This window comes from Taurulus bubalis (assembly GCF_910589615.1).
Source record: "Taurulus bubalis genome assembly, chromosome: 7".
In the NCBI taxonomy this organism is placed as follows: Eukaryota; Metazoa; Chordata; class Actinopteri; order Perciformes; family Cottidae; genus Taurulus; species Taurulus bubalis.
The window spans coordinates 7,583,528-7,707,082 of NC_136595.1; the positions used below are offsets into that span (position 1 = coordinate 7,583,528).

General features: G+C 42.3%; 7 protein-coding genes across 7 annotated transcripts; 4 read left to right on the forward strand and 3 right to left on the reverse strand.

Moving 5' to 3' along the window:
* The first annotated feature begins 3,511 nt into the window (after positions 1-3,511).
* Positions 3,512-43,839, forward strand: exoc2 (exocyst complex component 2). Its single transcript, XM_079220688.1, has 28 exons — positions 3,512-3,541; positions 13,587-13,744; positions 15,719-15,895; positions 16,871-16,997; positions 19,197-19,310; positions 20,586-20,710; positions 25,934-26,014; positions 27,593-27,738; positions 29,148-29,229; positions 29,343-29,445; positions 30,269-30,387; positions 34,397-34,510; positions 34,885-35,009; positions 35,318-35,386; positions 35,507-35,664; positions 35,782-35,903; positions 36,332-36,393; positions 36,891-36,971; positions 37,295-37,354; positions 37,922-37,977; positions 38,067-38,136; positions 39,748-39,864; positions 40,765-40,906; positions 42,288-42,343; positions 42,459-42,581; positions 42,772-42,833; positions 43,187-43,246; positions 43,354-43,839. The coding sequence occupies exons 2-28, from the start codon at positions 13,627-13,629 to the stop codon at positions 43,445-43,447; spliced, it is 2,763 nt and encodes a 920-aa protein (XP_079076814.1). The 5' UTR covers positions 3,512-3,541; positions 13,587-13,626; the 3' UTR covers positions 43,448-43,839.
* A 3,649-nt stretch (positions 43,840-47,488) lies between these two features.
* On the reverse strand, positions 47,489-53,739 carry LOC306738776 (interferon regulatory factor 4-like; the record flags this gene model as incomplete). The annotated part of the gene is made up of 8 exons (XM_079220689.1): positions 47,489-47,650; positions 48,811-48,923; positions 49,971-50,348; positions 51,295-51,393; positions 51,487-51,619; positions 52,515-52,591; positions 52,901-53,087; positions 53,542-53,739. 8 exons carry the CDS (start codon positions 53,737-53,739, stop codon positions 47,489-47,491), a joined length of 1,347 nt encoding a protein of 448 aa, XP_079076815.1.
* A 2,076-nt stretch (positions 53,740-55,815) lies between these two features.
* On the reverse strand, positions 55,816-62,962 carry LOC306738777 (dual specificity protein phosphatase 22-B-like). Its single transcript, XM_079220690.1, has 7 exons — positions 62,844-62,962; positions 62,681-62,714; positions 60,666-60,748; positions 58,321-58,370; positions 57,793-57,867; positions 57,058-57,229; positions 55,816-56,666 (listed from the first exon to the last, which is right to left on the reverse strand). The coding sequence occupies exons 1-7, from the start codon at positions 62,862-62,864 to the stop codon at positions 56,487-56,489; spliced, it is 615 nt and encodes a 204-aa protein (XP_079076816.1). The 5' UTR covers positions 62,865-62,962; the 3' UTR covers positions 55,816-56,486.
* A 3,183-nt stretch (positions 62,963-66,145) lies between these two features.
* Positions 66,146-69,665, forward strand: bphl (biphenyl hydrolase like; the record flags this gene model as incomplete). The annotated part of the gene is made up of 7 exons (XM_079221516.1): positions 66,146-66,228; positions 67,570-67,673; positions 67,767-67,933; positions 68,553-68,706; positions 68,810-68,941; positions 69,318-69,441; positions 69,572-69,665. 7 exons carry the CDS (start codon positions 66,146-66,148, stop codon positions 69,663-69,665), a joined length of 858 nt encoding a protein of 285 aa, XP_079077642.1.
* Positions 69,666-80,286: 10,621 nt separating this feature from the next.
* Positions 80,287-83,189, forward strand: psmg4 (proteasome (prosome, macropain) assembly chaperone 4). Its single transcript, XM_079221227.1, has 3 exons — positions 80,287-80,579; positions 81,097-81,172; positions 82,530-83,189. The coding sequence occupies exons 1-3, from the start codon at positions 80,403-80,405 to the stop codon at positions 82,649-82,651; spliced, it is 375 nt and encodes a 124-aa protein (XP_079077353.1). The 5' UTR covers positions 80,287-80,402; the 3' UTR covers positions 82,652-83,189.
* A 1,200-nt stretch (positions 83,190-84,389) lies between these two features.
* Positions 84,390-101,716, reverse strand: slc22a23 (solute carrier family 22 member 23; the record flags this gene model as incomplete). The annotated part of the gene is made up of 10 exons (XM_079220736.1): positions 84,390-84,810; positions 85,776-85,899; positions 86,322-86,354; positions 87,194-87,420; positions 87,596-87,698; positions 88,517-88,644; positions 88,921-89,107; positions 98,520-98,674; positions 99,540-99,643; positions 101,279-101,716. The coding sequence occupies 10 exons, from the start codon at positions 101,714-101,716 to the stop codon at positions 84,390-84,392; spliced, it is 1,920 nt and encodes a 639-aa protein (XP_079076862.1).
* Positions 101,717-111,138: 9,422 nt separating this feature from the next.
* On the forward strand, positions 111,139-112,677 carry LOC306738679 (uncharacterized protein). Its single transcript, XM_079220568.1, has 3 exons — positions 111,139-111,878; positions 111,980-112,043; positions 112,367-112,677. The coding sequence occupies exons 1-3, from the start codon at positions 111,265-111,267 to the stop codon at positions 112,424-112,426; spliced, it is 738 nt and encodes a 245-aa protein (XP_079076694.1). The 5' UTR covers positions 111,139-111,264; the 3' UTR covers positions 112,427-112,677.
* Positions 112,678-123,555: the final 10,878 nt, after the last annotated feature.

Below are 123,555 nucleotides of genomic sequence, written 5' to 3' on the forward strand. Positions count from 1 at the left end.
AAATGTCTTGACAACCATTGGATGGATTCCCATGAAATTTGGTACAGACATTCACATCACTCTAAGTGTGTTTCATAATCACTTTGGTGACCCCTTAACTTTAAATATAGATATAATATCATCAGATCAAAAATAAATCTTTGGTTTAAGAGTGAATATCTGCAAAACTGATGGTATTCCCATGAGCCTCTGCTTTTGAGAATGATTTGTTTAGTGCTACTTAGCCACATCAACTCTCTAAATATGACAATGACCATTTTAAGAATGACCTGCTAATCAGAACCATTGTCATTGTGAGCATGTTAGCATGCCGATGTTAGCATTTAGCTCAAACATAGCTCCGCCTACAAGTACAGCCTCACAGAACCAACACAGGGGCCATAGCCAAGTGTTTTTGTTGAAACATCATATGGAACTAAAACATCATGGCTGTAATGCATTTGCATGGCAAGATATCACGCAGGCCAGTGAGAACTTTTTTTTGTAATTTGGTTAAACTAAGCCTTAAGGTCATGGGAGAGATCACATAGGATAAAATAAGATAATCATCAGAGGTATATCAGATGGTTTTTCTCCACCTTGTTGTAAAGCCATTCCTGTACACCTCCCCCCCTCATCTCTCCATCCCGTTATTGGTCGTGTTATCCAGCCACTGTGTCAAGCAATGTGTCAGCACTCGGAGTGAAAGGCTCTCTGTTCCCCTTAACGCTCCCTCGTTCATTGTGTTCATCTGGATGCTGTTCCAAGCTAAGCCTGGCACAGGCCTGAATTTCCGGAGCCCAAATTGTGAGCCCAGGGAACTGGACTCCTCCGGGAAAGGGGAGCAGCGGGAGATGAAGCGCCACTCAGAAGCAAAACAAACCCAAATATCAGGGGTTTATTTAAAATCTCCCTGTCTTATATTAACAGCAGTGCTACAGGCTAGTGATTAGCCACACATGGGTCAGGGGTTGCTAAGCGTCTCTTAATATTCTTTGGAATCCGTATTGTGTGTATTTTGTGAGACTGAAAATACAGACAGGATTAGATTCATGCTTAGTCATTAATAAGACAATATTACTCATTTAACAGTTACAGAGGCTGACTAAATAGCAGATACAGGATATGTGTTAGTAACAGTCTTATAATGGGAAAACATAGTGTGTGCAGTCCAGTTTTCTTGATACATTTCAGCTGTGTGATGGCACATGGAGCCACATATATGTAGATACCATGCAATCTGATGTTCTTCACAAAGAGCCGAGACCTGCCCAGGTTATTAATGTCAACACGGAGCATATGATCTCACTGCAGCGATCTTTGACATTGAGGGATTCATACTTGTTTGATGTCTTACAGTTGAAATGCCCTGCGCAGGAAGGAAGTGCTCACCCACTGGTCGCCTGTTCCATCTTCAGGAGCTGTATGGGAGGGAGGGAGGATTTTAGTGCAATATTTACAGTGACCTTTTCCTCTCACTGGCCAGGGGCCCATGGGAAAAAACTGGAGAGGACAAACAATGAACAATAGGGTTCAGGGATGAGCAATGGTGCCAGCGCAGCATGCGCCATTACGGGATGTAGATTGCAGAGGGTTGGGGGGTCACGGCAAGGATCAAGGCCCCAGCAGCGTCCCTCAGGAGCACACCTGGGACACCTGCTCAGAGAGCCTGTGCTATTTAAAAACACAACATGCAATCACGTGTGCTTCGCGAAAGGAGAATATTGTCGGCCGTGGGTATAGTTGTTTCAAGGAAACGCTTGATTTTTGAAAAAAATGCGCTTATATGCATTCTTGCCAAGACACCGCTCTCATATCTGTCTATTTAATATGAGGCAACAGTCATCAGCTGGTTAGCTTAGCTGAGCATAAAGACTAGAAACGGGGAAACAACTGATCACTGCCACTTGTGCAGCACACTGTCGCTAGTTACTTGTTTTTACACCTTTTTTTCTGGAGATACAATGTGTTTATTTGGGGGATTTTGTGACCTAACTGTTTCCAGTCTTTTTGCTCAGCTAAGCTAACCATCTCCTGACTCCACCTTCATATTTAACAAACAGACATCAGAGTGGAAACAATTGTCTCATCTTAGAAAGAAAATGAAAGTATTTTTCTGATGTTACTTACAAAAGACAAGGCTCTGCGTAAATATGTTTTGCTCATCTGTACTGTCCTGTAAATGCCAAGATAAATTTAAATATTCTCCTTTGAATATGTTTCATTTGATTGGCATTGCATTAATATTTAGACACATAACACATATAATGTGCCAAATAACCCAGGGATTTGTAGATTCACCAGTTGGTATGCGACAGCAAAGGCTGTACCACCGAGACTAAGATCAAAATCTTCCACCGTCATTGCTGTAAATTGATGTTTACATAGACAAACAGCCCCTGTGTTGCATCAGCATCTGTGCGAACTCCCGAGTCACAGTTTGATCCCTCAATTATCAGATTACCCCGTAGTATAATTGGACAATATTGTTTCCCCGGGGATTGGGCCTTGCCTTATCACATAAATTCTTTCTGTCCTGCACAATTTGGTGAGATAAATGTCATGGTATCAGTGTTCTAGTGTGTGTCTGGGTGGTCTCTGTTGCATTTCTAATGATGCTGCGCCTTTCCCAGAACAAGTGGAAATACCTCAGTGAGCACCGTGAAAAGAGAGAAGAGGAAAGAAGCAAAGCTCCCACTGGGCCTCAGCATTCTCACACAAAGGACATCCAACACTTCAGAGGAGCATGCAGGCTAATAATGCTGTTTCTGCTGCATGTAATCTTACATCCACTCTGACTACAAACCAGATGACCCTTAGATCACACGGCTCATTAGATGTAGTTACAGAACAACACTATCCTCATTACTTCCTAAAAAGGGCATTCAAGACAGAGTCGCAGAACGAACAATCCACCAAAAGAGCCGATATGATGTCAAAGTCAATTGAAAAAAAAAGATAAATTGGAGATATTTAGATCATTGATCAGTCTGTCCAGGTAGTATTAAGTAGCAGTTGGGCTGCAGTGGTAGAAGTATACAGATACTTTAATTAAGCAGAAAAAAAGTACACTATTTACCTTAGAAATGTTTTGGTAAAAAGTATAAAGCGACATAAAAATGGAAATATTCAAGTAAAGTAATCTACAGATGCCACAACACTGTACTTTATAATAATCACTATTACTTTGCACCACTGTTGGCTTTTTGCTGCACATACTTAAGTGTAAATAATTTGAAAAAAGGTAGAACATGCTATGTTTAGTTTACTTTTTCTTAAATAAATACTGATATCATAATGTCCACGTAGCCTTTTTCTTTCAGAAACTGATATAAAGTCATCGAGATTTATGAATCAAAGTGGGACACATAATATGCAAAAATATAATATACATGTATACTATCATAGTCAGGAGAAGTGGAATGTGTCTAAATCAATACTAGACACTGTATTTCAATTTACTGTATCCTTGTTTTATTTTGAAGGCTGAGGCTGAGACCGGAAAGCCGGAAGTATTCACAGGATACAGGAAACGGCCGCTGCAGCCAAACCGTTGCAAACTGTAAGTTACCATTTTATCTAACCTATTTATCTCTTAAGTGCTCCAAGTAGAGTCACGCGTAATAATGAGAGGATAGATTATAATATATTCGGTTTTGTAGGATTAAGACGAAGACATATGACAACCACTGCTCACGTAATTAACTCTTCCGGCAAAACGAACAGCTTGCTAGCGAACACAGCTTAGCCGAAGCTAACGTCAGATGTCAAATTCGTCAACAAAGCTGATTTATCTTTCCCTAAAATCACCGATGGGCTGTTTCGTTTGTTGCACCGGGCATCTCAGATGACAGATGCGGCAGCTGTTGTCATCTCGCACCGCCTCATTGTCAGTGTGATTACCTGCACCAGACTCCATTGAGATATCTGCCACTTTAAAGGTGCTGTGTTGTTGGTGAAGAAGAGGACGTCTTCAGGCTTTCTGGTCGTTATCGTCTTCTAGTAAACTCTGCGTGTTCGTGCCACATCAAGCGGTTCTTATTGTCCTGTTTAGCTGTGGTCACTGGTGTTATAACGGCTCTATTGTACAGTTATACGACTCATCCAGCTTCACTGTCACAAGGACCGATACAGGAGAACATTCCTGCCCACCGCTGTTAGACTTTATAATAAGTTACCTCTGGCCAGATCGACCGTCAATTGATTCAACATCAATATCGATTGCCCTTGCACCGCTTTTGTTGTTTGTTAGTCACTGTACATACTTATATACGCTGCATATACTTTGCATTTTTGCACTTTCTTTATTGTTTAATTTCCTAAATGAATACGCTCTGCTAATTTGTTGTATATATTGAGTTTTGTTGTATATATTGAGTATTTTCATTCTGATATTTGTTCTATGTACCTTGCTTGCTTATTACTGTGACAAACACATTTCCCCTTGGGGATGAATAAAGTATCTATCTATCTATCTATCTATCTATCTATCTATCTATCTATCTATCTATCTATTAAACCTATCATTGATATATCACTCTTCTTTTTTATAAACAGTACATTATAATAAGTCAATTCATACAGTCAATGTAATATTAAGACACATAACATGACACTTCACTCTGCAGCAACTTGACTTTACATAAAACGATCCCAATTACCCAGGACAGAGCATTCACTTCTTTTATATGCAGGAAGGCTTTCCCTGCAATATATCAAATCTAAATCAAAACAGAACAGTATCTTTTTTTTGTTCTGCCTCAGAAACCTCCATCCTGTCCTCCCACCAGCACTGGATTAATTTCTCACATCAAGTGAAGCAATTACAGTTGTGTGATTGTGATAACTCTGTTAAGGACTGGAGTGGTGTGTGTAAGAGAGAACCTGCAGGGGTTACTCATTGCCAGGTGGCATGATTTCTCTTCCAACTTCTATAAACACGGTGCAATCCATTTTAGTGTAAACAGATTAATTAACTGCCTTTTAACACAGAAATAATGATTGCCTATAAGGGCTCTATAAAAACAAAGAGACTGTATTGGACTTAACACCTTGCTTATACTTGGAAAAACATTTCACGCACAGATGGGAATGAGCCAAAAGAAAGAAATGATCACATCAAATGACCTCCTATGACTCAGAAAGGACGCCTTGCATTGATTGGAAGACACTTGGATGAGAATAAACATTGGAATACTGTTAATGAGGTGAATGCATCACCACCTCATCGATTATAAAGGACAATATTTTGGCTTATATCTAATGCACAATCATCTTAACATTTCATTAAGCAGCATTTTTGCAATTAAAACAGTGTTCAACCTTGTCTTACTGCCAGGCCTTTGTCAGACAAAGATAAGTTATGTACTGAACCAAGTTATTTGTTTCTCAAATATGATCAACATGTTTTTTGCAAACTGTATATCAGCCCTGGTCTTTAGGAAGGATCTACACGAGTTGGAGATGCCGCTTCTCTTATGTATTTTGAAACATGGAATAGTTCTGCAACTAACTATTATTTATCTGCTGATTATTTTCTAGATTTATCGATTGATAAAGAATGTTTATAGAAAGACAAATGGCAGTTATAATATCCCACAACTCAAGGAGATGGATTCAGGTTGCCTGTCTTATTTGACCAACGGTCTAAAACCCAAAGATGTTCAGTTTGTCGTCATACATGACCAAAAAAGCAACACATCTTCACATAAGGCATTGTGGGATCTTTCAGTTACAGCACAGTCCATCATTTAGTGGTGATAATTAGTATGAATGTGGTTTAAAACTCCCGGGCCTACATCGAACTGTGTCTTAATCAAGTTTGGTGTTTGCCCTAAAAGAGCTTGTGTCTAAAGAACAAAACGGTTGCAGTAAGGACTGATACTTTGAGCTCATCTTATTTTGTTTTAGAAAAGTCAGATCAAGCCTATTTTACTATGAAATCAAGGAAGCCCTGTTTCAGCTGTGTTTGAACTCACTATTGTTTTCTAGTAGGTATTAAGAGGTTAAGAAGATACTTATTTAAAACCTCACTGTTGTAATATCGACACTTCTCTCAGCTGAGCCTCATTAAGTGAAGTGTTTTCAAACAGAACACAGTCTAAGCCTCTATAATCTTTACCCTTGTGTACTTTTGTCAAATATTGTTCTAGCATATTTTCTTTTTTTTAAGGGTGGACCACTTGTGTTTGTCCAACTGATTGATTTTATGAGAGAGTGAGTGAGAGTAATTGATTGGCAGGTCGGTTGCAGGCGGGCGCCACGTCGCAGGAATACGTTGTCGTTGAGCTCCTCCATCATTTGCGTTGACATCCATGCTTAACTGGTCCTCCGCCTTTTCAGTGAGAGCCTGCGCAGCTCTGTGCATCTCCTTCTCTTCCCCAAAGTCAGCACTGCTTGGCCGGGGGATGGCGGGGGCAACGCTACACTGATCCATTTCCTGCCCCCCTCTCGGGGCTCTAATTGAAAAATTGGGTGGCCCTGCTTGTTTGTTTTGGTGGAATGCGGTGGGTTGTGTTTTTTGAAGCTTTTCCTCAGTGCCGCTGCTCCACAGACCCCGGGGTGAGTCGGGCGACGGGGGTCAGGCCGAGCCTTGTTTGTGAAGCGGCACTTCTCTCTCACCCCTGTCTGCTCTGCAGTCTGCCCCACCTGGTAGCCTCCTCCCTGCTGACAGGCTTGCTGGGCCACTGGTTTTCACAGTATGGTTTCTGTGACCCAGTCAGACCTGGGCAGGCAGACAGACCAGCGCTGGGATGGAAAAACAGGTCACAGCAGACCGCACAGTCAGAGACGAGCTCAATGCTAAAGGAGTCGGCTTATTTAGAGTAGGGCCGAGAACCATTTGTTGGTTTTGGAGTGGCACCAAATTAATCTCTAATTGATTATGCTTTTAAGCATTTTTTACCCTTAAGTACTTGGTGCTTTTTGCGGTGCTATATGATAGTAAACTGAATATTTAGGGTTTTAGACAGTCAGTTCATACATTACATTATTCCCTATTACAGCCATTTTAACAGACCAAAAAATTATTTAATACTGTTAGTAAAATATTAATAATTGATTGTAAAATTATAAATTTCCAGAGCAGTAATCATCTTTGATTTATTAACATTTAGTGGTTCCGTGTGCTGCTTTTTAGTTTGTTTTATATTATAAATTGAATACCTTTCAGGTTTTGGAATCCCCTTTAAGACGTGACCCTTATACTAATATTTGGATACTTTTTACTTAAAATGTTTGACTAAATTATCATAAAATCAGTCCGTGCCAAAAAGTAACAAAATCTATAATTTTTCCCCCCGAAACAAATTAAATATTTGGCCATTCTGAACTTTTGGCCAGACAAAACAAACCATTTGAAAACCTCAGCTTGGGTTCTTGTGATGGGCATTTGGCCATATTTTGTATTCATTATTGAACAAACAATTCATAATGAATCCACAATATAAATGCAATGGATTATTTGCGGCCATTTCGACAATAAATGAATCAGAAAGAAAATCAATGGATTAATTGATCATGAAAACGTTAATGATTTTATCCTAAATAAAAGCAACGTTGTTTGCACAATTCATCATCATCGTATGTGACTGTGAAGATGGTTCTCACGCTGGTGTTTTTTTTATGTAAAGCAGCAGCGTTCTAGCCGAGCTCATGAGGGTTCAGATCTCTCCATTTCGCCATGTCACCGGGCAAAGCCGCCTGTCTCCAGTCTCTTAATCCTCTGAAAACATCTCCCCGATACTTCATATTTCTGTTTGTTATTCCAGGATTTGTTTGTGGGGAAATTGGGGACTTCACTTTGTTTGGCCTCGCTCTGAAAAGCACTTGAGACCGATAAACAAACAAACAAACAGACAGCACTAAAGATAACAAAGCTTGTGGGCAGACGACATGACGGTCGGATTGCGAGCCAGAGGCCCGCATCTGATCACTCCGACCTTTCCCTCTGTCACGAAGGAGGTGCTGACTCATCGCGGAGGAACGATGACTGGACAGTGGCCGCAGCATCTGTTTTCAAACAGAACCTGCACGGTTCATGTTAAGATGATCCATTTATGTGACACGCGATACAGTCGACACACATTGCGGGTCAATTTGGCTGCGTTGCCCTCTCCACATCTTAGAGGCATGTGGCGGCCAGGGCGCGAGCGAACACTGTGGAGGATTGTTCAAAGCTCGGACCGGTCTGTGTGATTAGACCAGTCGACTCGGGCCGGGCGATGTTTAGCCCGCTCTGTCCATTCAGGGGAGTCTGGAGGGGGGCTCTTTGATGAGATCTAGTGTTTGTGTAATGTTTGGGAGCACGGAGTGAAATGGTGTCTGTGTGTGTATGTGTGTGTGTGTGTGTGTGTGTGTGTGTTTGTGGCAGGGGGGGAGATGATGATCTGTCTAAATGGGTCCCTTTGTGCCCCCTCAACCCATCACACTCTCTCACACACACACACAGTTGCCAATCACTGCCATATGTGAGTCACCTTTGAGCTCAGAGCAGCGTATGATCGAAGGCATGAACGCCTTATTCATGAGATAGTCATGCGGCAGGTAGATGGCTTCCCATGATCGTGGTGCTGCAGAGTTGGTCATGTTTTGAAGTTGTCGAAATAAGACTCTTGTTTTCCCAGACCAGATGTTTGTCTTAGGTACCGGTATACCATTTCCTCATTCCCCTTATTGAATAGCACAGAGCAGAGAAAGCTGGGTGAAAGGGTGAGAGGAAGATGTGTGTGTGTGTGTGTGTGTGTGTGTGTGTGTGTGTGTGTGTGTGTGTGAGTGTGAGAGAGTGATTTGAACCTGTGACGTGGAAATCACATGGCTTGGTTGAGTGATCATTTAAGGTCCGCAACTAACAAATGTTAGAGTTTCCGATAAATCCGCCGACTTATTTGTATATGAAATGTCACAGATGGTGAAAAAAATCCATCACAATTTCTCAAGACCAAAGTGTCTCAGATGTCTAAACTCAAAAAGCCTATCAAATTATTTATCATAATGTACTAACCTATTGTTTTAAATCCAGATAATTGTATGTTATTGTTATTATACTTTCAGTGTAATCTTACCTAGTTCATTCCAAGCCTATTGTAATTAAAACTCATGCAAAATTAATGTTTTTGTTTTTACCTTTGTAAACCGTTGTCTGTAATTACTAAAATAGCAATTATAATAATACTATTTCATATGTGACTTTAATATTAAATACTTTTTTATAGTGTAATACTGTTTTGACTTAACTCTAATCTTGTATCCTTTATTTGCTGTTTTATTTTTAATAGCATCATATACTGAACAACACTATTCATCCCAATTTACAACCAATTAAAAAATATTTCATCCTGTTTGGAAAATGTGGTCGCCTTGTTTACTGTAAATATTCTTCCCTGCATGCCATTAATTCCTGTGATGGGTCTGACAGTTCACCTGTAAATTAGGAACACTTGGTTTGATGCTTCATAACGTGTACCTGAAGCTGGATAATAATAATTGTGATTATGAAATGGGCCTTTTCCTTTTGTCTGCTGACATAGTCTCTCGAGACCTTGTAGTAACCACAGTTACTGATAAGTCACAAGCAATAATTTAACTCAGACTTCCTTTTTTTAAATTTAAAAACGAATTATTTGCTGCCATCTAACCCAGACCATTGTGGGTGTACTGCATGTGGCACGTTAAAACTAAATGGTTTCACGTTTGTTTTCAGAGATTTCAATAAAAAGTATTTTTTATATGTCTGCACACTAAAAAGCACAAGGCCAAGGAAGGGATGCCATTCGTAAGCATCGCTGCAAGACGATCCCAACCCTCAGACTTCCACAGATTAGAGCCAACCCGGCTGTTTGTAAGTCAGCCTCCAAGGAAAACAAACCTGCCTTTTTAGCCCTGTTACCAGACCGAGAGGATGGGGATGGGGCCGGGGGCTAACGGCCTCACGGCTGGAAGAGAAATCGAGTGAGAGAAAATGGGCTAAATCTGGTGGTGTGTTGTCATTGATTAAATTTAGCCTTCACAGTAAGACATGACTTGACACATGTTGGAAGAAAGTGTGGTTTATTGTTGTGGGGATCCTCTGATGCCACCTAGAGGTTAATTCGTTCATTCCTCTTGTGGAAAATGCCGCCGACCTCACAAGTTTCCAGTTGGAGCTTCAGAAACGTTTTCTTTTGTTTTCCTCTGCATGCTCCTTTAAGGAAAAATTCACTCAGTTTGTCCCCGGTCTGTATAAAGTTTACAGGGTATTTGTGTGTGACATTCGACTTGTGCAAGAGTCCGCTTAATTTCTGCGCGACTTGTTGCATGTGTGCGCGTATATATATATATATATATATATATGTATGTGTGTGCGTGTGCGTGTGCGTGTGTGTGTGTGTGTGTGTACACGCTGGCGTTATAGAGAGGGGTCTGGGCAGTGTTCCCGTGTCCATGCACAGCCCCCAGAGTAAAGTAAACACAGCGGCTCTTTTCTCATCCCAGCCGTCAGCAGGCTCTCCCCAGGCCCGCGCCAGAGACCACACACCCAGACCACACACACACACACACACACACACACACACACACACACACACACACACACACACACACACACACACACACACACACACACACACACACACACATACTGCCCAGACCTCTCCGCAGATCCTTCCTCATACTCGCACATACACACACAGACCACACAACACCAGCTCGGGCCCCTCGCACGCAACCTAGCTGAGCTGTCATTCTGCCCAGCTTGTGTGTGTGTGTGTGTGTGTGTGTGTGTGTGTGTGTGTGTGTGTGTGTGTGTGTGTGTGTGTGTGTGTGTGTGTGTGTGTGTGTGGGCAGGCTGGCTATCTGTGTGTTTGTGCACGTGTATTTCTCAGATGAGGGGTGTGGTTGGCGGGGTAATCTAGAAACACTCCTTGAAGCAGAATCAGAACTGTACAAAATAAAGATCCCAGTCCTCTGCCCCTCACCGCTCCCACTCCAAACATGTGAGATTGATGAAGGATGTAGCGAGGTCTTGTTTTAGGCCTGTTAACCTCTTATCTTCGTCATGTCAGATCCATAGCCCCTCCATTTCCTCTGACAAGCACAGGGCAGAAGCAACAACATGAGTTAAATCCCGTTGGAGCTTTCTCGTTAACTCTGGGATGTCAGGGCGATGGAGGAGGGGGTAGGAACCCAAAAAGGTTTCTACTCTAGGAGGTTTCTACTCTAGGAGGTTTCTAGGTCAATACATGTGCTGCTGTCCGCCTGCAGCTTGCCATACCTTTCTCTACTTATTATCCCACATTTTCAGAAGTCTTGTAACATTTATTTAGTGCCTCAAACCAAATATTCAGTTTCAGCAACTGACATAAATTGTTTGGCTGTTGGGTCTTCAGTGTTCAGGAGGTTTTCATATCACACATTGTAAGTTCTGAAACTATTTGTCTCTTAGCTGATTTGTCAAAGTAAATCGATGGGAAATAATAACTTTGGTAACTGATGAATCCAGAGAGGTTCCAAAACTTTTTCCGCCGGACCCCAATTTAATTATATACGACCCCATCTATTTAAAATGAAGGTATGTGCTCGCCTCTGGTAGGCAGATGTTTAAATGAACATTTATAAAACAAAATGTGACTCTACAATGACCACTTGTAGTGCAGCGCTAACACAATATTAGGTATGCCTGTACTATCTCTGCTCTGCTATAAATTCTACCTTTACAGAGTTTATAATGTTCAGTTTTTGGGGACATTGTCGAAAATGTGTAAAGCAAATTGCATGTAATGGAACTCATTTGATTACTGAGGTCACAGATAAAAGGTGGTGTTGTACTCTACTGCATTCCATCGAAAGGCGTTTTTGTCCTTTTATAGTCATGTATGTAATAAATAATCATTTTAGAAACATATCTGAATATTCTGTGGTTCAGTACAACACCATCGCAAACCTCAATGCCAAAATATAGACTTGAAGCAACACCTCTATGACCATGTCAATAAAAACTGAGCATAAGATGATTAGTACCACTGGTACATCAATGTGTGTGTAAATGGGTGATTGAAAGGCTGATTGTAAACGGCTTTACAATCAGCTAAGGTAGAAAGGCGGTGTATAGATGAACTCCGTTTACCATTTAATGAGATAGTTGTGCTTGCATGTGGCGCTGCACCATAAAGTCAGTGGGCTTCACTAAGAATGCAACTTCTCTGAATGCCAAGTTGCGTCAATGTGCAATCCTGGGAAGAAGGGTTGCAACTAAGATTTTGATAATTTATGACTATTTTCTAAATAGTTCCCAATGCATTTTGTTTAAATTGTTTCAGGTGCATAGCATTGAAGGGTCATGTAACATACCTAATTAAAGCATATTCATCTTTTTATTTAAAATGTAAATGTAATATGTAGAAATCCGATTTTTTTTCTTTCTTCTTGTAGCCGTTTCTGCATATCAGGCGACCCCATGAGGTCTCGACCCCGGGGTCACAGAAACAGTACAGTGCCCTGGTTTATGGCTCTTGGTGCTTGCAGTGGTTGCTGCAGGGGTTGAAACACAGGAAAGTCTCTCTACAAGTAGACTAATTAATGTCGTGCTCTGTTGCTTTTGATTTCTTTTGATATTGGCTCCTCTGTTAGCACTTGGAAGTCTTCTTCCACCTCAGTTGTACGCCTACACCTAATTAGTGACCATATAACCGTACAAAGGGCTGAACTTGTGTTCAGGTCCGGTCCCTGTGAACTCCTGCATTGTTTGTGGAGGACGTGTTTTGGCATTCGGAGCCAAAGGGCGGAAGACTCGCTCAAACTGAGTCCAGATTGGTCAGCCCCTTTTGAGACCTGGCAGTGATTTATTAGCACACATCTGTGCTGCTGAAATACATCCCTTCATTTTTTTATTTTGTTGGAATCGTTCCCTTTTGCTCAGCCCCAACATGAACTGATTTGCATGGGTGCTTCTTCGTTGGTACCATAATCTGCACTGTATTGTGTGGGCTTACGCGGAATGATTGGGGAGGCCAGGTTTATTTATCCTTCGCTGTGAGGTTTACATTCTTCCTTTCCTCCCTGCTCTCTGTCTGCTCCTTCATTCTTGGCTCCCTTCTCTATTTTTCCTATTATCTGAGAGATAACTGCTGCAATGCATATATTGTTCGGAGACCTACAGGGCAGGACAATTGACACTAGCTGCCAGCCAAATGCTGCTCAAATTTTGCTCACTAAAATACGAAAAAAATGGAATATCAGTGTTTTTTTTTTTACCGTTTTTATTATTATGAGGAGAGGTTTGTTCGCCAGCTAGTGTTCCATGTTGACATAAAGATTATTTGTATCCCCTTTTTAAGATCTGGTGGGTATTGTTTACTGCAGATGCTTTTGTTTACTTGTTTGACAATGCTCTGTCCATTTTTACACTAATATTTAGCTATTATGTGATATCTTCATAAGCTTCCAGAGTTCTAACTAAGGATTACATTCACTATGCCTCTATTTATTTACTTGTAATACTCTGATCATTTTATTATTGACTATTTCATTATAAGATGTTCATATGTGTTCACTGAATCGTCAGTGTGTGGAGTTCTTTTGAGTTTTGCGTTACTCACCGTCTCCTCTTGTATATGTCTTGTTTCCATGTCCAGGTGCTCCTCGACCCCGTGTCCCTGTCTGCCTCAGGCCGCCATGTCTCGTGCCCGTCAGCCCCCGCTGGTCACGGGCATCTCGCCCAAGGAGGGTGCGGCTTGGACCAAAGTCACCATCCGTGGAGAGAACCTGGGCACGGGCCCAGCCGACCTCATCGGTAATGCATTTATAACAACACGACGAGCCACACACGTAGCTCTGTCTTGGTACAATGTCGCTTCCATGTTTGTTAGATTTAAAAAAAAGATAACAATTCTGTTTGCTAAAGATTTTTTATTTTATTGTGAATGAAGACATATATTCATCTTTCACCATCCATCTTTTCTTTTGTCTTTCTTAATAAGATGTCTATGTTGGTATATAGATAAATACGTCAAGATAAATATACAGTAGTTAGAAGTTTCTAAGATCATCACACACACATATAATATGTCAATACATTATGTAATTCACGTTTATTTGTTTTATCGTAAATGTTAATTCTTTGGTGATGATTTTCATTGTTTCTATCTCTCTGATAGTCGCTTTTGTTGAAAAAGAGGGACAATTTAGCAGCTTTACTTTTGTCATATTGCTTCACTAGGTATGTAGAATATTTTGTAACTTGAGGCGTATTAACAGATTTTATTAACTTATCCATCAACAAACCACAGCGGCCCCTTTTTTAAACAGGCTGGTGTAAAGTTTATTTTTGTTTATATGATACGTAAATGGACAAGACGCCTGATTCTGTCTCCCCTCTGGAAGAAGAATTTCATCACTTTTTCACTATTTAGGTTTCATTTCATGACAATTTAATAAGTTGAGTTAAAAAAAACAGCAAGTTATATGTAGATAGAGGTTTTTTTTACATATTAATAATTAACTGTTAATTTAACCAGACTGTATTCATCATACATGATACTAAATGGAAGCAGTTTGTTCTTCTGTAAAGTTACTAACATTCTCTTGACCCAAAGCAAAAGTGTTAAATCTACTTCACCATTTCATTGTGTATTTAGATATATCGTTTGTGATTTTGTAATTTTTTTATATTAAATTTGAGTCTTTAAAGAGTTCAGCAAAAAAAAAAAGAAGGTCCAGCCACTTTAGTAGAGCAAACAAAAAACTCAAATTTAATACTAAGATATTATATTGTAATGTAATTCAATTTAGCTTCTTCTCTGGCAATTCTGCCAACTCTCTCTGCTGCAACTTTTTAGTTTCTGTAAATATTTAGATACTCTATGCCTAGTTTGAGAAACTCAAGAGATTATCAACATGCATTAATGGGAAAATAGAGTTGTTGATGTGCCTTTTTTTATTTTTTATTTGCATGAGCCACACAGATAGATTACCTCCATCTTGTTCTCGTTATGTGTTTTAACGTCAACCTTTTTCTCTGCCGATATTTTCCCTAATGTTCGCCAATGAGCGGATGCGGGGGACAGTCCAGAGAACTAACACACTGCTCCATGCTTGGAGAAAGCTGTGCTCTGGCCAGTGATACAGGTCTATTTCTGACCATGAAGGTCCCTGGGGCCTGGAATTAGACAATTAGATATGCACAAATGTGTGTGAGTGTGTATGTATTCAAACAAAGTGGCCAGTAGAGAACAGAGGCAGGAAATGGGGCTCTAATTGGCATATTATTCACGGTTTTATGGGCTATTTGTTAATCAGCTCTCACAGGCTTTTTATCATGCTAGATTATAGCCACGTGAAGGTCTTTCTTTTTTTTTTTTATCCCCTCGGCTGGAACTGTCAAAGTAATCCCTGCGTCTGTCCTCTAGTGCCCAAATAGTTTTCAAGAGGGTTTGAAAAGAGGACGACAGATGTAGGGGCAGAGTGCACATTGTGCCAGTAATGGGCCACTTAGCACTGAAGTGACACACGTTAACTTAAGGGAGCTGAGTGAGAGGAAGGAAGGTCACGGCCACCCACACCCACTGTGACCCCAACTTGAACTTTGACCCGCCGGTGACAGTTTGACTAAACTTGCTGATAGACGCCAAATCTGTCTGAGTGAGCTCCTCTTGTTATATAGAGTGTCTGTGTGTGTCGGTGCTACATGTTATTTATTTGTGCTGTCACTGTGTGGCTGTATCTCTCACCCGTTTCACCTCTTCCCCGCCCCTCTCTTCCGTCTCAGGTCTGTTGATCTGCGGCCATAACTGCCTGCTGACAGCCGAGTGGATGTCAGCCAGCAAGATAGTGTGCCGCGTGGGTCCTGCCAAAGACGACAAGGGAGAGATCATTGTTACGACCAAGTCCGGGGGTCTCGGCACCTCCACAGTCTCATTCAAACTGCTCCGACCGGAGAGGATTGGTGAGGCTCTCGGGACTTCAAATCTATTATTTTTAGCTATAATGGCTATTTAAGTTAGCGATTAAATCATTTGTATTTTATTTTTGTATCGGTTGATAAACTGTTTAGTCTATAACGGAAAATAATGAAATGTGCATTTCACAAGCTCCAAGAGCTCAAGGGGATATCTTCATTTTTTCAAACCAACAATTCAGCAAATCCTCAAATTTTAGCGGCTGTAACCAGTGTTGATAAACGATGAAGCCAAACAATTTATTTTAATAGCTGCTGATAAAGTTTATCATGCCCAGATTGAAAGTTTGGATACGTTTTTTTTTTTTTTTTATCGTTCACAAACCAATCCAAATTTTAAAAGAATGATCCTACAGTGCGAAAACCCATTCGGCGAAAAACAGATGAACATAACTGGTCGTGTGATGTGATTTGCTGAAATCGAATGAGCTTAGAATGTTTATTTAAGTATGAACCTGATTCCAGTATTACTGGAAATACTGACTATACACGGCATTGGCCTTTCACTCGTGACTCGTGTGTCCCCAAACTTCTGTTTCTGAGTATGACTAGAAGCACGCCTGTCTCCGCAGGACATTTCTTCATGCCGTGGATGTGTTTGATATGTGATCGTGATTCTCAAATTGCTTCTTTTTATTTAATTCCAGGTTTTCCAATATGCAATGCATGTGTTGTCAAAATTAGAAGAGATGGCATCTTCATTTACTTTTGTTTTGCTTATTTGCATTTAGTTTCTAGCGTGCGTTGAGCTTAGTCGGCCATTTTAGAGGACCTACGGCACAAACATGTAATCGTATAAACTATATGATCATATGCACACAGAAGAGTAGACAAGAAATTGCATTTGTTTAATTAGAATACGGAGAAACGGAGTTGAAACATTAAACAGATACAAAATATGTCAATTGAGTTGACGTCTGTGATGTGGTGTTCATTAACAGTCTCGCCCCTCCTGTCCTGCAGGTATCCTGGACCAGTCTGCTGTGTGGGTGGAGGAGATGAACTTCTACGACATGAGGACCGACCGCAACAAAGGCATCTCCCCCCTCTCCCTGCGACCCAGCAATCCACTGGGCATCGAGATAGACAAGTACAGCCAGAGAACACACGAATGCACGCACACAAACTCAGCACAATCACACCGCCGTAAACACACGCGCTCTAGTCATTGAGTCATGGTTTACATCCCCAAACAGAAACAAACTCTCCCCATATGCAGGCGTTTGAAATATTATGCCAACACAGCAATGGTTGAACAGCCTCTAACCGCCGCTCACAGGGAGTGGAAACAGAATAATTGTGTATAAAGCGGAGAGGACAGCGATAGAAAGGGATTTGGAAAGAAGCGACCCACACACATGTTTGTATACCGCCCAGGAGCAGGCAGCGTGGTGCTGCCGCCCACGCGCCGGACGGGGAGTGCAGCAGTTGTAATATATAGTTTGGGATGTCAGGTTCTGGCCTTTCTGGGTTAGTGTTTGTTTGGTTTAGAGGGGCCGGGGGCAAGTGACCAGAGACCAGCTCGTGGCCAGAGAGGAGACCCCCATAAACAGGCTGCACCATTCACTCGTCTCCCAGGGTTGCGTTAAACACCCAGCGTAAAACGCCTACACAATTCTCTTTGACAGTGACGTGTTGATCTGATACCGGGAGGGTTTTTAGAATGAAATACTCCCGAACATATTTAATCGGAGGGGATGTTTGTTAGCAAAAGAACTTCTCTTGTGTGCGCATCTTTGTACAGTGATGTCACCGGATGGTAATTCAGCTGTGGATGTTTGCACCGGCTGTTTGTAACGTCATACTTGGCCTGGATATAACGTAAGTGGTTAATAGGTCACTAGATTGAAAGAGGTTACATCATCAAAACTAGTCTGTACGTAGAGTTAAGTTGTAGCTAAATATTTCCACATGCTAAACTACAAAATTAAGGCAATAGTGCCCCAAGGTATAGGAGGAGGATGATGTCTGTTAGGTAGTGGAAGTGGGTTTCCCCCTCACTCTGAACGTGAAGAAATACTAACATTATAAGCAAGTAATATTGACCTTTGCAGGCAAGTTTAATTTATTGCTTGTGACGGTCAAAGCTGCAGTAACTTCAGTTTATATTGTTGATGATTTACACATGACTAAGGACTTTTCTAGCGAAGACATTTCTTGCGTTTAAACAGTGCAACCCACTTAGGTAAAACACATAGTTGAAGACTTAACACATACACTTAGTGATACTTTTATTTATTAGATAAATATTACCAATCCAGGACTGGAGAGGAAACTGCCTCATTCATTTGGTCATTTGGTACACAGTGTCTGTCAGAGGTGTACTTTGTATAAAGATGTTGTACAACCCCTGATGACTGCTGAAGCTTTAACAGCAAAACACTAAGAACCTTTCTACTTTGTGTCTTCTGCAAACTGAACACGGTAGAGAGATTATGAACAATATTATGAAGTTGTTTACTTTAATTCTAACACTTTTTAAAAGGTATAGAAGAGGATTCCAATGATCATTAAATGTAAGATTAGAGAGCAATAGTTGGGACTGTCTTCAGAAACCATCCTAGTTTAAAATACACATCACTAGAAAAATAATGAAAGAGCTTAAATCATTTACAAAAAATTAACTCTGATCTTTGATACAGATACTTTATGCATTTGCAGCTTGCAATTCCACTCATCGTAACTATTGTGTTTGCACTCACAACGTAGCGCTTCTGGTTTTCTGTACATGTGTTTTGGGGCGCACACGTCACCAAGTGTATGTTTTCTTTTGTTTCACAGACCGTGGACCTTAATTATTGTCTGTGTGACGTTTTTTTTTCTCTTTCTGTTTAACAGCACAGTGGGTGGTGGTGGTGGTGGTGGTGGTGGGGGGGGGGGTTTGGTTTGTGTAGGCCACGGGTCATTAGCAGAGATCAAGCTTCCCTAATGAGTGCTGGGTCCTCCAGGGGCACCCAGGCGTCGCACACTGCACTTCCCACGCCAAGCTCTCCCAGCCTGGGTACTTTCTGGCTGCACACTGCCCCCTGCTGGAAAGACTTACGCTGACATCACATACAAATAGGATCTCACAATTTAAACAATTATATTTCCAATCCCTTCTCACTCACAATTTTTTCTTTTTTTTTCTTTATTTTAGCGTCATTACAGTTGAACTGCATGATTTTATCCTTGGTATTTTCGACTGTACTCTGTACATCTGTACATTGTAGATCTTTTAATACAATATAGCTCTTCTTTGTCCATGCCTTTCTTCTGTGTTCATCTTTGTTTATCGGTCTTCTTTCAGAGGCAAACTCCCACATAAAGACATAGAGGTGACCTTTCCAGGAATGAGTGGAGACTTCACCAGTGAGAACTTCTCTGCCACCTGGTACCTCATAGAAAACCACATGGGCTCCAGGTAGGTCCTTTTCTATCACCAATCGTAAGCTACCATTCCTCATAACTGTTCAAAAGAAATGGAAAAAAGACTCCCTTTGACAGAAGCGCTCTAGAAAGCAACATGCGTTTTTATTCACAGCACAACATATTTCTAACGGAGGTGTAGGATTAGTTTCCTGTGGCTTGGCTTGGTGCAGCAATGAACTAAAGCCAGAGTCCTGTTCACTGCGCTAAAAACTCCTAATGGTTTGTTCCAGTCAAACTCCTTGCTGGCAGGTGAGCTCAGCGGCAGGAAAATCCATGTGTTGCCAACAAGACTTTACTTTTTACACCACTGAGCAGAGCATTATATGCACGAGAACTGCAGTTAGCCGATTAATTGATTCGTCAATCGACAGGAAATTTATCTGCAACAATTTTGATAATGTAGATGTTTTCTGTTTCTAGTACTCTTCTGTGATAGTAAACTGTAAATATTAGATTTTGGACTGTTGGTCAGACAAAACAAGATATTTGAAGACCTAATGGAGAAAATATCAATAGATTAATGAATTATGACACATCTTTAGTTGCAGCCTCATTATACAAACTGACGAAACATAAAATAAAATGAGTTAGACAGAACGCATGGAGGAAAACATATAGATCATTTGTCACGCTTTGGTTTGATGGCTGTCATTTTGAGGTTGTAGTGTCTTGGCCGTACCTCCACATTTGGCCCCTCAGAGAACAGTTACGTACGTAGACGAGGCCGCCCGCTGACCCGAAAGCCCCGAGTCCCGTTCACTGTCATGTCAGGGCAGAGGAGAGTTATTTTGGACTCTCCTGGCTTCCTCTCCCCCCTGCTTAGCCTTCCAGTAACCCAGACCCCAGGATCCAGCGTGACCAGGGGCCTCTGTTTGGACCTTTGCTGGGAGACTGTTTCTTCCTGCGGAGGAAGCGTCACTCGGGACGCTCACACAGACACACATACTCACGTTGGCCCAATGTTTGTGTGGGATTGTGTTTCTGAGATGCATGAATTCGATTGGCCTATTTTTCTTTTTTTATATATATATATACGTTATTAGAGAATATGCACAATATGACGTACAGGGATCAGTGAACAAGTATTTTCATTTTTTTTCTTTTCGATTGGCTTCTTTTCTTAGTTTAACAAAAAAAAAGTCAGAGCAATTTAAAGACGTGGTATTTTTCAAAATGTTGTGACATTTTAAAGACTAAATGAATTGATCGATGAGACAAATATTGCCGCAGGCCTTAATATAATTGCATGATCATTTTGTTTCCTCAGTTTTGAGCAGTTGAAGGTTGCAGCCAATAATCTGAAGAAGCAGGCTACTAAGAAGAATGAGGGGAGTCTGGCCTATGTGAAAGGAGGCCTCAGTACCTTCTTTGAGGCCCAGGACGCTCTGGCAGGTGAGAGGGACTAACACATTTCTGTGTGCTATGGAATTGCACCAAATGGCCTACAATTAATACACAAACTTCCATATCATCACTCTTCATCTCTGCTCAGAAAAGAGCTTTTGATTTTTGGAAAGTGTGTGTGTGTGTGTGTGTGTGTGTGTGTGTGTGTGTGTGTGTGTGTGTGTGTGTGTGTGTGTGTGTATGTGTGTGTCAGGATTTATTTTTCCCACTTCACATGCGGTTTAGCAGCGGTTGATTAAAGAGGCTCATTTGGACGCTGTGTGAAAACCCTCCACTCCGTATTACAGTTTCACCAGCCAACCACAACACGGCTAATTCACCTTCATCAAAATGAGATCAGCTCTCACCTGTCACACACAGTCTCGCTTCAGTCTCCCTAGAGCCTGGAAATGGACACACACACACACACGGCTCAAATTAGATGCCAAGACGATTTCAAGGTAGCAGAGACTGACTGACTGCTGTCGCTCTGCCAGGTACTTAAAATCAATTGTTCGCTTCATCATTCATAATTTTGTCTGTTTACTCTCTCCTCCCGCCATAGCCGCTCAGTTACTTCCCCTTACTATTTATACGTACACTTTTCTGCTTCCATCATTATTATTATTGCTTTCCGTGTGTTTGTGCCCCGGTTGGGAGAGAGGCAATGTTTTCATTGTTAGTGGCTGAATCTAAATAAACGGAGCAGCCCAATACAATGCAGGCCAGAGTATTAGGACTGATAGTGCTGATAACAGACCCAATATGACCAATGGGAACAATGCTCAGTCATTCTCACGTTCAGACTGAGCGTGCCTACTGTGTGCCCACTGCCCCAAAGGGAAGCGTACAGTTTCTCCAGACGGAGGAAGCAATACACTCTGCATGGCCTGAAGTGACCTGTGGCCCGAGAGGGCATAATGAGGCTTTATGACCTGTGACAGGATGGGATTCACTGTTTTGGCCTGAATACAAGATGATTAAGAGATGTCCTACTTGCTTTGCAACACCTATTTGTTTGGATTATGAACTCATTTTAAATGTATTGTCGAATTTATCTCAGAATTAGACTCCTGTTTCAAGTCAAGTGGATTTTCACACACATAGATAGAAAATAATTACAATAAATTACGGAACAATTCTATACAAATATAATTAATCTAAAATAAAATGACAGCTGTATATGAAAAGATAACAATAACAATATAAAAAATAAAATAATAATTGTGATAATAATAATACAAAATAATACAGAACTGTGCAAAATTGTCCGAGGAATATGCAAAGGTTTTTTTAATTCTGTTGCATCATTTCAACTAGAATAGTGGCAACTTAACATAATGTGCAGAAACCATTAGAAGCTCTGGAAGGTTAAACTGGGCTTACTGAACACTTTGAGTGCTGACTATCTGTAACAAATACACTACAAATGAACAATAACAAAGTTTCTAGTTGATAAACAACCAGGCCTCAAAATACAACATAATGGAACAGGTGCACTTCTGTAACACAAAAGATAGAATATCATACAAATGTAGTTTCCCCATCATGATTTATTACTGCAGTAAAACATCCTTTCTCGGCCGCGATTTGGCTCCCCGTCATTAAACGATGAAGTGGAAGCCCAGAATGGATGGCTCAAGTGGACATATTCTGCATACTAGGTGTGATCGGCCAAACCGACATACCAGCCGACATGCCGCCAGATCGAGACAGCTCTGCAACCGCTCCCTGCCGGGCCCAGTTAGCACAGCTGTCTGAGCCACTGTGAATCCTTTCTTTGTCCCTCAGCGGCGTTTGGCAGGTCTCTGTTGTTGCAAGTCCATCCAAATGAACCCCACCTGAGATGGAGCTGTGAAAATTTAAGAGAAATTAGCTGTGGAGGAAAAAAAAAGAGAAAAGGATCTAACAGGGTGCTTGTGTGTTCCCCTTGTTCAGAATTTGCTGTCAGGAGTTGCTGTCGTGCTTCCAGCCCTCTCAATCACCATCAAGATGTTCTGGTCCCCTCTTCTGTTTATTTTCACTTCTGCTCGCATGTGAGATTTTTATTGATGACTTTAATAGAAGTCTGGAGTTACTTTTTTTTTTATGCAAGTGTTGCTGCCGGCAAGGTGGAAACGAGGAGCGGAAGCCAAATCGGGGAAAAGAAACGAGGCGGATAGAAAATATTAGCAGGACTCTGACTTCAATATCCGTGGGGTTTCTCCCCCTCCCCCTCCTTCTTGTCCCCACTAATTGCTTCTTAATTGCTCTCCAGTGTAGCTAATCATCTCCAACAGAAATGGCAAAACAAAATCCCACGTCTCTTTTTAATGCACTATGAACCTTTAAGCTCACAGTTTAGACGTTTGCCTTTGCAATCCACAAATCGTGTTAATGACAGTGCTGTTTGCATTAGTAAACTGAAGTTGACCTTTTTGCAAATGGAGAAACCAGACTAGGAGCTGCAGCCAGCTTTTTATGCTAGGCTTGTAATATTTGAGCTTCCAAAGGGCCGCTTAGAAGTGCATTATCAAGTTGCATGGCCTCCAAAGTTCTACATGGTATAACGAATGAGCTGCTTCCAGATCTACATCCCTGCTTTTAGCATAAGTGTTTATCCAAATGGCACTGTTAACGCATACTTTTTCTTTTATTGAAGCAAAGGATCCGGTCACAACCACTAGATAGATTTTTGGGCCCGATACTGACGTTATTAAGCAGACGCGTCATCGACCAGATTGGCCAATCCAATGCTAGTGTCCTTGTGAATTTCAGTGTTTCTGATGATTAATAAGGTTAAAAAATGTCTCGCCCATATCTTGTGTAACAGCTTTTAAGCAAACCAAAACTTAAAAAGCCAAATACAGACGGAAATAGAGATGAGTCTAAAAATGTTGTGTTGTTAAATATCACAGTGTGTATAAAGGTGGGTGCACAACTCTGACCTTAAATAAAGACAAAGCGTTATGTATCATAATCAGGACTGTGTGTATTTTAAATGTGCATCAATTAGAATTAAACCCTAAATCTGGGCAGATTAGAGTCCTGTACATTATGTTGTATCTGACGCAGCATCACTCACACGGGATCTCGGGGGCAGACAGGGTTATATCTTTTAAACCCATTTTACGTCAGATGATGTAGTTACTGGGGGAAGAAAGTTGGAAGTATGTTGTGAGGCCAAATTAGCGTTTAATCAAATAATGTTGTTTCAAGCACCTATATGTTGAAGTTTCATACATCAAGTTTCTCGTTTGGTTGTGGTCTGATTTTTATGCAAGTTTCAAGAAGGGTTGTGGATTAACTCAGTGGCAGAATTCATGTTTAAATACAATATTTTAGTTGTTCGAAGAAGGGATTTTTGGCTTTGCCGTGAAGAAACAAGTGGTCCTGTAACCCCTCCATGTGAACCGGCGCAGACTGGTGAAAGGTTTTGGCGTGGCGACCGTTTGATCGCGGAGCCTCAGTGACGAGTGGAGCCTCTTGAGACTGAGCTGCTCCGGCTGATTGACTGACTGACAGTCTGTCAGGGAGTCCGGGGGTTGTTTCTACAAAAATGTTGAAATTTGAGGTTTTTCATTGTTGTGTGAACAGGAAGTCTCCCAGCGATGCAGGAAACGGAACGGCTACCGTGTTCCAAAAATGCCAGATTCCCAGGGCCTATTCCCCCGAGCGCCCGGCCCCGGCAGGAGTCAAAACATCTCCAGCTTTAGAATCCAGGGACACTGTATTTTTAATCGTATTCATTTTCTTTTCCCTCAAATGGTTCCAGGAAGTGAAGCGGGAGCTGCCGCTCTTCCTCAGCTCCGGGCTGCGTGTGTTATCCGGACTCTGACCTGATGTTTAGGTTAGCCGTGACGTCATCAGCCCTTCACTGGGTGACAGATGCGGAGGACACACAGCTGGCAGGGGGGGTGGGGGAGACGTGGAGACGTGAAGCAGACCTGCAGTGTGTGTGTGTGTGTGTGTGTGTGTGTCTTAGTCTTCCTGTGGGTCCAGCCCAATCAATCCTGTGCTCTCCCATATACACTTCCACGTCTACGTGCCTTTGTCCTAACCTCGATCTGGCTGCATTTGCCGGCCGGCGAGCAGCGAGAGGTTCATGAGAGGGCCGGCGGCGTCCGTACTGATTAGGCAAAGGCATGTTTGAACAGTGCGTTTTAGGAATGCCTCAGTCTCTGCCTCAGTCTCTGCCTCGAGGCTTCTGTCTGTTAGAATGGACCCACATATTTATTTACAGAACTCGCCCTCTTTCTCTTTGCCTCCCGCTCCCTCTGCTGTCTCCAAGCTCCGCTAACAACGAGCATTTGTAGTTGTGGGAGAAGGAGGAAGACGGGGAAGTGGAGGGAACAGACATTTGTTTTACTGGTTGTTTTTTTTCTCCCATGTTTCGGTCGCTTCATTCTTGAGATGTCTGCCTGTTGCATATTTGAGTCGCTCCCCAAGTATGTGAGAGAAGGTCTCCTAAGCCTTCTCTGCCGCTCCTCCTCTCTGTCAATAAACCCACACTGCAGCTCTCAGCACCCAGCTGCCCACTACGGCACACCATTTATTTATTCACTGGGGCAGCCACACCGCTCGCTTTGCCTCTTTTACTCTCTCTCCGTTTTCTCCCCTCTTTTTTAATTCCCTCTCCCGCGTAAAGCTCTTCATGCTAAGTGATGGATACAAGCCATCAGACCCCCCCCCCCCCCCCCCCCTCCCTCTCAGCAACAGTCATTTTTGGCATCCAGACCTCCAGCTCTGCTCTCCCAAATGTTATTTTTCCGAGAGTTGAAACATTTTAGATTCACATTACCTCCAGGTCAAAGGGCTCCAAATGTCCCAAGACCACAAAGCTGTGCTGTTAATGGCTTTGGTTAGGTGAATTGATCCAGTACAGTCAGCGCCGGGGCAAGGTCACATCGGCTGCTGCGTGGGAACGGGCCCAAGGAGGAGGGGTAGGTTCAATAGCAACATTTGTGGGCGGAGAACCGGCGAGGTTATCTCGCATCTACCACTGGGGTAGGGCCTGTTTATTGTTTTACCTTCGGTTCCTGAAATTGAAAATGTTCCTTTCTCCGGGGATTGCACGTTGGTTAATTTGCAGTGTAGAAAACCGTTTTCCGCTCTTTTGCATTTTCTCACATTTCTTCCCAACTCAAACATCCATGCTATTATTTAATATGTCTCTGATTGTTATTTAGGTGGATTTCACAGTGTATTGTCCATCACAGTCCTTTAAAGTGAATACTGACTTTTGTGTTGCAGCGATCCACCAGAGGCTGGAGTCTGATGGCACAGAGAGAGTGGAGGGATCCATGACCCAGCGACTAGAAAACATCCTCAACAGTAAGCATCTTTTCATGCAGAGGGCCGTCCTGAGAGGAAGTGCAAATGCTTTGCAAATGTGCAGCTTTAGTTTTTGGGCCATTTTACCCAAATCACATCCTCTTAGCACACATAAAGGCATGTGTGATTTAATGCATTGATAGCCGATGACAATGTCACGTGTATTGTATTTAAAGCGGTTTTGAGAAATCTGATTTTAATTTTCACGCAATGCTAATTGCTAATGCTTTATAATTGATAAGAACACATTGAATTTGTCAATAAAATAAAGTAAATAAATCTATTAGATTAGAAAAGTAAATTATTTTGTTTATGCACACTCTTTATCATTCTTCATTTTTTAGCAAACCCTCGAAAAATGTTTCTCTTTCAAAAACGGTCTTCATTCTCTCCCATTCAAATCCTTCACATTTTTTTTTACACAAAACTTCAACTTTTTACACTTTCCATTAATGTTTTCCTAAAAAGTACCGACATACGTAAGGTACAATTCGGAGAGGGAAATCTTCCAGGTCAATAATTCAATTGACATCACAGATGATGATCATATTTTACTTGTATAATATTTACAAAATAATCTCCCTCATTTCACACACGCTGATCGCAAAGTCAAGAACAAAGTCCCATGTTAAAAACATTATTTATTAAACCCTATTTTATCTTTTGAATGGAGAGCTCTTTTGGGGGTTCTAATTCTCTCCCTGCACATTTGCTTTGACTTATTTTTTTACAGTATGTCATTTGGTTGATTTTAACACATTCAAATTAAAACTCAAAGAGCAAAAGGGGTCAAAGCGATTATGAGACGAGACAGTCTTACGCTCTGTGCTGCCAAACGTATCTCGCACTGATATGCCGTCCATTAACAGAACGCATGTAGCCTGTGTGTGTGTTCAGTCGCCTTTTTAGATCTTCCCCTTTTTTTAACAAGCAGATCCCTCAGCAGATCTTGTGTTCCCACCCTCTCATCTCATACATGATAATGTGACTCCTCTAATGAAGGGTCAATAAGCAGGTCCTTTTCCCGGAGTCTAGCGTAAACAAACCACCAAGCCGGACGTAGCTTTCATCCCCGCAGCCTCAGACTAGTGGGCCCACGGCCCAGTGCACCAGGCCACCGCTCACCCCCCAAAAAGTCACTCTGTACGTCAGACACGCAGCGCCAAGCACAAAGTAAGAATGTTTTCATGACGACTCATATTGGCGAGAGAGAAAAAAAATGAGAATTTTTTCCTCTGTTCAGTCCCAAGGATTTTGTTTTGGGGGGTGGGGTTTTTGTTTTGATTAGAAGAAGTAGTTTTTTTTCCTTCTATTTGACGGCACATCCGAGGCCACCCACGAAGCCGGTTAGTCGTGCAAACGTTCCGCTCAGCTGTCTGAATAAGAGATAGCTGTCACTTTCTCCTTAGCGGCTCCGGCTCTACTGTGTCCGATAGCATACAGAGCAGGAAGAAAACCAGAGACCGCCGTTAAAGGGGAAATGTGGTATCAACATTTATTTTCATAGTATCCCAGTTTCTCATTTGCTCCTGCCTCTCTTGCTCTCACTCACACTTTCTCTCGCCGTGTGTCTCGTAGGAGCGAGCGATACTGCAGATACTCTTTTCCAGGAGGTCTTAGGGCGGAAAGACAAAGCTGACTCCACACGCAATGCACTCAACGTCCTGCAACGCTTCAAGTTTCTCTTCAACCTGCCACTCAACATTGAACGCAATATCCAAAAGGTATTATCCAGATAGTATGTACGCATGTGCAAAATAACGATCGGAAGAACAGCTCATGCGTCACTATTAAGTGTCGAATACGGAATAAAGACACACCAGTAAACTTGTAAACGCTCTCATTTGAGCTGTGTGTCGTGAGGTGTTGGATCCTTCATCAGGAGGGGAACGCCTTCAGCTCTCTGGGTGATGGAGGTGAAAATCTGTTTCACAGTCTGCGCTCTCAGAACTTCCCTTCGAATAGAGTGTTTCGGTCTGGTTATTGTATTTTTATTATTCTATTGTTTTCATCTTGGTGTTGATGAAACTAATCTGGAGTTCATTTAGCTTTCATAACAGGACATTGTTGTCTAAAAATACAGAGAAATGCTTGAGTCCTGTGGCTTAGTGTTCCTTTTGTTCTTATAAAACCCAGCAGAACTATCCTCATAAAACCTTGAGTCTCCCAAGAGAAATTGGACTTATTTGTGTTGGCCTTTTATGGGTTTATGGGTAATTAAATATATATTTTTATATATATATGTATATATATATATATATATATATATATATGTATATGTATATGTATATATATATATATATATATATGTATATATATATATACATATATGTGTGTGTGTATATATATATATATATATATATATATATATATATATATATATATATATATATATATATATATATATATATATATATATATATATGTGTGTGTATATATATATATATATATATATATATATATATATATATATATATATATATATATATATATATATATATATATATGTGTGTGTGTATATATATATATGTGTATATATATATATATATATATATATATATATATATATGTATTTATGTATTTATATAATTCATTTTTTATCGGTTGCCTGTAACACTGATACAATCGGTAGTTATAGCCGCTTTTGTAAAGCTCACAATATACAGTTTATGTTTAAACCATTCATGGCACATGTTGTGCCATTTCCACTACCTGGGGATAGCCACAATTTACTTTATAATGATTCATCGTAAAGGAAAAAACGTGCTTCTTCAATAAGTATTTAATAAGTTTTTAAGCGACAGCTTCTTCTTTTTAAAGTCGTTTTTGTCTCAAGCTGCTTTGAGAACTCACACAGCCCTACAAGAAAAAGAGCATTCAACTTTATGTGATTCTAGTGAAGCCGTTCTTTTGATTATGAATTGTTACTTTAAAGTTCTGCTTGATTCAGTGTTTCCATTGCACTGTATCTAGATCTATCCCCAATAAGTATGTAGTTTTAAGACGCAGCTTGGATTGCCGTCATCAGGAGGGTGGCGCTAAAGAGGCTCAAACAGACAATGTGTGTCATGATTGTTGAGTTTAAAAAAGTGACTGAACTGCATTATTCACTGAAGTGACTTTTCTCTGTCAGGGTGATTACGATGTGGTGATCAATGACTATGAGAAGGCCAAATCTCTCTTTGGCAACACTGAAGTCCCGGTTTTCAAAAAAGGTAAACTTTCTTTGCTCAATAAATAAATTAAATTACATGTAAAATCACGTTTAATTAGTATTATTATTTCCTCTGTATTGAATACAATGGGGTTTCCTGTTACTCTGTTCCAGTGTATGCTGAGGTTGAGATGAGGATCGGAGCTCTGAGGAGTCTCTTATTGGAGAAACTGCTCCAGACCCCGTCGACACTGCACGACCAGAAGAGATACATCAGGTCTCCTTACATTTTTTTTATTCTAGAGTCTGTATTCCTCCCAGTCGTCATGTTCATACGTTTCATACTCGTTGATTTGATTTTACATAACGGGTTCATTATGTAAAGCATTTTTTTTTTTATTCATCTCTGTCCTGTTTTCACACACGTCACACAATCTCTGTGTACAAGTAGTATACAGTAATCACACTTGTCATATCTGTGTCATCGGTCGACCAGAACTTCCTCCTCCATTCACTTTCTTCTGTCCGCCAGTTCTCTAATCCTCTCTGCTTTTTGTTGTCCCATCATCTTGTTTCTGTTTCTATTTTCCCCTCTTCCTGCCTTTCGTGCCCTCTTTCCCCTCCTCCCTCTATCCCTCTGCCCATTCATACTTGTGGTCTCTCCCGATTTATTATTGTTAAGACCGACCTGTCAGGATCACAGAGACCAGTTCTCAACCACACGGCAACATCTTTCATCCTGCTGCAATAGGCACGGCTCTGAACGCCCACTCAGCTCCTGTTTACTCTTGCCGTGGATGGTGGGAGCTGCGAGCATGTGTGTGTGTGTTTTGTGTGTGTTTTGTGCCTGGGAGTCTTGCTCAATCTTTTGAAAGATGCCACCTAATGAGAAACAAATGAGTAGGTAGGCCATAGGACAACAGTAGAGGGAGCCAGGCATCAGCTCAAAAGAGTGCATCATCTGAGAAACCGTGATTGGTCTCCTTGCTCTGGTCTCTGGTGTCTGCTGCACCAGCAAGCCAGCACCTCACCACAAGAAATGTGTGTTTCTTTTTCTTATATTTTTTTTCACACACCTGTGTGTTTTTGCACACGTACAGGTACCTGTCTGACCTGCACGCTCCAGGCGACCCAGCATGGCAGTGCATCTATGCGCAGCACAAGTGGATCCTGCAGCTGATGCAAAACTGCAGAGATGAGTTCATCAGCGGCCAGAGAGGTGACTCTCACACACACTCACACGCACACACACTCGCACTCGCTCACTCACACATATGTCTGACATGACTCGCTTCACACATGAAGTGAAAAGCCCCTGTTTAGCATTTCCAATCAAGCGGCCGGTGGATGTCATGGGAGTCTGGAGGTAGCTGAGGGCAGAGGGAAGGCCAGCTGCCTCTCCGTCGTACCAGCTCTCCGCTTGCATTCCCCTCTCCGTCACCGCCTTCCCCGGCTCTACTTGAGGCCCGAATGTTTATTTTTTTATGAATAAGATGAAAGTGAGGGAGCATTGGCTTTGGATTTGGGTTTCAGGGCTTGACATGTTACTGCACACACACACAAACTCTCTCTCGCGCTCACACACACACACACAGTTTCACATATGGATTGGAACAATTAACCCCAATTAAGCTGTTCCTCTGTTAAATCAGCCAGCAGAAAAGATGTGAATGTGAAACCGTCCGCTCAGGAAGAACTGCGATTCGCCAGCCACGCTTAGACACACATGCACACTCCTACATCCACACTCACACAAAGGCACCCATACAAATACGTTGTGAGTGGGTGGCTGCTTCACATAGTGCAGCTGGAACATAAACATGTCTAATGCTAAGGGTAACAGTGGTTTCCGGGGCTCAGGCTTGATGGATCTGGGGGTTGGTGCGCTCCCTGCCTCTCAACGGTTAAATATCATCTTGATCATCATGTCGGGGATGGCCCCTTCTCAGTCCACACATGCATTCCACAGCTGAGCAACATGTGGCAGGGAGTGACTCTAAAGCTGTATGCAAATCAAGTGCAACCCAACTATTCTGAAAATTGCTGGTTTGCAAACGTCTGCATTTACAGTTGGTTTATTTACTTTAATATAACAGTGTGAGACGTGAAATAAACTTGAAGTGATTCAAGAGAAACCTGATATCTAAACACTCTTCTATATACAATAGAATTCTGACACCGCATAAAGAGACACATGTACTGCGCACAACAAGTCCTCCTCGTACCCAAAAAAGAAAGTATTCCAAACAAGACTCACAAGTCTTTCCTGATCCGTCACATCTATCGTGAGGCTCTGTTTAAGTTCAGGCAACTAAAGCTACTTGGTTAAGTTTAGAGAAAGATCACCTTCATGTTAAAAAGAAACCAAACTTCACAGTTTTTACCGTTTAACACAATTCAACACGACTACGGGTCAAAAACTCCACAAGGTACCCAGAAGTGTTTAAACAATTGACGGGTCTGTCATTGTTCATCTTGACGATCGCATACATACCAACAGAGCGGTGCGCACGGTCCCTCTGTTTTTCTGTCAGTTCTACTCTCGTTGTTTGCCACAGCCAGCTGTCTCCTGTCCCCTCTACTGTCACACAGGCAGCCCCCCCACCCCCACCTCCCCACACACACACACACACCTGGTAGTTATTTACCATCCCCGGTCTTCTCTGCTCACCTCTCGCCCAAGTATGAAACCCGTGCCTCTTGAAACCTCCCTCCACCCAGGCAGCCCTTTAACAGCCGCCATCAGAAAACCACATCCACTACATCTCCCTGACCCCACTCTTCCTCTTCCCCCCCCTCTCTCTCTCTCTCCCTCTCTCTCTCTCCCTCACCCCTCCTCTCAAATAGCCAGATTCTCCCCTTATGGTATCTCACAGCCTGCCGCTCTGCCAGCAGCCTCCTCTTCCTCCTCGTATCCCATTTACCAGTTTATTTAAAAGACATCTTTTAAAGCTATTGTCGGCATCACACGTGGCAGGGATTAGCTTTTTGTGATGGATCAGCAAAAATCTGACTGATGTCATTTCCTCCGTCTCCTGTGAGTCCAGAAAATGAGGTCAGAGGCCGTTCTGGTGGAGTTAAAATTCAATCAATTACACTATTAATTGCCATAAATGTGAAATAGACCCATCTGTCTCTGTTGAAACAAAAGCCTGAAGTTCCAGTTTTCTTGAGAGGAAGCATAGCCGAGCAAGTTGCTTCCGTATGTCTAAACACTCCCATCATGCCCCGGTGCTGCAATCCGACTCTGCCCGATTCAATTATAAACTGCAGTATTCTTATTTCCTGAACAGCGCTTCTTCTGCCAATATCAATACAATTAGCAGGACATTTTGTTCGTAGGAAAATGGGTTTGTCAGTGAACAATTAGAGGGATTTTACATTTGACTGGGAAACATACGGTTTTGATTTTAGACTCAGTCAGTACCACTCGAGGGGAAACATGTTAATTATTACACTTCAACTTGCATGGTTATCAAGTGTTTGCATGTGTATCGGTGTATGGTGTGTGCCTGATTTTATCCCCCAAGAAATTAATTTATCAGTTTATTTGTATTCTTTATGGTCTGTTTATCCGTTTAATCCTAAAAAGCTAGTAAAACGTGGGTAAAACACTTAAAAGAAAGATAAAAAAAAAGAAAAAAAGCTGAACTTAATGGGATTTTCAGGGCAAAATGCAGGTAGTTTTACTATTTGCTGCTTCTTTAGTGTGTGAAGGGATTGTGGAGCTCACTTTCACTTCATGCCCACTTGTGTCTTTACTTTAGTTCACCAGACCCATCTTCTCAACTGTCAGCTTTGTTTACTATAAATTATGGTAGCCGGTGGTTTACAGCAGGAAGCTTTACAACTTTTGGATCATTTAGAAAAATAAATAGGTCAAAAATCTTTTGAGCTTTTAAATCTGTATATTTAAAAAAGGAAGAGTCTTATTCAGGTGTGTGTGTGTGTGTGTGTGTGTGTGGAACAGGAACTCATCTGACCCGCCGAGACGCATCAGACCTGATGAGGAAGTGAGCGGAGGCACATTGTTTCAGCGTCTTCAACACGCGTACACAGCGGTTCCTATATTTCAACCTTCAGACTTTTAGCAGGAAACAACCTACTGAATAGCTTGAGCACTTAAAGCAGCCCTGCACACATGCGCACTCACACCTAAGCTGTCTCACGCACACATACACTTGTGCATTCTGAGGACGCCGGGGCTTCGGCCGACACCTGGATCAACAGTGGCTCTCATCCCCGTAAAAAGAGAGGAAAACATCTCAGAGACGGACTCTGCTCAGCTCCATATGGGCTGTGTGTCAATGTGGTCTGTGTGTGTGTGTGATGTGAGAAAGTTTTGTGTGTTTACAGATAATCTGACTCAATCGAGAATTTCCTTTCTTTTTCTAGACTGGATGGCTGGGTTGTGTGCGCGGCCGGCTCAACCGCAGTTGCTCCTTTTATTGGGGATTTCTCAGCGCTCGCTTTAAACACTGCACTCTGCCTGTGACTCACCAGTAGACTTTTCTCTGTGTGTGTCAGACACATGTTTTGGAAATGTGGCCATCTGTCTCCCTTCGTTTAGACAAACTACAGTATATGTAGGCGTATTGCAGCGTTGCACGAACTTCTCTTTCATTTTCATCGTAGTAGGTTTTACCCCCTCTCAGCACTGCGGTGTTTCTCTTTCATTCCTGATTGTCAACTTTCGCCCCTTCTTCCGTTATCCTGCAGTTATCTCGTAGGTTCACTGAACTAAAGTCATCTCACTCGCCAAGACAGGCGTGCGTGTGTGTGTGTGTGTGTGTGTGTGTGTGTGTGTGTGTGTGTGAGGTTGCAGAAGGATTTTTTTTCATTCGTCGCTCCTGCAAAGCTCCCTGTTGCCATCTAGTGGAGCTCTTACTGCTCTCAAGGGCGAGCCGTAGCTGAGCCCAGTGGGGCCGTTGTAAACCCTCTTCACCCCGGCGCTCACAAAGCCCACCGCTCTGTTTCCTCGCCCTGGAAACAAGGGCACATTCTCCCCGCTGCGGGCCGCGGCAGAGACGGATCAGAACACAAATAAAGAAAGGCCGAGAGGGGCGAGGGAGGATTGTTTGGTATGAAAGCCTGCTGAGCTTATTGAGGAATGTGGAATTATGAAAATGGCTTATTTGATATCTGAAGTATGTGTTTCTTTTCCCTCCGAGTTCATTCCTCATCCCCACCTCACTCACCCCTTTTCCTCCTCTCGTTATGTCTGTCAGTGGGCGTCGGAGCTCTGGACCAGGAGGGGGATACCCGTCCGGCGGCCCTCGGCAGGCTGAGCCACACTGCGTCTCTGAAGAGAGGGGGCAGCCTGCGAACGCCTCGACCCAGCAGTGCGTACCACAGTCACTACTCACCCACCGGTTCAGCGCTCAGCAGGGGCTTCCCTGTCTGAGGCACACTCTGAGTGTGCATTTGTTTGTTTGTTTGTGTAACACTTTTTTCCCTGCACAGTGCTTCGGGGAATCGCATAATATATACGAGTCCTGTAAGGGAACTGCAGCGTGTCTCCTTACCTCAGACCGTACAGTAAAAGTACAACAACAGGAGCATAGGGGGCCTAGAAGTTAAATATAATTAGATTATTGTAAATACAGAAGTACATTTTCAAGTCGGTTCATAAGTCTCCCGTCAACTCCTAGTACAGCACCGATAAATATTGTCGTGGGTTTGTGTAAAACGGTGTGTGTGTTGTTCTTTCTTTTAGCCTGGCGCTTTGAAACCCCGCAGAAGGTGCAGTTTGTGGAGAAGCTGTCGGATGTGGTAATCGGCCAGTTGCCCAACTTCTGGAAACTTTGGATCTCGTATGTTAATGGGAGTCTTTTCAGTGAGGTAAATACCGGAGAAGCTTCAACAGTGACAAGAAAAAAAGATGCTTTCTGTAACGCACAACGTTTACCCTAATCACAAAAAAGATTTCAAAGTGCAATTTCCAAACATAATTTCTGACAAGGGGACCTGTTGTTGCGTGTCATAACTCACTTTTATCCCCTGCAGTTTCCTGTCTGCGTCAACATTGAAATTAATGCAAAGAAAAAACGTGTAAATGTCTTTAACACGTTATTGTCAAATGGATGACTTGCTTCAATGTGCAGATAATATTAAACATGAGTGTGCCTTGTTTTTCTTTCTGTTTGCAGACTGGAGAGAAATCTGGTCAAGTGGAAAAATCCAAGAAAAATGCCAGACAGCGACAGAATGATTTTAAAGTATGCCTTATTGTGCAATAATGTTATTTTGAGATGCTTACTCACTGCCTTATGATGCTTGTTTTTAAAGCGATCTCCACCTAACCTTGTTGTTTGTACGTCTCGCTGTGTGTTTTATAGAAGATGATCGAGGAGATGATCAATCGGCTGGTGAAGCTGGTTCGGGGGGCTCTTCTCCCCACCACCCTCCAGCAGGGGGAGCTGAGTTTTTACGGCGGCTGGGAGAACAAGACGGAGCTCACTGGAGCCTGGCTTACACAGATTATACACATCGTCAGGTTTGAACCGCTATCTCATTGGTTCTGTGCAGTTTGGATACGCTTGTATGCAGGAATTTAAAACGTCATGCCTGCCACACCGTTTATTGACCTCAGTCTCTCTTGTCTCTGGTCCAGGGCTTGTCATGAGGCTCTGTCTACTCTGGAGATCCCAAACGACTTGCTGCAGGTGATCCAGGATCTGCTGCTGGAGCTGAGAGTTCACTGCCTCATGGTGTCTCTGCTGCACACTACAGAAGGTGAGGGAGGACTCTGTGTGTCTGCAAATCTATTTTGCTGCATTCCTCCATTGAGTATTTGGCGGTCAGTGTCCTCAACCGTCACATGTTACCTAAAACAACTTCCAGGTATAGCAATGGAGAAAGTGTTATGAGACTAAAACCAGACATGCTCGGTTTCACTTGTGGTTAGGCATGGTCATTTTGAGAAGAGTGACTGGCTTTTCTCTTAACTTTCCCCCACACTGTGGTCTCGTCAGAAAAGAGTGTGATTTTATGTCATGTTGTGGTTTGCCCTCAGAACCCCTTAATTCTGTTGATGTTTTAATTTGTCATAACCCTGTGTGAAAGTGATCACACTTATATATATATATACTGTATATTTTTTTGTCTGTGAGATTCCAAGCCATTGACCTTTCGAGTCACATTTGTGCTTTTTGAACACTCAGATGTCAAGAGGCTCGCTGAGAAGGAGGACTGGGTCGTGGATAATGAGGGAATCACCAGCCTGGTAAGGGCGTCCTATCGCATCAAGCAGTAGGTCATTGTGGTCAAAGTGTCAGTCACATGTCAGGTACACACTCAAAGATACACACACCAGTATCTATTGCACGTTGAATCATCATTTTATCATCATATTTTATCTTTTATCTTGTGTGTTTTTTTGTATCTTCAAGTTGTACGGCGCTACTATGACAAGAAATTTCCCATACCTATCTATCATTTTTGTTCTGTAGTCGGCAGGGTAGTTACTGTAATCCATTGTCTGTTTAAAAACAAGATGTCAATATTATTTTAGTAACATTTGTATGTATTTTATGTAAAGTAAATCATTCCCGCTGATGATTAAAGATACATTATAATGTGTCTTTGAAATTTACATTTTGTGTCACTTTCCTCACCCATAATGTGTTTGCATCCTCGCTGAGGTTGCAGATAAATATTGTAGCCAATTTTCACATGGCAGTTTTTGTAATCTATGTTCTCTCTTCGTCATGTTTTTTGCAGCCTTCACAGTTTGAACAGTGCATGGTCCAGATGCTGCAGTCACTCAAAGAGCCCCTGGAGATCAAACCTGGAGAAATCAATGTGAGAGAGTCAGCTGCAATCATCAATGCCTCGACACTTAAGTAGCAGAAGCAGTCATATGACAATCATAAACATAACTTTAGCCAAATGCAATCTGTTTGGCCAGTCGGAGTTTGTGTTTAACACACATGTGGGTGCTGCACCGCTGCTGCACACTGCAAGTCTCAATTCAAATTGTATTCTCTGCAGTCCCAACTGTTGCATCTGTGGTTAAGAACATGTTCACTGCAAATGAACCCTGAGAGTGTTTAGTGATTGCTCACAAACGTAGAGTGAATCGGATCGTAGGACTCTTCTGATGCGCTTCACTGTCTTCTCTTTAGGTGCTGCAGTATGACCAGGTCCAGGACCAGGCCACAGAGCTCAGTATGAACATCATGAAGGTAAGACCTGTCAGCCTACAGCCAAAATGACAGATATGGTTCTATTATTACACAGAAAAAGCACAGGAAGCAGTATTTAACTCGATAGATTTATGAATAGAAATACATTCTGGAAAATGAGATCTCTCAAGATAGATTAAGGGTAAAAAAAGCAAGTATAACAACTCGCAAAGGGACGCGGGAGCACTTTAAAATGACTGATATTCTGCTTAACTTTCATTCCATTTTGTCCGATTTTAAAGCTTTGACAACCAAATACAGGCTGTCTCAAAATGATGATACCGTCCAAGATTTAGGACCAAAGTCTCACAATGCGACTGTTTTGCTACTTTTCAAAAAACATGACTGCAGCTTGACTTTTACTGTATTTCTATTTACATCGTAGAGTAAACTGATGTAATTCAGTCCGATTATAACTGAGATTTGAATGACAACTATTGCACTATATAGAAGACAGTCCACTGAAGCGGCCTCCTGGTGTTCGTGTATCTAAAATCTAACCGTGGTGTGACCTGAGCAAGTTCATCATGTAAGAGTAAGATATCATGACATGTGTCTTTCACACAGGTTTTCATAAACTGCTTGGAGCAGCTGAGCACTAAAAGTGACATTGATACATCTCGGTAAGTGTTTGGATGACTTTTCCACATGTTTGATTCCAGTGTGTTTGACTCTGACAACACATTCCTCCTGTGTGTGTTTGTTTGTGCAGCAACATTGCAGTGGACCTGTCCTCTCCGGATCGTTTCACTGGAGTTCACGAGGGCTTCAGTCCAACATCTGTAAGCGTGATGTTTTTATTTTGTATTGTTTCCTTTCAAACTGTTTGGGGTTAATACACCTGAAAGCCCACATCTGGCAGCGTCACCAAAGCGTGGGCTCCCTCCTTTACACAACAGTCCAAATGCGCGTCTCACTCATTTAAACCACAAAATGTTATCAGGCTGTTTCCTGGTTGTGGACAAGAAGCAGATACGTCCTCATTTCCTGTAACTTGTTTGAGATGTGAGTGAAGGGGGTTTAGCGCAGGGGAAGAGGAGGAGGACGAGGAGGAGGAGGAGGAAGAGCATGGCGTAGAGTGCTTCTTGTAAAGGGAAATGGAGCAAGATGCGGACGGGGTTCCCCCACCTAAATATGCGTAGCAGGGGTTAAGCAGCGAGACTCGATCGAGTGCAGCTGACCGATGTTCAGACTGGTGACACGCTTGATATGACTTATACTGTTTGGTTGGCATTACTAGTTAAATATCAGGTTATATCCACCCACTGAAGTCTCATATTTTGAGGTATGCAGTCTTGAAAACATATCGCTGCCAATGACAACGTAATGTGTGCTTGTCAAACTGTACGGCAGCCATTCGTCAGGATCTCTCCTGTCAGTGTTTCAGGGTTCTTACGGTCATGGAAAACCTGGAAAAGTCATGGAATTTTAAAATGGTTATTTCCAGGCCTGGAAAAGTCCTTGAAAAAAATAAAATCATGGAAAGTCATGGAAATGTGTTATATTCATATGTTCATGACGTTCATTTACGCCGAGTTTGAAATAATTAATATGCTTTTAAAAGAAAGATGCTCAAAATCAAAAAATCTAACTATTGTCTCTCATTCATTTGTCATTTAAGGTTTACTGTATGCTTTGGAATTCTCATTGTTAGTTTAAATACTAAATGTTCTCACTTTTTCATGTATACACCATGATTTCATAAAATGTTTGGTCATTGACATTTGGTTTAAAGTCATGGAAAAGTCATGGAAATCCATTGGTCAAAATGTGTATGAACCCTGGTGTTAGTGTGTATTATTGTGTGTTGTAGTTGTTTGTCAGTACCAATGTGAGTCTAAGACAATGAAAGTGAGGACATTTCAGCAACATGAAGAGATTTTTGTAAAGCGAAGACATTTAAGGAAAATGAGAACAGGAGTTTGAACAGTAAGGACACTTTTGAAAAGACAACATTTTAGGGCTTTAGGGATAATTTGGGAAATTTTTTGCAAAGTGAAGAAATGTCAGGAAGTGAAGACATTTTTTTTTGCAAAGACTACTAAGTTATTGCATTTAAAAAATGTGAGATTTTTTTGGGCAGAATTTCAGTAAGCTATATGCAAAGTCTTTTTTCCTTGACAGGGCACTAGGGCCATACTATAAAATGACAAAGAAGTGAGGATATTTTTAGAAAGTAAAGAGTGGGGAAGAAGTGAGTACATATTAGGACACTTTGTTCCTTAATGCCTCAAAGGGCTAGTCAAGGGTTAGTACTTAGTCTCAGGGTTAAGGTCACACCTCGGTTAAAGTTTGGGGTTCGGCATGTAGTCGTGATTAAGGTCAGAGGTCAGGGTATGCATTACGTCTGAGAGAATCCTTAAAAGTATAAAGAAGTATTTTTCTGTTTTTAGGAGCAGCGTCTATTGATCATCCTCAGTAACTGCCAATACCTGGAGAGACGCACTTTCCTGAACCTGGCCCATCACTTTGAGAAGCACAGCCTCACCGGCACCGAGAAGATCACACGGGTCAGTTCACCACTCAAGTTTATACCCAACGAGTTTACATGAGTAACTCTGACTCATGTGGCTGATTAGAAGAGCGTCGGGTTTTCATCACCAACAAAGCTGATCAGAGAGATGCTAAAGATAGGACTCCTTACTTTAAGAGAAGAAAAAAAAGTAAAGGTCATTGTCTTGGAAGCTCAGTTCCACATTTTGACTTTCTCTTCTTCACACACACACACACACACACACACACACACACACACACACACACACACACACACACACACACACACACCGATTCACAATGACTAATGGCTGATTCACAAAGCAAAGAAGTATTCGGTTAGCTTTCCAGTTAGATATGGGTGGCAGTTTGTCTAGATTTTTATCTTTTCAATAATAGTTAATAACAGAACTTAAAAAAAAAAAGAATTCCCCCATAATGCATCTACCACAAAGCTGCCTCACTGTTTGGCACAGCAGCTCCACTAACACTGGAAGAAAGTCAAACTCCCCAAACCTTATGCCTGTAAAACGTTACAGACAGGATATTATGCACTTACAAGTTAAAGCTTCTCTCATCGCATGCGTCCGCACAGGGCCGGCTGATAACTCAATATTATCACTTATTTATCATGACATGACAGAACTCATCCCCAATAAATGTTAATTAAATGTTAATTGAAGAAAGTTTTTGTTCTACACATTTGTTTCACACATTTGAGGACCACAACTAAAGAACGACAACAAAGCTACACAACGACAAGCAGAAGGAGATGGATCATGTGTATTTATTGGTAGATTGATTTTTATTTGTACAGTATCCCATTCTGCTTTGACTTAGAAGTGTCAACATATATTGTGTGCTGAATGTGTGTCTCCATTTTGTGGTTGTAACATTCCGCGTCCTCTTCGTCCCAGGTGAGTGTGGACGCTGTGCGAGAGCTGGATAGACAACTGTTTGAGGCCTACATCGAGAGACGGGCCGACCCGATCTCGGGCTCTCTGGAGCCCGGCATCTACGCCGGATACTTTGACTGGAAAGACTGCCAGACCCCAACAGGTACCGCACCGCACTCAGCAGAAAGTCCTCCGTCTGTACGCTGCTCTTGTGTGTCGCGATGATAAAACCTGGAATGTGTGTCTGAGACAACGAGGCAGCCAACCACTACCTGGTAATATCCTAAATGAGCTCCTGACAGTCCTGCTGGATGAGCACTCTGGTCTGATCCGTGTTGTTGTGGTTCTCGGTGTGTCCTGTGTAAAGTACAGCTCTTTTGATGGCTTACTGTAAACACCGCTGAGATCACTCTATTAGTCCCCCCTAAAGTTCTCATGGCCTTTGGGCTTAACTGTGAGTGTGTGCACATGAGTGTAGTTTGACTTTTTGTACACCAGATGCACCAAACCCAGGTGAAACCTAAATGCGTATATGTGGTTTACCTTAACACAGGATGTGAGGCAACTTGTCAGAGTGCTCGTCAGAGCTCTGGGTGTGTTTCAGATGGGCAGCAGCTCCTGGCATGGCTTTAAAAGGCAGCGTTGCAGTAGAGCGACGGGCCTCGCTCTGGTTTGGGCCTGCCGGTGTGAGTCGGTGTGTTTGGGCTGCATGTGAAAGAGGAACATTTTGGACACTAAACCACAGTTCTAGGATATGATACTTTCACTTGTTGCACTTTTTGTGTGGGACTCATGATGGTGTGCGCGGCGCTGCAAAGCATTAACAATCCAGTTTCAGTACCTTCAGCCTGTTGCTGCCTCTGGTCTCTCCTGTCTATTGTTCAAAAATAATACACCTCCAGCTTCATGTATTTACATGATTTGGATCTTTGTGGGCAGCTTGTTAATATTGTTTTTTTTTGGATGATATATTAGAATCATGAAGCAATAATGACAAATGAATAATGAAGGCCTCTCTTTTCGTAACCTTTCGAGCCAAATGTTTCCAATATATTATTAATCATGAAGTTTTCACTGTCCATGCACCATTTACTGTTGTCTATACATAATAGATTGTACTAGATTGCTAACAAGTTAAATAAACCATGATGACATGGCTCCTAATACCTACAGTATAACACCTTTGCATTAATTACCTTCAGTGTGAACTACTTTTCTTCTCCCTGGATTGAATCCTCATCATGGATAATCAAAGGTTATGAACTCCTAGTTCATCCAGTGACTTTGACATGGCTATAAAAAGGTCCCTTATGCAAATTGTCTATACTAGTGCCAATACAACTCCCGAGTTTTGGTATCAATACCAAAAGTGATACTTCCTTTGATACCCTTTCTTTAGCGATATGATGCATTCACCTAAAGTGACAAAAGGCCGTGTGTGTAACAACAGAAGAAACCTTGACATACTATTTGTTGAGCTCTCCTAGCATCTCATCTTCTGTGTACCTGGAGTTCTGTTCATGCTGCGCCTTCTTCTCCCTCAGGTGTAAGGAACTACCTGAAGGAAGCGCTGGTCAGCATCATCGCAGTTCATGCCGAGGTACACACACTTCTTTCTCACACGCCTTTGGACTTTATCAAAGTCTTGCATTTGCCAGATGTTTTTTTTTGTCTCCTCACCATCTGTCTAATGCGTTCATCTTTATCTTTATCAGGTCTTCACGGTGTCTAAGGACCTGGTACCTCGGGTTTTGTCTCAGATCGTTGAGTCGGTTGCGGATGAGATGTGTCGTCTTATGCAATGTGTGTCCTCCTTCAGCAAAAATGGAGCTCTGCAGGTAGTCACTCACACGTACTCGCACAGTTACAAAGCAGTAAATCAGTCATTGTAAGACCCTGACTCATAAGTCGACCCTCACGCTTGCTGGGGGATTCACCTGTCGTTTGTGATCGTGCCATAATTCAGTTTAAGAGGCCAACTGCTGACAGTTGAAGATGTTAATTTAATTTCATCTGCCCCCCTCTCAGGCTCGTCTTGAACTCTGTGCTCTGAGAGACGTCGTAGCCACATACCTCAACTCTGAAAGCAGGTAAGTGCAGCACACACATTCACACAGACGGGAACTCCCATATGTGCCCGCCCAGTGATTTATGGTAGCGAATGTCACAAACATAAATCTTAGCAGTCGCACATCCCTCTCCACAGTCCCTATTTATGTTACTTGGTGGGTTCTGGAAAGGAAGTGAAAGTAATCTGGTTCTGCTGTGTGCATGCACTGTGGTGTGTGTGTGCGTGCGTGCGTGTTTGCGTGCGTGCGTGCATACATGTATGTGTTCCTGTGTGGAGGTCATGCTTCGACTGTATTTTCTGTTTTCCAGTTTTAATAAATGTGTCTGTTTTTAGTTTTTTTCAATAAAGTTTTAACAGAAGGTTTCTTTGTAGTTCCAGCTTCAAACTTGCTTTGGATGCCCTTCCACAGCTCCACAGCGGAGCCGATAAGAAGTGAGTGTCTTTCTGGTTACTAGAAAAAAATCAATCTTGTTTTCTTTCGGTATTTGCTTTAAATAATAATTTCACCCAATTTATGTATTTTTCTTTTTCCCGACCAGGTTGCTGGAAGAGTTGTTGAACAAATTTAAAAGCAGCATGCAGCTCCAGCTCACCTGCTTCCAGCCCTCCTGCATCCAGCCTGTTAAGAGATGAACTCAACCCAGTCTACCTACAACCATACTGCACTCTTTGTTTCTTATCTAGGCGCAACCAGCTAAGGAGCGTTAACCATGTCTTTTCATTTATCACTTCACTTGTGAACGCATCGCTTTTTTCAGTGTCACTTTCGACTTCCGCTTCCCCAGATTGGACACCAAAGTCTGTTCATCTAATCTCAAAGTCACAAAATGAGTTGATTTCATTGTTACTGTGTAGGACAGTCCCAGCCATGTGGGTTATGCTAATCGGCCACTCATGTAACTGTCACAGGTGGGATGTAGGCTGTAACCGGGATGGACTCGCCTGTCTCAGACTGAAATATGTGTCCTAATCAAGGTTAAAAGTTGGTGTTGATGCTTTGTACTGTACCATCTCTAAATAAAGTAAGAACACTTACTTGCGTGTTTCTGACTCTCTCATATCAGCAGGTCACGTTTGCGTAGTTTTCGTAGAACTGCAAGTGTCGAGTCTTTCCATTTGCTCTGAGCACTTTTCAGTTTCACGGTTCATATTTGAGCAAGACTATCTGAGACTTTCTGCACTGGACAGAAATGGTTGGAGATTCTTCTCCTGTGTTCACAGCACAAAATATATATTCGGGCTGTCCCCAAGCAAAGACATTCTTAGTTGACTAAGAATGGTTTTGCTGACTAAATGATTGGTCAATTTTAATCTATAGATCTGTTAAACTGAATTTCCCCACAAAGAATCTGCTGTTTACCAGAGAAGTGTTCTTACGTTAATTGGGAATGAGATATTCAGCATGAAAAAAGCACAAGAAACAAGTTTTGCTTTTGCATGTCACTATTCAAGACCAATGAGTGTGAATATAAAGTGCTTTAAAGAAGGCCACATTGTCGCTCTACCCTCTCCAAAAAAACAATCGCTTGTTCTCTGGGCCAAAGCCTAAATTCCCACCAAAGTTTCCTAACAAAGTAGTTGATCGTCAATATCCTGCTAACTAACTGAGAGGACCTAATATTGTTGATGGAGATCATCACAGTGTGATCTCTTTCTAAGCCTCATTGTTCCAGTACATTCTGCTGTCTTTTGGTTATCATTACAAATTCTACATTTTTGCATTAATGTCTTCCTTTTTTTTAATTATTACTGAAGATGGTGCACTACAAATGAATTATGGTATTACAAAAAAGCATGTTACCCCAAACCTGCATGTTACCTCATGTATTAATACTTCCTGTATGTACATCTTTGTTCAAACAGAAGTGTTAAAGACATTGTGGCCACACCTGTGATCACTTATCTCGTCTTCTCACACTCACACACACACACACACACACAGATCCTTATGTCATATTTTTGCATATGGTGCATATTTGCAGACCGTTGGTGAGTGTTCACACCGGTTCAAGCCAGCGGGTTTAAGCCATTCATCTGTGGAGCTCCAGCTCACCAGTTCACACACCCTGTCTGGCATGTCAACGTCTGGCTCAGGAGAGTGAGCGCAGGGCGTGTGCAGGGTGGGGCCGGGTGGGGCCCGGCGAGGGCCGTTATTCAGGGCAGCAAACGGAACAGCACAGGCTGTGTAGTCGGTGACGGCAGAAAGCGTGATCATGGCCGTGGGTGTAGGGACTCACGAAGCGAGCACGGTTGTGGTGCGTCTCGTCACAACAGCAACACGCCCACAACGAACATGAGAAAGTTTGACAAAGACATGAGGTTATTGTAGGAGTTGACCCATTACATCTTTACTTTTGAATGTACAATCTCTACCCTGTGCATGTGAGCTACCTGTTTGGCTACAGCGCTCTGTTGTTGTCTATGACGTCATGGCCCGCAGACCTTTTCTGTGTCTTGGTTTCCCATCTCTGTTCAGGGGAAAGCCATGCAGGGCAGGTAGCAGTTGTTTTGGTTCTCTGCCGTCTAAACTTAGCTCTGTGCCCTCCCACGGATTCATTCACAAAATAAGTTCAAAGCCTAAACTCTTATCCGCTCTCTGTTTACAGTAACGGAGGTAAGAAAGGGGAGTTTTTTTTTTTTTTTTTTTCTCAAATAAAATTTTATATTCAACACTACTTTGTTCCATTCAGGTGACGAGACCTGCAAAACACATTTATACTTTGATGTGACTTTTCTCCGTGATGAGTGGGTAATTGAAGGGAATGGAGAAATTTGACACATCAGAGGAAATGTAGGTTGCGCTCACCCTGACTGTTGATTGTTTTTAGAGCAGTTGTGTTCACACAGATAGACTTGCAAAAACACGACAAGTGAACCAGATCAGCGAGAAGCAAACGCATAACTCACACTGGAAATGAGTGGCTTTCAGAGGGGCTTGTCCTATATTTATGTCTTTAAATATGTTTGGTGCAATGTGTACAATCTGGTCTCATGCTCCCGGGTCCACACCATCTAAATGTGCAGATATACAAATCTAAAAAGTAGACATCTACTAACTACTACTAACAGCAGTTGGTTGAAACCCTGTTTGAGATTTTCAGATTTTCTGATTCTGCTCAGAGTGTATACATTTCAGATGTATCAGCACTATATACACATGTATATAAAATATTAATCAATTCTGAATTGATGGAGTTAATATCTGACTTATTGTGCATGGCCCTTAAGAAATGCACAAAAACGTGTTTTCAGTAAAAGTGTAACGGGTGACTTCCAAGGATCTTCCTGTGAATTATTTCGTGGCAGCGACACGTCCGTTTGGGTTTTTGTGATTCCTTTCCATGGAAGTGGAAACCGACTCTCGTCTGTGAGCTGAAGCCAGGAAGGCTTTCTCTCCAGCGCAGGGTGGAAAGCGCGGCCAACCTCTTCCTCTTCTCGCTCCTCCCTCCTGATGTCATCACATTTGTTTGTGATAGCCAAGTGTTTGATGAACCAGCCTCATCCTGCATCTGAACCACACTTCCTGTTCAGAGACAGCACACATGGTACTGACGTTACCCGAGGAGCTCACGCAGTTATGAACACTCAGTCTTTGCACTTCAGCCATTTATTGTTTTTTACAACAAAAAGCTCAAACATCCACTCAAAGTATTCCTTACATTTGATATAATGACACTTCAATTTGAAAAATGTATCATGTAAATTGATACAAAATGTTGTTGGAAAAGCTTATCTAAAAGCAGCTCCCTGAGTTTCTCACACAAACATAGCACAAGACTTCATTCATAACTTAAATGGCATGGATAGTGTGTCTTCTAGCAACAACAAAAAAAATATTGAGAAGAAGCGTTAAATTAGGAAATCGATACCACCCTCACGTCTGTACAGCAAATATAAAGCAACTGCCCGAAAACAATTAGCTTAGCTTAGCATAAAGACTGCAAATGGGGGAAACAGTTAGCCTGGCTAATTCCAGAGATAAAAAAACAGATTCCCAGCAGTTTCAAAGCTTCTATATAACGTGTTACAGATTAAACAAGGTGTAAAAATGAAATAGTCCGACTCATGACCTCATAACCTGGCAAATGTGCATAAATATTACGTCTTAAATTGTGAGCTACAGAGGTGCCTGTACAGGCAGATGTTGTTACCTTCACTCAGAGCCAGGCCAGCACCAGGCTGTGTCCAGTCTTTGTGCTAAGCTAAGCTAAGCTAACCACCTCCTCCAGCTTCATGTTTACTGGACAGAAAGAGGGGTATCGATCTTCTCATCAAACTCAGCCAAAAAAAAAGTGAATAAGCGTATTTCCCAGAATGTCTATCTTCTTAAGGCATTAAAATTCAACCACACAATTTTTCTGTACAATCACCCAAGCTGTCAGTTTTCTTTGCATAGTAGGTATGGAGCCATCAAAAAGGACGCCACAAAAATATAGTAAGGTGAGAACGAAGTAACACTCCAACTTTTGTTCCAGCCACACACACGCCGACAAACACACACACACACACACACACACACAGAACCCCACAGGGCTAACAGTTACTGTCACTAAGTGTCCATAATCTTCATGTATACTGTCCGCGTTTGTCCTCTTGTCTCAGTTATCTCGTCTCCTGTGTCAAAGGTCACTGCTGCGTCTTGAGGTGTTCAACAGTCACTTGAGCCTCGTGAGATCACTCCTGCAGGCTGCTGCTGTGGTGGTGTGTGATGGTCCTCTGGTAGTCCTCAGAGGTGTTTATGTGGTCCGTGACTCCCGGGTGCTCGTAGCTGCGGAAGTAGTGGCCGCCCATCTGCTGGGCGTAGTACAGGAGCTGCCTGGCAAACAGTGGCTCCACCTGAAGGAAGGTCAGAGAGGTCAGGTCAAGGCTTCAAACTGTGCCCACGGCCGTTTCTATGAGCTCAGATCGCCATCAACATTGCAAAACTTGTGTTTTAAACCCTAAAAAGTATGTTTTGAAAATTAAAGCTATCATTTGAGAAGTGAAAAGTAGGATTTGAAACTGGAAAAATAACACATGACAGTCTGTAAGAGAAGTGATGCAATATAACAAATGTGATAATTATATATAAAGAAATCTAATATTTTTCAGAAAGTAGTATTTTTGCTTGAAATGCCCATCCATACAATCTAAATGTACAGTCATCAGTTATAAAAAAAGAAAAAAATAACTACTAACTAACAGCAGGGCAATTACTGTCTCTTAATCTTCACATGTGGCTATATTCTTTATTTAGCGTTTGCCATCTATTAAACGGGGGCTGTGCTGTCCGTGTAGGTTTTGATCGTTTATTTATTGGATTAAATCCAAACTGGCAAAAACAAGAAAAGGATTTCTGAACCTGAATCTGCTCGTTCAGCTTTGTAAAGGGGAGAAGTGAAAGGGTAGCTATGAGTGGTAAACCTATCATGTGCTCTAACGTATGAATAGCCTGAAAATAGTTTAGGCCACTGAATAACCAATAATCCACATCTCAGATGTTTTATCAGACAGTCAAATGATTTGGTCTTGTGTTGGCCAGAAAGAACTACAAAGCCAATTGAACTTTGTAGGCGGGATTAGGAACAGCGCAGTCAGAAAATTGCCACAAAAATGGCAACAAGCACTGTGTGGTCAGTCACCTACAGAAATAGCAACTCTTAAATCTGCCTTATGAAGCATTATGATCATTTTGGATTACACTGTGACGCTCGTCTTCTCTGACCAACACCGTGTTTCTGATCTTCCCAGGTAGAAGTCCAACGCGCCGTGCTCAATTATCCTCACAATCAGACTGAATTGCTCCTTTATTTTCACTTTAAATCACTGAAGAGAACAATCACAAATGTGGGCTGTGATTCAGAGGTCTGGAATCTCTCTGAAGGCTCGTTCAGAAACTGAATTTACAGTTTTGAAACATTATGACTATGAAGAGGTTCCTACAGACTTTCAATCCTAGGTTTTCACTGTAGTACTCGTATATGTGTGGAGCAGCTATATACAGTGTGGACAGTCACCTGCACTGTGAGGGTCCGTCTTTGTCTCTGCAGGTCCAGACACTCGTCTCCAAAGTTCAACTGGACCTGGAAACGAGGCAGCGGCCGACCGTGGAGCCCGTAGCTCTGGATTTCTGGAAGTCAAGGACAATGGATGAGATCGCGTCGTCATGAGCTTGTAAAAATCTGAAATGCATGCGAATGGGCCGATTCAAATGAACTCAGGAGAATTTCTCTTGAAGTGGCACGACCTTTAGGGTGATTCGAATGGAAAGTCCTGCTCACACCATGTATGCAAATACATTTAGCTGTCAGACTTTTACACAGCTGCTCAGCATGTGGGCGGGGTTGATGTGGCACTGAAGAAGTGATGAGACTGCCGCTTCATGGTGAAATACTTCTCTCAGGTTGCCGCCACGGTTGTTGTGGTTGACGCTCAGTGGTATTGACTTATGGGGGGCGGATTCGTTTGTCTCAAGTTTGGTTCTTACACGGCTTTTCATCCAAAGGGTACTTACGGTAAATGAGCTGTAGTTTTTCTCAAAAAACGGATCAGACACTCAGACCAACACAAACTTTACGTTTGACTCATTGTAAGTTCAGCCTGAGCACATAAAGTCACCGAGCCACGAATTTGAATTTATGGAAAATAAACTTTAAAAGGTTGATGGATAATACCTTTTCTGAAGGTATTTCCAGAATCCTTTACCAGAATTTTTTTACCTGTTTCTCAAGTTGCAGGTCTTTTTACTGACAAAGCTAGAATAGAATACCTTCTTCCTCAATCTGCACAATTTCTTGAAAATCGAATCAGTTGCCTTTAAATTCATGTTGGTGGTTCTTTACGATATTAAATAACGTCTTCATATTTTGCGTGTGTGTTTAACTAAAAGCGCATGTGTCATTTCCGGCTACTGGTTAGTTGCATTTGGGTGAAAACCCAATTCATTGTGCAACATATTACATATTTGTTTCATCCAGATGGGTGGCAGAGTCTTTGAGGCGTCTGAAACTACTTTCAGAACGGCACTGAGTTTCATTCAACTTGGGTTTTTAGGAAACTGCCATTGCATCAGGACTTTTTGACATTTCACAGACTCATAGCTCACAGACGATCAAAAACAAATCTCCGATTTTTAACGATTATAAAAATGAGTTGCAGCCCTTTTCCGCCGTCTCACCTGTCAGGTAGTCCTGTGTGTGGAGGAGTTTACAGGTGACCTCTCTCTCCAGTTTGTTGGGCTTGTCTCCATACTGGGAGAGTCCTCCCTGCCAGTACACTCTGCCCTGACACAGCCTGCGAGCGTAGAGACCATCTGGGCCCATCCACAGCAACACGCCCCTCTCCAGGGTGGACGGGGGACTCGGGGGACACTCCTCGGTCCTCCTCTGGGCAGAGAGACTCTCCACAGGCAGGGGGACCACCTCAGGACCTCCAGGAGGAAGGTAGTGCTTCTCCTCCGGCGAGCAGGGTGTGATGTGGCAGCCCTCTGGGCTGGAGGTGGTCACCTCCCTCACCAGAGAGTCCCGGAAATACACAGACACATGCAGGCGGAAATCTGATTGGAGGAGGAGAGGTCACAGGAAAAAGGTCTCGTTAGTCTTTTCACATGTTTCTCAGGGTAGTGGTGAAAGATGTTGAGCGGTGTGGTGTCGTGTTGATGTCAACTATTACAGACACTGATCTTTGTACGCATCACATCACTCAAGATTTAAGCTTGAGTCACAGGGTTACTGTGAGCTACAGTATGTTTGGCTGTAAATAAATATATAAAATGAATTGATGAAAGCAGCCAAACCGTTCCTGGTGGCCATTGAGCAAACAGAGTAAAAGGTATGAATAATCATATTTATTCCGATGTGAGGTCCCGGGACAGGGATGTCGTATGTGTACAGATTGTAAAGCCCTCCGAGGCTAATTTGTGATTTTGGGCTATACAAAATAAACTGAATTGAATTGAATATGGAAGTGGCATCAGCTGGGTGGAGCAATCTTCTCAGTACTTAAACTCTCCGCGTTTGAGGGATGATATGTGTTGCAAGACTTCAAACTATGAAATGGTAAGCTTTAATTATAGTGACATCATCAGTTTCATCTGTGTTTTAAATTGCTAGAAAGCAGTTCTAAAATATGTCACTAAAGTTTGAGCATACACATCACAAACACAATCAGACTTGTTGTATTTTCTTAATGCCGTCCCTCCAAGTTTCCTTAAAGCTGTGTTAGGTCAAGCCTGGCCACTAGGGGGCGGCCAGGCAGCTACATAGGGTCACCAGGTATCCCAGGCTCTGGTGCTGGCCAGGTAGCGTAGAGTGGGTCTCGAAACATACAGTTGATGCCAGCGGTGACCATGAATCATATAAAAAATGCAAGAATAAAAAATCTTTAGCTCTAATCTAATCTTTAAAAAGGTTTTTGACCTTCAATTCTGGCGCCCTCATTAGGCCGATCGGTAAACTCCCGACCATCCCCCGAGAGAGAAAAAGTGAAATGACAGCGCTTACCTGAGAGCGCCTCTGCTGATCTGATGCCGGCGTCCAGTGAGAAAGGCGAGGGCTGACTGTCAGGACCGTACGAGTAAATGGAGGCTCTGAGTTGATATCCTGCACACACAGAGGGACAGACAAGAGCTCAGCTGGAGCTCAGGAAGGAACCGCTGAGGAACGCTCATGCTTATAGAACATTGAGGACCGTACCGTTCTCCATGGACGGGCTCTGCCAGGGCAGGCTGCGGGGCGGGCAGTGGGTGAAGGGCAGCTCGGGCAGGGAGGCCTGCTCCTGACAGAAGTCTCTCCAGCCGCACTCTGGCGTGGGCACGTACTGTGGTATCTACACACAGACACACACACCATCAACTTAATCCCACTGTATCGTACGGGTCGCATGATCCAGCTTCCACATTTTAAATGATTTTATGATAGTGCAACTTTTTTCATTGCATTCATTTTATTTCATTTTACTCTTTAGACTCTTGCAAATTGAGAGCATATGCGCTGTCATGTAAAAAAGAAAAAAGTAATTTGACTATTTTTAGTACAAAATATTAATTATTAAGTTAAATCAAATAAAGCAATGCATTTGAATTATATTCATGAATGTGTGCAGTACACTATTTCAGTGTGCATGCAGTACACTTTAAAATAGTGTAAGAAGCTAAGATGAAGAACAATATATATATATACAGTATATATCTATCATGCATGTTTTAGTAGACAATCATGAGGATTGGCTGATGGCCGCTATGATTTTGGGGAATAAGATCTTATGAAAAGGCAAGTTTTGCTTTTGCATGTCACTATTCAAGACCAATGAGTGTAAATATATATAATATGTGTGTGTAAATGTCAAACTCCCGACAGAAGTATTCCTATAATCTTGGGTTTGGCCGTGGCATAAACATACATAGTATATATTGTCTAACAAGTTACAAACACCTGTTATTGACATGTTTTTGTAGGATTTGCATCACCACACATGTCACATCCTTGTAACTTTGACAACAGACAAAAAAGACTCAGTGTGATGATGTTCTTGTTATTTCAGCATTTCCAACAGCGTCAGTAAGATGTTGGGATGCAACTCAAACCTGTGACTTTGCATCTGGTGCATGCGAGGTCACTCATGCATGCAAAGTATGTTCCCATCCACTGACTCCGTTGCACATCCCTCCCTCTCTCTCTCTCCCTCTCTTAAGCCCTCTCATTTCCATGCATATGACAATCACCTGGGTCTGCAGGGCCGGATAGGGGGAGTGCACCTGGTAGCTCATCGGACTCAGAGGACTGTCCTCCTGTCTGGGTCCTGAATGCGAGACAGAGAAGACCAAAGCTAAGCACACGCAGAACTCTGCACAGAAAAAGTCTGCTGACATCATGCAGCCTGACCTTCACTGTGTTTGGCTTCTTAACTTTTTAAAGATGTATTACAGTCAGTGACCTTTATCAATCTCTGAAGAGAATTTCCAACTTTGTCTAAGAAAACCAACAGAAACTAACAATCATGACTACATTAAAACATTTTTTTTTTAAAGTTCATAGACAAGTATGTAATCTGCATTGCCAAAAAGCAGCAGTTTGAAGGATTGATGTGAGGTGTTGGAGGTGGACTGACTTCTCTTGGCGCCCTCCGGGATGATGCGGTACACCTTGTACGGGTCTGAGATGTCCAGCTGGCTCCTCTCCACCATCTCCTCGAAGTCATTGCTCTTGTTGAGCGCGCAGCGGAGCCGAGTCTTCCAGGTCGGAGGGTCCGGCTTGTCGATCCCCTCCCGGAACTTGCCCTTAAACAGAGCCCAGGCCTGCAGACAGATCACCGGTTTCACTTGACAAAATAAAATAAAAACTTGCCAAAGTCTGGCCTGAGAGGATGACAAACAGTTATTTAAACTGAACTCGTGTAGAGCCAGTCGACATCCTCCCAAGAGAATTAAGTTTTTTTTTGTTTTTTTTATACAATTTGTATTTATTTCAAAGGGTTATTTTTCTGACGTTTGATAGATAGAGCAATCGATGATGAAAAAAAAGTATATTGCACATTAAAAACGTTAAATGACATCATAGACATGTTCTGCTTGCATATTTACGATTGAGTTTGCCTATACACATTTAATAAAGCAACATCATAAGGATAATATACATAGCAGTCTATTCTCAGTCTACCTTGACATCACTTTACAGACTTTACCATCCTCTGAAGCGATGGGTTTGCTCACGTTGTGCCCTCATTACCTCGCGGTGTTGCGGGTGTTTTACCTTGAACAGCGCGGCGTCCTCGTCTCGGTTGTAGTCCTGTTTGCCGGCGTGTTTCCACGGGATCCTGAAGATGGTCTTCTCGTCGTTCTCCCACACCAGTCCGGAGTATTTGGCGCAGTCCACCTGCTCGATGAGCCACTGGCGCAGCTTCCCGTTCCCGCTGCTCCCGGAGCCTCCGTAATCCAGCTCTGCGTTCATCTCGGATCCAAACGCACGCGCGCACGCACCAAGGCGTCAGAAAGTATGTACTATTGAAAGTAGTGGGAGACAAACTCACTAACCACCCAGAAGCTCCCACGCGGACTAACTTGGCCCCGTGGCGGCGCGCAGAGCGTGATGTTACCGGGGAAGTCAAACCCGTCAAGTTCAGAAGCCTCAGAAAGCCCTCATCACTCCGACGGGCGCGCTTAAATCCTCCAGCCTATAGAGCCGCGGGGGGGCGGAGACAGAGTCGGGGGGGATGCTGAGGAGGACGCACCTGCTGTGTCTCTCTCTCTCTCTCTCTCTCTCTCTCTCTCTCTCTCTCTCTCTCTCTCTCTCTTTCTCTCTCCCTCTCTCCCTCTCCCTCTTTCTCTCTCTCAAATTCAAATTCAAAGTGCTTTATTGGCATGAATGCAAAAGACAAATATTGCCAAAGCATTAAAATAGTCAACATTCAATCAACATGTTTGATACAATAACATTATTAGTTTCTTAATACAATACAATGAATAGTTGTTTGACACAATAAAATGATTAATGATCGTGTGTGTGTGTGTGTGTGTGTGTGCAATGCATGTGTGTATCTCTCTCTCTCTCTCTCTCTCTCTCTCTCTCTCTCTCTCTCTCTCTCTCTCTCTCTCTCTTTCTCTCTCTCTCTCCTGCGAAGCTTATCATCTCCAGTAAGGCTCTGGGGGAAACCCTGCCGCCGTCAGTCTAAAGTGTCACACGCCCGCGCACACGTGGAAAACCATGCATGGGACGGAGACGAAAACAATTCTGTGAAATGAGAAAGCTTTACGAAAAGTATCTGTATTATTTGTCCTGCGGCAGAAGTGGTGCGCAGAGCAATCACAACATCTGCGTGTCGCCATGAAGATTACATAGAACATGTGCGATAATGGCGCCGCAGAAAGAGAGATCAGCCTTCTGCGTTATTTAGTGAGCACAATGTCTGCGGTCCATCGAGTTCCTCCAGCACAGGAAGACTTCTGGTTCAAATATAAGATTTCTAAAAGAAATGCAAAACTATTGTTTTTTGAAAGCTTTACTTTAGCCCTCTCAATCAGCGTTTATTTACTTACAATATAAACATATTCATGTCCAGCCGTCCAAGACTTATTCAAGTAAAAGTACAAAAAGCAAATGAGAAATGAGTTAAATTATTCATTCTGTATTGGCCAGTGTTGTTATGATACATATTGTAGCTAATGTAGTAAAGGTGGAGCTAATTAATACTCTTTAATGCACTTGGATGGTTTAAGCATCCAATTAAAATCAGCATGGTTTTTAATATTACATCTAAATCTGTAAAGTAATTCTAACTATATGTGTCAGATGAATGTATATGGAATACAAAGTAGCCGCTGTAAAGTGGTGACATAAGTATACCTTTAAAAATGGTACTTAAGTACAGTAGAGTAAATGTACTTAGTTACTATGTTTACCTACTGGCGTTTGGCCCCTAGTACTGGGATGTAGTATTATTTATACAAGTGTTGTGTTTAAAAACTTCATTTGTGAAGCATGTCTCATGCCCAAATGTTCTGACGAGAGAAAAAAGTAAAAGAAATTAAAAAAGAAATGTTGCTAGAGAAGCAGAGGACAAAAATGACTAAATGGTTGATAACAATAACCCCAACATTAATAAATTACATTTATGAGGCTAATTGTGTATTTTACTGCACTGCATTTATTTCACAGATTTGTCATCAAATGTAATAATTAGTTTTTAAATGGAACTACCAGCAGTATTACAGTTAAACTTCCACCTCAACAAAACATACAAGTGTGCCTCCACATTAATTACTGCATTAGGACCTTGTATTGCTACTTAAGTAAACGATCAACATGCACCACTGACTATAGTTTTCTTTGAATATTGTATTACTGGCTTGCAGTTAAACGTATCCCTTTAATTCACAAAACAAAGCTATTTATAAATATATTTACATTTTATGTAGCAGAAATAAGTTATATTTTGTTTCTGTCTTTCCAGCCTTCAGTGAGGTCTCAGCCCCGAGGTTAGCACTGCTCTAAATAGACCCGTCGATAAAGAAATATCCACTAAAAACCTCATGTTAAGGGTTTTATTCAATAAAAAGTAAATTCACATGCGTACATTTTCATAATCTGGAGCAGAAATGTAGTCCTTAACTCCACAAAATCTTGACAGTAAAATTAGGCTTTTGCTGTCAATCCTTCTTCTAATGCCATAGTTGAGAGTCTTAGACCACCTTTTTACAATACAAACGAGAAACAACTTAACTTAGTAAATAAACATGGCGTCTGATACGGTTTCACTGAAGATGCAGTGTTACTCAGCTTGCACGCTGTCTATAGAACCCAATGGACGACTCATACTTCGAGTAGAAGACACCGCATAACATAACTAACGGGGAGTGAACGCTGCTAAATGTGCGTTCACACTCTGAACTGTATGTATGTACACATTTCCTTGGTTTCATGCTTGACTGCCCTTGCATGTTGTTTTGACAGTTAGAGGCAAGGACATGACATGACGAGGGGGACTGAGATGATGACATCAAAAATCCCCCCCACTCAGACTCACATGGCTCCTTAGCCCTTAACTCCTTAACCTGCTAACATGATATTCAAGTTCTTCACATTGATACAGAGCGTTTCACTTTTCTCTACAGGATCGGCGATGAAGGCAAACAGCGGGTCTGGTCTGAGTGGGTTTAATGGTCCAAGTAGAAGCACATCACTCCCTCAGCTGCTTGAGTTCAGATGAGACTCTCAGAAGACATTTCTTCAGCTGCCACCTGCAGCGCAGGAGGGATGCTGGTTGTTACGGTATTGCTGCTGCTGCTGCTGCTGCTAGATTTCCGAATTAAAAGGTTTTCCGTCTCCTCATCGTCGTTGAACGTGTTCTTCCCGTACCGGTCCTTCCACCAGGCCCGATACTGGAGGGGGAGCGCAGAGAACAGTGAGTCAGATGAATACATGACAGCTGGGACAAGATGGAGGAGGGAGTGGGAGGGGGGTGTTAAGACAATTAGGGTATCAAGTTGGGTTTTAGTCCTAGTTGTGTGGGAAACACCCCCAGGCTACTGTAGGTACGGGCGAGTGTGTTTGCAGTCAGTATACTTCCAGTGACGTTCTTTTGTCAGGAGTGGTCTGTGGTCTATGTGGTCTATGGATGCACAATTGAATCCCACGTATCAATGGCAGACTGTGCCAGTAACAACTTAAACTAACATACAGAGAAGTAATTGGAGAAATACCTTCAATGGCTACCGCTGAAAAAACAAGAATGATGGTTAATGGTCATGGCATCAGCGGGGCATCACTCACTTCTGTCAGTTCTGTGTTTTCAAACTCATCCAGCTGCCGGAGGAAGCCCAGGTTGGGCCCCGCACACGGCCTCACCGCCCTCACCGCCGCCAGAGACTCCATCCAGCCGCGGCCCGTCGCCGTCATGATGTACGCCACCACCAGGGTCACGCTGCGGGACACGCCTGCCACACTGAGAGCACACAGCTTCACAGCACCATGCCAGTCGTGTTCATCAGATTCTCTTCTTTTGGGTACAAAGAAGTGAAACTCCCCCCTTTTCTCTCCTAGAGCTGTGGTTAAATGCTTGATTTTGTTTTGTTTGATATGAGAAAAAGATGAAAGGTGATGACGTTTACCATGAAAGCTTTGTTTTTTTCCGGTTTGGTGATGTGTTGTGGTTGAAAATTAAAAATAGGGTTAATAAAATATGAAGACCTGCAGCTGATAATCATCTTGAGACAAATAGTCATCATTCTAACCCAAATCTCCTAAATCTAAATGTTTGTGCTTCTTCCTTTCAACATCCTCGTATGCAAATGACCGGTTTCGTATCATTAACGAAATGTGAAGTTCAAAATTACAGATTTTCTTATAGAAATATGAATGGAGAGTAGGCCTACACAACAAGACATATAAGGATGATATTGTTTTCACTCATAAAACTGAAATTCTCTTCAAGTGTTGTTTGATGATTCAAATTGAAGTTTTGTTTTCGCATGTTATTTCAAGTACATTAATACGCTCATCACTCACCAGTGGACAAGGCAGCCCTCTCCTTTCAGTCGGGACTCGTGGATAAACATGATGCTGTCTCTGAAGTACTGCATCCTGGTAGAAATATGATGGAGGCAGGTATTGAAATTATGATTGAATCAAACCCCTGAGAATTATTTCATCTATTAATCAAGTGATTCCACTTTTCTTTCTCCATTCTGCAGTTTGTATTCCATCAAATATTGACTGCAAGAACCTGCCCTCCAACCATAAGACATTGCATGATTATTGATAGTTGGAATCCTTTGGTGTATGGTGCTCAATCATTACTGGTTGTATGTGTGATTCTTATCAATATGATGACATGTCAAAAAGTACATTTTATACAAACTGCGAATTAAAATTAGATTCTCATTACACTTTTAAATTCACACAATTACACTTGCAGCAGATCATCAGATGGGAGATACATCAAATCCAATATTGTACAACTTTCAAACATAGTGAATGTCATATTGCTGTATATATTATATATATATATATAATGTATATCACGTCAGTACTCACAGGTTTTGTTTCGAGTGGTCAGCAGCTGATATACACAGGTACGTCATGTCCTGGAGGGGAAGGAGGGAAAAGTTTAGACTCAAACTACACAATGAAGTGTATTTTCTGCAGACAAACCCACTGAATTAATGAATGTACAACAATTAACAAAGTGTATTTATCGAACATTTATCGAACACACTTCTTGTCTCAAATGTATGGGACGGCCCCTGAAACTTTGCCCATCTGACCCCGATGGTATGGTAGGTCAAGACATAACGATTTTCGCCTGTGTGTGTGTGCGCGTGTGCACGTGCGTGTGCATGTGTGTGTGTGTGTGTGTGTGTGTACTGTGCACCTGGCAGCTGATGGTACATGCAGTGGACAGAAACTACCTCGTCCCGCTATGACTGCACCGCTGCAAAAACCCCTGAGCCCTCTGGGACACACCGAGCTCTGGAGATGCTCCAGACAGGTTAGCTCGCACACACACACACCAAACACACACACACACACACACACCAAACACAGTCTTACACAGTAATCATTTACACACACGCATGTTTAAACACTTATGGACGTGCACATATTAAAGGAGCATGTAACTCTCATATCGGCGAAATTGTAATTGTTGACAAAAGTCGTTATGCAAACAGATGCTGAGAAGTTCACTCGATTTTTTCTCCAATATAACTGACCACGTCCGTTTACTTTGCGGTATTTTATTTACAGCCACACTCTGTACAGTAAAGTGCAGGTCCGACCTCTGAGAGTTGGTGGTTGCAAATTATATCTTCCTCTCTGACGAAGCACCACGCCATCTTCCAAGAAATCAATCAGTCAGCAGTTTGACTGTTAGGTATGCAAATACACCGTCCCATCTGGCCATTTGGGCTGCACTGGTAGAGCAGACCTGAGTCATCGTGCCACAGAGCGCAAAAAAAGCTGCGTCATTCATGTGAATGCGAGAACGACCTAATGCTTAAGATCAAAGATGTGTACAGCAGCTGTGATTGAAGAGCAGCTGAACGAAGGGCCGCAAAGTTCAGCGAGTCAGACATGAGTTCAGGCCCAAAGCCGGGGAGACGTATTGGTGGTTGACCAGTTTGGGTAGTGATACTGTAATTCTCTTCAGCGTTCAAAGAAACATACTAGCACGGAGAAAGTGTACAGAAATCTCTGAGCACATCTCATGCTCGCTTTCAACAAGAAAAGATGAAAGTTGTGAAAGCGGACACTGAAGATCAAGATTGTCTAAAACGATTCAGAGAGCGAGAGAGAGAAAAAGTTCATTCAAATAAAACCACAATTAAATTCAAATGCTATTATAAGCTATTATTTTGAAAGGATATGGTCTCTAAATTCAATGCAATTTCTGCAAGGACAGATTTTGTAATTGAGATATTTTTTTACATGGAACCAAATAGAAAATAAGTGAGAGCAACTTTCTACTTTCAACCGACCAGGTTCTCACAGGAGATCACCTCTTTCTCTCACTCGCTCACATCCACACAAGAAAACCATAGTTTCTCTCCCTTTCGTACACAAATTGTCTAAATGCAGCTGTGAAAAGCCAGAAACCTTTTTTTCTTTTTTTATGCAGTTCCACTTTCAAGACTTTATGGACTTCAAGCAGCTGAACTAAAAGCACCTTGTGTGGAAGATGTCTCCCGGTTTGATGGCCTGATGGCAGACTACTGCTTATTTAGTGAAACTTGGTGAATTCCAGGTCATCTGACAGACACATGACAGAAGGACTTTCCATGCAAAATTGAGAAAAAGAACATCTGCTTTACACACTAATTGAAGGTCTATTTCAAAAGCTTCGGATGAAATTCAGACTTTTGTACACAGCTACAATATGGTGATTGTTGAATATGATACATTGGATGATAACAAGGGTACAGTGAAGATTAGAGCTGAAACGAGTTGTTCATCGATCAATTAGTCAATCAGAAATAAATCAATTGTTTAAGTCATGTTTCAAGCTGGAAATTAGCTGGTTCCAGCTACTCAAATAAGTAAAGTCGTCACCTCAGGTTTTGGGAAACTTTGATGGAACTTTTTCACTATTCTTTGCCATCTTTCAGACTGAGCAATCAATCAGTTAATTGGAAGAATCAATAGACAAATTCATCGATAATGAAAGAAAACAATAGCTGATGAATATACTAAGTCATAAATAGACAGAGTGGCACCACAGGTCTGCTGCCAATATTAAACACTTTCAGAGCAAGTAGCAGGAGCCCTGAGGGGGGAAACCCGCCCCGCTGAGTTCAGGGGAAGTTGTGTATGTAATGGTTGGATTAATGTTGGGGTCACAGCGTCCAACGGGCCGATACAAGGCACAGAAGAAGACCGCTCACCTCCAGGACGGGTGCAGCTGTGTCGTGGATGGACAGGATGTGGGTGATGTTGCGCTGCGCCAACAGCTCCCTGTCTCGTGCATCTGCGGATGGCGAAGAAAATCAATCGTCTCAAATATTCCTCCCATCCAATCACAAATCACCCCACGTATGGGCCAACCTAAATTAAGCTTTTCTACCCAACAACAACAACCCCCCCGTCTCCCAAACAAATGCGGCCTGTAAAGTTTTGCTCTGGTTTTGAACTGAAAGAAAAACCGGAAAACCAATGTTTCTGAAACAGTCCAACAGCTTGGCCCAGAAGCAAGAAACAGTAATTGTTCTAATCAAATTTTGTTCTTTAAAAGGAAGCCAAATGTTTTCTATCTTGGACAGATGTGTCTTGAGCACGTTTTTAAGTTTGCAGTATGCGGATGCCGCTTATACAAGACCAAGATGAGTCTGAACTGAACACTCCTGCCAGCCAAATTAATTTCACACATCATGAAAGTTTGTATAAACTGCCAGACAAAACACAAACTGATGCAATATATATATATCGGAAAATAGATACATGTGTGAGTATAAATTCTTAAGATAGCTGCATAGGAAACACAATCTGATGATGTAACGTATACTGTAAGCCAGTGACTTGAAGGTCATGAAATGAGACAAGTCCACAAGTGTGTTCACTTGGTCATAAGATAGCCTGAATATTTTTATGGGGTGTCACGGAGCAAACAACTGTCTCTCTGGTGAGCACAGACCAGTGGCATTACCCACAACAGCCAAAACACAATCACTACATATTTGTACAACATTTTACTTATCATCATGACATAGAAATGTATCATTTCTGGGAAATGGATGTTGAATTAGAAGAAACTATGAAAAGGAGATTAAAAAAAAGACTATCAGCAAAAGCAAGAGAGCAACAACAAGGTAACATTAGCTGGTGAGATAGCTTAAGCTAAAAATACATTTGTTTATTGATATTTCCCTATAGCTGATATCTGAAAATATCCATTTTGGTAAACTAACATATTGGTAATTCAATGGCATGACACATAATGAGACAGTAGCTAAATACATCAATTATAGAATAAAAACCCAGTTAGCACCACACTGCAGCTAACTGCTGCTAACGCTAAACTTAAGGTGTCTTAACCAAACTTTTGTCTGATTAAGATAACTTTATGTCACATAATTAAATCTTTGAAATGGGTGGTTTAATATATTTTATCAGTTTGTTTTCTTAACCAAATAACTTCAAAGGTACAAGAAAGCTGAGATAACACATTAGTCTGTCTGCCTGTAGGAAAGGGTTCTTCTTATTTTATTTTATTTCATTAGTTATACTTTTCTTCATCATTACATTACATTACATTTCATTTAGCTGACACTTTTATCCAAAGCGACTTACATCTTTGCTCTATACACCGTAGACACAGCAACAGGGAGCAATCATATTCACTCACACATACTGGTGAATGAAGACAACAAGTTTGAGATGTTAAAATATGCCGCTCTAAATGGATAAAAGAAGATCAAAGGCCTGGATAACATGAAAGGTACCAGATTTCCTTTTGTTTTTGTTTTTTACAGTTGTTTCCTCTTACAAAAAGTGTTCCATATTTTTCCTGTGCAGTCACCACTAAACGTGTGCGCAGATTTTTTTTAGTTTTTGATGCATTTGCTGCTGTATGGAAAGAGTGCACAGTGGGGACGCCCCCACACCGCGGGGCCTCCCCTCCCACACCAACCCTCTCGCACTCAGCAGCCCTAAAACATAATGTATTTCCTCCAGCGGCTAACAGTTACACATCAACCCCCACACACACACACACAGGCAAAAACACACTGTAATCAGGTTTTTTTTACACAAATCATTCTGCTCTACACTGTATACTCTATAGAAACTGAGCTCAGCGTAGCATCTCACCACATGCCCCACCGTATGAGGAACTGAAACACACTCTACTACATTATCCTGAACATATTTTAATTCTTCACTCAAATGACAAAGCCAATCTTACCTTTGATATTTCCAAGATACAGATCCGGCAGGACCTAGAGACGGTTAGAAATTGAATCAGAGGAAGGAAGAAGAGGCTGTGAAAGTACAAGCATGTGCAAGTATCTTAATGAAGGATTGGGTGTTTTGTTAGTCCTTTTTCGTGTGGAGATTTTATACTGTACCTTATTTATTCCATTACCCATGTCAGCCAAAGGTTGTGAGAAAATCCTATCAAGTTTAGGAAACAATTTAGTTTTTTTTTTCTTCAGATTTTGAAAGTTGTGTGTCACCTATAGTGCTCCAGAAGTGTTTAGCTCCTCTGGTCAAGCTAGCTTTTACTGCGTCCCATCATTTTCAAACCCCCCTGATGACACAAGGTGTCATGCAGCCTTCAACGCGTCCACAGCTCATGCTCCCAGTGCTTCTTGATTGAGAATGTGCTGCTTGGGATTACGTAATGTGACCTTAGCGGTGCTGCCTAGATATTTATATTTAGCCCAGGAGTTGGGTCACAGGACTGTGGACAGGCACATACCGGCCAGACAAAGATGGTCGAGGGCCAGAGGAGAACAGATGCAACAGTGGGACAAGCCCCGCTATCACTATCTGAGGAGCTACCGTAAAAGGAGCACTTCTGAATGAGGCTCAAAATACATGCCTCTAGCAATAAATCTCATACTAGATAATGCTCTCGAGGTATATATGACAGGCCAGTTGTCTTAGAACAACAAATCTGCCTGTTTAGCCTTAATGCTTTTTAACGGTGTCCGACATGAACACAACACTTCCTGCAAAAGTTAAAACAGCTTCTGTTATTTCACATAAAGATTTTCTATATTTTTCCATTTTGTCTGTGCTCTTCTTGCTGGTTTGAACTGAGTGGAAAGAGATACAAATGTGTGTGCACCAATCAGGATTCAGCAATATTTCTATATCAAAATAAAAAGGGTTACAGCTGAGTTTATTTTGTATGTTTTCATGGGCTTTGACTAGTGTTGATCCTCAGTAAGTAAACTTCAAGTATAGCTACATCATCGACACACAGGTAAACCAAATTGTTTACCGGTCTATGTTGTAGATCAAATAAAATAAGCTCAAAAATAAGTGAACACTTTGACCAGCTGGTGGCTCCAGTGGAAACGGTCAGCAGGAGAGGCAAATATCGTGGCAAATCAACCCAATATTTGTCGTGGTATTTTGCGCCAAAAGAAAGATGTCAACCAGCTGGTGGTGCTAAAAGAAAAGTCAGGAGATCAACCAAGTTAGTGTAGGATTCATCCGCTGGGGACCAAGAATGCCTGAACCATTGAAATCCATCCAAGTAGTTTCTGATTTATTTCAGTCTGGACCAAAAAGGAAGACCGACCAGCCGCCATGCTAACATTACTGCTAGCATGGCTTAAAACTTATATTCAATCAGGGGAAAGCAGCGAATCATCACATTTATTGTTTTCAGCTTGTTACTTCAGGACTTTTTCTAATTTCATTCGAATTGCTTATAAACTTGTTTTTTTCTTTGAAGCCAGAAATCCCCCATTTATTTTTAAATTGTGTTGACTCTCAGTGGACATCCACTTGAACACTTCAGTCACTTCATTTCCAGTAAATTCTGCTTCATCTTCAACACATCGCTCTGCGGCGATCAAGGTATTTTTAGCCCGGCTTTGTCGTCTTTGTGTTGTGTTCCTGTTTGTGGTCCAGTGTGTGGCACAGCTCAGACGCACTGACAGGCAGAGGAGAGTGGAGGCGTTTACTAAAAAACGCCTGCCTGCCTGCCTGCCTGAGAATTAGGTCTCCACAGCTCATCTATAGCTTGCAGCGGGTCAGACCCATTCATAAACAGACACATCACACATTAGAAAAAAGTACAAGAGAACAACTCGGTGTGTGTGTTTATAATAAATATTCAATAAAAATATACTGTAAGTGTAAGTTCATAAACTGAATTTGATATATTCTTAATTAAATCCGACACTGATGGCACAGCGCTGTATTACATATTTTTTTAAACCAAAAATGCTTTGCGCTGTTTAGGGGGTACTTGGCTGAAAACGTATTTCACAGTGGACACATTACTGAAAACATGTTGAGAACCACTGCCTTAGAAGTTACTTTTAATATTCATGCTAAAATTGATGCAGATTATTTTCTTGATTTGTTGAATAATCAGATATTTTATTGAAAATAATGAAAAATGCCCTCTGCAATGTACCAGAGATCAAAGTGGTTTATTTGAACAAGGAACAATATTCATCTATATAAAACAAAGAAAAGCAGTTCATCGCATTTGAGAACCTCGAATCAGAGAGCTTTTGGTAATTATGTCGTCCTGAAGGATACCTCACTATTGGATTGCTACGTTGGTGATCTCCTGACTTTTCTTTTACTGCCACCATGAGGTTGACATTTTAGTTTTTTATTCAAATGTCTCAGCAGCGATTGATAATTGTGCCTTAAAGTCTGGTTCAGACGATCATGGTGCGCAGAGGATGATCCCATGATGTTGGAGTTCCTCTGACTTTTTTATCCAGTGAGTTTCTCAACATCTACATGATTGATTGGCGCATATTTTGACATTCGTGGTTCTCAGAGGATAACCCCTTCTGACTTTAATCCTCTGAGGTTCACAGTTGTGTTTTTAGTGAAATCTCAACAACTGAACGGAGCAGATTGCCATGAAATGACATCCACTTTCCCTCCGGATGAACTGTAATTAATAATGATGTTTTACTGGTGCAGCAGCTTAAAGTATAAAATAAAAGTATAAAAGTGTGAAAGTAATCAAAACACATATCAATCAATACTTTGTTTTATGACTAAATACCTGTAAAACTAAGGACATTCCCAGTACTTTTTCTTTGGTGCTAATCAACAAATGTGAGCATAATAACTTCATGACTTTCACTAATCTTTGGAGAATCTATAGTAAACATGACTTTGAACTATATGTATGTATGTATGTATGTATGTATGTATGTATGTATGTATGTAGGTAGGTATGTAAAATGATGCATTACATCTGTCGTACTATGCCAATACATTACTTTAAATTACTTGCTAAAACTACAACAACTAATATAATACTTTATCTCGTTGTCTCTACTTTCCCTGCTCCACAACGTGAGGTGAAGGACACGTCTTCAGAATTTATTAGGAAATGAAAGGATCTGAACAATAATGTGTTGCTGAAATATCTCCCAGTGTGTCGAATATTCAACAATTCTACATTATTATTGTGTTGAGCATTGTACTATAAGATGCACGTGAACGTTTGTCTTTCGATTCGTTTTCGTACTTTCGCTATAAACGTTAAGTCAATAAAGACGTCGTGGAAAGTGCCAAACTGACTGCCGCTTCCGGTATTCCCTAAAAAAACCCCTGCAGGGCTGGATTACCTGCCTTCAGACAGAAAGAGACTTTATATAATAGTTTAATATTTAACCACGGAAAGAAGAAAACCTGTAGAGAAACGGACGTCCGAGGAATGGCGTTGTTTTTACTCCGAGGGCGTTTCTTTCACTGCAGAGCCGACATGAAGAGAGTCACGAGCGCGACTCAGCCGTACTGGTAACTGTTTTCATTTTGCTGTTTGAATGTTCACATGCACATTGAAGCCTGGACTTTAACCACACTGCGCTGCAGTGGAAACCAAGCAGGAAATGCCTGCCCTGCTGTTTGCGACATGCTCGTCCTTCCAGCAGGAGGGTTGTTTGATGTCACGCCGCTAGATGGCGCAGTGAGTCCAGGCAGAGCGCCACAAACAGTATGCGCGAAATGGTATTGCAGACATTATTAGAATCAGTACACTGTAGGATCCATTGTTCATCCATTTGATCTCATCTGTCTTTTAGTACTAGGAGTATTTTAGTGGCGGATATAACTATTGTTATGTGGTATATTTCCATTAGCAAGCCTACCATGTTAGATTGTATATTCGCAAAATGAAAGAAGAAGAAAAAAATGTGAAGAAGAAGACCATTGAAACTGAAGCCATATGCCAACAACCCTCTCTCTAATTGAGTATACATTGTAATAAGAATGTGATGATTGATCTTAGTCTTAACCTCTTAAGCACCAAGCTATTTAGGCTTCTGCTCGAAAATTGCATATCCAAACTAAAAAAAGGTACATCTCTGCAACCACTAGGGCTATGATGAGATGCGTATCCTTCCAAAAAAAAAAACATTTCCGAGAGAAAAATAATTGAAGAATAAAATCATGCCTGTCATTTATATATAAATGGCTCTTTTCATCCATGTTAAAATTGCTGTAAAAATATCGATTCAGTAGATGCTACACCCTCAAACATATAACAACCCTGTTGATCAGAACTCTGTGGACGATGTCCCGCCAAAACCCTCCAGGATCTCTCATCCATCAGGACATGTCAACACAATATCTGTCCACAAGCCTCCTTCTCGACTGAAGCATGTTCCCGTGCGACTTTTTCCTAATTCAGTGATCCTTTATCAAAGAAAAGCCGTTATCGTCAGTGCAGCTTCATGTTTTCTGAAGGTATTGTTTTTGGCATGTTCAGGTCAGTGGTCCATCCTCACAGCCATGTTCAATGAGTCATGTTCAACAGAAAGTCACAATGACCTGGAGGTGCAAACGGAGAAACGAGGACAAACCACCGTCACATTTCCAGTAGGCCGAGGCAACGTAGCTGTGAAGCTGCACGACCTACTACGGAGAACAATAACGCAACGATGTGATCAAGATTCAGTCACAATTACAAGAATGTTTAAATCTGTCATTCTATGTCGGCTGTATAGTTTTTGTCATATTTGGTTTTGCTGTGACCGCCGAAATGAAAGCCAGCGTTTTTTCACGAGGCGGAGCTGTTCAGGTCTCATATCCATCACCGGGATCGTTACCGCCACAGCCTGCTTGTCTGTTCCCCTGCAGCTCTTCGGCGGCCTCGGGCAGGCGGCGTGTGAATGGAGTGGATCTGTACTACGAGCAGATGGGCAGAGGGAAGCACGCGGTGCTGCTGCTTCCTGGTGCTCTGGGTAAAAAAAACACCACATACCTCTTCTTTGACCTTCTGGCAAGATGGCTGTCGCACATGCAGAATCTCTTCTTTTTGTTGTCTTCTACCACAGGGGGCTCTCGGACTGATTTTGGGCCTCAGCTGAAGTCTCTGAATAAGGAGCGCTATACTCTCGTGGGCTGGGATCCCCGTGGTTACGGACAGTCCCAACCCCCGGCCAGAGACTTCCCCCCGGACTTCTATGAGAGGGATGCAAAGGACGCAGTGGATCTGATGAAGGTCTGATCAGTCTGTTGATCAGCTGGTGATCATTTTGACCCGTTTACTAAGAGAAACATGGGTGTGTGAATGTGAGAGCATGGGTTGATGCTCAATTGAGGAAAACCTTGAAGCAAGTCGCTGCAATAGATGTCTGGGCATGCAGAATAAAAGTTAGAAATTGTAATTGTGCAGAGGAAAAAAAAGTTTGAAAGGAAGTTTTAAATTGTCACAGCAGCTAAATGAAAGCAGGGGGTAAAAACTGGTGTCAGAATAATAATGAACATAGTTTCCTTCATGATGCACTTAATAGAGTTGGAAGATGACTCCTTTCATGTTAAAGCACAAACAATACCCTAAAATACCTCCTCTGATCTGTACACCGAGTGGCTGCTATAAACAGGAAGCTCTCTCCCTCTGTTTCTGACACTGATGATAATCCCGATGGCTAAAACAAGCACACAGTGTATTAATCCATGCCATCAGTTTCGCCACCCATGCACACAAATGTTTATAATTCACTGTCTAGCAATTATGTGCTTTGATCACCTCATTGTGTGATGAGAAGAATCAAAGCTAATTCAGCTCTGTATGTTCACTGTTGAGACAATATAGAACGTATCTCTCATTTTCTTGACAGGCATTAGGCTTTGGCAAGTTCTCTCTGCTGGGCTGGAGTGACGGAGGAATCACCGCCATGATTGCAGCAGCGAGGCACCCCAACGTGATCAGCAAGCTGGTGGTATGGGGGGCCAATGCCTTTGTTTCCCAGGAGGACCTCACGCTTTACAACGGTAACCTGCCGGTGTCTTCTCAAACTGTGTCTGCTGTACCGAGTGTGATCCTTCATAACTTTGTATGATGCGTGTCCTCGTGGGTCTCCGTGGGAACGCGCAGCGGTCCGAGACGTCTCCAAGTGGAGTGCGAAGATGAGGAAGCCCATGGAGGAGGTGTACGGAGCAGAAGGCTTTGCTAAAACCTGGGAGGCCTGGCAGGACGGGATCGCACAGTTTGCAAAAAGACCAGAAGGTACTGACTCCATGTTGTTTACGATTCTTTACAAAAGTGAAGCTAAAACGGGAAACCATCAGAAACGATCAAATCCAGAGATTGAACGCTTTGTGGTCATAATGTAATTATAAAGGAAGATTGTTATATGGGTGTTTGTAAAGTCTTGATAATGTGTAATCACGGAGTTTGCAGTTTTGGATGTGTAGGAGGAAACACAAAACTGGTGGAATTTAGGATGGAGGATATTTATTTCTGGCACAAGATATCTACTTCTTTTATACACAATGAACCTGTGGAGAATACATTTGAGATGCTCCTTAATTATGGTATGTTCCAATACATTTTAGATGAAAAGATGAAAGCCAAAATGTTAACCTAAATGTCTTCTGGTCAGGGAGTATCTGCCTGGAGCTTCTGCCTCTAATCAGTTGTCCAACCTTCATCCTCCATGGAGAGAAAGACCCCATGGTGCCCAGCTTCCACCCTCAGTGCCTCCTCAAACACATCAAGGGATCACGGTGAGACCACACACACACACACACACACACACTCACACACACTCTCACACTTCTAAATATCAACAATATGACAATTACCTCAAATTCAGGACAAAACATGTACTGCCTCTTTTTTCTGTCCTAAATCTAGACTGCACCTGATGCCAGAGGGTAAACACAACATCCACCTGAGGTACGCTGATGAATTCAACAAACTGGTGGAAGACTTTCTGGAAGACGATTAATAAATAAATGAATCAATCGATTCATTAATTATGACTGCTCCTTTTGTGGATAAGAACCAGGGTGACTGCAAATAGTAATGCTAAAAGACTTGATTTGGATAAAAGTCTAACTTCTACAGTTGTATTTTTTAAGGCATCAAATTGTTTTGTGTCACTTTAGAGGCCAATGCTATTTTTATCATGTAAATCACTTATTTTTCTTATTATGTAGCTTCATCATATGTGTTGTAATTGTGGCTAATATAATGTTAGAAAACAAACATGAATGCAAATCTAAACTATACAGCTGTATCAATCGCTGTAGCCTCACAAAAGTGAAGTTAAGATATTGTAAAAGCAGAATACATTCATGAAAAGTAAATTACATAACAGCTAACTTTGGTGACTACAAGACTCATTTTAATGATTTCACATTGGAAATAATTTATTAGCATTAATAGAAAACATGACTTACAACTTACAAGCACTTCTTTAAAGTGGTACCTAATTTACCTGATGATTTATATTTAATTTACTCAAAAAGCAGTGGTGGAATGTAACTAAATACATTTAGTGAATTTGTGCTTCTTGCAATTTACTATATTACCATTTTCTGTGACTTTATACTCCACTACATTTATTTGACAACTTAAGTTACTGATTACTTCGCAGAGTGAGAAATACATATACAAACTAATGATATAGGCGATATAATAATAGATTAAGCTACCCAGAAGTATACAGTTGTAATTTGCTCCACACTTACCAGCTGCCACGTTAAATAAATATAATTCAATAATATAACATATTATTCTGAATCCGAATCAGGACCTTTTATTTGCCAGGTATGTTACACATATGAGGAATTCATCTTGGCGAGTGGTGCATACATTAGACAAACAACAACAATCAGCACAGTGCAGAAATAGAAAAATATTATATTTACAGTAAAATATCAAATAAACTGCACAGACAAACAAATGACAGTACTACAAGTGTACAGGGCTCTCAAGTTTTTAAGACAGGTAAGAGTGACATATCCTCCTCTCAACCCCCTAAAATCTGTGCCTCTGTACCTGATTCCAGGAATCAGCCAACCATTTGAGCATTTGATAATTGATTGGGTGGGTCCTTTGCCTCGTGCAAAGTCGGGTGCTACCTATCTTCTGCATACATTTTGACGTGTATGTTGGGGACAGTGGTACACCGGTAGTTGTTTTTACTGACCACAACCCACTTACCTTCCTGAACTCCTTGACGTGTTCCAACCAGAGGTTAATCAGGTGGTTATGTGATGGGGACGGACAACGTGGTCACGGACGTGCTGTCCAGGGCTCCCCAGTGACGAGCCCGATGCTCTCCAAGGATAAAAGCAGCCAGGCAACAGCGCCTTATTCCTTGTAAGCGTTCCCGATTGTTTTGGGGTGCATTGCCACCCATCTTAGTGAGCAAATAAACCTTCCTATGACTTGCCTTAAACACGGTGTCTCCCTCTCGTTTTGTCGTGGCGTTGGAGCCGGGTCGTCACACTCATAAGTGATGGTCTCTATCTGTGATTGGTAATTGACATTCACTGTTTTGACTGGATTTGCATTATTGTGGAAGAGAAAAGTGCGCTGTGTTCCTAACATTCTTCCAGTTCCTGAAATGGTGTTGACGCAGTGCATGATGTTGTATTTGTGCTATTAATCTCTTTGTGAAACTACTTTAAAGAAAAACTAATTTTATCTCTGAAAGTTTACAAAAATCATACTGTGATCATTACTGACTATTACAGGATATATATTTTTTCTAATCTAACGAACTATATTTTGATAATGAGTAGTTCTAATTCAGATACAGGTTCTGAATATGCTTCAGTGAAGTGTAGGAGTTATATTTGTTATGACAAATGTATTCAACTCATGTCTGATATTGATCATGTCAACAATTTGAAACACTTGAAGCAATGACTGTACTCTGCAAAACACACTGTAGAAGGGTTGTTCAGGACAAAAGTAAAGTGTGCAACCATTACAGCATGTTTCTTTCCAGAGGGCTCCACTTCCATATCACACTCATTTCATTTGAATCATGTAAAGAGGGAGATTGTCCTCCTCATTATATATGTTATACCTCTCTAGAGCATGTCCAGATATCCATTGACACTGCTAAAGCCCAGCAAAAAAGCACATCAGTACCACAGTGATAGTAGATGGATAGTGAATGGTGGGCTCATCTATACATAACTAATATTGAGCTTTAAAATCACTTCAATTCTGTAAAAATGTTAATTAATTAATGTATTGTAATATTGAATGGATAATGCCCGGCTGCTGTTTGTTTACATTCATATGACTTGTGCAACCTTGTTTCTTGACTTCCTCCGCATGTGATTTTCATCAGTTTAATAAAACGCATTGAACATCCATGTATGTATAACAGTCTGACATCCATAATGAATGTGTACAGGTCCATTTACTGTCACTTGCAATTGGTTGATTATTGTGCCCATGTACAACCTGCCCTGCATGTGTCTGCTCAGATCTCTCCGTCTGATCTGTGTGACACTGTTTAACTGTGAAAAAGGAGTTAGTTTCTCTTAGTTGTTGCATCAGACTGTATACCAGATGTTTTGCGGTTGACCCCTGACCTCCAGTGGCGGGCCGTGCATTTCCTACCTAGGCCTGCTGTCTGATATCGTAAACATAAATACGGGGATGACGGGAAGTTGTTCGGCGCGCACCCCCTCCATATTGGACATATTGACCGAGTATTCACCGGAACTTTCATCTCATAATTTCATTTTTATATCGTGCAATAACTCTCAAATGTTTCATTGATCTATTTAGGCCGACAGCATATGTACCTGACAATACTCTTTGAGCCGGACCTGTTTGTTGCAAAGTAAAAACACAAATGTATCTTGTAGTTATTTTCTATGTATTTCTTTATTTTGTTATGTCTCTCCAGTGTTGGTAAGTTTTATGTGATCATTTTGAAATAAGCTACAGCAGTGTTATGAACATGATAATAATGATATTATTAATTAAGTTCCCACATTGTTTCCCCCTCATATATTAACGTCATATCTTGTTCCCATGCACCTACATGTATGTATCCTTACCTTCTGTTCTGGTACACAATCAGTAAAGATAACAATTGTTTATGAGAAGAAGAATTATACTACACGTTGCTGGCTGTTCCTCCATTTTATTTGTATCAACATGTAATATTACAAAGATCAATACTTAACAGTAATAACAGTAATGCCTTTGAATCAAATGAAAATCAAAAAGAAATGCAATTATAATTTGCACAATATTTATTGTATATAAAGTGTCATACATTTAATTATATCAGAAATGTTATGATATTGTTTCTAATATAAAGACATATCTAGAAGAACATGTATGTAATCGTGCTAATACTACTATAAATACTGTGCATACAGTTTACATGAACATACTGTATTCTATGTGACAAATGAAATACTTTAAAGCTTTTAGAATGATCATTTCTTGTTCAGCCTGAACCGTCAGTCTCCTTCTTGAATTCTGAGCAGATGCAAACAGCTGCTGACAGCTTCCTGTGTGTGGGAGGAGCTTCCCGAACCCACCGGCACAGAAGAAGCAGATGGAGACAAACTACGTCCTCTGTGCTGGTGGGGACGGGACGCTCCTCGTCCTCTCGGCTGGTGGGTGGGGCGGGTGGTGTCGGGGTGGAGGGGCAGGGAGGACCGTACTCACTGGGTCTCTGACTCTCTGGGGTGCTGAGAGGGGTTCAGGTCTGTTGTGGGTCTGGGTCGTCCTGGGATGACGGGTTGGTTGACGTCCACCCTCAGCTGCCCCAAGAGTGAGACCTGTGGAGTCCTGCCCTGTGAGACACACACACAAGAGATGAATACTTTGGAACTCAACTACACAACCTTTACATTGTTGTGTTGAATCTGGCCTCCAATGATGGAATCGTATTACTGATACTTCTGTAGTCCTTGGGAAGGATTACTTACTCAGCACACTGAAAGAAAGGCGACCGCCGCTCTCCATCTGGTCCTGTAGTCTTATCCTTCTCATCTGCTGCGTCTTCAAGGAGACCCTGGATGTTGCTTCCTGTATCACGGCCATCGATACCTGAGTAAAAGAGACTTGGAAACTTTTCTTAACGTTAGTAATTGTTTACAACACATCTGTCTGGTTCAGCCAGACACTTTCAGGGGACTCCTGTTATTGATGGTATTAAGTGTTGTTCTGGGAAAGACACCGTAAGAAGAAAAACATACACAGAATAACAACCATTCACAGTTTCACAGATTTAATGCAGAGAATAAGAACAGAGCGCCCACTGCAGTCGTACAGAGACCGGATAGCCCGTTGCAACGGGTCCAGCTCCCCATACTCCCGCAGCACCCTACACAAAACTCCAAAGTACACAACTGGGGGCGGAGCTTCTTCAGGACGATCCGCACCAAAACCTCTGCTGCAGGATGCTACCTATTACCTTCCCCGTCAGACGCGGGGGAAGGCTGTCTGGCGCTTTATCAGTCCTGCCAGACATAAAGGTTTTACAATACTGCAGCAAACAGGCAGTCGGTCTCAATCCGAGTCGCTGTCCTCATCCCACTGCCAGTGTCTTCTGTTTGTGGAGGATCTGAGGCCTGACTTGGAGGGTGCAGACTCTTCTGACCTCTGTGGGGCTGGGGGCGCCACGCCAAAAGGGAGGGTGAAAAGATAGCCAGGGGGAAAGGGACTTGGGTGCTGCAGGTCCTGTCAGAAACTCAGAGTTGGGAACCGCTGGGTGAGAGGGTCATCTTCATCTTTTTCTTCCTCCTCAGCGAAGCTTCTTCAGGACGATCCGCACCAAGCCTCTGCTGCAGGATGCTACCTATTGCCAACCGCGCCAGACACGAGGGAAGGCTGTCTGGCGCTTTATCAGTCCTGCCAGACATAAAGGTTTTACAATGCTGCAGCAAACAGGCTGTCGGTCTCAATCCGAGTCGCTGTCCTCATCCCACTGCCAGTATCTTCTGAAGGATCCGAGTCCTGACGTGGAGGGCGCAGACTCCCCGTCATCTTCTCTGGTCCTCTTGGCGGAGGATCCGAGTCCTGGCGTGGAGGGCGCAGACTCCCCGTCCTCTTCTCTGGTCCTCTTGGCGGAGGGCGCGAGTCCTGACGTGGAGGGCACAGACCCTTCTGGGGCTGGGGGCGCCACAGGGTCATCTTCATCTTCTTCATCCTCCTCTTCTACCACCTCTTCTTCGTCCTCTTCTTCCTCCTCCGAAGAGTCCATGGAGCCATATCCGGAATCTTCGGGATCCCAGTCTTCCTCGTTGTCCTCTCTCTCGTCGTCTTCTTCCTCGTCATCCTCCCAGTCCTCCCAGTGTCCCTCGTTGTCCTCTCCCTCGTCGTCCTCTCTCTCGTCGTCTTCTTCCTTGTCGTCCTCTTCCTCGTCGTCCTCTCCCTCGTCGTCCTCTCTCTCGTCGTCCTCTCCCTCGTCGTCCTCTAGGCGTTCTCCATGGAGGAGCTGGCGAATGAACACCCCCTGTTCCCAAACACCATACACAATATGACCATTCACAAATGCAAGCTCCAACTCACCTTCCATACCTTCGTCGTCTAAGGCGAGCCTGACGGGGCCTCTAGCAGGACGCTCCATGACGTAGTTCACACCAGCTGAAAGGGAAAGGTTCAAACGTAAGGATTTCTCATAACATTAAATATCTCTGGATTACATTGAGCAATAATCAAAGTTTAAAAAAAAGAAAAAACGACAGCATATCCATAACCTAACAACGCAGACAGCACATAGGAGGCTGTGCCTGTAAACATTTATAAACAGTAATATATCAAACATACATAAGTTTTGACTATATATATATATATATATATATATATATATATATATATATATATATACATAGAGAGAGAGAGAAATATATTCCAATGCCAATAATTATTAGTATCGTTATTGATATTGTCAGCAGTATTACTATTTGTATTTGTCTCAAACAACAATGTAGCGTTCATAATTAGCAAGCTTAAATCTTAAATTGCACATGAAGAGTGCTTCATTTAAAAGGCACAGACCATGCAGGTGCCTTTCACGCGCAGCTTTTTTTTCTGGTCAATTAACCGACATGTTGAGTTCTCGTGAGCTCTCGGCAAAGACATTTATTCTGCACCAAACAATTGTAAGGACTTCAGTGTTTGTGTCAACAAAACGATCAATGGTTTGCAATAAACGGCGCGAACGTATTTAATTGACACTGAGGACGTGCGTCATGACGCACAGTAAAACATGGCGATATTAATCCAACATGACCACGGTAATCTCTTTCGTTTATAACTCATAATTCTCCCTGTTCATGAGGTGCATATCACAGTGCGTGGAGGAGATGCTGGAGGACGCACGCGCACATGCAGTCCCATAATGACTTAACAGATCGCTCTTGTCCCCTCAAAACAAAGTATCGCAACATCGAGCAAAGTGCATTTCAATGTTCAATGTTAAATGTTAACAGTCAAAACAAATATGGTTTCCATGGTGCACAATCTACAGAATTCAAAAATGGCTCAGGCGCCATTTTGTTTTTGACATTTCAATGTTAAATTTCGACGTTTTGATGCCTTAACCGCAAAATAACAAGGGTTTCGAACCTCTATACTAATCGTTAACACACTCCACACATCTCCCGCAATTTTTAAGCCATTCTGTTGCTCAAATATCATTTTACAGACCTGACAACATTATGTGACGTTTTAACATTGAAAGTCAAAACGTTTCACTGATTTCTAAACTGAGAACACTTTTTAAAAGATTTTTTTTTATTTAATTGTTTTCGTTGATAATAAAAAAAAAAGCTAAACTAAACATAAAAGTTGTCTTACCTCCACAGCTCTGGTCCAACTCACAGCCCAGTCCCTTCAGCAGGCCACTGAAGGCCTCTTTCAGGGTCTCTGGTCCTCTTTCAGGGTCTCTGTCGCTCAGGTGTAGGAGTTCTGTTCCAACAAGTTTCTTTCCAGCAAATTATCTCAAGCAGTTCAACACTCAAAGAGTTAACTTTACACGGTTTGGGTTCACAGGAGGTTTTCAGTCCATGTCCAAGTCCAAAGTGCAAAGGGAAGAATCAGAACCGCCGCGGCCCTTAAATAGCCTCGGACCGGTTTCCATGGCATTTGCTTGCGTGCGTGTGTGCGAGTGTGCGTGCGTACGTAACTGCGTGCCTCCGTGCGTGCCATTAAACAATACAGAAAGAGAGATATCAATTGTTTTGATCATATTTGTCTAATTTACTGTATATATTTATTTGAGTCATATAGAGTTATGTTTAGTTCATTTGTCAGTGATCTGTTGTACAGCTATGAGTTGTAAACCTTACACAACCCGTCTCTGCGATATGTGAACACGTCGGTATTGGAGATTGGAAACGAGAGAGAGAGAGAGAGAGAAAGAGAGAGAGAGAGAGAGAGAGAGAGTGAGAGAGAGAGAGAGAGAGAGAGAGAGAGAGATGTGCTCCTCCGTTGTAAATGTGTTGTTAGACATAACAGATCTGTTGAACACTGAAAGCCAAATGGTAAATGAAATAGACTCTTTTATCGGGCAATATTGTAAATAAATATGCTCTCGTTGTATTAATCACAACATTTACAGCGTTGTGTGCTTTACTTTGTTGCACATCTTGTTTTTTTTTGTTCCTTCTCGCATGCTGTATAGATTTGTTGAAACCATCATCTCCTCTCTTTGTGGATTTGTTCAACTCCAAAACCACCAATAAAGAAAGGATCATTGTTTATTGTTAACAGATGATATGTGATGATAAAGTCTCAGAGTCTTCGGCGCTTGGACTCTGCATGGAGATCTGTATCTGAGGGCCGTCTGCCCGATAGGCAACAAGATGAATCCCCGCGTGGAGTCCAGACCTGGTGGTGATGGTGGTGATGATGATGGATCTGATGAAGACTAGGCGGAGATGGGAGGTGGAGGGTGCGTAACAGCAGCATGAATGAACGGAAGTAGAGACGGTCATATCGAAAGAGACAGCAGCAAGATGATTGGCTAACAACGTAATTGTTTCGTGGTGCTTATTGGTCAGAGGAGACCAGCTGATCTGCAGCTGGTGTCGTGATTGACGGCCCGAACAATGACAGCTAGTAAACAAGGAGTGCGCATGCGTGAGACGTGACGGCAGATGTATCTACATAAATGACGGCCTTGCAAGAGTTTGGTCTTCGACTAAACTTACTCTAAAGGTTCATTTGTGTTGACTTTTATTTATTTTTCTGAAACACTGATATTGTCTTGACTTAAGAAAATGGCGCTGGACCAGAACAGGACCGGTTCAGTGGTTTATTGGAGGTTTATATACGATTAGTATGCCAGAACAATATTTAGTCCCAATATTGTAGCAGTTTATTATTCTGAAAAGACCAAACCACCAACATTTTATGTAGATAGATTTTCTATCAAAGACAAAGTATCTGCAAAGTGAAGTTGCACGTTGCAGTTGCCCTGTTTGTCTCCAACGTGACAAAAACAGCAACATGATTGAGATTATTGAGTTCAAACACTTTCATAACGACCACTCCTCCATTTTTATTTCAGCCCAGATTAACAGACAGACTACAGCTAACTGAACATGATTTAATGTTTGTTATTCTAACATAATGTTGTAATAATACAAATAATAAATGACGAATGACCTTGGTGATGAGCCTTTTTAGTAGTTTATATGTCAAACTATTTTCTATGAATACAGTTATATTACATAGTATATAGTTATTGTTATGAATAATATCTCTGTTCACTCTGAGTATTTAATTTGAGGGGAAATTGGATTGTTATTGCACGTTTATTTTGAGTATTTATTGCACTTTTTACTGAACTATATTTACTTGACAGATGAATAGTAACTTTTCAGATTAAGAGACATTTCCCCTCTCAACTTCTTTAAACTGTTAGGGGAAGATAAAATGATTACTGTGTAATCCAATATTTACGGCAGGACGTTTTTCTTCTTCTTTTTCTATTGTGCAGGGCCGACTTCTTCTGGATACCTGGGGGAAAGAAGACACAACTGAATAGCAGAAATAGGATATTGTTGTCAAATGTTTTCTCCTTTTGTCTCATTTTACAAATCAAATCATCTCCCCTGTGTAATGTGGAAGTGTGTTCCCTCGGGGAACAGTGTTTCCCTCCTGGTATAAATAGTGTTTGTTTACTTGATTATGTTATTGTGCTGAGTCCTAAACCAGGACTGCGCATGTGCGCAGTGCTGCACGCTGCCTGTACATGTGAGAGAATAAAGGGAGTGTAATATCGCTGCTTCTCTCAGCGCTCTAGTTTTTCAAGTACCCGTATGTACTCGGCATTACGGGAAGAAGTCAGTTCTACGCTCTTACCGTAATGCCTGTATATGGGGACCTAAAGAAAACCTTACGGGCTGCTTGACTGTTTTTTGAAGTGGAGGCTGGACTGCAGTACATTCTCGGGTAATCTTTACAAAGGCTACTGTTGAAGTAGTTTACTCTTCATCAAAGTCTGGTAACACCTGCTCTGTGTCCTCGGAGGGACGATGAAGAAACTCAAAACGATGAACACGTGTTGATTTCACTGTTGGTGTTTGGTGAGAGCTTTTAAAGGTTAACGGTTGCTCTGTTGACCCTTCATCAATAGTTCAAGTAACTGTACATTTACTCTACATGTCGAGGTACTTTTACTCTGATGTCTCTGATGGCCTTAGTACAGTTAATCTGCATGTTTTGCTACGCCTTTTGGAATAAAACATTCTGAAAATCACAATGTTCATTTTAATTCATGTCTACCCTAATTGATTCACACATTAATTGATGACAATGGAAAATAGGAGTTTGTCTTCTTCTTCTTTATTATTTTCCCAAGATAACAGTAAATAGTGAAGGACTATGACCATATACATTTCTTTTGCATTTCTTCATCAAAATAATGCGGCTCTTCAGAAACATTGCTTGTTAAGTATTTGCAAGTCTTTCTCTAATTCTTGGTGCCTATTTACACAATGGATGTGATGCATCACAACAGCAGAGGGAATGTTAACTGACTCTAAAACAATCATCACAATGCTCACTCCTACACAATGCTTTGATTGTCTCTAATTGTTAAGTAACTGATTTTATACGGTAATGTGGGTAATATCTAAAACGGCCAGCAGGTGTCGCCATCTCACCACTAGGGGGTTGTCTGCGCATTGTATCCACGCTTTGTGTCAAGTTTCTCAGAAGAAGAACATAACGGAAGAGAAAGGAAGAGTGTAACAGTGAACAGCGCCCTCATTACAACGTTGTTATAACTGTATATGTGTATTGTTATAGATGTATATGCGTGTGTACTGTAGGTCGTGTATGTGAAAGTGTAATGAAAATGGGCCATTGTGCATAACGAGTACTTTTACTTTTGGTATATTGTTATGTTAATACTTGTGTACTTTTACGGAAGTAACATTTTACATGTACGACTTTTACTTTTGTTTGGTGGCTTTATGGTCACATCAGTTGGCGTTTCCATGGACGCATATTGTTCACGCCTGCGCATTGACAATCGATTGCTTTGGGCTGCCGTTTGTCTTCCACCCGGAAGTAGCGGACTGTTTCTGTTTGACGCCACTAGCACGAGCTCGAGTGTTTGCTCGTCGCAGGCTCCTCTGTGCACGTCCATGGCCGCAGGTTGCTAGACTTACACACACACACACACACACACACACACACACACACACACACACACACACACACACACACACACACAAAGATGACCGACACACAAAACGAAGAGGCGTTTGAAGCCATTACGGTGCATAACTTCTCGGAGAGGATTCTGGAGCAGCTGGTTCACTTCCACGTGATGAAGCTCAGCGGAGGGTTCTTCCTGTGGGTCGGCTCCAGTCCGGTTCTGTCCAACCTGGCGGTCTCGATGAGCAGCAGATTTGTGAGTACACAAGTACCGTGTCCAAGTACACATTTTAAGTGGTATTTACTTCAGTATTTTATTTTCCTGCTACGTCATATTTCTGCACTAACATCTCAGAGGAAATTATTTTAACCAGAGACTGTCGGTCTTAACTTTCTTCTTCTTTCTTTTTTTTTTTGCTGCACTTCATTTGTCTGACAAATGTACAAATTACACACAAAACATACAGAGAGCTTGTAAAACAGGACGTTTTGTCATACATTAAGCTAACGTCAACATTAGTCAATTAATCCAATGAAAGGAATCAATAGGTGTACAGTAGTTTTGTACAGTAAGAAAATCAAACAATTTATAGTGAGATTCAGTATAATGGGCACAAACAAAGCTACCTATAAACTGCATTTATTAGGGGTCGACAATGTTACAATATGCAGCTTAAGATGATCATTTCTTTAGTATTCATACTGTAGCATGATTTATGTCCTTGCAAAGATAGTAACCGATGTTCTATTCAAACTTTTTTTTTTGTCTGCAGGATTCGATGCCTTCTTCTACATTACTTCTGGGCGACCCATCCGATACCGCTGCAAGTTCCATGGCACAGAGATTAGGTAATGCCTTTGCATGAATTTATGTCTTTTATTATTGCTGATAATGTAAAAAGTTGAAGTGCTTTTTTCAGATGTTATGTGTTTATAATTAAGATGTTTTTATATATTCATAACAATTCTCCAAATCCCGCTCAGATTTTTTGCAGCCACTGGCCTATATTCATTTCAGTACATAATATCGTCACTTTCCTAAAATAATGGCATAAGTCATTTTTTCAGGTTTTTCAGAAAACACAAAAAACGAATACCAATGTAATAGGAGCCCACACGCTGTCTCTAGACACTGCACAACAGGCATACTGTAATAACGGTCAAATTATGTTATGATTACTAATATTATGTTCGAGTGAGATTTTCATTGACAAAAATACTCGCACAAATGCTTAATAAATTACTGGCTTCAAAATGCCATATTAAAAAGCTTGTAAAATTGCCTAAATCAAATTGTCTGTTGACTTGGGCAAAATAAAATGGCCTAAGTCACTCTCTTGACATAGGCCGTTATACTATAGGGGTAGAATCACATGATCTTTTCAACTGAGGATGTAGGAAATTTTACCAGAGGTGGCCAGTATCACGAGGAGATGATTTAGGCAAGAACATATTTTTTGTCAAAAAATGACTTGGGCCATTATTTTAGGAGTGTATGTGACTTGAAACCTGCTTCAGTTAATCTTTGTCGTCCTTTCTCAGTAAACATAGTGCCTGCCTTTAGTGATGTCAGTGTGTGTTGATGCAGATGCAGATTTATTTGCCTCCACCCTGCACCAGTGGAAGTAGTCCTCTGAAGTTTACAGTCTGTGATTGTAACCTAATATCTCAATATGTTAAATTCAGAAAGTATCTCCTCGTGGTCCGCTAGCTAACTGTTCTGTGTGTGCGCTCAGTATGAGCACACACACACAGAACAGTTTACACAGCCAGTATGGCTCTGTAAATGGAAAACAGACAGTGACACTATTCCAGCCAATCAGGACAGGGGAAACCTGATGCACCAGATGGTTTGTTATAGTCACAATTCTCCAAATTCATGAATCCATTTGACTTTCAGATTTAACGTCACGATTAAGTGATTTCACAAGTTGATCTTCAGACCCCCCCCAAAATGTAATTAAATGTGTAATAAACACACACGTCTTGTGGCACGCTTTGTACAATGTTTGTAATTGTAAAAGAGACAATGTATTAAAAAGGCTAAAACATGCTGTTGAGGTCTATTAACCTTATAATACTTCCTTTTGGAACGCCACAACCTCCGAGACTGATGAGTTTAGTACAATTGTGCACAACTGCAAACCATTTAGTGTGTAATTCAAACTAAAAGTGAAATAATGGTCTGTGTCTGTCTGTTTTGCAGCAAAGAAGACCAAAAAGCAAGTATTTGTGAGTTACAGTCTTCCAACGACGGCGTCCAACCTCAGCCTTTTGGTGGAGACCCGGATCAAAAAGGAGTTGGAGCTTCACCCTGAACACTTTTGAGCACATTTGATTGTTTCTTGAACTCTGTTTTGTGTAGAACTGAGGACATGTGGGAAGAGGGGCAACACAAAGTAGCAGGTGCTTCTTCTCTGTCTTCTATTTGGACGTCCGTACTCCAGCAGATACTGTAATGCTACTTCAACACAATAACCACAAACTGTCACATCAAGTGTTCTTTTATTGACATAATAAATTAAGTGGTTTATTATCAAAACATGTAGGCCTATGGCTTTTTGTACAAATGCGTCATATTAAAAAAATAACACTTAGAAAACGGCATTAGTGGTTGATTTCTCTTTTTTTTTGTCTCTCTGAGTGTTTAACTGTTGAAAACATACAAACTAGTAAATCGTACAGGGTGTTCAAAATACGTGCTGTGTACTAAATGTGAATATGGGCTATATGGATGCAAAATGGTTGATCTATTCAATGATCTTATATCCTATAAAAGTAAGGTTGATGGTTCATACATTATGAATGAAAGGTACAGGTATACATACCTTTACATTGTTATGCGGTCCTAAGGGATACGTACGTAGTAAAGTGTATAAATGAACACCAATCACAACTAGGCCAGGTCTGTGCAGACTGCGCTGCTCTATTCTAATCTTCACAAACGTTTATTGAAAAAAACTGTAAAATGTTGTGCTTTCTGGCTATAGTTTCACATCCTAGGAGCAGGATTACAACATTACCACAGGACAGAGAACAAGGAGTGAGAGTGGAAATATCTGCTAATTAAGGAGGTATTTCAAGCAACAAAATTGCCCTTGGCAGCGTGACAAAATAAATACTGGTTTTCTTGAATTGCAATTCTCTGTTTTGTTAAAAAAAAAGAAGGAACAGAGCCATCACGATAAAGCCATTGAAATGCTGAGAAGCGTCATAAGACATACAGTAGCACACGGACTGGTCACTCTTATGTCCGTTCAACTCTCAGATTTGTTCAGCATCATCACCCGCCGTCTCTACAGGCTACACAGAAGAGTCTGCAAAGGTCTCCGGCTGTTCGTCGCGTCAGACAACCATCATACACCCACACCAGTAGCAGTAATGCTTTCTTTAATAATAAAAAAATCTGTGTCTACACTGACCTCATCTCTGAGGATAAAGTGCCACATTGGACTTCTAGTAGAGGGACCACAAATACGAAAAAAAAGGACACATGTAAAACCATTTGTGCCCCTTTCATGCAAAAAGAGTGGTGGTGGTTTAGCCAGTCCCTGGATCTCCCAACAAGTTGGCTGAAAATCACAAACACTTGATTGTGTCTCTGACATTTAGTGCAAAATAACTTATAAAGAATTATAAGATGCAGTGAAATCCTCTCTCAACGAGTCAAAAACTGCAAACAGAAAACTCACAGAGCACACGTTCAAAGCTAGTCTGCTCTCCTTTTGCCTCCCACTTGCGTCTTTTACCTGTCAATCACTCGACGGAGCGGACGGCAGTGCGAGGAAACCACCAAGACTTCCATATTATTTAACACACACTGACTTCAGATAGACTTAGTCCAGTACAATATTTTTTTGGCAACTCCAGAATGAATCATAGTCACAACAAACTACACAAATGTATTATCGTCACCGTTAAAGAGTTCATCTGGTTCATCCGAAAGATTCTTTTTTTTTGTTCCCTTAAAATTGTTTTTCCCTCCCCACCCACAAGTCAATGACCATTCAGTTGAGATTAATGCTAAAGCAATAATTAGCGCAGTAGTAGACTATTTCTAGGATGCTCACACCCCGTTGGCTATGGCATGATTTCCAATCACCTCCCCACCGGTGGCCAGGGCGTATGAGGCAGGCACCGCTGCCAGAGCGGTCGCTGCTGCCACCGTAGCGCCCCCGGTGGTCGTGAGGTGCAGCGGCGTGTCGTGGACGCGGGCGTACTCCCCATCGGTCTTGGCGAGAAGGAGATGCTGCTCTCCAGGGTGGAGCAGCGTCTGCCGGGTGAAGCTCTCCCCGTCGGCCAGGCTCTCCGGCAGCGGCTGGCCCCGCGGCTCGGGCAGCAGCAGCAGGCAGATGATGCACAGCAGGGTGCAGCAGGCGAAGATCACGTGATGCAGGAAGTAGCCCTTCTGGTTGTGGAGCTCCATGATGGGTGCGGTGAGCATGCCGAAGCCGGCGCTGGCCAGGACCAGACCCAGTCCTCCACCCCTGCACGGAGCGGGAGAGAGAGAGAGGAGGTGGGTCAGGTTTGTTACCATGGTAAGTTTAACAACAGGGGTCCTTCAGGTATCGGTGTGCTTCAAATAAAGTGCTGGTTGAGGCTCTGACACCTCACTTAACAAACCTGTTGCTGCTTTTGAGACCTTTTAGACCTTCTCGGTTTGTAGTGGCACTGCTACCCATTCCTCATAAAAATTGTATTTCTATTTCTATTAAATTTGAACAGGTTTATGAGGTGACTTTGTATTATCAAGTTCATGTAGATACTCTTTGAACCTTTATTTGTTGGACACCCATGCCCTGTAGGGCATTCTGGTTCATCCGGTCCTCTATGGAGGCAGACGTTTCAGACTCATACTTTCAGACACCTTTGGCCCATACTTTGTTTGAAGCATACTGAACACACTCCCTCGTCACCTCACCTGTCAGTCAGAACCGCACCACAAGATGGAGCTAATAAGCTACACGAGAACAAGAGCTTTGTCCAAAAAGTCCATACGCTGCAGCAATTCACAGTATGGACTATACAGTAATTGGCATAGTATAATGTGGTAAACAAAAAATCAATGTACTTCACCATTTTTGTACTAACAGGAAAATATTCTTTCATGTGTGCATTCATTTTTAAGAAGTTACGCCGATCGGAAAATAAAAGATAAAGCAAAAAATGTTCTGACTACAACTCAAATCTACTTAAAGTTAGTATGTAGTACAACATTTGGACACAAAGTAGGCCTTTTAGCAAAATATTCATCACATTTTTCATTTAAGGAAATGTGGGGATATGCGCGTATTTCATACTTAGAATAAGGACAATCAAGTAAAATGGCCCACAGTAGATGGTTCACTATAGGTAACAAAAAGGAAATGATTTCGGATACAGCCTGGAGCTCGCCCGCTGCAGAAGGCTCCCCTAAGTGTTGTATTTTGTGTTAATGACTTTCCCGGCTCACCTGATGACCGTAGGGGTGATTTCAGCACAAAAGAATATGCTGAGCGTGCTGACCGCGTGAGAGGAGAACATGCCGATGATGGAGAAGGCCACCGAGAATTTCCTGTTCAGAGTGTCTCGCAGAACTGTCCAGAGGAGGACAAGAGAACGTCAGTATACCAGAAACACCCAACAGGAATTATGATCTTTATGTAAGGGTTGATGCACAGTGGGGACAGTAATCAGGATGGTTCGAGATTCATGCTTATCACTGTCGTGGTTCATTATCACGCCTTTTTAACAAATTATGTTTTTATTGTTTCCGATAAAAAAAAAAAAGTCCTCTCGCTTTGTACGGAGGTCAGACCTGCGTTCATAGCAACAGTCTGTTATTCATAGCAGAGCTCTGATATAAAGAAATAACTAATCATAGCATGCCGTGGTTGACCAATCAGAATCTAGTATTTAACAAAGCCAAGTGAAAAAAAAACGTTATTGCACCCCGGAGAGCAGCCTTTAAAGTTTGGCTAAAAATAATCACAAATCAATAAACTGCAGTTGTACGTACCTGTGTCATGGCGAAGGCTGTACTTGCCAATCACTGCATCCCATTAGCGAGCGTTGGAAAGAGGAGAAACATGGCATTAGTAAGCACAGAGGGCAGCCAGTGCTGACTCATAACACGCAGAATGGGGGGGAAAAGCCTTCAGGAGAACTCTGAACAGTTTACCACTGAAGCCTGAAATAATGACTTCTGTACTGCATAGGTGGGTCAAAAAAGGGAGAGCTGCAGTCTGCACTGTTTTAATGACACAGGGATGCAAAATGTACAACTACCTTCACTGTCAAATTCCAACTTTCTGTTTTGCAAGAACTTTCTGAACAGATTTTTCCGACTTGGACTATTGCAATAATATGCCGTGCATTAAAATGTATTCTGTCTGTACATATAATATTTGTAGCTACAGTATATTTTAGTTATTGTGGATTTTTTAAACCTTTTTTTACTTAGTTAATATTCTTTACCGTTTATTACGTATTTATAATACTTGTTTGATTTATTTGACTATGTCTCTTGTTTGCACTTTCTGTATGCAGCTGTAATCCTGTAAATGTACCCGCTGCGGGACTAATAGAGGATTATCTTACCTTATTTTAAGCTTATCTTAAGATAAGATAGATAGCTAGCATATTTTAAGCTTATCTTAAAATAAGATAGCTAAGATAAGATAGCTAGTTAGCTAGCTAGCTACTGTAGCTACGGAGCTAGCTACAGTAGCTGATAAAAGATGTAATCAACAAAAGCTTGCTTGTTTACTTCTGTCTGAAATCAAAGACTCCAGTTTTTATCATTTTAAACTGCACAGGTGCAACCCTTGAATGCAAGCGTACATATACAGGTGTAGCAATGAGTGTTGCAGGACTTGTGTGGTTACTCACAGTTGAGTAAACCCAGCTGTAGCAGAGACGCCAGGGCTGTAATGATCATGAAGGTGAGCAGCCCTCCACGACGACCCATCAGTCCCACCGCGGGGCAAACCGCCAAGCAGGTTGCCACGGCGATGCCAGCCATCGTGTAATAGTCGGCGTGGCACAAGGCGGTGGGCTGAGCTTCCGGGTCCATCATACTGCGGGCGAAGCAGTGGTGGATCCCGTAGCCCGTCAGCCTGCGCAAACAACACAAAGACACAGTCAGAAGGCGGACCGGGAGGTGGCACCTGAGACATGTGTCTGATCCACGAGGCCGGTGAGGTTTACTCTCGCACACACTTCCTTATTTCTCTCTCTGCTCGGCTTTGATTACAAAAAGGAACTGTGCCCTCGCGGCCACAGCACACTTACGAGTTGACGCACAGCACCACTATGTTCTTCCACAGGTTCCTGGTGCTCATCATCTTGACAATGCAGGTCGGCTGGGGTTTCTTGTGCAGCTCCTGCTCCAGCTCTGGTAGGAAACATGAAACGCACACCTTGAGACCTTTCCTTGCAGAAAGTAATGAGAGGCCGGCCGCTATGGGGCCTTCAGCTGAGATAAGTTAATGTGCTCTGGGGCCTTTAGATGGATAGCACATCCCTTTGCACACACTCATCATCCGTCTGTCTGCTCGGCCACTGGGAGAGGCACGAGTGCTGAATCTATCACCGAGGAAAGGGGAAGGGAGGAGGAGATGTCGGTGAGAAAGGGGAAAGATCCAAGGTAAATCCTTTAAGGACTGTGCAGTAGCAGGACAATTCATTTACTTTTTTCATCCTCTCCTCTATTCATGTAGTAATTTATCCCCCCCCAAAAAATACCTCAAATGGACTTCTCAAATGTGATAATTCACTGCCTTTGATATCTTTTTTTTCTTTTTTCTGATTCAACACAACAAGCAATTTGGAGACATAACGTTGGGCTCTAAGAAATTGTGATGGCCGGTTTTCACTACTTCCTGGCATCTATAATGATATATATTATCTCGCAAAACAGATTCAACTCAAATGAAAATAATCATTGGTGGTAGTCTCGGACAGTCAGGCTTTTTTCTTCAATCTTTATTGATCTAAAGGAGCATGTATGTGATTGTGTGATTGCAAATGCATTTCATCATGAAAAAACAGTCGGAGACGCTGCTTGGAAACTACAGCATGTTTGCACATATGTCTTTGTGTTGCATGTTCATTTCATCACACATAACACAGAGGACGATGTGAAATAATCTGCATAGGGAAGTGACAAATCTAAAAGATTCAGGATCATTCTTCTTGTTTCGCGCCCCTCACCTGTCATAACTCCATTCGGCTCGGTGGTCAGGTTAACCTGGTTCTTCGTGGCGATACGCAGCATCATGACTTTGGACCGCCTGTAGTGCTGGGTGGCCAGCAACCAGCGCAGCGACTCTGGAAAGAGCCTGGTGGGTGAGCGAAAGAGAGGAATGGGAAGGCCATGGAAGAGAAGAGAAGGATGAGAACCGATTTGGAAGAGCAAGGAGAAGAAACCGACACAAACGGGGGAAAAAGGAAGACAATAGAAGAAAGAGAGTATTGTTTGTAAGTTGAAGCAGAGGCTGCACAGTACTGTGAGGTGCAGTGTGTACTGTACAAGCCATCGCCTGGCTCAGCGAGAGAAGAATCTGCCACCCCCACCCCATCCCCCGCTGTGGATTTCCTCAGAGGGCGGCACTCACCACACGTAGGGCAGCATCAGAACGAAAGGGCTGATTATGACGATCTGCAGGACCTGCCAGTCGTCGCGGTCCGGCCAATTGCGGCACAGAGCGGCCACTCCTGGCATCAGCAGCTGCCCGGCCACCATCAGAAAACTGGCCACCATGGTCATGGAGAAACGCCAGGCTGGCAAACAAAGCTCGATCCCTAAAATGAAAAGACGGGGAGGAAGAGAAAGAAATTAGTTTCACATTGCACAAAGATTCTTGTGGTGCCGTTGCACCTGTGGAGACCAGTACATTATCTATAAGCTATGCATGTGGATGTGGTTACCATCCTAAACTAAGAAGCAGGACAGAGACAGACTACAACGAATAGTCGGGTCTGCAGAGAGAACTGTCAGAATCAGAATCAGAATCAGAAACCATTTATTTGCCAGGAATGTTTACACAAACGAGGAATTTTTCTAGGCGGAAGGTGCATACATTAGACATGAGATGTTAGACGAGACAAACAACAATCAACAATCAGCGACAACAACAGTGCAATGGGTATTAAATTAAGTATCAGATAAAGTGCTCAGACAAACAGATAACGTTAATGTAAGTGTATGTTAAAGTGACATGTGTTTAAGTTAAAAAGTGTATGTTAAGTGGCATGAGTGTTTAAATACAATTGGTTCCAGCCTGCCCTCCATCCTGGACTTGTACACCTCCAGAGTCAGGAAGCGGGCTGGAAAGATCACTGCAGACCCCTCACACCCTGGACACAAGCTGTTCACACTCCTCCCCTCTGGGCGGCGCTACAGAGCACTGTACGCCAAAACCACCAGACACAGGAACAGCTTCTTTCCACTGGCCGTCACTCTGATGAACAAATAATCAGACTTCTCTATCTGTACTATTTTGACTACTGTTGTCTTTAATATCTTTCTTGTCTTTTTTATATTTATCTTGTTTACTGTATATTGTGTAGAAGTAGAAAGAGCTAAGTGAAACCAGAGTCAAATTCCATGTATGTCTAAACACACATGGCCAATAAAGCTGATTCAGATTCTGATTAATGACCTGGACAAGTGTGATGCATGTGTGTGTTTGATGGTGGTGACAGTACTGAATCTCCTCTGAATTACTGAGGACTCTTATCACTGATCCTTCCCACGAGAACACACTTGTTTAATAGCCGGCCGCTTTATAAACTTGGGATGGACTACACGTCAAGGTTTTTTGAGAGGGTTCAGCTGCTCGGTGAGCGTTTCACTGTAAGCGTCCCTTAATAGCTCCCCCGACGAGGCTCCCCTCCCCTCCCGCCTGTAACATGGTACAGTCCAGATGGCCTGGCCCATATGGCAAGGTCTTTTTGAAGGTGACCATTGTGGAGGGAGACTCACTAACCTGGCCTCATGTGCCATCACTTCTTATTGTGAGAAAGATGAAAAAAGAGGGGGGGAGGAAAGGGAAGGGAGAAAGTAGGAAGACAGGAGCCGAATACAAATTACTTTTCCCCCCAAAGGACATGCAGAAGTCCCTCCATTCATCAGTTGAATCACCGGAGGAATGATAATAGAGACTAGCAAGAGGGAGGCAGAGATGCAGATAAAAGCTCATAGAGAGAGGCGGAGGGAAAGAAAAACAAAGAAAGAGACGGAAAGATGACACAGATTTTCAGATAAAAGAAAGACGGGAAAGTTATTCAGTTAGAACGCAGGGCAGGAGGAACACAATGAAGGTATTAATGGGAATCCCTTCATCCGTTTTCTTCAGCCCCAGACAGACAATTTTAGAGTTAATATCTCCAAAAGCCGTCCCTGCAGATAAAGGAAATTACCCTGACCCATAATCCTTAACCTGGCTTTTCTCTCGTATGCATCAAAGGAGAAGTGGAATGTAAAAACATGTTTAGAAATTTGACTTGAGGAAAAGTAGTGGGCTAATATCACAATGTTAAGATTCCACAAGTCTCACACTCATTTATTTTGTACTTAAAGGAGAATTCTGGTTTGTTACAATCCAGTGGCAAAAAAACAGTGGCACCGGGTTACCTAAAAAAACACTTTATCTGGATAAAACTGAAAGTGAATGCATCTGAAATGTAGTAGTCCCTAAATAGTCCCTCATTGCATGGCTGGAGAACTGTAATACCACGCATGGTAGGAAGTTGGTCTTGAATGATGAATGACATTGAATGATGTTTGAGAAATAACTTCACGGTTTCACAGGATTGCACGAAGAAATGCAGTTGTAGCCCGCTCCACGCTACACACACAGGAAATGTATGAGCTAATATTACAAATATTTAAATTAGGATATGATATAAACAATAAAATGGGCAGTGAAACGCAGTGGCAATCACGAGCTGTAAAATGTGAAAAATGTCACACGGCGTACATAAAGTGCAACCTTCACCAGCAGTGATTGACAGCTGCGTCGGAGACTCCTCGGCTCTAATTGGTTGTTTTCCTCCAGGCGTGGTGGAACCTTGCATATGCCATTAGAAGCACTAAAAAGAGGCAGAGGACCACATTTTTTCACGGATTATCTGTCTCATGTACTGTCAGGATATAAGGATTTTTTTTTTTTATAAAAAAACACTTTTTTATTACATTTTAAAGCTTTTATCTGTTGTATGTGAAACTTCATTGTGCAAAAATAACCATACCTAAATTTGCCCTCTGAAATCAAGTCAGGAATGAAGCAGCATAAAATTAAAGTGCAGTAGTTAAATTGAAGTACCTCAAAATCATACAAAGTACAAAGCGTATTTCCATGTTGTGTATTTCCACCACTGCTGTCTGCTCTGACAAGCTGTGTCTCTTTGGTACCGCTAACCACAGCAGTCAATAGGCATGGATCAGACACAGCCACACACACACACACACACATACACACACATACACACACACACACACACACACACACACACACACACACACACACACACACACACACACACACACACACACACACACACATTAGACATAAACTGTACCTTTGCAAGGGCAATGCATCTCTAAACCTACCGCGCAAAACAAAAAACCACTCCCCAACTCTCCGGGGAGGTTTCTGATCCTGCTGACTCTACTGGGATATCAACACACACACACACACACACACACACACACACACACACACACACACACACACACACACACACACACACACACACACACACACACACACTTGCAGAGAGCTTTTGTTCCTGCTGAGTTGGAGAATGGCTCTCCTTGTGCTGATTATCTCACTGCCCCCCCCCCCCCCCCCCCCCCATCCCCCCCCCCCCCTCCCCCCGTGGGCTGATCCTCCCTCGCCCCCCTCCTGCCCACTCTTCCCTCTTGCTCATCAGGGCTGAAGTGGCTCCCTCACCCTTTGTAAAGCCACCATCCCCCACTTCTACCCTCCTTACCTCCTCCTTTCACTGAGCAGTTATCCACCGTCCTTGCATCTGAACAGTTGCAGAGGGGAGTGGAAAACAACACACTATAATGGAAGAAAGGGAGGCTAAAAACAAAGGGAAGGCAACAAAAAGCATCTGGTCTAATGGCCCAACTAATCTTTGATGACAAATGGCTGACAGCGCCACCACACAGACACTTTGCTGCTCCCTCGCTGACCTTGCCTGAAGCATGAGAACAGGGCACAGAGACAATTGGCTTTCTAACAGCATGGGTTCAGAGTGAAAACCAGTGTGTGTGTGTGTGTGTGTGTGTGTGTGTGTGTGTGTGTGTGTGTGTGTGTGTGTGTGTGTGTGTGTGTGTGTGTGTAGGGAGGGTGTAATAATGGACAATTGTTCTTCCCTTATAGTCTTCGTCTGAAGGCCAACTGGCTTACTGTATGGACAAACATTGCCAGTCTTTGAGATTTGGGTAATTTGAAAACATCGCCTTTGGTTTCTGGAACGTTATACACAAAACAAAAATCAATACGGATGAAAAGAACCCTCTGCTGCTTTAGATGGATGACTTCACTGAGAGGCAGGGATGGGAAATAGATAGCAGGTTTGACAAGGGCACGGCATGACAGGACAGTACGTCTCCCCAGCTGAGTCAGCAGTAGTCGTGCCTGTAGCTCATAGCCACACACACACACACACACACACACACACACACACACACACACACACACACACACACACACACACACACACACACACAGTATATATACTGCATGTCTCTGTCATTAGCTACACGTCTTGGAGGCAGCGAGCAGAGACAACGATATTAACCTTATCTCACTGGGGTAAAAGTAAATACAGCCTAATTCCTTTGGGTCCATGCAAACCTCACGCACTGAAATCCTCTCTTTGAGTACATGCCCACTCCCTGTGGGCCTCGAGAAGTGGCTCGGAAATGTTCTGCAGCTTGCCACAGCAGCTTGTGCCAGCTGGGACTCACACTGACAAATTCAAATGTCGACACAATTTTGTGAGAGAAAAAAACAACAAACCAAAACTTATATAAAAACTTTTTTTTGAAATGGCTCCCGCAGCACTATCCGCCATTGTTTGCACAGACCCAGAACTGTTGTGCGTCTGAACAAGTGTCGAGTCCTGGAGGGGAATTAAAAATATATATATAAATATAAAATAATATTTTTCCAAGTCAGAACTCCATTCTGTCAGCAGACAAGTCTAACTACGCTCACCCTCAGGCTGAGTTCATGTGAACGAGGCCGGTCCATCTGCCAACGCAGAGGGCTCTAAGGGAGAGGGAAAAAAGATGTTGCCGTAGTTGTTTAACATCACGCAAACATCATCCAGCAAGGCTGCCAATCAAATATGTACACAAGAAAAATAATGCTGTATTCATCTTGTTTGACTCAAATCCTTCCTCATAGTTTTTTTCTGTCTTAGAAACCTTCAAACCAATGAATCTACGACATAAACTGGATTTCCCGAGCCATATTTCAATGTCTCACTGGTCTCACTGTGACTGAGCCCTCGTTAGATCTCGTCAGATCTAAAGCTCCGTTCCAGACGCTCCTAGTTTCTCCACAGCAAAGTCAAATACAGCACTTCTGCGTCCCACTGTGACCTCCTCGAAGCTCTGAAGTTTATGGCCCGACGTCAGAGAAGTGGGTTATTCTGCAGCAGCGGTTTGATAAGGACGCTTGATGCTTCTTGAATCCGTTGTAACTGCCGGCTGTGAAGGAGCAGCTTCAAAAACCAACAGAGGGTGATATTTAACATTGAAAAGAAAAAGTTTCAGTGGAGTATTCCTTAAAGGTTTGTCTTTAAACACTGTCTTGACCACACAGACTTGTACTAATATGGTATTATAATGGGCAGAAAAACAAGGAAAAGGGAACGAGGAGACGGGAAGCTATATTTCCTTTTTTTCCTCCCGGGAGACGGTCCTTAGGTACGTGCTAAATTACAAAATAATGAACCCTGAATGCAGAATTGATGCAGCAACCAGACATGCAAACAACACACAAATCACCATGTTTACATTAGCAGTGCAAACCAAAGCTTCTGCTGGCAGCTCCAGCAGAGTTTATTACTCTCTGCGTGCTGCAGAGAGATAACCGAACGATGAGAGATTTAAATGAGCCTCGAGAAAATGAGAAAGTGAGAGTAATGAAATGGTAGTGTGAGAGAGAGAGGTGGAAGAGGAGGAGGAGGAGGAGGAGGAGGAGGAGGAGGAGGGGATGAATGTGGCAGAGGAGAGTCGAGGGAAGCAAAGAGTGAAAATGGAAAAGGCCAGAGAGCTGCTGGAATTAGAAATAGAAATTCAGCGCTGCGTTTGCAGTGACAGAGGGTGAGAGGAGGCAGACAGAAAGAATATTTTTTTTGCGGGGGGATGAGCACATACAATAGTCCATAATACGCTATATGTGTGCTACATGCATATTGTTGAGTCTCTCCATCTGATCTGCTTCACGCTGCAGTCTATTCGGCGCTCTGCAACCTCTCATTTGAGGGTTTTTACATCCATAATGGGTGTTAATGTGTCCTTTTGTTAGCACAACGCAGCAGGATAATGATACTATGCAACAGAGGATTGTTTTAAGGGCAAACGGTAACATATTTAATCACTGGCCAAGTCAGTCACAAGACCTCACTCCAACCCATTATGCGTTTCACCTGCTGGAGGCCAGGCGGAAGGCAGAACACCTCGAAACAAGCAAGACGTGCCGCTGAAGAACAGGGCTGGAAAACCCCCTCGATGCACAAGAAAACTGTGTGAGCGCCCAGCCATGGTAGGTAGAGTGGATCACATTGAACAAGGAGGTTTATTTGTTAACTGTGATGGATGTTTTCTCTTCCATATGAGAATTGCCAATCTGCTGGCATGCATACATTCTGTGTGATCGTCGGACTGCACGCCTGTAGGACTTGTTTTAATGATGTTGCAGCATCCCCAGATCTCAGTCCAGATCATACAGCGCTGAGCACGCTAATGATGGGGTCGGCCCCGGTTTTTACTTGGACAGCAGTATGCAGGATTACAGTCTTTACAGTCTTATTATTATTAATTGTTAAAACTACGAAAATAGTTTTAATAAACTTTCATGTTCCTTTCAATTTGACAACTTGATTCAATTGTATCCTGGTTGTCCAATCACTTTTCAACCCTTAAAACTGAGAGACTATGTTTAAAAAGGATTCCCTTCCTACATTGCTCATCAGCAGTAAACACTCACTGTGTTTGTACTTAAGGGCACATTTGAGGTACTTTTACTTTGCTTGAGTATTGCAATTGTTTACTATTTTATACCTTTTCTGACAGCTAGAGTTACTTTACAGATTAGGATTTTACGAATTCAACATGTGATTAATTTATAAAATGTGCTATGCGATGAATTTAAAATTAAAATGAGTTAAATGTAACCAGCTGTAACTAAATATGTTTACAGAACTGTACTGTCACTTTTACTGAATTAAAAGATATGAGTACTTATTCCACCGCTGCTTGTTTGCATGTTTAGGATCACTGTCCAGCTAAATAGTTGTAAAATCGTGGGACTTTGTTTAAAAAGAGCTGCGGGTCCAACGCCCACCCAACATGGATGGCCTAAAGTCACTGCAAACTCATAACTATTTTCGCAATCTCAAATCTAATGTACCGGACCGCAGAGTAAACACGAAAAAACAAGGCGTCGCTGCCAAAACCCTGATGGACCGTTTCTGTCCTGCAGGGGGACGGCTGTACCCCTCTTGGCAAACAATACAGAAACAAGGCACAGAGAGGAGAAGCTTCATATTCCACTCGGCATCTGAGTTGTTTTAGTTCGGAACAATGAAAAATTGCAAGGGGGGTTGCATTGCCCCACAGCTTGTGTGTGAGTACACTATTCAGCCTTTGAGGACGTGCTTATTGGAGGCTTCAAATGTGTGCGCTGCTATTCTACATGCATTTTACTACCAATGGAACAGCAGCGTCTGTTAGTTCACTTCAAAGCGACTCGTTGTGTGTCGGAGAGACGACTGTTCCTCCTACTGTATTCATCTACACCTCACGAACCAACAAACACCTCACACAAACGCGGTCTTTTTGTTGCACTTCAAAGTGCATGCATGCAATCTGTTCTCTCACACAAACACACACACACACACACACACACATAGTAACTCATCCCATCATTGTCAACACTATACAGAACAATTGCCTCCCATGACAGACCACTTTTTGGTTTGGCAAACAGACTGAAATAACAGGAGGGAAAGGAGTGAAGTGTGAAAAAGTACAGGGACAGACATGGAGGTCGGAGAGGAAATGCTGGCTGGATTCACACAGGAGCGAATTAAGTCATGAGATCTCCCAAATAAATATCTAAATATGTAATACTTTTAATAATGCAGCAGAAGGAAATGGACGTGTTTCAGCCCTCGGCTTTCCTCAGCGTTCCAGAGACATTTGTGTAACTTCTCTTAAACAGCAGCCAGGAACCTGCTGGTGGTTACCAACTGATACAGATCATCCAAAATATCCCAAACCAGATACTAGTAAGTCATAAGATGAAACATGTCATATTCTGTTCGACGCAGGTATTTTCCTCGACGCATGCAGAGGTGTCTTCTTTTTAAACCCATCGTACATAAATCCCGTTCCTCTCTCACATTCTCAACTCCCGGTGACTTTGTATACATCAAAGATTCAATTCATCTCTCAGGGGTCTCTCGGCAGACGGCTCGGAGGCGTCCATTTTGTTTGTTTGTTTGTTTTTAAAAGCAGTTCTGCAGATATTTATCAGGATCCCCCGCTGAGAGGGACTAAACCAGCCCCATCGCCCGAGCTCAAATTCTACCCTCGCTTCACGCATAATGATCCACTAATCTCCTGCTGGCCCTGCAGAGGAGGCCTTGAGGTTGAGGGAGGGGGGGAAACAAGTGGGGGGTGCAAAAATCCTCAGGAGAAATGAAAATGCTATCAGCCAGTTTGGTGTCACCTTGGTTATTATGCAGAGCCACAGAAGGGGCGTACTGGAGAGGAGATTATTATACAGTATATATCTTTATTTATATATATATATATATATATATATATATATATATTGTTTAAGATGTGGGCGGCGGAAAGAAGGGTCTACGTATGTGCCCTCATGAATATTTGCAAAATCTCTGCACCACAAACCTTAAGCATTGAAGCAATTAATTGTTGCATGAGCCTGAAGGTACTGTAATTTGGTGTCATCAACATATTCACTAATTGAAATCCCTAAAGGGTTGAAGTCCCTGTTAGCTGCTGCTCCACTAGCTTCTGTGGCTCTGTGAGCATCTTCCATGAGTATCCTCTTACTATTTATATTCCCTATTAAACTAATTAGTTTCTGCAAGAGCAATTATGGCCTTTCAAACTCACAGTGATTTTAACAAAGTTTTAAATACGTACAAAAAACTATCAGCATGCACTGCGTGAAATACATCATCGGAACTGTTGGTTTCTCCCTTATTCATAATATGCAACACTGTATTCATGTGTCATCTGTCCAGATGTTTAGCTGCAACGTCTGCTGACAAAAACAAGTCCATAGGACTCCATGTTCTTCTTCGGTTACCAACCATGAACATTTGGCTGACCTCAGTCTGTGGAGCTGCTGACGTTTAACCCGCTCAGGCATTTGATTTGTTTTGTTTAGGAATTTACTATCTGTCTCGACATACGTGTCCCAAAAGTACATTAATACGATATTATGCGTTATTATAAGGCTGTGTGAGGACACAGTACAGGTCAGGGGAGATATGTTGCCAACAACCATCAGAGAGTAACTGGACACTGGACATTTCAGTCTCAAAATGTATTGCACCAGATAAAGCTCAAAGGTTACCTCCATCTGTAGTTCTTACACCACCTTAGATAAAGACGTGTTAAATGTCTCGCCCAACAAATATTGGACACTTGGAATTAAAAGACTGGACAGGCAGAAGTAGATAGAAGGTATAGCCACCCAAAATATCACTTCATAAAAGACAACGGTTATATGACAATATTCACGGTGAAAATATTTAAGAGTTTTCCAAGAGAACACACAAAATGTATTGTTTTCTTATAGTACGTTTCTTCCAGACATCCCTAATGTACCAGTCGGGCGTTGATGCTGATTAAATAAACAAAATAAACGACTAAAGAAGTACAGGAGCGGGGAAAGCAGAAACAACAAAGCAGACAGCGTGTACTTACTGAGCACGTAGAGGGAGAGAGCGAGGCCCGCCAAGCAGAAACCCTCAAAGAAGCGCAAGGTGCTGAACATGGTGACGTTCACAGAGAAGGCCACGCTCACACCAAACACCAGCATGAAAAGCACCGAGAGAATCAACACCGGGTGTCGACCAAACCTTTAGGAAACGAAGAGAAAGACGGAGCAAAGTGTTTAATGGCCGTCACAAACTGAGAAAAGGAGCTTTTGCTTTGAAACTCATTGTTTGCTTCAGACTTTGTGGACTTCCTGGTTGAAGGGGGGGGGGGGGGGGGGGGGTCAGTGAGTCAATGGGTCAGGTTAGAGCGCAGGACTGGGCAGTTCTTTACATTGTTGCCATGGTTACTGATCCCGAAACACAATGTGGGGACTTTTTTTTTCCCACGAGGCAGCTCAAGTGGTTCACAGGCTGCAGACACGACCAGAATTAATTTGATTGACAGCAGCGTGTCACACAATTACAAATAAACAGATTTTTTTACTTAGATGGGTTTAGTTTGTGGTGGTCACGGCTATTTAGAAACATTGCAATAATTTAGCAGCAACTGAAATTGTCCAAAAACAATCTCCTGGTAACTCCTGGAAGTTTTCATTAGAACAACTTTATAAAGAAATTGACAGTAAAATATGTGTGTTAGCCAGGCTGATCTGGAAAGTGGAAAAAGGTGTGTGTATATATAGTTCTGTGCATATATATATATATATATATATATATATATATATATATATATATATATATATATATATCCACTACAGGATGAATATGTGACCTGTGCTTGCACAATTGATAACCAATGATTCAAAGTTTTAAGCATATAAACAAAACTCCATCTACCTCCATTGTCTTGTGATGGAGCGACATATTAGAGAGCACTATCTTAGTTAGATTTGAGTAGATTTAAGTGAGAAAATACTTTTTTTGTAGCTTAGATGAATAGCTATTTTAGGGTTGACTAACAGAAGTGGCAAAGAAGCACAAAACAGCCATGAAAGAGGCAGCTCACCAGTCAGCCATGACACCCATCACTAGGTAGCCAAATATGGAGCCCACCAGCAAAGAGAACTTGGCAATGTGCACCTTCCAGGCTGAGTCACACACCAGGTTCCACTGAGACGAGAGACACAACACAGAGAGAGGAATATTAGTCCATTTTTCATAGAAAACCACCCACTGTAAGATAAAACAGAGTTAAACATCCTGAAGTTTCAATGTGAACGCTGCACAGAAGCACAAATAAAGTAGGTAGAAGCTCTCTGACTCCCTGTTTTGATAATTCATGAAGGTTGATGAGTGTGCAAACATGCTGCAAACGCTTTTGAAATATTCAAATGTGCACCTCGAAGGAAAATACGAGGAAAGCGTGTGAGAGAATGTGGGCGCGTGTCTATTATAACGATCAATAGCTTTCCACTCTTTCCCATGGGTCAGTGCACACGCACCGCCGCAGCCCTCAGCATCTGGAACGCAGCCAAGGACACATGTGGAAAGCACGATGTGGACTCAAGAGTCGTGCACGACCCTGAAAGGATCTGCAGAGCGATTCAGCTGCGCGTGAAGAAAAAGCTTTGGTGTTTTACAATGATTTACAGAACTCCATGCTGAGCCTCCGACGGTGTCGAGGAGCAGAGAAAGAGATGATTATTGGTTATGACTGATGATTGTTGGGTAGGAAATGGCCGGTGGTGATGAGGAGAACTCAGCCGGTATGGCTCTATATGCATACGGCCCATTAGCGCCGGCGTTATCTGAGAAAACAGATATCAGTCGTGCACAGGGGCCGGAGCTGGGTGGAAACTCAGAGTTGCTGTTCATGGACTTTTGGTGGAATGGCACGTTAATGAAATGTCCATCCAGTTTTAATCATGTTACAAAATGCTGAAATTAGATTCAAAGCAAAGCTCAGTTGTTAAGGTTTTGTGTTTTACAGTGCACAGCAGGATTAACTTGCTAGGGGTCGACGGGGCCCCATTCCTTCAGTCTCACTACAACATTTAGGCTACAGGTTTGTCTCTGCTGCCCAAATTGTCTCAGCTGTAATGTGATTAAAGACATTAGTTTTAATGAGTAACATATAAGCACACAACTGAAATAATAAACATTTTGATTTTGACTTTCACAGTTTGGTTATAGTACTTGCAGGTCTTTATTATGTCAGTGCTGTAACACTGAAATAAGCAGCAATATATTGGGATATATATGTATTCCTTCTTCGATGTCGTTATAAACGTTAGTGTCTCCGCTATTCGTTACATTCACTATAAGTCAGGGCAGCAGAGGGAAAGGGTGCAACAGTGCATCCCTGTTCCTCTGGCTCTGGCACAGTTTCCCCACTCTGTGTGATGTAATGCACTGAGCTGAACACCACTTGGATCATTTCATAAGTGGTCTGGTATTAATTGGCCATATTGTGATTGTCTTATTAATAGCATTACACTGACTTCAACCATTACCGCCAAACCAAACCACATAACCAAACCACAACCAAACCACATCAGTCTGTGACACACACACACACACACACACACACACACACACACACACACACACACACACACACACACACACACACACACACACTCATATTGAGGTCAGTGGGTAAACGTGTCAATAAGCTGCGTTATACTTGTGTATCAGCCTCTGGTCTGAACTGAGTGGCAGCGATGAGGAAGACACTGGGTGGTGAGGATGAGGAGGATGAGGATGAGATAACACGGTGGGGTCTATCTCGAGCTCAGTCGTTACCTTGGTAACTACATTCTGACTAAGTCCCGTATGCAACTCCAGCCTCAGCTCCTTGCAGGAGCACAGCACGCCGCCGCTGCCCGCGCCGAACCCCTGGTCGGTGCCGTTGGCTGCGAGTTGCAGCGCGTGCGCGCCACCGGCCACGGTTACCGGCGGTGGGGACGCCGCGGTCCAGTTACTACTGTCGTTCGTGAGGTGTCGCACGCACGTGCCATTGGGCTGAGCCAAGAGGAAATAATCCGAAAACTGACTAAAGCCGATGAACAATGCCGGTATCCAGGTCAGGACCACGAGCTGCTTCTGGTGCTTCCCAAAGCCCCCCAGAGACGGCAGGACCGTGCCGTCGACGTGCGGCAGCAGCCGGGGCACCGGGTGCTCCAGCGGGGTGAAGCCGTTCTCGGGCGGGTGCTCCTGCGCCTCCGACCGGCCGGCTGCCATCACGGGCCCGGGCCACAAAGAGAGCAGCTGGGCGCAACAGCGGGGCGAAGCAAACAAAAAAAAGCCCCCTGCTCTGTTCCCGTCCGCGCACTCTGCGTTAAGCCCTTTGACACAAAGGGAGCCCACAGATAGATCCTGTGTGTAGGCAACACAAAAAAATAGGGGTAACGGGGTCCGTGCGGGCGTGCAGAGGCACCGAAATCACCGAGCAGTCGTCTTCATGGCGAGGGGGCTTGAAGCGACCAGGGGATGTCCGAGTGGAGGAGCGGTGTCAGGAGGAGAGGCTCCCGGGGAGGAGTGGACGCGGACAGGCAGGCATGCTCACCAGCACGGGCTTTGTATTCCATGAGTACAGCTCCTGCAGCGAGATCCATCCATGTGGAGATGGAGTGGGCCAGGCCTGCTGGTGATGGAGAGGTAGAATACGGGGGGCTACATCCACATTTGGGATCCTCTAGACATCTGCTGCTGCTTCTTCATCCATGCGCGCCACAGGTCTCATGCCTGCCCAGATGGGGACCTCCTGGAGACGCGCATCCCCTTTAGCTTCCTAAGTCACCCAGAGCGCAGTTATCACCGGTCCACTCAATGCGGTGTCGAGTTCAGAGGCGTGTTGGAAACACGCTGCTCGGTGTGTCGCCGTCTAGTCAATGGGACACGGTGGGAGCAGAGATGGGAGAGACTAAGCCCCGCCCTCCTCCGGTCGCGCTATGCGCTGCGATTGGAGAGCCTTCAAAGGGCGACTGCGCCACTGACGGGCATCTGCAGGCAACAAAGATCCCCTTTGTGCCGCCTCTGCCCTTTCCACCAAATATGAAGCACGTTGTGATTCAACCATTCCCCTCGACACGAGATGATTTACGATGAAATGATAAAGCGGGGATGTTTCTGCATTTTTCTTCTTTAAAGGCAGTTTGTGGTGCTGCGTTTACTGAACGTCGGAGGTTTTACGTCACATAAATAGGCAGTATTAGTTTCTGATTTTAGGAGACAATAGGATGTCAGTGTCTTCGGGTGGAGTGCTGCCTGTCAGCCGCGAGGGGGCGTCAAACGATCACAATACCGCCCTCACGTCATTTAGTCTCCATTAATCAGACTATCAGCATAATAACAAGGCAGAGAATGGGTCACACTGCTCAAGATGCAATGAAGCAAGAAAGTGAGATTAAAATGTCTCCAAACAGATTTAAATGGCCAGCGTGTTATTGTGCCTGCAGCTGCTCCCCAATGACTGAGTGTAGTGACCTTGAGATGCGAGTGAGTGACAGATTATCCCCCTGCAACAGAAAGGCCTGCACCTAAAATAATGTGAGGAGTGCACGGTGCGTGTGTGCGTATGCATGTGTGTGTGTGTGTGTGTGTGTGTGTGTGTGTGTGTGTGTGTGTGTGTGTGTGTGAGATAGCAAATCGTTTATACAATATATATATATATATATATATATATATATATATATATATATATATATATATATATATATATATATATATATATATATATACAATACATTGTGGTAAACTTAAATTGTATGTAAAACATATGTATTATATATATTAACTCAAATAAAGCAGCTAAACAAAAAAGTGATATTGTCCTTTAATTTAAAAGGAATAGTTCCACAAATAAACTAAATAAATAAGTTCAGAGGGAGTTATAAGATGCTTCTTGTAGGACAACAGTTCATCCATCTGCCTGCTGCTTTTTCTGCTCTGCTGGTTGTCTGGCACCTCATAATTATGAGATAATAAAGTCGAAATTATGAATATAGTAAGTGCGCATGCGCTTCAGTGACGCTGGCTTTTATCCTTCCTGTTATCTGCGCTGTCTTTAGAAGTCTAACCATGCAAACGATATGCAAGCATAACTGTTGAAGTTTTAGCTCAACAAATAATAGCGTTGCTATTAATGTAGCTGTTGCATGTGTTTCTCAAAGGGGACATGTATGTTGAAAAGTAACACACATCTTGTAACTGTGCACCAAGTTGTCCTCTGTCGTTTAGACAGGCGCTTTGTGGTGAAACGTGTGTCAGCACAATACCATTTAGAGAATGAAGAACAACAGTTTCTTGAAGAACACATTTCCCATGTGATGTAAATGTGTTCCATATATGTGTGGACCTATAATGTCAGAGTATAATCTGAAAATTGTGAAGACGGCGCAGATAACAGGAAGGATAAAAGCCAGCATCACTGAAGCGCATGCACAGTTACTATCTCATAATTATGACTTTTTATCTCATAATTATGACTTTTTGTCGATAACGGGCTTCCATAAGAAATAGTCGTGGTATGTGTTGTTTCTCAACAGTGTTTTAGAAAACATTTTACTTGCAGTTGTCTGCACACACAAGAGAGGACAAGAACAGGAGTGGGAGCAGCGTCTTCACCAGACTGAACAAGTCTTAATTGATTGTAGTTAATCAAAGATATCCAGCAGGTACTGAAACACAACCCAACGAAACAAATGGTGGCCTCATTTACAGCATGCAATTTGCTGAATACCAACACAATTCTTTTTTTACATATCTGTTTGTGTAACAAATGAGATATGATGTATTCATTGAGCTTTGAAGGGGCCAGTGAGTGTTTCTGTATGTTTTAAAATATGGACAGAGCTAGGCTAATTGTTTCCCCCATGCTTTCAGTCTTCATGCTAAGCTAGGCTAATTGCCTCTAAGCTCGAACAATGGACACAGGTGAAATGTTCTTGATGAACTGAAAGAAAGCAAACAAGCACATTTCCTAAAATGTTGAACAGTTAGAGCAGCTATGTGTCACAACTGAACATCAATGAAATGTTACCGTTCATTTTTTAATATAAGGTAATTATCGTGAACTAATTAAGCGTTAGCAAACAGACATTTAATTCAATTTAGCATGCTTTAATTTCATTAAACAAGTTAAAGAATGCCGGCCAGGTGATGCGAGGCGATACTCGTTAGTGGCACGAGTGCATATCTTTAATAGTTTGCTGGCACATACATATTATTGATTATGAGTATTTCGCTATCACCTGGATTGGTCTATTTACAACTGAGGTGGCGCGTACTGTCTCTTCTTCAAAAATGGAAAAATCTCTTTTCTATGGGAAAGCCTTCTCTCACCGAGGGCTGCTGGATCGTTAAATTTGCATAAACCTTCCCTGCTTTGACATGTTTTTACAAAGGTGGGGCTACACGCACACAAAATCAATACTGTTTGCCGTTTTGTTGTCATTTAGGTACTTATAGGGGGTTTATAAGGCTATTGCTTTGTTAGAATCCCACAAGCCCGTACGGTTACGGAGATGTGTTTGTTAGTGAAAAGCGACGTTGTAAGGGGTACTTATGAAGGATCTTGTGAAACATTTGTTGAAACATTTACAGTACGCAGTAACGCTTAACAAGATTTATTTTCACTCAGGTGGATTGAAACAAAAAGGTTCTCCATGAAGTGGGAGAGGTTGGGTGTGGTCGTGCCAAACAAATGGAAATCAACAAAACAAAACTAGGTGACAACCTTTGGAAACAAAACAAATAAAATGTCTTTACATGCTTCTCTAAACAATGCTCCACAAATGTAAAGGGTACCCCAAATTCACTGTCCCACTACAAGCCTTCACACTTAACAACCTTTGTGTCAGTTTACACTTGGCATAGAACAAAAACAAAAACAGATTCTGAGGAAATTCTGAGGACATTCTGAGGAACCTAGGTGCAGCATGACTGGCCTGCACTGGTGGCAACCAATCACCTGATTGGCACCTGATGAGAAAAACAAGGGGGGAGGGGAGAAAACACAGGCGCCTTGCACCAGCCTGACACGTGACAGAAGACAAAACAAATCGAAAGGACACAGGCAGTTTCAATAATTAAAAAAAAAACATCAATGAGTCACACATTCTAAGGGACACTGATTCTGTGGAATATATCACATCTCTTTGTAGCTGCAAGAGCTTTTTGTCTTTTTATGTGTTTTCTTCATCATTTATCTGAAGCAAACTGGGAATTAGTTTCACATCCATTTCTGGCTCAGCCTCCCTTGTCACTAGTTCTTGGTTCCAATAGCCGGTTGGATTTTGGATCCAGTTCCAAGCCGATAAAAATACCCAAACTCATTTAGCTCAGAGTCTAATTCATTTAGTATCTTCTCTCTCTTTTAGTTTGTACTGAGTAATGTAATCATTAGCACATGGCCATTCAGATAGATAGTAATTATCTAATTTGTCTGGAAAAAGTACTTAAACCTAAATTAAACTAAAGTTTCAAGTTTATTTGATGAGCACAATCTCATACAAAAACAATTTAAAAAGGAAACTAATTAAAAACTACTATTATAATACATGTTTATTCTTTAAAGAGAATAAAACACCATACAGGAATATACTTAAACTTGCTAAGAAGCACTGTTTGCTAAACATTTAGATATTTATTTCAACCTGCTCTTTGAAAATCCTTATTTATGGGCATAATTGAATTGACCTTTTCTATTTCTGCACCACCTGGTTTTACAAGTGCAGACATGGATGTTATACCTCAACATGCCACGAGCCCTGAGGGTGTTGAGCAGAGAAGACACTGCAGGGACGCGCCCACACACCAGTGCATAACCGACTCTGCTTTTAGTTCATTATGTGATAATCAACCATGTCGAAAAAAATCTTGACAGACTTTTGCCGTTCATTTGGCTTTAACGTGCGAATACAATGGCGTCTGCATGCTCAACAAGAATTTAGTTGGTGCTTAGCGGATCAATGGTGAGAACTCTGAGCTCTATTTGGTGACAATGTGAAAGCTTTTAACAGCATAGAATCTTCCTGGTTTCCTGTAATCTGAGAACAAAACTATCACCCGCACCCTGATCATAGGCCAACTCATCACCACTTAATCCTTTCGCTCAGTTTGCCTGCGGGGTATTTGGAGGTTATAGCAGGGCGTTTCAGTATTTAAAAACAATCTGAAAGGTTATAACAGCTCATGACAAGTTATGGTGTACAGTTACATTTTGGACTGTGTAATATTGATCAAAGTATATGCACACAAATCCGAGGCTGAACTAAATACAGTTACTCAAGTACTGTACTTTTTTTACAATTTTAGATTTTTAAGGTCCATGCATCACAATATTTCCCTTAGCCGGTCAAACAAAAGAGAGCTCCAATATATCAGGCAACTTTTAGAAAACCTGTTAAAGTGTGCAAGCCTTATATTGTCTAGTAATCAGGAACGAAAGGAGATGGGAGAGGGTGACAATGTCTCAGAAACAAACCTTAAATAATTTACACATACATCAGTAAATGTGTTACATTCTGTGATTAGTTTTGCAGTTTCTAAAAGCATGCATGCATCATATTAAACATGCATTAGACGATAACGACTGTGGCTCAGTGGTGAGCAGAGTTGATCTTGAACCGGAGGATCCCCAGCTCTGCTACCAGGCATGTCAATGCGTCTTGGGCAAGACTAGAAAAGCGCTATACAAGTAGGTCCATTTATAACAATCTCCTTCCTCTGTCTTAATTTAGTTTGTGCCCTGAGTTAACCAACTAAAACATGCACATGCAATGTCTTAATTAAAAGATATAGACTTCTATCTTTTTAAGGGAAATAAAGGGAAGGAATTCTTTCAGGAAATAAAGAGATTTAAAAAAAATAAGGCGGACTAGTGCTGGAATGTTGTTTTAGCAAAGTGTGTATCTGTGTGAGTTTAAGTAAAGACAAAGAAGTGTTCTTGAATGGTATTCAGGAAGTAACTTGATGGTAAGGTGGAGACAGCAAACTAACGCTATAACAAACCTGTTCCTGCTTCTCTTTTGCACGCTCACTCTTGCATGCTCGTATACATAACTCCCAATCCCACAGTCCTACAAACACATATGTTTATGTTTATGCTCGCTTTGACAGGGACAACCAGGAGGCGGACATCAAGACTCTGCAGACCACCAGCCCCTCACACTCTCCCCCAGCTGTGCTGAGCCAGATTAATGCATGTCAGCTGCTGGCCCTGATGTGCTGAGCAGCTGACTGAGGTCCTGACTGACATCTTCAATCTGTCACTGACCCAAAAGCACCTCAATTGTGCCAGTGCCAAAAAACTCGACTGCAGAGAGCCTAAACGATTTCCGCCCTATGTGATAATGCTGTTCATCGATTGCAGTTCAGCATTTAACACCAAAACTAGGTAATCTTGGTATAAACACCTCCCTTTGCAGCTGGATACAGGATTGCCAGTTTGTTAGGTTAGGCAATCACACCTCCTCGACCCTCACCTTGAACACTGGCGTTCCACAGGGCTGTGTGCTGGGTCCTCTCCTCTACTCCCTGTTCACCTATGACCTGTACATGGTTTCAATGCCATTATCAAGTTTGCAGACGACACAACGGTGGTGGGCCTCATCAACAACAACGATGAGTCGGCCTACAGGGAGGAGGTCCGGCACCTGGCGGCGTGGTGCGCCAACAACAACCTGGCCCTCAACACCAAAAAGACCAAGGAGCTTATTGTGGACTTCAGAAAGACCAAAGGCTGCACACACACACCCTTTCATATCAATGGAACGGAGGTCGAGCGTGTCAGCAGCTTTAGGTTTCTGGGTGTCCACATCTCAGAGGCCTTCTCTTGGACCCTCAACACCTAAACCCTGGTCACGAAGGCATACCAGCGTCTGGAGAAAATCTTCTCTGGTCCTGGTGAACTTCTACCGCTGCACCATCGAGAGCATCCTTACAAGCTGCATCACAGTTTGGTATGGCAGCTGCTCTGTCTCAGACGGGAAAGCACTGCAGAGGGTTGTAACAATTGCCCGACGCATCACCACTCCACCCACCGCCACCGAGACTGTCCACCTCAACCTTACTGTTTATACTATACATATTCTGTATATATCTTGTATTTAATATCCACTGTTTATACTGTCTCTATTGTTATATTACTCATACTTTTTTTTTACTAATTATTTATCTGTGATTTATACTGTTATTTATCTAGCAGATTGCACTGCACCTTTACTGCTTCTTTTTTCAAATCTGGTTTGATGCTAAAATTGCATTTAGTTGTAATACTCTGTGTAATGACAATAAAGTTGAATCTGATCTGATCTAATTTTGCATTCCTTAATAGCTGCTGAGTTTATTGGGGGAGAGAGTAGTGTAAGGATAGCCCTATACTGTCCTTGAACTGCAAGGTTAAGTTAATATCATTATCATTTGTGCAAGTGGACTCCATCAAGACTGAAATAATAAAGCAAGTTACTATGCCAAGACATACTTGTAAGGTGTAAGACATGATCGGTCTTGATTCCAAATCTGCAAAAACCCATTTGGATTTTTCTTTATCAACTTACTTTGACCAGTCTAGCTTTCTTCTCTCTAGTTGCTTTTCCAAATTTGCTGAATTCCAAATTCAGAGCAAAAATATTGCAGCAAACAATTTGCTATGTAAAGTTATTGTTTGTAGAGAAAGATCCATGTGTCTGCCCAGGCACCACAGGTCACTGCACTCCACCGCTCTACCTGCATTCACCTCCTGCTCCACCAAATCATCAGTGTCCTTTCAATAAAATACATTTCTACCCTTACCTTGCCGTCCCTGTGTCTGCACTTGGGTCCAGCCTAAACCAAACCGTAATACCTGGAGAATAATGAAGACCACACAGTGAACGTAAGCTGGTTTGCAACACAGAGCAGCATATTGCATATAGCTTCCTACTAGCACGTTAGCCTTAGCTACCATAGTAGTTTCGAGCTAGGTGGGCTTGTTTCAGCAACCACGCTTCATTATGCCATCTGGTTCCTCCCCAGGTTAACACTGTCAGCTCTGTCATCACTGTTGCCATTGTTTGCCGTGGTCATGCTGCACTGCTAGCTTCTAGCAGCCAGCTAAGCAGTTGCAATGTTGAAAGACACGTGGAGGCAATCCCTGAATCGGACTTATCCTCCTGTATTTGGATTCAGCACCTTTATACAAAGTTTTGGACAATTGACAATTGGATCGGATGATGCACGAGAGGAACTATTTTCAATAGTTGAGATCATTGAGAAAGATATTTTATAAAGTTTGGATCTTTCCGAGTATGACCACTTTTTTTTCGCTGTTTACTCAGTAGCCTTCCAAACGTTAATTAAGATGGAGATGTCTGTGTGTGTATGTGTGTTTCATAATTCACTCTTGTGTAGTCTAAAGTCTATACGGTAGTTTTATACTCGACAAGTCAACACATGTCTAAGTTTTGTTTGCCTTCGATTTTACAATCTGTCGGCTCATTTCAAGCTGCCTCAGAAGGTCACAGTGCCTGAAGACAAACGAAGACTGTCGATCAAACAATGTGATCTCTGTTCAAACTCGACAGCTGTCCAAGGACATTAAATCATGTCATAATGGATTTGCACCCATACAAATAACAAAGCATGCGTGCAGAGTAAGGATAAAAGTTTGAAAAGACTTGAGGTAGGGGAGGGGCGAGATGTACCTTGTTTGTTATGTCCTATTAAAACGTTGCGTAACGTGACATTTCAGCACTGTACCTGGAAGCTATTTGACCTTTACAGCAGTCAGTTGTGCCAGTTTGTCAACATTCAAAGTTGGCCCCTCCTCCCCTGCTCAATCAGGGTTATGGTGCTCGCCAGCGGGGGGGAAAGCCGACCAGATACACTCTCGTTTCGGAACGAGCTTTGTCCGTTTGTCCGTTTGTCCGTTTGTCCATTTGGCCTGACACATTGCTATATTTCCAATTTTCTTCAGCCTTGTGTCTGCCAGTTTCAATAAAGGTGTGTTCACGATCTGGCACCAGGTTATAACATTTTATTGAGGTTGACGCTCAGAAATGTTCCACAGAAACATAAGACAATACAGGCAGAGGGCCAGGTCTCTAAATGCAGCTTAAAACACACACTTCTAGTAAATAAGAAGAGTCCATTCATACATTTGAGGAAAAATAAAAGTAAAAGTTGAAGGACACACACACACACGTCCCAGTGTGATACTTGTGAGGACATAATGCATTATAGGTCCTTACCTAAACCGCAACCATCACCACTACCTGTCTGACCCCACCCTAGATGTGAATGTGAACCTCATGCTAACCTTAAACTTGAAACCGATTCTTAACCCTCAAACAGCCTTTTGAAGCAGTCATGACCATGCAGGCTAGATGTCCTTACTTCGCAACACTTTCCAAAATATGCACTCCAAATAACCACAAGTCTACACTTTCCAAAACTATGCTCAATTTCCAGAATGTAGGTAACTCCCCTACTAATATTGTCCATACTTGAAACATGTCTTAACCTTCTCAAAATCCCCCCCAAAAATGTCATAACCTTTTTAAAGATGGCTCACTGCCTCCAGCTGAGTTTGAAGGAGTGGCACGGGGAGTTCCTTTGGCTCAGCAGGTTGGGGAGTGTCACAGAGGTGCGGTTACCAGCCTCCATAAACTACGCTCCCCTGCTCCTCAGCTGCAGTCGGACTGAGGGAACCGGGCTGGCAGGTGGACAGATAGACTACCTGGCTGCTGAGTTTCGCACAGTAGATTCCACAGAGTTCCTTTGGCTCCCGTGTCCGTGTCAGAAAGAGCATGTACAACAACATGAACTGCGGGTCCGGCGGCAACTCGAAGACCACCCATTACGAACGAACCGAGGTTGTGTGCCAAGGCGGTAACGGAGGCAATGGAGGCAATGGAGGCAATGGATACTCCTACAGCTATTCACAGTCCTCTGGAGGCGGGTTGGGAGGCGGAATGTCAGCCGGAACGGTGCACTGTGCGTCAAGCGGTATGAGAGGAGGAATGATTAGCGGTATGTCTAGCGGTATGGGAGGAGGAATGATGAGCGGTATGTCGAGCGGTTTGTCAGGCGGAACGGTGCACTGTGCGTCAAGCGGTATGGGAGGAGGAATGATGAGCGGTATGTCGAGCGGTTTGTCAGGCGGAACGGTGCACTGTGCGTCAAGCGGTATGGGAGGAGGAATGATGAGCGGTATGTCGAGCGGTATGGGAGGTGGAATGATGAACAGTTCGTCAAACAGAGTGATCCGCTGCACGTCAAGCGGGATGGGAGGAGGAATGTCAGGCGGAACGGTGCAGTGTACGTCAAGCGGGATGGGAGGCGGTATGGCAGGCGCTATGATGAGCGGAATGGGAGCCGGAATGATCAGCACTGTGGGAGGTGGAATGGCCGGTGGAATGAGGTATGACTTAATTTGCTGGTTAACTTTACAACTATCTAATCTGCGCTACTAGTAATTATAATAGCTTGTTGCTAATGAGTTTGCTCCTCTGCTCCCTGCAGTGGCTCAAGTTCCAGCCACCAGAAGACCACGGTCATGAAAGCCGAATACACTCATGAGTCATCTGTGAGTCCTGCTTTGTTTTGTAACGCTATACTTTTCTTTCAGTAGAGCAAATATAAGCCTGTCTCAATTTTCTAGTCTTCATTTCAAAAGAAAAAGGATTGTCCTGCAGCTTCACTTGATGCAAAAAGAATGACAGAAATGGTGTTTTATAAAACTTAGTTCGGGAACACAGCTAATTTCCCGTGCACTAAAAACGTAAGCACAACGTACTCGTTCACTTCCTCTTCGACTCAGTTCAGAGATCCCCCCTAACACTGTTATTGTCTCCCTATTTCTCTCTCTCTCTCTCTCTCTCTCTCTCTCTTTCTCTGTCTCTCTCACAGGGGTCCAGCAACAACAGGGGATTCTGCAAGTCTCCACTCCCAATGTTCCCACCCTTCTAAATATGTAATACTTTTCACAATGCACAGCAGGAGAAGGAAACAGACTTGCTTCAGCCCTCGGCTTTCCTGAGACATTTGTGGGTGTCACTTCTCTGAAACAGCGACCAGCTGATGCAGATCTTAAAATGCTTTATCCCAAACCAGATATAGAAAGAACAATAAGAAGCAAACAAATGTCATAAGAATAAACATGTCATATTTGGTTCTGTTCGGTTCTGAAATAAACACAGGTGTTTTCCTCGACTCATTCAGCCCATGTACTGTGGTCTTCATTTTAATCCTCATGTGGGCGGAAAAGAAGGGTTTATGTGCCCTCATGAATATTTGCCAAATCTCTGCACCACACACCTTAAGCATTGAAGCAATTCATTGTTGAATGAGCCTGAAGGTACTGTAATTTGGTGTCATCAACATATTCACTAATTAATCCCTAAAGGTTTGAAGTCCCCGTTAGCTGCTGCTCCACTAGCTTTTGTAGCTCTGTGAGCTCTGTTAGTATCATCTTACTATCTTTATTCCCTATTAAACAAATGAGTTTCTACAAGAGCAATTATGACCTTTCAAACTCACAGTGATTTTAAGACAATGTTTTAAATAAATAATAATAATAAACTATCAGCATGCACTGCGTGAAATACATAACTGTTGGTTTTTCCCTTATTCATAATATCTAACACTGTATTCATGTGTCATCTGTCCAGATGTTTAGCTGTAACGTCTGCTGACAAAAACAAGTCCATTTGGCTGACCTCAATCTGTGGAGCTGCTGACGTTTAACCTGCAAAGGCAATTGATTTGTTTTGTTTAGGAATTTACTATCTGTCTCGACATACGTGTCCAAAAAACTACATTAATACTATATTATGCATTATTATAAGGCTGTGTGAGGATACAGTACAGGTCAGGGGAGATATGTTGCCAACAACCACCAGAGAGTAACTGAACACTGGACAAAATGTATTGCACCAGATAAAGCTCAAAGCTTATCGCCATCTGTAGTTTTTACAGTCCACCACCTTCTATCAAGATAAAGACGTGTTAAATGTCTCACCAAACCAATATTGGACACTTAGAATTAAAAGACTGGACATTTTTAAGAGCCAGAAGTAGATAGAAGGTATAGCCAAATATCACTTCATAAAAGACAACAGTTATATGACAATATTCACGGTGAAAACATTCAATATGAGGATGGAGTCACTGTAAAACATTTCAAGTCAGTTAAACTTCCAAATGAAAGTTCACCTGCTGCCTTGAAAATGCAAGTTAACTCAACTTGAAGATTTCTTTGATTCAACTGAGAAATTAAAGTTCATGTAGTTGATTTAACTAAAATATTCTAGTTGTCTCAACATTATTTTTTAAGTTGTCAGAGTTGATTGAACTTTTTGTCCTGAAACTTGATCCACCGAGTTAACACAACTTTTTGTTTTACATTATCAGTTCAAGAAAACGTTCCTTATACAAAATTATTTCAACACCCTGGCTATCTCGCGCCTGTTGGACAGGGTCACATTTCTGGAGAAGGCCCTGTTAGAACAAGCCAGTGAGAGAAAAAGGAGTGAGGCTGAATGGGAAGAGAGATTGAGATTGTGTGAAGAAAGCCTCCACCTACCAAGCCCCCAGACACCGGATCAAAATCACGGGCTCCCACTCCAATCACAGGGTGGGGCTAGAGATCAACCACACAGACAGGACTGGGAAGGACAGGAGCCGTCACAGCAGTTGAAGAGGGAAGAGTCTGAAGAGGGAACGGGAAGCAGGAGGTGACCAACCTCGTTGGCAGAAGGGAAAAGAGGACAAATATCAAGAAAGCAATGACTGGCAAATCTGTTGCAATTGTGGCAAATGTGGACATTGGGCTAGAGACTGTCGCAGTGCACCTCAAGGAGAAAGAGGACTCGACATCCCAAATGCCCATTTGCTGCCAGCCAGTTCCTGGGAGCGAGCATGACCTGTCAGGAGGGAAACCACTCGAACAATGACATCGAAGCTCTGCACCATTAACCAAGCCCTTCCACCGGGATGGTTTCTGAATCAAATGGGATGAAGATCCACAGTATTGTTTCAGAAAAGAGAGGGTGAAGGAGACCACTGAAGTATTACAGCTCAAAGCTTAACTTAGCCACAGCAAAAAGGCCACTAATTCTTTTTTCCAATTTTACTCAAATTAAGTTAAGCCATGACATATTCTAACGGTTATTAACACTGTTAGTTATCCCCCTGCAAGAAAGAAGAGACAGTCAGTCGTCAAGTGGCTGATTCTGAGACACAGGTTTCCATGAAGGATGAGGTCTGACAATGGCACATGCACACACATTTTGCATTCAAACACTTACAAGAGAGGGACAAATTTTAGAAATGACATAGTCACACGGAGCAGACTATGACCCACCATTCCAGGGTAGTCGAGAGAGCTAATCAGATGATGAAGTCTGAATTAGCTAAAATATCGAGCGAGATCAAACTCTGGGGAGATTTTTTAAATTAACCAATCAGGTTTGAGTTTTTTGTCTTACAGGAGCCAACCAGACACCAGCTGATGAGAATGTGTCATCAGTGGAACAAGGTGACTGGCAAGGTTGAGTGTTTGCACAGAAGAGGTTTGATATGATGTTGTAAATATTAATGGTAAATATGATGAGCTCTCTTGCGCTGAGTTCATATTGTTTAATAGTATGCACCACCTGACATGACACATTTTAGCATAAACACACGGGTCAACAAATGATTTGGGGTTAAAGTGGACACTGGACTAAGGCCGTTTGGAGTCATTGCAAAGGCTTCACACGCCCTCCAGAGAGGCCACGACAAATACCAAGTAATATCGTTTGACACATAGTACTACTGATACTTTTGGGAAAACACTTGTGCATATTTTTTAAGGTTGGGAAATGATAAGGATGTGATGTCAATAGTTGGTTGATTAGAATGAACAAAGAAGAAAATGGAAAAAGGAAGTTGACAAGAAGGATTGTGGAAGTTGAAAGAAGGGTTAGTGGTGGCGTTGAGCTGAGATTTGGAGAGAGAAAGCATTAAGAAAGGAAATTAAATGAGAAAGAAACTGTGAGAAGTGATTAATGAAGGACTATATTAACATGTGAGTGATTCCCTGAGCCAGAGATCCTGTGCAGCAGAACCAACCGCTGAGGGCGTATATTGAGGAGGTGGGAGCAGAGTTTAAGTGCTGCCTTGTTCCATTCACCCCCACCTCCAGAGTATTATGAAATGATATCCTGTGCAGCAGAGCCCAGCCCGGAGACCTCGCCGTGGGTCTAAGTTCTTTCCACAGCCACACCCGTGACTTCATCACCGACCTCCATCATGCTACTGTCAGTATGAGAAGGCCTCACCATCAGACCAGAGACTCCAGGTGTCACATCAGAGAGCTGCAACCCACTGGGAGCAGGTAGTATGAGGGAGTATCGTACAACTTTAGTAATAGAACAACACACTGAGGTTTGAGTTCAAATGATCATTATGCAGTGTTTGAACCTGTTGTTCTGATCTTTTTTCGAGATAACTGGAGATGGAGACTGCTGGAGCTGGAGATGATGGGCGCAAGGAACATGGAGTCAGATGAACGAGTCAACAGAGATCGGAGGGGAACGATGGAGAAGTGCGAGCGTGAAGAACTGAGGAGATGCTGAAGGGTTTCAGGGCTTACACAACATGCATAGTGAGACATGCGTCAACATCCCAGAGAACATTAGAAACACACATACACGTAGACAGATATGCAGACATAGAATACACATAACGGTTCCTGATTTTAAGATTTTTACCTGTGTGATGAATAGAACCACACTGATATATTTTGCGTTATTGAGACCGTATATATTATACGGTCTAGAGAGGGAGGGAATTTTTCTTCCACAGGTTTATGACACAAGAATTTATTAAGATGTATGCACTGTGGGTGATGAATAAAGAGTTATTACAGATGTTTATACTATGGAATAGTATAAAGAGAGGGACTGAAGGGTTTTTTAAACTTTTTTTGTCACAATTGGACTTGCACATCTTTATAAATTATTGTTTATGTGTAAATTACAATGCATGAAATATGATAATTAATAAGGGATATTATTTTGAAGATTGTGTAATTGTATGCATATGAAGGTCACTGTTTTTATTAATGATTAATGTGTGAATGGAGTTTAAAACAACGTTTGCGTCGTGCATGTGGATGCCAGGGTACTGTTTTATTAGAAGGAAGTGTAGTTCTCTTGTTCGCCTGAGGTGGTGGCGCTGAACATTGACTTTTGAGATGATAGAATCTACCCTTTTCTAGAGAAGAAGAAGAATAGCGCCGCCCCTGAAGCTGCAGGCGAATGAATGAGTGAAAAGGCACGAAAAGGTGTGAAATGATGGAACTAACCAATGGAAGGGCCTTATGTAGCTATGTGAATGTGGGAGATAAACTAACACGCAAGACTGGAAGGGGCTCTCTTGGACCACAGAGGCGGCAGGCAGACTGAATCTGTGAGCAAGAGAGGGCCTCAAGTGAGAATACATACGCTGTTTTTGTGATGAACCTTTTATTAAATACCTTTAATTATACCTCATCGCATTCCGGACTATTACTTCCCATGATCACCCGGGATTTAAAGAATACTTTTCACTACATATAAGGAGAGGACAAGTGGAGATTTTATCCAATTTGTGTTTTTTTTAAACAAATTCTAAGTGGCCGAAATGAGTTTCCTTCGTAGGCTGGCCGGGCTCAGCCTTATGCTGCGTTCACACCAAAAGAGCGGCGCGAATGAGGCGAAAAAGCATTGCGAAAATTCGCTTTTCTGCTTTTTTTCCGCTTTTTTAAATATTTCAACTCGGACAAAAAATTTGCCCGACGCTGAGTTGCGAAAGCCAATCAGAGTGAGAAGCTCTACCTGTCGTCACCGCCGTCCTGCCGTTGCTGAATCAAACTGCTGCTGGTCCGCTGAAGGAGCGCTTCATTCAGACACTAATACAGTAATATTATGAACCCAGACACGGGGGCGAGTGGTTATTTCAGTGGTGAATGGCGGAAAAGGTAACTGTTTTCACGGAGTAAAGCCACAAAGATAAGCCGCGCCCCCTTTACACAGCGAAAAAGCGAAAAGGCAAATCAACCACATATAGTTGAACGAGTAAAGTCCCACTGGAGGTTTTCCAGGCACGTCCAACTTTTTTTTTTGCACTGTTGCTAATCAACAGAATATAAAAATTAAAGTTAAGTGACAAGTGTAAAGTAAAGTGGCAAGTGCTTTTAAATATGAGGTGTGTAGGGATGTTCCAGGGGCGTGAATGGTAGGAAATTGTCTGGGGGTGATGGAGTCAGAGTCAGTGGGGGACCCGGGCTCTGTTGATGAGCCCGACTGCTGACGGAAACAACTGTTTGTGTGGCGGGAGGTCTTGGTCCTGATGGACCTCAGCCTCCTGCCAGAGGGAAAGGACTCAAACAAGTTATGTCCAGGGTGAGCGGGGTCGGCTACAATCTTTCTTGCCTGCTCCAGAGTCCTTGAAGCGGACCAATACAGCAGATGTTTTGCAGTTGACCCCTGACCTCTGACCTCTGACCACAGAAAAAGAGATAGTCTTTGTAGGATGCTTCTTGTCTCATTAGAATCTGCACGGTACAATTAGAAACCCCACAATGCAACGGTGTGTCTGTGGCTCTTTCTTTTGGCCATCAAAACAGTGACATGCAATATTTTACAGACGAGACTATATGTGCACACTGCACTCGTCACTCTTCACTGCCACTCAGATCAACTGAGCTGCTGCACACCGACACACATGCTGTGTGCAGAGAAATAGTGTTTCCCATGTGTAGAATTAATGTGTAGTTTATAGGCAGTACACAGATCTCACAATACATTTACAAACATATGTATTATCATTCTTATTAGTGGTAATGGTGGCTTACTGCACAAAATATCATAAGAGAAAACAAACTGTGATAATGAGGCCATCTTGTGGATAAGTGCAGGACGTTACTCATTTAATGAATCTCCATGTAATGTGCATTCAGTAACTGATCACATTTCAAAGCAATCTGAGCCAGCCCTCTTTATTAACACGCCTACATGTTACCTGAAATGAACCCCAGCACGTTACGCAGCCTCCGGAGTGACCGGCAGGGGGCGAAAGCAGACTGTCTGTAATACTTACAGACGACAGAGTATCACGTTCAACTGAATTTTGATATCGTGCAATGACTCAAATGTTTCATTGATCTATTTAGGCCGACAGTACCTGACAATTCTCGTTGAGACAGACCTCTGATTGTTGCAAAGTAAAAACACAAATGTACCTTGTAGTTATTTTGTATGTATTTCTTTATTTTGTTATGCCTCTCCAGTGTTGGTAAGTTATATATGATCATTTTGAAATAAGCTAAAGCAGTGTTATAAACATGATAATAATGATATTAATTAAGTTCCCACATTGTTTTCCCCTCATATATTAACGCCGCATCTTGTTCCCTTGCACCTACATGTATGTATCCTTACCTTTTGTTCTGGTACACAATCAGTAAAGATTACAATTGTTTATGATTTCATTTGAATAGAATTGGGAAGAATTATACTGCACGTTGCTGGCTGTTCCTCCATTTTATTTGTATCAACATGTAATATTACAAAAATCAATTCAAGAAGAACATTGAACATGTATTTAATTGTGCTACTCAGTAAATAAACGGTATAAATACTGTACATACAGTTTACATGAACATACAGTATTCTATGTGACAAATGAAATACTTTAAAGCTTTTAGAATGATCATTTCTTGTTCAGCCTGAACCGTCAGTCTCCTTCTTGATTTCTGAGCAGATGCAAACAGCTGCTGACAGCTTCCTGTGTGTGGGAGGAGCTTCCCGAACCCTCACAGCACAGAAGAAGCAGATGGAGACAAACTACGTCCTCTGTGCTGGTGGGGACGGGACGCTCCTCGTCCTCTCGGCTGGTGGGTGGGGCGGGTGGTGTTGGGGTGGAGGGGCAGGGAGGACCGTACTCACTGGGTCTCTGACTCTCTGGGGTGCTGAGAGGGGTTCAGGTCTGTTGTGGGTCTGGGTCGTCCTGGGATGACGGGTTGGTTGACGTCCACCCTCAGCTGCCCCAAGAGTGAGACCTGTGGAGTCCTGCCCTGTGAGACACACACACAAGAGATGAATACTTTGGAACACAACTACACAACCTTTACATTGTTGTGTTGAATCTGGCCTCCAATGATGGAATCGTATTACTGATACTTCTGTATTCTTGGAGAGGGACTACTTACTCAGCACACTGAAAGAAAGGCCCAACTGGTCCTATAGTCCTCCATCCTTCTCATGTGGTCCTGTGGTCCCATCCTTCTCATCTGCTCTGTCATCAAGGAGAGCCTGGATGTTGCTTCCTGTATCACGGCCATCGATACCTGAGTAAAAGAGACTTGGAGACTTTTCTTGGAGTGCTGCCTGTCAGCCACGAGTGGGCGTCAAACGGTCACAATACCGCCTCCACGTCAGTTAGTCTCCATTAATCAGACTATGAGTATACTAACAAGACAGAGAATGGGTCACACTGCTCAAGATGCAATGAAGCAAAGAAGTGAGATATAATTGGCCAGCGTGTTATTGTGGCTGCAGCTGCTCCCAAATGACTGAGTGTGAGTGACCTTGAGATGCAAGTGACAGATTTCTCCCTGCAACAGAAAGGCCTGCATCCACCCAAAATAATGTGAGAAGCACACGGGCACTATGTGTGTGTGTGTGTGTGTGTGTGTGTGTCAACCTGATAGCAAGTTTTACTCCTGTTGCCTCTAAATGACATGGGCTGGTATCAGGGTGTGGCTGACAGTGTAGCAGAGAGGTGACAACTTGTGCTCAGCTCTCACTCATCTCTCACCTTCTTCCTCACCCCACTCCACTGCTCCTCCTCCACAGAGACGTATTCAGGTTTGAGATCCAGGAGGAGGAGGCTGAGTCTTCGTGTGTGCCATCTATTACAGTCTGCCAACCGCACCCATCTCATAGCACATACCAGAGCTGGTTCAGAGAGTCCTGAGGCCCTAATGTGACCCCCGTCTACACAAAAAATAGTAATTCAAAGCAAACTAAATTAAATTAAATCTAACTCTTTGCAAATGATTAATTCATTCTTAATTATTTCTTGATTCTCATTTGCTTTCTTTCCAAGAGTTCAACAAGAACATTTGATATTAGTCACCTATGTGCATATTGTGCTCGAGCTGAGAGGCTAATTAGCCTAGCTTAGCATAAAGACTGGGAGCAGGTGAAGAGGCTGCTCCCACTCCTGTTTTTGTCCTCTCGTGTGTGTGCAGCCAACTGCAAGTAAAATGTGTTCTAGAACACTCGCAGGAGAAACACCACATGCCACAAATATTTCTTGGCAAACGCGTGCAGGGGAATCTTTTTGTCTCTCCGAGATGCCAGGCAACCAGCAGAGCCGTAAAAGCAGCAGGCAGATGGGTGAACTGTTGTCCAACAAGAAGCAGCTTATAACTCCTCCTAAACTTATTCATTTAGTTTATTTGTGGAACTATTCCTTTCAAATAAAAAAATAAAAAATATAATTTTGTTTTTGTTTAGCCGCTTTATTATAGTTAATATATATATGTTACATTACTGCTGCTGTTTTTTTGCAAGGTGCACAATAGTATTATCTTTGATTTTCGAACATCTTTTACATCCAATTTAAGTTTACCACAAAGTATTGTTATTTATATATATACACTACCATTTACGCTATCTGGTTGTTATTATTATCAATGTCTAATTTAACTTGTGCACATTGGACACAAGCTTACATCACACTGTGATAAAAGGAGAACATGACGCAAACTAAAACATGTTTACAAAGTGCTTTACAGATATGCAAACAGACAAGATGTAAAATGTATGGATAAATACAACATACAAGTAGTGTATATAAAAAAGACATTGTGCTATAGACAATCTGTACTGACAGGCCTAGAGCGGAAAAACCCGTCTTCATACGAGGAGGTGGAGCATCATTGTTTTTTCTCCACGAGACCAGTGACCCAGATTGGTTCAGGTGTCATGTGACGGCTCTCAGACGGCCCCTCCCTCCCATGCCCTCGCTCTGTCTCCATACCCCGGGAGGCATATCCATGTCACCCTGCTGCACAGGTACAGCTCTGTCACAGGATCAGTGAGCTGCAGCAGCCTGCTCTCCTGTCCAACTGCCATAAACCAGGCAGCTACACACACAGTGGGCATTCTTATTTGTGTCTTCCACTATAGATATACAGTATCTATACTGTTGAGGTGCAATATCAGCATGATATCATAAAACATGGGAGATATGGGGAGCCATGTTGATATTGAGCACAGAGCTCATCTCAGTTCTCACTGATTCTCTGCACAGTCACTTCTTTCAGCTTTGATGCAAAGTACCTCAGGCGATGAATGTGTCTTGTTTTTCCCCTACCCTCCCTTCTATGCTCAGTCTCTCTCTCACACACACACCTGCACAGGTGCGAACACAAGCAGTTATGCTTTTCTTTTTCCTCACTCCCTATGATTCATGTCAAACCCTCACGAAAGAAAGTCCTGTCTCTTCTCTTTATGTGTCTATTACTCTCTCTGTGTGTGTGTGTGTGTGTGTGTGTGTGTGTGTGTGTGTGTGTGTGTGTGTGTGTGTGTGTGTGTGTGTGTGTGTGTGTGTGACTTTTGGTTTCTGGTTGCCACATACTCAGCTCCACCCTCAGCTCCACCCTAACCTCCATCGCAGAGTCAGACGATTTATTATTTAAGGTTTTTTCAAATAGTGTCTGTGAATACAAAACAAATCCTAATGACAGAGGCAAAGTCAGTCTCAATAAGTTAAAAAAACAACATCAATGAGTCACATATTATAGGGACACTGTTGCAGTTGCAGCTTCTGCCATTTTGTGCCAGTGGAATATATCACATCTCTTTGTAGCTGCAAGAGCTTTTTGTCTTGTTATGCATTTTCTTCTTCATCATTTATCTGAAGCAAACTGTGAATTAGTTTCACATCCATTTCTGGCTCAGCCACCCTTGTTACTAGTTCTTGGTTCCAATAGCCGGTTGGATTTTGGATCGAGTTCCAAGCCGATAAAAATACCCAAACTCATTTAGCTCAGAGTCTAATTCATCTTGTATCCCCTCTCTCTCTCTCTCTCTCTCTCTCTCTCTCTCTCTCTCTCTCTCTCTCTGTTTGTACTGAGTAATGTAATCATTAGCACATGGCCATTCAGATAGATAGTAATTATCTAGTGTGTCTGGAAAAAGTACTTAAACCTAAATTAAACTAAAGTTTCAAGTTTATTTGATGAGCACAATCTCATACAAAAGCAATTTAAAAAGGAAACTAATTAAAAACTACTACTATACTACATGTTTATTCTTTAAAGAGAATAAAACACCATACAGGAATTTACTTAAACTTGAAAAGAAGCAAAACATTTGGAAAACATTTAGATATTTATTTCAACCTGCTCTTTGATAATCCTTATTTATGAACATAATTGAATAGACATTTTCTATTTCTGCACCACCTGGTTTTACAAGTGCAGACATGGACGTTACCTCAACGTGCCACAAGCCCTGAGGGTGTTGAGCAGAGAAGACACTGCAGGGACGCGCCCACACACCAGTGCATAACCGACTCTTTTAGTTCATTATGTGAAAATCTTGAAAGACTTTTGGCATTCATTTGGCTTTAGCGTGTGAACTAATGGCATCTGCATGCTCAACAAGCATTAGGTTGTTTTTTTTTTCATGTTCCTGGTCTCCTGTAATCTGAGAACAAAGCTAGATGAGCAACCCCACCCTGAACTCCAGTAATTAACATAGGCCTACTCATCACCACTTTTAATCCTTTGGTTTTATGACTGAAAACTTTCCCTTGGCACACACACACACACACACACACACACACACACACGCACACACACACACACACACACACACACACACACATTGACATGCAGACGGAGGAAGCCAAGGACCTGACAGATTGAGACAACCCCTCAGACAGAATACTTAAAATGCTTCTCCTCTTCAAAAGCATAACAGGGAGAAGAGATGAGCTGTCTGTACATGCAATGGTGCCGTCTGAGTCAGCACGTATTCGTGTGTGTGTGTGTGTGT

Bases quoted from the DNA above. Each gene is read 5' to 3' on its own strand.
- LOC306738679 (XM_079220568.1), top strand. From the start codon at position 111,265: ATGTACAACAACATGAACTGCGGGTCCGGCGGCAACTCGAAGACCACC. The intron at 111,879-111,979 runs GTATGACTTAAT...TGCTCCCTGCAG, and splicing joins GGAATGGCCGGTGGAATGAG to TGGCTCAAGTTCCAGCCACC. The intron at 112,044-112,366 runs GTGAGTCCTGCT...TCTCTCTCACAG, and splicing joins AATACACTCATGAGTCATCT to GGGTCCAGCAACAACAGGGG.
- psmg4 (XM_079221227.1), top strand. From the start codon at position 80,403: ATGACCGACACACAAAACGAAGAGGCGTTTGAAGCCATTACGGTGCAT. The intron at 80,580-81,096 runs GTGAGTACACAA...TTTTGTCTGCAG, and splicing joins TCTCGATGAGCAGCAGATTT to GATTCGATGCCTTCTTCTAC. The intron at 81,173-82,529 runs GTAATGCCTTTG...TCTGTTTTGCAG, and splicing joins TTCCATGGCACAGAGATTAG to CAAAGAAGACCAAAAAGCAA.
- LOC306738777 (XM_079220690.1), bottom strand. From the start codon at position 62,864: ATGGGTAATGGAATAAATAAG. The intron at 62,715-62,843 runs GTACAGTATAAA...AACCGTCTCTAG, and splicing joins TGGGTAATGGAATAAATAAG to GTCCTGCCGGATCTGTATCT. The intron at 60,749-62,680 runs GTAAGATTGGCT...CGCCATCCGCAG, and splicing joins GTATCTTGGAAATATCAAAG to ATGCACGAGACAGGGAGCTG.
- exoc2 (XM_079220688.1), top strand. From the start codon at position 13,627: ATGTCTCGTGCCCGTCAGCCCCCGCTGGTCACGGGCATCTCGCCCAAG. The intron at 13,745-15,718 runs GTAATGCATTTA...CTTCCGTCTCAG, and splicing joins GGGCCCAGCCGACCTCATCG to GTCTGTTGATCTGCGGCCAT. The intron at 26,015-27,592 runs GTAAGCATCTTT...TGTGTCTCGTAG, and splicing joins ACTAGAAAACATCCTCAACA to GAGCGAGCGATACTGCAGAT.